This window comes from Muntiacus reevesi, chromosome X (genome assembly GCF_963930625.1).
Source record: "Muntiacus reevesi chromosome X, mMunRee1.1, whole genome shotgun sequence".
Classification (NCBI taxonomy): Eukaryota; Metazoa; Chordata; class Mammalia; order Artiodactyla; family Cervidae; genus Muntiacus; species Muntiacus reevesi.
In genome coordinates, this window is record NC_089271.1 from 116,133,590 (window position 1) to 116,268,427 (window position 134,838).

Sequence of the window (134,838 nt, forward strand, 5' to 3'; positions counted from 1 at the left end):
AATTCAACTGCTTTGAATCATATTTCTTAAATGGTCCAACTGTGCCCATGAGAAAACACATCCAGCCTTACACATAAGCACCAAAAATTTGCCACCCCATAAGTTATGTTCTGTTAGGTTTCTGTTTGCTGCTTTAAAAAAAAAATCAGTCTTCCCCCTTTCCCAGTAGGTATATAGGTAGAAAAATAAATGAAGTCAGCCCTCTTTACCTCTTACTAGAATAAACTGTGACTCAAACACCATGAATGGTTATTTGCAAGGCTATAATTTTTTTAATGACAGATTTTCCTAAAAGAAACCACTATAACATCTGTCCAAGTCTTCCAAGGGAAAACAAAAAAATACATAAAGATTAAGTCTATTACTTTAACAGCACATTGCCAAACACGGACAACTAGGATACAATGCCAAGGAACCTTAAAAAATAACTTGAAAAGACACAACGTTCAAGTCATTCGCACGTGTAGGGTCCACAAAGAACAGGAAAACAAGTCCGAGAACAGTTCTACTTGTGCATGATGAGAATTCTGACTACCTCATCCAAGTTCATTCAGGTGTCTTAAACCAACAAATGGATGAGCAGAGTTTGTTTTTTTCTTCTTTGCTTGGAGATGCACACATAGATTAGAGGAGAGGAGAATCTTCCAGATGCTGATTTAAGCACAGCAGGCTTAGTTCCCCTTTGATAAAGTACGAAGGCAGATTCAGTTGACTCAAGCTTTATCAGTTTCCCTAAGAAAAAGTCTTATGCATGCTGAAACAGACAAGTTACTGAATTTGTCATGCTAAGTATTTACAGTTATTTTCATAAAGTGAGCTCAGTAACTTGACAGGATAAAAAAGGTAGTTGTGAATTTCTTGTATAACCTTTTACAGCGTGAATGACTTTGTGGGTAAATGACGCTGAAGTTCAAAGCCCCTCAACATGTTAACAAGAAATTATTGACTGCATGAAGAGGCACACATTATAGAAAATGCACACTTCATGGGTTCCTGCATAGCAGGAAAGTCACTACCACTACATAACAAATGGCTATGCCAACAGTTAGAGCTGCCACTCAAGGGTCCAACAGTAGAATTCCCTTAAAACCGCAAGGAGTGTTTGCATCACAGCAAGAAAAACTTTGGGAAAATAAGTATATTTTGTTTGGAAAGATATTTTGCATTGGACAATTTGAACATCACATAAACAAAACCGTTTTTAAATTGGGTAAGATTTAAGGCAATGCTACTCAGACCTGAGGGGGGAAAAACCTACAGAAGTTTGTTTTTCTTCCAAAACTTTGACAGGTCAGAATCAACATTGGAAAGAATCCCCCCCTTGCTAGGCATTCAATGCACTGTTAGGTATCTGCAGCATTACAAAATAGAATCCACTTTCATATTCTGAATATGAAATGGGCAATTGTTATACACTCTTCCTTGAAAACTGTTAAGAAACAAAACAAACATGGCAGCTTATGTATTTCATATTAAAAAGTCACATGAACATGAAGACAACTATACCTGGTACACACAAAGGCGGAACCGTCCTCACAACAGGCTCTGGAGCGCTGTATTCTCTCATGACTGGCTGTGGTATACTGTGGAACGGTCACGGATTCATAAATTAACATCAACTACAGACTAACGAATGACAAGTAGACACAGTAAATTCAAAAATTTTACATTTTGCTCCTGTTTGGCTGCTAAAGAGCAGCGATTTAAATTGATATAAAAACTTCTGACCACAAAGCTTGCTATACAGATAAAGTACATAATTAAAAAGTAAGCAGCAATTTAATTTCTCATTTAAACTTATCTGGTATAGAGTATTTACAGATTTGGGGGGAGAGCTCTCTGAAACCACTACGCTCCTTACTCCTCCTGGCCTCTGCCCACCCCAGCCCCTCCAAATCGAAATCAAGTGTTCTGAACTATATACAACTATACTTTGGCTAAGTGGGCTGGATGGTGCAACTCTTTCCAAGGTCTTGGTCTGGAAAAAAGAAACAGTCTTGGAAGTCATGCACAGCCGTCTTTTCTGAGTAGCAGTGAACTGGAGCCAAAAAATTTATTTTTTCATGGCAAAGGGCAAAAGGGGCCCCAGCACTTCACTCCCCAACCTGAATGGGCAAGATCTGAAGCCACTGGCCTCATGCATCACAACAGGCCACCAGACAAAAAGCAAAGAAAAAGGTCACGACAAAGGCAGCAGCAATCAACACAACTTTCCAACAAAGGAACTTCTCCTGCCTGGGCTCCCCCAGAAACAGTGCTCCCTCCTTCCTCTCCCTCCCCTCCCACAAGACAAAATTAATTCACATCACAAGAACTTGGTACTCTGGTTAAGTGGCAGGTAAATATAACAAAGAGTAAATCTGTCACCTTGTATACCTGAACTGAGACATAAAGCTAACAGAACACAAGACATCACTGTGAAATTAACTTTCTAAAACAGATCCAGTCTACATAGTGCAGCTGATAAAAAGTAAAAAGAAGAATTTGTTCACAATCTGCCTTGTACAGGGTATTTATAGTCTTTCAATGCCATATAAATAGCATTTATATAGCTTAAACATTCAGAGACATGCACTGGGACTTTTTAGGTAGTACGAATTTCTTCTCAATCACATGTGCAAATTTTACAGATCACTAAGTGAGTAACTAGTAAGCTTAGGCTGGACCGTGTCTCGTATTATCTAACAAATTTAAGGGGGGTTCAGAATCATCCATAGGTAGAACCAGGCGTGTTCCCCGAATGACCAGTTCATGGTCCCCGAAGGCAAGTTCCCGATCAAAGGCATCTTCAGAACTGTTTCCCATAAGTCTCCTAGGGGCACCGGATGATGCTGACTCAGTGTTCACAGTAGAATCACCATACGTCAAACTAATATCACCATCATTGAGGATGAGATCGGAGTCATCATCTTTCAACTGTTCCTGGTTCTAAATGCAAATAAAACAAGTTTTGAGAATTATTATGAAAATTAAAGAAACACTTCCAATAGCTGAATTTTCAAGGATGCTGTATTTTCTCTGACCCCACTCACCCCACTGTGTGCCTGCAGACTGAAGTGCTTGACAGCTGCCAAAATCTCTAGTGCTTTCTCTTACCTCCTGTCTCCTCTCCTCTCCTTCAGGCAACTAGCTCCTACTTATCACTGAGGTTTTCGCTTAAAAGTCACTTTCTCCCAGAAGTCTTCTTTGATTGTCCAAGGCTAGCTTAGGTGCCCTCTTGTGTTCTTCCCTAGCAGCCTGCACTTAGCCTTCTCCCTAGAGTGGCACTTACCCCTTTTCATAGCTGCACATGCAGGGGTCTGCATCACATCTCCCCCTACTAGATGCTAAACCCCTTGTATGCTGTAGTTCAATCACCTAACAATTTGGGGCACACAGAAAGTATTCACTAAATATAAATGCAATTCATTGCTGAACAGGTTTAAATAAATGAAGTGCTTACTTTTGCGTCAATGATGCCTAGAAATATTGAACCCTCACTACCCTCACTACATACTTGTCAAGAAGCTCAATAAGCTTTTGTTCTAATGGAAATTTGGGGGCCAAAAAGAATTACATAAAGTTCCAGAAGAGGGAAAAGTATCCAGCATTTATAGTGCCATTTTGGTTAATTAAAAAATGTATATGTGCATAGTGAGAAAGGGTCTGGAAGATCCCCTGGAGAAGGAAACGGCAACCCACTCCAGTATTCTTTTTTTTTTTTTTTTGGAATTATCTAAAAAAGACTTTAAGATGGTTTTTATTAAAAGTTTGAATGAAAAATCATGAACTCTTTCAAAATAAATGTTGAAATAGAAAGTCTCAGCAAATAAATAAAAGATGCCAAAAGTAAAGGCTACCTAGGACTCCATTCATCTTAAAATTGATGAGCCAGAGGTATATCATCATTTCATCTCTCAGTAACCTTTATTTTAATCCATACAGCTTAAATCAGGTTGAACAATTGAGCTTTCATTTTAAAATATTCATTTTATAACACTCATCAGTAAAAACAATCATAATTTTTCAAATATAGTTTTATCAATGGAAGTCATATGCTGTTAGGGAGTTACAAAGGAAAATCATGGTTTGCAAATGGAATTTATTCAGTTATTGGATAAAAGTCGTCATTACTTCTTCCCTTCTCTGTGATTCCTGGTCTGTAAGTAAAATGCTACTGAAAAAGATGTAAGGAATTTTGACAGACTCTTTAAAAAGAAAATGAGTTGGTACAAAAAGCATGGAGCTATTGAAATAACCTTCTAGGACTGAAACGAACTGGTCACATAAGTTATGAGTAGAGACAAGGTTCGAAGACCAGGTCTATCTATCGCAACCAAAAGCACAAAACAGGGAAGACAGAAATTCCTAATAAGAAGATTTAAAGGAACAATTTAATGCCAACATAATTACCCTGAAACGGAGTTTAAGCAAATAAAAGAAAAAATAATAGACTACTGGGAACAAAGCTAGAGAGGGGGTCACTCCAACCTGACCTGCAATACCAGATCCTCAGGATTTAGATGAGTTCACCCAGAAGAGGAAGTTTCTGAGAAGTTAGAAAGGAGTTCTCCATAATCTCAAAGGAAATGTGGCATGTATATACAAGAGAATGTTACTCAGCCACAAGAAAAGAATGAAATAATGTCATGTGCAGCAACATGGATGGACCTACAGACGGTCATTCTGCCACTCCAGTATTCTTGCCTGAAGAATCCCATGGACAGAGGAGCCTGGTGGGCTACGGCCCACGGGGTCACAAAGAGTCAGATATAACTGAGCAACTAAACCACCACCACATATCAGTAAACAATGATGTCACAGTCAGCAAGAGATTGCAGCTGGTGAGCCTGAGGAAACTCAGGAAGGAAAGAATATCTGCCATCCAGCAGCCATCAAACTGCAGCCACAGCCCACAGTGAGCCCCAAGGGAGCTCAGGGTGTGAAAAACACAGGATACTGGCCCCACACAGCCGAGGTGCATATCAAAGGAATGCTTTCAGTGAGCCCAGACTCTGCCATCTTCCAATATACAGGAAAGTGCTAGATTCTTTAACTTGGGATATCCGTTTTCTTTAATTTACAAAAACTTTTGACATTCAGACTTCCCACCCTTTGTTGCAAAATTTCTATATAACCTGGTTCCACCCACCCTACACCTCAGCTCCAATCCACCCCACTCCACCCACCCCTACCTCCAGGGAGCAGTTTTCTCAGGGTTACTTGAGATGCTGCCTGCCAGACTTGAAGTCCCTAAAATTCCAACTTTAGGTTTTGACTATCTTTTCAGTCAACAACAGAAAAGTCTAGAAGGGTATTCAATGAAATGATGATAGCAAGCTCTGCATGATAGATTGCTAATGGTTTTTATTGTTTTCTTTATGTTTCTGTATTATCTGAAATTTTATTATAATGAGTACTTATTACTTTTAAAAATTGGAAAGTCATTTTATTTAAATGTAGAGTAAGAATCATTGTAAATACTCATGTTGATACAGCAATAAAAAGTCTGTGACTAATACTCCTTGAGGGAAGTAGATAGAAACCTCCTACACCCAACTCTCCTATCTGTGCATTTAAAAATATTAAGTTTGTCTAAGATAGTCAAATAGACTGAGGACACTATTAGACTAAAATTTCACATTTGCTGTTGCTGGAAATTTTTAAATTCTTTGCTGTTGCTAGAGATTTACCTCAACACTCAAAGACAAAGACCTGTAAATTAAAAACCAAAGAAACCTGCTCCACCAGCCAGCCATAATCCCTTCCAAACCAATCCAGCTGTAAATTTAAGCTGTAAATCTAAGGAGCCTGTCTATCACTTAATTCAGCAATGCCCACAACAAAGCTCTGTGGGGCCTTCACACATCAGCAGGGGCTCTTCAGTACCTTCGACTGCCTTTATTAAGGGTGAAGTTTGGGGCAATAGCTACCAAATTTTAAAATGCATATGCCTTTTGACCCAGCAATTTAACCTTTAAAATCTATTCTTTATAACTTTATATTATTGGGTAAACATATATACAAGGATATTCACTGTAAATGTTGTTTGTAATAACAAAAACACAAAAGGAATGAGACTGACTAGATCAACCTTAGTAAAGCTACACTATGCAGCCACCAATAGAGAGAAGGTTCTCGTGGACTCTTACAAAGGTATCCAAGCTGTGGATCATTAGGTGAAAGAAAGCAAGTAGCAGGACAATACTATTATGATCCCATTGTGAAAAACAATAACAGTTATATACACACATAGAAGTTTGTATAGATAAAATATATCTGGGACTATCCACAATAAACTCTTAAAAAGGCTGTCTCTAGGGGATGTGGTGGGAGAAAGAGAGTGACTTTCATTTTTCACTTTGTACATATTATACTGTTTGAATATCTGGCTGTAAGTATGCTACTTTTGTAATTTAATAAGGAGTCAGCATAACAAAAAATTAAATTAAAAATGAAGTTTTATGGTTGTTCTAGGTTACACTGCATCCCCCTCACCCCCTAGAAATATGAAATCCTAACTCCCAGTATCTGTGAATGTGACCTTATCTGGAAGTACAGACTTTGCAAGTGATCATGTTAAGAAGAGGTCTTTAGTGGGGGCCCTGATCAAGTATGGCTGGAGGGTGTCCTTATAAAAAGGGGAAATTTGGAGACACAGACTGTGTGTGTGCATGTGCGCACACACACACATACACACACAGGGAAAATGCCAGGTGAAGATGAAGACATAGATCGCGGTGATGCATCTTCAAGCCAAGGAATGCCAAAGATGGCCTGCAAACCACTAGAAGCTAGAGAGAGCTCTGAAATAGACTCTCTCTCAGAGCCCTTAGGACCCAACCCTGCTGGCACCTGGACCTCAGACTCCCAGCCTCCGGACTGTGAGACAGTAAATTTCTGCTGTTAAGTTTGGGGTACTCTGTTATGACAGCCCAAGGAAGCAAATAGAACAATGTTGTATTCTGCTATATTCCACAGAACATACAGGCATCGTGGAACTCCTCTGGCTTTTCATGATGGTGAGTGGGTCTCTGGAATCCAAGAACCAGGCCTCACTGACTTAGCTGACAAAGTTGGCTGACCCCTCAGCAGACAGCCATGTGGGCTAACAGGGTAAACAGGGAATGGGCACTGTGCTTGATACTGGAGCCTGGGTAAAGTGGGAGAGAGGGACAAGACAACATGGGGTGTTCCCCCCACCCCACAAGCAGTCAGTGTATGGATTCAACACAACATAGTGCTGCAGGGTACCCCTCCCTGACCCAGGTGCCACCCCAGCTAAGCCTCCCCTTCCCTGTCCATTCTCCATGAGATCTGCTCTAAAACACCACGGAGGAGGTCATAATGAAGTGTGTATGTGTGTGTGGAGGTGTGCGTGCACACACACACCTACACTGTTTTACTACACCCTTACCTCTCAAGGTGTTACATCAGAGTAGTCAAAACTGGTGGGTTTTGTTAACATGGGCACTTTATTTGATGTCACAGATTATTTTTGAAGGATTGGGTTAAGTAAAGTTTTTAAAGAAAGAACTTGAAAAACTAACTGCTCATATTTTAAAATAAAAACTGCTTAGCATTTGTCATTTCTTTCTTTGTTGCAGTACCTGCTAAATCACCAATCTTATGTTAGCAGTTAAGGAAAAAATATGGAATCTAGATTATATCTAGTTATGTTCATGCTTCCCATAGATATAGAATACAGGTAGATAAACTTGCCCTTATATCTGAAATAAAAGACCATCTGTTGCATGTGAGGAGCATCAAAAAATGTTTTAGCAATCCTCTCAACATAACTATGATGATCCAAATTTATAGATTAAAATATATAAAGTTACTATTGAGCTCAGACCACATGCTGCAAATAAATGAAAACCAGCACAGTAATAGAATTTTTTTTTTACTAAAATTAGTGAGTAAGATGGTATTCCATATGTTTTCAAATGACGTTTCAAACACTGTGAATTATAATAAATTTAGAGATAAATTATATCTATTCCATATATAATTTACATATTACATATTATATAATAATGTTTATATAAATTATTATATATATAATACATTTAGAGATTTCAGTGCACTTTCTAGCTGAGCAACATATGTTTATATTCTTGCTTGTAAACTTTATATCATAAAAGCAAGCAAAGCAAAAGAAAGCAAAACAAAAAAAGCAGTCACCCATCCACAGAGCAGATACATTTAAATTTAACTTAATGAAGAACTGAGGTTTTGGATGAAACCAACTTACCTCATAGGCCTGGGGACTGGTCAGGCATCTCGCAATGGGGCCACAGCAGGCAGGCAGAGTGGTGGTAAGAGGCGGCCCGCTGTGTGTCAACAGAGGCTTCAGATAGCTGTGCTGGTTAAGGAAGAGCTATGTTCCTTTCTTTATCAATTTAAAAAGAACACCCTGCTTGATTACAATCACTGTCACAGTGTACCTACCACTTGAGATAGCAAATATCCCATTTCATAACCCTGTTATGTCAGTGAGATAGCAACATTTAAAAAATTTTGTAATATTAACTCTGTTTTACAAATATGGAAACTCAGGCTCACAGAAGTCAATGATCTGCCTAAAGTCACACAAGTAAATGGAGGACCAATTCTCAAATCCAGATCAGTCTGATTCCAGATTCTATGACCTTTTGACCACTACATCATATTGCCTTTGTGATTTTACTAAAGCCAAAATCACCCTTGATTTAGCACCGAAGGAGATACAGAAGAAAGAATACTAAAGAGCCTGAAAAGTGATTAAACATTCCAGTAGTAGAATATAGTAATAAAAAATAGTTTTATTTACTGTAGATTTAGCTGGCCTCTTCAATGAATTGAAACTTTAGTATCAAAGGAAATGCAATTCTAAAAACATTTTTAAAAATTATGTATCATGAGTTCCTCTGTCCCAGACTCTCATATTAGCACTCATCTATTCTCCAAAAATAAAAATAAAAACAGATGCAATAATATATTTGATACTTGAAAGGAAAAAAGAGAGAATCACAAGAAAAAGCAGAGAAAGGGAGAAAGACACACATATATATTCCCTACTTTCTAAAATTACAACCTAAGGTTGTTCTCAATTAAAAACGAGGAGACCAAAGAAATTTACATAAATTCCCATAAACTCTAAGATTAAAGTACTTTGTATAAACACACTCACATAGTTCATAAAACATCTTGCCACACAAAATCACTGAAAATCTGGAATGATGAATTGTTCTAGTGCATCAAGCACAGAAACTACCAGATTTTAGTTTAGCGGTACTTAACAGGGTACTTAGTACCAAGGCTAATTAAGTCTTGGTGTTTAACTCTACAAGAACAAATTCCCTAAAAACTAAAACTTATCAAATATTGACCAAAAAATCTGAATGGTCCAGTATCTATTAAACAAACTAAAACATTGCTCATAGAAAAAGCTCCAGGTCCAGAAAGCTTCACTGGTTAAAATCTTCCTGGCACTTAAGAAACAACACCAAGCTTACGTAAAGTCCTCCACAAAGCAGAAAAAGAGAAAAATTCTTCCCTATTTGTTTTATAAAATTCGCAAAGTCTTATGATAGAAACTTGATAAGGATATTACAAGAAAAAAATCACAAGCCAATATTTCTCATGAAAATAGACACAAAATATTAGCAACTAAATCCAGTGTCACTCAATGAATAACATATCATGATCAAATGGGATTTGTTCCACCAATCTAAGATTGGCTTAACATTCAAACAGCTGATTAAAATCAGCAAGATGAAACACTAAAGGAGAAAAAAATAAATATGATCATTTCAATTGATGCAGGAAAAGGGTCTGATAATATTTAATACCTATTTATGATAAGAACTCTCAGCAAACTAGAAAAAAAGGGAATTTTCTTAAATTGATCAAAGATATCTCAAAAACTTACAGCTAATACCATACTTAATGGTGAAATATTGAAAAATATCCCCTGAGGTCAGGAATAAGACAAGAATGCCCACTATTATCGTTTATATTTAACACTGTATTGGGAAGGTCCAGCCACTTTCAGTTCAGCTCACTCGCTCAGTTGGGTTCAACTCTTTGCGACCCCAAGGACTGCAGCATTCCAGGCTTCCCTGTCCATCACCAACTCCCAGAGGTTGCTCAAACTCATGTCCATCGAGTTGGAGATGCCATTCAACCATCTCTTCCTGTCACCCCTTTCTTCTCCTGTCTTTAATCTTTCCCAGCATCAGGGTCTTTTTCAATGAGTCAGTACTTCACATCAGGTGGTAAAAGTGTTGGAGCTTCAGCTTTAGCATCAGTCCTTCCAATGAATATTCAGGACTAACTCCCTTTACCACTGACTAGTTTGATTTCCTTGCAGTCCAAGGGACTCTCAAGAGTCTTCTCCAATACCACAGTTCAAAACATCAATTCTTTGGCACTCAGCTATCTTTATGGTCCAACTCTCACATCCATACATGACTACTAGAAAAACCATAGCCTTGACTAGACAGACCTTTGTCAGCAAAGTAATGTCTCTGTTTTTTAATATGCTGTCTAGGTTGGTCATAGCTTTTCTTCCAAGGAGCACACATCTTTTAATTTCATGGCTGCAGTCACCATCTGCAGTGATTTTGGAGCTCAAGAAAATAAAGTCCCTGCTTTCATTGTTTCCCCATCTATTTGTCATGAAGTGATGGGACCAGATGCCATGATCTTCACTTTCGGAATGTTAAGTTTTAAGCCAGCTTTTTCACTCTCCTCTTTCCTTTCACTTTCATCAAAAGACTCTTTAGTTCTTTGCTTTCTGCCATAAGAGTGGTGTCATCTACGTATCTGAAGTTATTGATATTTCTCCTGGCAATCTTGATTCCAGCTTGTGCTTCATCAAGTCTGGAATTCTGCATGATGTACTCTGCATATAAGTTAAATAAGCAGGGTGACAATATACAGCCTTGACATACTCCTTTCCCAATTTGGAACCAGTCCATTGTTCCATGTCCAGTTCTAACTGTTGCTTCTTGACCTACAAACAGATTTCTCAGGAGGCAGGTAAGGTGCTCTGGTATTCCCATCTCTTGAAGAATAATCCACAATTTGTTGTGATCCACACAGTCAAAGGCTTTGGTGTAGTAGATGCTTTTCTGGAACTCTCTTACTTTATGATCCAACAATGTTGGCAATTTGATCTCTGGTTCCTCTGCCTTTTCAAAATCCAGCTTGAACATCTGGAAGTTCTCAGTTCACATACTATTGAAGTCTGGCTTGGAGAATTTTGAGCATTACTTTGCTAGTGTGTAAGATAAGTGCGATTGTGTGGTAATTTGAACATTCTTTGGCATTGCCTTTCTTTGGGATTGGAATGAAAACTGACCTTTCCAGTCCTGTGGCCACTGCTGAGTTCTCCAAATTTGCTGACATATTGAGGGCAGCACTTTGACAGCATCATCTTTTAGGATTTGAAATAGCTCAACTGGAATTCCATCACCTCTACTAACTTTGTTCATAGTGATGCTTCCTAAGGCCCACACAACTTGGCATTCCAGGATGTCTGGTTCTAGGGTGGTGATCACCATCATGATTATCGGCGTCATTAAGATCTTTTTTTGTATAGTTCTTCTGTGTATTCTTGCCACCTCTTCTTAATCTCTTCTGTTTCTGTTAGGCCCATACCATTTCTGTCCTCTACTGTGTCCATCTCTGCATGAAATGTTCCCTCAGTATTTCTAATTTTCTTGAAGAGATCTCTAGTCTTCCCCATTCTATTGTTTGCTTCTATTTCTTTGCATTGATCACTGAGGAAGGATTTCTTATCTCTCCTTGCTATTCTTTGGAACTCTGCATTCAGATGGGTATATCTTTCCTTTTCTCCTTTGCCTTGAGCTTCTCTTCTTTTCTCAGCTATTTGTAAGGTCTCCTCAGACAACCATTTTACCTTTTTGCATTTCTTTTTCTTGGGAATGGTCTTGATCACTACCTCCCGTACAAAGTCACGAACCTCCATCCATAATTCTCTAGGTACTGTCTATCAGATCTAAGCCCGTGAATCTATTTGTCATTTCCACTATATAATCGTAAGGGATCTGCTTTAAGTCATACCTGAATGGTCTAGTGGTTTTCCCTACCTTCTTCAATTTAAGTCTGAATTGTGCAATAAGGAGTTCATGATCTGAACTCCAGTCCCATCACTTCATGGCAAATAGAGGGGAAAAAGTACAAGCAGTGATATATTTTTTTGGAGGCTCCAAAATCACTGTGGATGGTGACTGCAGCCATTAAATTAAAAGATGCTTGCCCCTTGGAAGGAAAGCTATGACAAACCTAGACAGCATAATAAAAAAGCAAAGACATCACTCTGCTGACAATGGTCCAAATAGTCAAACTATTGTTTTTCCAGTAGTCATGTACAGATGTGAAAGTTGGATCATAAAGAAGGCTGAGCACCAAAGAACTGATGCTTTCAAATTGTGGTGCTGGAGAAGAATCTTGAGTGTCCCTTGGACAGCAAGGAGATCAAACCAGTCAATCCTAAAGGAAATCAGTCCTGAATATTCACTGGAAGGACTGATGCTGAAGTTCTAATACTTTGGCCACCTGATACGCAGAGCTGACTCACTGGAAAAGACCCTGATGGTAGGAAAAGTTGAAGGCAAAAGGAGAAGAGGGCAGCAGTGGATGAGATGGTTAGATAGCAACACCGACGCAATCGACATAAGTTTGAGAAAACTCCAGGAGATAGTGAAGGACAGGGAAGCCTCGTGTTCTGTAGTCCATGGGGTCACAAAGAGTTGAACACAAGTTAGCAACTGAACAACAATATCATAGATATGCATTCATTTGTGTTTCCATATATTAGAGTCCTTCCAGAAAGTGAATGTAAAAATCCAGCAAACAGAACATAGTAAGTAGTAGTTTCTAATGGTAAGTGTCAAGTGCATTTTTCTTAAACATAGGTTTTGATCAGAAAGTCAAAAGCAAGGAAAAAGGATTTTACATAGTTGTCACAAATTCACTTCAATGGAACATCAACTAGGTTTTGATTCACTTAAAGTCTCAGCCATAAAGAACTTCATAGTCCCTTTATCTAGTTCAATTTTCAAATAAGAAATTAATTTTAATAAATAGCGAGTGACAAAATTTTTGAAAGTCATGGTTTAGGGACTTCCCTGGTGGGCCAGTGATTAAGACTTCACCTTCCAATGCAGGGGGATTGGGTTTGATCTCTGGCCCAGGAGCTAAGATCCCACATGCCTCCTGGCCAAAAAACCAGAAACAGAAGCAGTACTATAACAAATTTAATAAAGACTTCAAAAATGGTTCACATAAAAAGTATCTTTTTAAAAATTTTTTAAAAAGCATGATTTAAGCAGGTTATTAAATATAACCTGCCTTAAAGTATATCTGTGAAGAAGACTGTTACAATAGGACAAGAAAGAAATCTGGTAAATAATGAAGCACTGGCATTCTGAATGGAGGGGAGAATCTTCCAGTCTTTGGAGAGGTCAGAGAAAAGACATCAGTGACTACTGTGGTATCCAGCATTGCTGAGTTTTCCTTTCCCATGTTTCTTCCTAAGCTTGCCTTTTCTCTTTTACCCTAGCAAGCACACTGACAAACACCAACAAATCCCTTTTGCGGCATTCACTCAATTAGCTAAAAGACAATGAATATTAAAGTTTACAACATAAATAAACCTATATATCAAAGCAAGTCTATCATAAAGGCTCTTGAGTCCCTGCACACAGCCGGCTTTTGCAATAACCAGTCCCTACTGGCAGCATGGGTTTTCAGAGGAATTCATCTGTGTGTGTGGGTAACTTTCTCCACTACACTGAAGGGGAAAAGGAAGACCAAAGGTATGTTTTATATTCCAGTTCTGAAAGAGAGTAGTCAAAACAGTTGTTCCATTAAATTGTAATCATTCATATCCACACTGTTATTTTCTCAATTAAGGATACTTGTGATCAAAGTTATACCACATCCGGAAGAGCCATGCGCTCTCTGCTTTGGTAGTTCTTCTTTCACTTTCAGGAATACCCTGCAAACAGACAATAAAGAAGTCAATACATAGATAAAGACAAAAAATACATTCATTTAAGAGTCATTCCTCTGTAGAATTACAAATATAGCCTAATTTAAGAGTTTGCATATTGCAGCTTAGGAATAAGAAACTGAAGTGTTTTTCTGAACACTTCTATTACTCAGGATGCTTCTTCATTTATGAGTCGACTGGCATTTAGAAAAATTAATGTGGGATAATCCACCCCCTAAATCTGAAAGCCTTACACCCACAAAGTGAACTGCACCTTAAGTGGAAAACATCCCATTGACATTCTGATCTTTGGGAGTTGTCATGGGTCCCAAAACTAACTAGCATTTTCAAAGATGCTACTATGTTGTTAGAACACTAGCAAAATTTAAGTAAGTAGGGAAATTTCATGGTAAGCCAGGCTGGGTAGGAGGGAAAACTAACACAGCAAGAAGATCTCTTCAAAAACAGCTCCCTCCAAAATATAAACTGCATCTTCATGTGTAACATGGAGCAGTCAGCAGTGGCGCTGTGAGGCCAACTGGTTCACCTCGGCTCTGATGTGAACTAGTCGGGCAAGTCCCTTCCCCTCCCAGACTGAGTTTTTTCCTGAATACAATGTGAACCTTACTCAAAGGCTCTTTCCAGCATGAATGTTCTGTTTCCATGATTTTCGAAGAGTACAGTTTAGATTCTGGGTTTTGGTTCCTGTTTTCCCTGATCCTCAAAATAAGTGAATTTTCCTCTCAATAGGTATCAAAACACACAATACAAAAAGTCTGAGAACACTGCACAGGCTTACAGTGTTTCCTTTCATATCAGGAGGCATTAGTTTGTATAGCTCCACTTTTTGAAGTCGTCAGCAACAAATCTACAGATCTCACGATCCCCTCACCACATGAACACCTGTAAACCTAACCCCTACATGCTCCATAGTTACTAAAATCTTCCTCTGTGCTTCCTGGTAGACACTTGAAATATTGAGTAAACAATATACTGAGCCAAGGCATCCACAGTTTTGAGGGCAAAGTAAAAATGACATTTTTTTTTCTGGATGTCACAGTTGGTACTCACCTACCTGGCTCTCTCCCTGTCACTCCGTTTCCATTTGTCCTCTGTGGTGACAGAGGGGACATAACAGGTAGAGGCCAACACAGATGGTGATCAAGCACTTGTCTGGGGAGCTGTCTGATCACTACTCTTGTTTTGACATGGGGGTGGAGGCACTGAGGGGCTATTATCCTTTGGAAACTACCCCAGGAACTCAGCATCATGGGAATTCATCCAGCCTGGTTTGTACAATTATTTCAAGCCCATGAAATTATACTTTAAGGTTCTGACCACAAAAGAGGCAGGTGCATCCTAGGTCACATACAAACTCATCACTCAAGAGCTAGCAAAATTAGCATTCAGGAAATGAATCTGACAAAAAATTTTTTTTAATTACACTCTGAAGACAAGTAGACCAGGGCCTGTTTCAGACAAGAAAAAGAACTGTTATTTTTAAAGAGATGCTTTCCATGTTCAAAAACCTCATTTCTGTGATTTCCCATCTCATGTATAGGGCAGAGGCACCTATTCAGCTGTGCTCAGAAAGCATTAAAAGGTGGAAGGAAAATACCAGAAAAAGGTGGTCAGTCTAGAGGAAGTACTGAGTTACAATGCACTAGTCTACCAAGTTCTGGTTCAAGGAAACAATAGAGAAAGTGACACATGAGTGTAAGCAAGGAAACATGGGCAGGGCTGAGGCAGAGGGTAAGAAAGCACATTCTCCTGAACAGGCAGGGAAGTCTGGCTGAAGAGTCCAAGGCTTCCGGGCAGTTCTCAAGGGCAGCTGCTGGTCATCCAATTTGAAAGTTGCACAGGAAAAGCAGCTGGAGTGGGGCTTACATGAGAGACAAGACTTCATGCGCAAACCAAAATGGAAAAAGGCTCCCTGTGCCAGAGCAGTCACTTGAAAACCCAGGAGTGCTTAAGGGACTGTTCTTGTCTGTGACCAAAGCCCAGCCTTGCCCACAGATAGGGGAGCTGTCACCCTTGATAACCACACACGGCCTAAAATTCAGTTTTGTCTCTATCGAGCAGTGAGAAAAGCCAGGAATGATATGATGTCAGTTAAAAGCTGATGCAAATAGGACAGGATCTAAATAACAGTGGCATGAAGTCTACAGAGATTTGTTTTCTTTCCAAGCAACCGCACATTTGACAGAAATGCCAAGACAACACAAATGCATATTTACCAAATGTTCTTGGTCAGAATCAACACCAACCCTAAAAGAAAAACACAAAAGGCAAATGAGATCTTGAAGCCAAAAAACAATGCCTATTCACAAGTGAGCACTCCTAGGCAACAACTTTTCTCAACACAGAAGCTATGAAATGACTAATATTTTTGTGCTTCTCAATGGCTGCTGCTGTAGACTTTTGGCTCCTGCCATTTTCCTTAGCAACAGCTTGACTCCTAAGGCAGGCAGGGTCTACTAACCTTCTCTTCCTGCAAGCCAATCCCATTTACCAGTTTCAGAAAAAATAACTTTTTCTTTTGTGACCAAGTCCACAATAAGCAGGAGTCAGGGCAAGCAGTGCTGCCCCAGTGGCTGAATAAGAACTCTAGGGCAGTTCCACAAACAAGGCTGGCCCAGTGCAGTTCCAGGAGGAAGCTGCATATTTTCAGACCTCTCAGCTCTCCAGGCAACATTCTGTTATGATGACTGAAGAGAAGGTCCAATTCCAGGGTGTTTTTCCATAGGCGAATGGATAGCCATTAGCCTTGGTTCTTCATGATTCTTTTTTTATCTGCTTTCTGTATCTCAGGGAACAGCTTCATTATGAGAAGCTCTCTTTGACCCCTCTATCTCCTCAATCTGAGCACTCACCACCTCTGTTCTGCTGCTGCTGCTCCTAAGTCGCTTCAGTCGTGTCCGACTCTGTGCGACCCTATAGATGGCAGCCCACCAGGCTCCTCCGTCCCTGGGATTCTCCAGGTAAGAACACTGGAGTGGGTTGCCATTTCCTTCTCCAATGCATGAAGGTGAAAAGTGAAAGTGAGGTTGATCAGTCGTGTCCGACTCTTTGCGACCCCATGGACTGCAGCCTGCCAGGCTCCTCCGTCCATGGGAGTTTCCAGGCAAGAGTACTGGAGTGGGTTGCTATTGCCTTCTTCAGGGCCACCTCTGTTCATTCTCCCTCTAAACTGTCTCTCAGATCCTCTCTCCTTTACATTTCAACTGCTCAATCTGGGACCTCATTCTGACTCACAGCATCTGGAGCAACTGGCTGTAAGGGTCCCCCACTGTCAGGCTCTCCCTGAGATTTAGCCATCTCAAGCAGAGAGCTCACTGGCTTACTACCTTTACAAAAGTCTCTGAGGGCAGCTTGTAACCCAGAGGGTCAAGTCTAAGGTCCTTTGTGTGACATTCAAGACTCTCTTCAAATTAGCCACCCCTGCCACTCTGGCCCAGTTTTCCCCTCCCCCTCGCACAAACACCCACTGGTAGCGAGAACTGACTGCTCCTCGCCCCAGACCCTGTCCTCTCCTGAGCTTCCATGCCTCTGCTTGTGCTGGTCCCTCTATCTGAACTGTATTGTCCCTTATTTTGTTCTCCTTTTTTGAGTTCCAAAGGAACCATTCTGTGACTCCTTCAGTCAGGATCATTTTTCCTCTGGGCTTTTCTAATTAGTATTTTCTAATTCCTTTATTATAATACTTAATACAGTATAGTTATTTACCTGTCAGTATCCCCAGATAAGACTGTGAGTTCCTTGAGGGTAAAGGTCATGTCCCAATTCATCTCTGTATCCCCAGAGTCTAGTACAGTACCTGACACACAATAGGTGTTCAAATGTTTATCGATTAAGGCCACTACTACCGACAACACAGAAAAAAGGGCAGTGTGAGAAGCTGCAGCAGGAGCAGCCTAGTAACACCAAAGGAAGGAAAATGATGCACGACCTTATCTGGAAGGCAAGGGAATCAGGGCCAAATACTTAGAAAACAGATGGTCACAATCAGATTCAGAATTCCAAGAAATGCTCATTTCTTCTTTGTTAAGATGGCCAGAAGCTTTTTAATACCTCCTTTGCCATATTAAACGCTAACCACATTTGTGTATCTCAAGTGACATCTAGTGGTCTTGACAACTCATGTTTAATTCTAAGATGGAAGAGTATTGGAGGCCAAGTTAACATAATAAATATTTATCAGAGCAGTTATTACCTGCCAGGCACTGTGCTAAGCACAGGGCATAGACATGATTTACACACAGCCCTGCCCTCCAGGAGTTCACAGATTGGTGGGAGAGACAGACATAACTACAGCACAATCCCCAAGCGCTCTGCAGTCCAGGAGAGCTGGGTTCCAATCTGACCTCAGCTCCTTTAGAGCTGTTTGAAATTAGTCAAGTCATGCCGCCCTATGAACCACAGTTCTATCACCTGAGAAATGGGGGTGATGGCCCCCATGCAGAGTTGCTGCAAGGACTAAACAAGAAAATGTGTCTAAAGATTTTAAAACAGTGATACATCATTGTTGTTCAGTCGCTCAGTTGTGTCCAACTCTCTCTGACCCCGAGGACTGCAGTACGCCAGACTTCCCTGTCCTTCATCATTAACACTTGCTAAATGGTAGCTTTGGGCGGCGGCCGAGAGGAGCTACCCCACGTCCGAGGTCAGGGGTGGTGGCCGAGAGGAGCTACCCCACATCCACGGTCAGGGGTGGCGGCAGAGAGGAGCAACCCCACATCCAAGGAGCGGCGGCTGCGTGGACGCAGGAGGGCCGAGAGGAGCTACTCTACGTTCAAGGTCAGGAGAGGCAACCTCATCCAGGGTAAGGAGCGGTGGCTGCGCTTTGCTGGAGCAGCCGTGAAGAGATACCCCACGCCCAAGGTAAGAGAAATCCAAGTAAGATGGTAGGTGTTGTGAGAGGATATCAGAGGGCAGACACACTGAAACCATATTCACAGAAAACTAGCCAATCTGATCACAGGACCACAGCCTTGTCTAACTCAACGAAACTAAGCCATGCCGTGTGGGGCCACCCAAGACGGGACAGGTCATGGTGGAGAGGTCTGACAGAATGGGGTCCACTGGAGAAGGGAATGGCAAAGCACTTCAGAATTCTTGCCTTGAGAACCCCATGAACAGTGCAAAAAGGCAAAATGATAGGACACTGAAAGAGGAACTCCCCAGGTCGGTAGGTGCCCAATATGCTACTGGAGATCAGTGGAGAAATAACTCCAGAAAGAATGAAGGGATGGAGCCAAAGCAAAAACAATACCCAGATATGGATGTGACTGGTGACAGAAGCAAGGTCTGATGCTGTAAAGAGCAATATTGCATAGGACCCTGGAATGTTAGGTCCATGAATCAAGGCAAATTGGAAGTGGTCAAACAGGAGATAGCAAGAGTGAATGTCGACAATCTAGGAATCAGCGAACTAAAATGGACTGGAATGGGTGAATTTAACTCAGATGACCATTATATCTCCAACTGTGGGCAGGAATCCCTTAGAAGAAATGGAGTAGCCATCATGGTCAACAAAAAAGTCCAAAATGCAGTACTTGGATGCAATCTCAAAAACGACAGAATGATCTCTGTTCGTTTCCAAGGCAAACCATTCAATATCATGGTAATCCAAGCCTATGCCCCAACCAGTAATGCTGAAGAAGCTGAACAGTTCTATGAAGACCGACAAGACCTTTTAGAATTAACACCCAAAAAAGATGTCCTTTTCATTATAGGGGACTGGAATGCAGAAGTAGGAAGTCAAGAAACGTCTGGAGTAACATGCAAATTTGGCCTTGGAGTAAAGAATGAAGCAGGGCAAAAGCTAATAGAGTTCTGCCAAGAGAATGCACTGGTCACAGCAAACACCCTCTTCCAACAACACAAGAGAAGACTCTACACATGGACATCACCAGATGGTCAACACCGAAGTCAGACTGATTATGTTCTTTGAAGCCAAAGATGGAGAAGCTTTATACAGTCAGCAAAATCAACAGCAGGAGCTGACTGTGGCTCAGATCAAAAACTCCTTACTGCCAAATTCAGATTTAAATTGAAGAGAGTAGGGAAAACCATTAGACCATTCAGGTATGACCTAAATCAAATCCCTTATGATTTCACAGTGTAAGTGAGAAATAGATTTAAGGGACTAGATCTGATAGACAAAGTGCCTGATGAACTATGGACGAAGGTTCATGACACTGTACAGGAGACAGGGATCAAGACCCTCCCCATGGAAAAGAAATGCAAAAAAGGAAAACGGCTGTCTGAGGAGGACTTACAAATAGTTGTGAAAAGAAGAGAAGAGAAAAGCAAAGGAGAAAAGGAAAGATATTCCCATTTGAATGCAGAGTTCCAAAGAATAGCAAGGACAGATAAGAAAGCCTTCCTCAGTGATCAATGTAAAGAAATAGAGGAAAACAATAGAATGGGAAAGACTAGAGATCTCTTCAAGAAAATTAGAGATACCAAGGGAACATTTCATGCAAAGATGGGTTCAATAAAGGACAGAAATGGTAGGGACCTAACAGAAGCAGAAGATATTAAGAAGAGGTGGCAAGAATACACAGAAGAACTGTACAAAAAAGATCTTCACGACCCAGATAATCACAATGGTGTGATCATTCACCTAGAGCCAGACATCCTGGAATTCGAAGTCAAGTGAACCTTAGAAAGCATCACTACGAACAAAGCTAGTGGATGTGATGGAATTCCAGTTGAGCTACTTCAAATCCTGAAAGATGATGCTGTGAAATTGCTGCATTCAATATGTCAGGAAATTTGGAAAACTCAGCAGTGGACACAGGACTGGAAAAGGTCAGTTTTCATTCCAATACCAAAGAAAGGCAATCCCAAAGAATGCTCAAACTACTGTACAATTGCACTCATCTTACACACTAGTAAAGTAATGCTCAAAATTCTCCAAGCCAGGCTTCAGCAATACATGAACCATGAACTTCCAGATGTTCAAGCTGGTTTTAGAAAAGGCAGAGGAACCAGAGATCAAATTGCCAATATCTCCTGGATCATCAAAAAAGCAAGAGAGTTCCAGAAAAACATCTATTTCTGGCTTATTGACTACGCCAAAGTCTTTGACTATGTGGATCACAATAAACTGGAAAGTTCTGAAAGAGATGGAAATACCAGACCACCTGACCTGCCTCTTGGAAAACCTATATGCAGGTCAGGAAGGAACAGTTAGAACTGGACATGGAACAACAGACTTGTTCCAAGTAAGAAAAGGAGTACGTCAAGGCTGTATATTGTCACCCTGCTTATTTAACTTATATGCAGAGTACATCATGAGAAATGCTGGGCTCTAGGAAGCACAAGCTAGAATCCAGATTGCCAGGAGAAATATCAATAACCTCAGATATGCAGATAACACCACCCTTATGGCAGAAAGTGAAGAGGAACTAAAAAGCCTCTTGATGAAAGTGAAAGAGGAGAGTGAAAAAGTTGGCTTAAAGCTCAACATTCAGAAAACTAAGATCATGGCATTTGGTCCCATCACTTCATGACAAATAGATGGGGAAACAGTGGAAACAGTGGCTTACTTTATTTTTTGGGGCTCCAAAATCACTGCAGATGGTGACTGCAGCCATGAAATTAAAAGACACTCACTCCTTCGAAGGAAAGTTATGACTAACCTAGATAGCATATTAAAAAGCAGAGACATTACTTTGCCAACAAAGGTCCATCTAGTCAAGGCTATGGTTTTTCAAGTGGTCATGTATGGATGTGAGAGTTGGACTGTGAAGAAAGCTGAGCACCAAAGAATTGATGCTTTTGAACTGTGGTGTTGGAGAAGACTCTTGAGAGTCCCTTGGACTGCAAGGAGATCCAACCAGTCCACCCTAAAGGAGATCAGTCCTGGATGTTCATTGGAAGGACTGATGCTGAAGCTGAAACTCCAATACTTTTGCCACCTCATGTGAAGAGTTGACTCATTGGAAAAGACCCTGATGCTGGGAGGGATTGGGGGCAGGAGGAGAAGGGGACGAAGTGGATGAGATGGCTGGATGGCATCACCGACTCGATGGACAGGAGTTTGGGTAAACTCCGGGAGTTGGTGATGGTCAGGGAGGCCTGGTGGGCTGCAGTTCATGGGGTCGCAATGAGTCGGACACGACTGAGCAACTGAACTGAACTGAAATGGTAGCTCTTATAATAACATCATCATTACAAGGCTGACTGAAAACAGTGCTATAACAGAGGTACTCTACAGTAAGCAGACGGAAGAGTGGTTCTCAGAGAAAAGAAGAGGGTGAAAGGAGGAGGTGTTTGACCTATGTCGTTTCCTGGGAGTGGAAGAGCATTCCAGGCAGAGGCAACAGTATGAGCAAAGGCTCAGAGATGGAGAAGTGCAAACTTTGTGTGGTACACAACAAGGAGCCAAGGTTGACTGTCACAAACTGTGCAAAAGGACAGAGAAAGAGCTGGCTGGCTCTCACTCACTGAGGAGCCACTGTCCACACAACAGGAGAGATCACATCACGTTCTTGCTTTGAAATCCTACAAGACTGCCAACTGGATTTTATTTATTTTTAAACAGAAAAATTTATTTTTAAGATATTCTTCTTTTATTTACACTACATTTTCTTTTTAATGGCTACACTGGCTCTTTGTTGCTACGTGAGGGTTTTCTCTAGTTGTGGCGAGTAGGGGCTATTCTCAAGTCGTGGTACATGGGCTCCTCTTCTCGTGTTGCGGAGCAAAGGCTCTAGGGCACCCAGGCTCAGTAGTTGTGGTGCACAGGCTTAGCTGCTCCATGCATGTGGAATCTTGCCGGACCAGGGATCGAACCCATGTCTCCTGCATTGGCAGGTGGATTCTTTATCACTGGACCATCAGGGAAGTTCCAAGTGAATTTTAAAATCCAAACTCCTTACTGTGTCCTACTAGAACCAATAGCAGGGGTCCACCGACCATGCCAAGTTGGTGCACCTCCTGCGTTTGTGAATAAAGTCTTGTGGGAGCATGGCCATGGCGACTGATTCATGTATTGTCTATAGGGCTTTCATCCTGGGGTTGAGTAGTTGAGACAGAGACCATATGGCCTTCAAAGCCTAAAATATTATTCTCTGGCCCCTGACAGGACACATTTATCAAGCCCTGCCCCTAAAGGATCTTGCTCACCTTGTTTCCTACCTCCCATTTGATTACTATATTCCAGCTAGGTGAGCTTTTTTTCCTTTTCATTCAACAGGCTGTTTGTTCCTGCCTCAGGATCTTTGTACTTGCTCTCCCCTCTGCCTGGACCACTCCACTATTCTTCCTACTCACTGCTTAACTGGCATTATCTTGTCATTCAGGTATCCTAAGCTCAAATGTAACCTCATAGACACCTTTCTTGAGCTCTATCTATAAAATACACTCTATGCCCACCTACTATCATAGCACCTTGTTTGCCATCAGAGCATTTAACATCACCTAAAATAGTCATCTTCATTTACTTACTTGCTAGTTTACTATCTGTCTTCTCCCACTACAGTACAGACTTTATGGGACCAGAGACCTTTTCTATCTTGTTACTACCACTGTACCTCTCCAGATCAGGGTCTCTTAACCTTTGCAGTACCAACATTTTGGCTCAGATTATTCTTTGTTGTGGGGACTGCTCTGTGTACTTGTGGATGTTTAGCAGTATCCTTGGCTTCTACCAACAAGATGCCAGTAGCAGCCCCCTCTCTTTGATTGTGACAATCAGAAATGTCTTCAGGCATTGCCAAATGCCCCTGTGGGGAATCTCAGCTAGTTGACAGCCATTAAATTTTACCTTAAAACAGCACTGGGAACATGGTTGGTGCTAAATTAGTATTCATCGAATAAATGAATAAAAGGTACATTTGAAGTATTGTACTAAGAGTTTTACAGACATGAGCTCAGGAATCCTTACAACAACCCTGGAGGAAAGTACTGTTACACATGTTACTGATGGGGAAACTGAGGCTTAGAAAGGTTAAAGAACTTGCTCAAGATCACAGAATTACTAAAAAAAGGGGCAAGAACTCAGTCAAACCTAATCCTGCATATATGTTAAAACTGAAGGACTTTTTAGTAGTCTCACAATTATACTCAACAAATTTGGGGGGAGGTAAGAGAAACTTAAATTCCGGTCTCTGCAAAGAGGCCAAAAAAACCCCAAACAACAACATTAATAATAGTTAACCTAAGACTGTAAGATAATGTATACAACTGAATGCCAAACCATGCTACAGGACAGGCAAGATGGGGCCAAAGAGCTTGCAAAGATGGTGAGGAGGATTCAACTTTATGTGAGTAGGTAGGTTTTTGGGTAGCTTTTTTCTGGGGGGTGGGGTAAACATGGGTATTTGGTTTAGTATGTGTGAAAGGCAGTTAGGGAAGAGAACTGATTCTACTTAAACACTGAGACTCCACTTAAGAGTGTTATTTTTCCTAAATTATCTTACATTTAGTTTTGACTTTGTTTTCCTTAGTAGAATAAGGAAGAACCTTCATTTTAAAACTCTTGAGGAAAAAAAAGGAGCTTAATCCTTCCAAAATGGACCATCCTCATTTCTTGATGCAGAGGTCTAGGACAAATCAAGTGAGACTGGAGGCTCCTCTGTCCACTATTAATGGTATTTATGAGCTTGAACAACTAGAAACTTTTAAAGCCTCTATTTCCCCACTTGTAAAATGGAGTGATTGTGAGTAGATAAATATATAAAATGCACTTAGCATAATGCCCCGCACATAGAAGGTGTTCAACAAATGCCAGGTCCTCCCTGAAGTAATAATCAGAGTTACAAGAACATTATTTTGATGTATTTTCAATTATCCACAGTAACAGCACAGGAATTGTAATAAAAGGATTTGAACAGTAAAGAGAGAGAAAGACAATCATAACAACATTCAAAGTCTGACTTAGGGCTGGTTGCTATTTAGAGTATTAAAAGAAATGCATACAATGGAGAATGGACTCTATAAGACGTGAAAGAAATACTGTTTTCTCTAATGAACCTTACACATTCTAGAAGCTCAGTAGCTCTCAAGATCTTTGAAGTTACAGCAAACACAGAAGTAAAACCTATAACGGCTTTAACTATAGACTGCTGTACCCATGGAAACAAATGCAGAACTCCTGAGATACAAGGGAGCTTTTTCCAATTGAATACATTAACTAGTGTGCATTCAAGACTAAGATCTTACAACCTTGGCCTTGGATTGTCAGGTCAGAAACTGTGCTGATCATGAAGATAAGAATGAATGATAATATCTAGTTGTTGATTTGGGCTGGGATAAATCAGACTGTCTCATATGCTGCAGATACAAGAAAATGTTTGATCCAGTTTGGAGATATGAATAATAAGTCTTAAATATATGCATATCCCTTGACCAAGCAATTTGACTTCTAGGAATGCATCCTAAGGAAATAGCCAAGTGCACAATGGTATATGCATTTCCAAACATCCGCACTGTTAATCATAATAGTAAGAGCAAAATTCTCAGTTAGCCATAATAACAAAAACCTAAAAACAACACAAAAGTCCAATGGTAGAGATTTGGTTAATAAGTTACAATGTAAGCAGCCATTAAAATAATGATGTTTACTAACATAAATGTCTATGCTATATTATATTTAAAAATCAGTTTATAAGAGCACCTGTAGTGTTGCCTCTTTTTGTTAAAAAAATACATAGAGCAGACCAAGAGGTCTGGAAAGACATCCCTCCAAGTGTTAACAATAGTTTTTATCCTTCCTTTGCATATTTTCCATTTTTTCTGTGCTACATGTTATACACTTATTATAAGGAAGAAATGAAATATTAGGGACTTATCTAAGCTTAAAATTCTCTCATGGTTAAAAGAAAAATAACCCAAATTACATTTTAATACTACAATGAGGTCCCCAGTCAACACATACCTTATATGCAAACATGACAGCATGGCAGTGGTGCCACCACCAAATACCCACACAGTAAAAAACACAATCAGAAGTGTGGTGCTGAACATCATCTGCCGGGCATAAGTGGCCGTATCTCGAATGGCCAAGGCAAACGCCATCGCGCCACGAAGGCCTACAAGGGAATAGGAGGAGGACAACATGAACTTCATCAATTCAAAGACATAAGGTACATTCTGAGACCTTAGAATAGCATGAACAAATACATATTTCAACATATGTAGGTATATACAACCAAAAAGAAAAAGAATTAGTAGATGATACTCACAAGCATTGATCATTTAATAATTTTTTAAACTCTATTTTAAAATGTACTTACATTAAAGTTCACTCTTTCGGGTGTACACTTCCATAAGTTTTGACAAATGTATAGAGGTGTGTGACCACTACCACAACCGAGACACAGCGGTTTCATCACCCCTCTCCCAAATTCCTTTGTGCTACCTTCTTTTTGGTATAACCTCTCATAATACTACCAAACTCTTGGTAACTACTAATTTTCTCTGCATTGCTGGGTTTTTGTCTTTTTGAGGATATCGTGTAAATGGAACATACATAATGAAACCATTTGAGCCTGGCTTCTTTCACTCAGCACAATGCCTCTGAGGGCCATATATGTTCTATGTATCACTGGTTTATTCTTTCTAGCACTGAGGAATATTCCATGGCATGGAGGTGCCATTATTTTGCATACTCCCTCACTCACTGGAAGACAGACAATTGGGCTGTTTCCAGGTTTTGGCAATTACGAAGAGAACTGCCATAAACATGCACATATAGATTTTTGTGTGAAAATGTGTTCATCTTTACCTCTTCCACTACACTTAACATAGTTCTGAACTGGGAATTTGGAACCAGAACATGAGAAAACTCCCATAGAAAGGAATGGGACACTTTTAAAAAGGATGTTTTACTGGAGGCTGCGATTTCAATGTTTAAGGGAAAATCACTGCAGATGGTGACTGAAGCCATGAAATTAAAAGATGCTTACCCCTTGGAAGGAAAGTTATGACCAACCTGGATAGCATATTTAAAAGCAGAGACATTATTTTGCCAACAAAGGTCCGTCTAGTCAAGGCTATGGTTTTTCCAGTAGTCATGTATGGATGTGAGAGTTGGACGGTGAAGAAAGCTGAGCGCCGAAGAATTGATGCTTTTGCACTGTGGTGTTGGCGAAGACTCTTGAGAGTCCCTTGGACTGCAAGAAGATCCAACCAGTCCATCCTAAAGGAGATCAGTCCTGGGTGTTCATTGGAAGGACTGATGCTGAAGCTGAAACTCCAATACTTTTGCCACCTCATGCGAAGAGTTGACTCATTGGAAAAGTCCCTGATGCTGGGAAGGATTGGGGGCAGAAGGAGAAGGGGACGACAGAGGATGAGATGGCTGGATGGCATCACCGACTTGATGGACATGGGTTTGGGTAGACTCCGGGAGTTGATGAACAGGGAGGCCTGGCGTGCTGCGATTCATGGGGTTGCAAAGAGTCGGACACAACTGAGCAACTGAACTGAACTGAATATACTATCAGCATATTATTTCCATCTAAAATCAGACTGGTATATGCACTGTGAGTTGTTTCCTGGAGGAGGCAAGAAAGAGAGAGTTAAAACTTACCAGCAAACATCATCATGTGTTGAAAATTTGATCCAATCTTACTTCTTCTACCCAAATTAAGTAAGAGGGACAAGGGGTAAATATTGGCAGCTCTTCCCAAGAAAATAGCAATCTAAAATTATTAATAGGTTAAGGATAATTCTTTTTATTGTTAACATTATTTAGACCATACATTCCTATCACTGGACTTTTGTACTGTTTCTAGGATTTTGCTATTATGGCTAACGATTGAGGGGGGAGCCACCTGGGTCCCTAAGAACAAGGACAACTCCCTAAGGATGGTTACAAGGCTGTGCGGGTCCCTGGTGACTTTGTGGAGCAGAGCCTGCTGCACCAGTCCAGACTTTTACATGAGAGGGAAATACATTTCTATCTTTTAAAAACCTCAGTTAACTTTGATAATTACCTCATGAAACCAAACCTATATCCTAACAAATACAGCCAGAAAGAGAACAAGTGTCTCCTGGTAAGAGTCAATTTCCATGGTAGGATTCTGTTTTGAGGAATTTCAACTCCTAATAGACTTGAAAACCTACAGAAAATATTTAGCCTTGGTTCTGGGTAAGTACTGTGGATTCAAGCCACTTGACTGCTTAAAAATTTCTCAAAGACTAGCAGGATATGAAGTTACTGCTTTCATGGGAGTCTTCCAGTTAAGGTTTTTCTCTTATGAATAAGGATTTATCTTTTTCTGCCTGAAGTTCATTCTCAGAAGACTAAGACTCAGTAGAATGGTATTTCAGTAATACTTCAGTTTCTAACACAGATCCTACTTAGAGTTTTAATTAAGAAAATATTTCTGGCAATCTCTTTTGGCTGAATCTTCATTGTGAGGTGGTTTCTTAAAACACTACTTCTTTTGAAAATCACTAATTCAAACATCCCGCTCTCTGACCACAATTTCTCTTTCCATGTTTCACATCCACCTATTGCAGATAATTCTTCCATCTTACTGGGACCTCCAGTCCAAATACCCCTCTGATTTTCCATCAGTCAGTCCTCTCCCCTCTTCATTTCCTTTTCTAGCCGCATCTTAATAAAACTCTCCAATACTTAGCAATCCCTTTCCCCTCTGTTTTCACTGCACCAACCTGACAAAACTACAAACTCAGATGGACTCAGCTATCTGTTTTCTCCATGCTTATAGCTAAATAGTCCTGGATAAAGTCATACAACAGGGCAGACTGACTCTACTATTAAGATTTATTCCTCAAACTCAAATGGGTCTCTAACACCGCTCAGCGATTCTATTGCATTTCTTTGGTCAATGCAGTTTTCCACTCTCTGCAACAACTATTTCCTCAAAACTTCTATCATCTATGGGAGCCAGCCTCCTAGAGGGTTCCCTAGTATTCACACCCTTGTGTAGTCTCAGCTCACACTTTACCAGGGTTTGTGTGTGACCAATAGAAAACAGCAGAAGGGAGATGGTACACTGTCTCCAAGATTAGGTCATAAAAGCCCTTTACATTCCATCTTGGTGCTCTCTCATCTCACTCTGTCCCCCTGGGGAAGCTATGTTGTGAGTTGCCCCATGGAGAGGTCCACGTGGAGAAGAACTGAAGCCTCCAGTTAGTAGCCATGTCAGTGAGCTTGGGGTGGCTCCTCTGTCCCAGTCAAGTCTTGAGAGAGTACAGTCCCAACCCAGAACATGATTATAATCTCATGAGGGATACTGGAGCCTGCCAACTTAACCTGCCAGTTAAGTTGCTTCTGGATTCCAGACTCTCAGAAACAGCAAAATAACACGTTTGTTGTTTTAAGTTGCTAAATTTTAGGGTAATTTGTTACATAGTAGATAACTGATAGGCCACCTGCTCCTATCTCACTTTCAGCAGATGATCTCACCTCCTACTTTACCGATAAAAATAGAAGTAATCAGAGAAATGCCATCTTGCAAATGTACCTTCATCTCTACATAATCTACCCTCTCCTGGAACAATGGCAGAGCTGTGCTTCCTCCCACTGGAGGCCCATCCCTCCCCATGTGCTTTGGATTCCATCTCTTCCTACCTTCTTGTGAGGTTGGCACTATTGCTTGCTCTCTTTCATGTAATCAGCTTCTCCTTTTCAACTAGGTTTTAAAAACTCAATGAGAGAGAGAAAGAGAAGGGTGGCGGAGAGGGAAAGAGTGGGCAAGCCTCCTTCCATCTTTCATCATCTTTCAACTACTGCCCTATGGCACAAACTGCAAACTGCTCTTCATCATCCAATCTCTCTTTCTTCCGTTCAGTAACAGAGGACAAACAGTTTTATCTTTTGGAGTTGGCAGAAAGGTAGGAAACTTTTTCTTGTCATTTCAATCTGTCAGTATTATTTGTGCAATAAACAAAAACGTAAATAGAATAGACTGGATAAAAGAGTTGAAAACCTTATTTACTTTACTCAGAGGAAAATATTATATATTATTATTATACATATTATTTATATTAAAAATATATGTACCTTATAAATTCTTATCAATCTTATCAACCATCCCACCCCCAAGAAAACATATGCAAATCTCAATTTAAAAAGAAGTTCCCAAAACAGAATATATAATAAAGGATACAAATGCTCCTACTACAAATGTTGGGTTAAAAACATGGTTCTGGAAGGTGAACAGTGTCAGTCCCATGTAGGAGAAGATGAAATTCTCTGCCAAGAAATTGAGAAGCTCAAACAACTGAAACAAAATTTCAAAAGGTTAGTCCAGCAAAAATCTATGTAATTTGAAAACATGAGTATTACTAAGATATTGAAACAGATACTTCCAATATGTAATGTTCATGTATATCCTCCAAAACATGTGATTCAGAAGGAAGCAAATGTAGAGATGACATTTCTGGTCCCACAGAAAAAGCCATAAATGTTTCCCCCTTACTTGCCCAATCAACTTCCCTTCTTCAATTCCCATATTCAGTCATCCTCACCCTCATCCTCCAAACCCTGCCAATTTTTCTTTTGGAATGTTCTTGGCTGTCTCGGCCACTGAGTTAGTCTTTCATCGCTTCCCATCCATAATGCTGGGGAAGGACCCTAAGTGGTATCCCTGCCACCCTCGTCTTCTACACCCCCACTCAATTAATCCCTAAATATAGCAGGTCCCAGACACTTCCCTCTTTACAGTCTGTAAGACCCAGTTCAAATCATTTTATCCTGGCACAGAGTGCTTCATGACAACTCTCATACCACCTTGCCATGTGATTTCACTTTTTCACTTTTAAGAGAGTGAGGGCTTACACGTTATAGTCCAGTGCTCTGTTCCCTGCCCTGCTACCTGCCCACCTCCACCTGTTTACATTACTGTGCATGTACACACACACACACACACACACACACACACACACACACACTGGAATATTACTCATCCATGAAAAGGAATTAAAATTTGCCATTTGCAACAATATGGATGGACCTAGTGGGCACTATGCTAAGTGAAATAAGTCAGAGAAAGACAAATACTATGTGACCTCACTTATATGTGAATTCTAAAAACAAAGAAAAAAAACAGAAACAGAGTTATAGAGAACAGATGGTGGCCAGAGGGGATAGAGTTGGGGGAAGGAAAGAAATAGGTGATGGAGATTAAGAGGTACAAATTTTAAGTTGCCAAATAAATGAGTCATGGGATGAAAGGCACAGTGTGGGGAATATAGTCAATAATAAGGTATTATCTTTTATCATGGTGATTATTTTGAAATGTATATAAAAACCAAATTGCTATGCTGTGTAACAGGAACTAACATAGTGTTACAGGCCTCCCCAGTGGCTCAGCAGTAAAGAATCACCAGCAATGCAGGAGCCACAGGAGATGTGGGTTCAATTTGTGGGTTAGGAAGATCCCCTAGAGGAGGGCATGGCAATACACTCCAGTATTCTTGCCCAGAGAATCCCATGGACAAAGGAGCCTGATGGGCTACAGTCTACAGGGTCACAAAGAGAGACATGATTGAAGTGACTGAGCATACGCAAACAACAGTGTCATAGGTCAATTATACTTCAAAATAAACTAACTCATAGAAAAAGACATCAGATGTGTGGTTACCAAATGCAAGTTGTAGGGAGAGGGGAATTGGATAGAGGAAGTAAAAAGGTACAAACTTTCAGTTATGAGATAAACAAGTACTAGGGATGTAATGCACAATATGGTAAATATAATTAACACTGTGGTATGTTATATATGAAAGTTGTTAAGAGTAAATCCTAAGAGTTCTCATCACAAGAAAAAAGTTTTCCTATTTCTTTAATTTTGTATCTATATGACATGATGTGGTCACTATTTCATGAGGTATATAAATCAAACCATTACTCTGTACACTTTAAACTTAAAACAGTGCTGTATGCCAATAAAACTAGAAGAAAAAAAGCCATTAGAGGAAAACAAAGAAAAGAAGCTAACCAACCACTGGAATCACAATACTTGCCCCTGGCTACTCTGCTTATCTATCTCTACCCTAAAAGCTGTCACCCTTCAATCTGTCAGTCTCATCTATTTCTGGAGCCAACAGAAGAGGAACTGAAATGAGCAGACATCACTTTGAACAGAACAAAGACTATTTTTCAGTAAAAAAAATTGTTTTGCTGCAAAAAAAAGTTTATTGACAAACTATAAAGTTTCTCTTACCTGTTTAGTTCTATGCTGAGACTCTGTGGACAAGTTATTGTATGTATAATGGGCCTGTGTGATGCCACAAAACAACACTGCAACCACACCTATAGAGACAATGAGTTCCAAGTTCACATCAAAGGCATGTTTTCAAATTTTATACTAAGGATCTTATTCAAAGAAGTGAATTAGATGTTTAGTGTTAAATTCTTCAGTTGTGACTTACTTTGTTGAGAGGAACCGCTTCCATTGAAAACCTTTTACATTCTTTTTTCCCCCCAATTATTTTTATTAGTTGGAGGCTAATTACTTTACAATATTGTAGTGGTTTTTGCCATACATTGATATGAATCAGCCATGGACTTACATGTGTTCCCCATCCTGAACCCCCCTCCCACTTCCCTCCCCATCCCATCCCTCTGGGTCATCCCAGTGCAGCAGCCCCAAGCACTTGTCTCATGCATTAAACCTGGACTGGTGATCTGTTTCACACTTGATAATATACATGTTTTGATGCTGTTCTCTCAGATCATCCCACCCTCGCCTTCTCCCATAGAGTCCAAAAGTCTGTTCTATACATCTGTATCTCTTTTTCTGTCTTGCATATAGGGTTATCGTTACCATCTTTCTAAATTCCATATATATGTGTTAGTATACTATATTGGTGTTTTTCTTTCTGGCTTACTTTACTCTGTATAATGGGCTCCAGTTTCATCCACCTCATTAGAACTGATTCAAATGAATTCTTTTTAATGGCTGAGTAATATTTCATTGTGCATATGTACCATAGCTTTCTTATCCATTCGTCTGCTGATGGGCATCTAGGTTGCTTCCATGTCCTGGCTATTATAAACAGTGCTGCGATGAACATTGGGGTACACGTGTCTCTTTCAGATCTGGTTTCCTCGGTGTGTATGCCCAGAAGTGGGATTGCTGGGTCATATGGCAGTTCTATTTTCAGTTTTTTAAAGAATCTCCACACTGTTCTCCAGAATGGCTGTACTAGTTTGCATTCCCACCAACAGTGTAAGAGGGTTCCCTTTTCTCCACACCCTCTCCAGCATTTATTGCTTGTAGACTTTTGGATAGCAGCCATTCTGACTGGCGTGTAATGGTACCTCATTGAGGTTTTGATTTGCATTTCTCTGATAATGAGTGGTGTTGAGCATCTTTTCATGTGAAAACCTTTTATATTCTAAAATGATAGCATAAATGCCAACCCTAACAAGAGTGCTCAAACACTAGAGGAGTCGGTCCACACATAGAAAAAAAAATCACTGGCTAAGTCACTCCCTATAAGTGACAATTGAAAGGAGAAAGTAACCTACCTGTGAAACCCCATGCTTCAGCTAAGAGGAAGGTACTCCAGGACATCAAGAAGAACAAGCCTGTCTCCAACAGCTGGAACTCTCGTAATTTGGTGAACTTTGTCACGTAAGACTGTCAAGGTTGATAACAAGATCTCATAATACAAAAGTGTTACTAGAAAAAATTATAGTCGAAGCAAGGCAAGCCTGAAAGCAGAAGGATTCTCCAGTCTCTAACACAAAAGTCACAGAATAAGGAGGCACCAAAGTGAAGAAATTGTGAACATAAGCATTGTACTAAGAAGTCAGCAGTCCTCCCTTCCATGAGGAAGCTCTACAGCTTAGTCCATCCAGTTGTTTTATGGGTATCACATGCTTTGTTAGAAACCATGCAGTAAAGAACAGCATGTGTGTACTCTCAGTAACTCAGTCGTGTCTGACTCTTCTGAGACTCATGGACTATAGCCCACCAGGCTCCTCTGTCAATGGAATTTTCCAGGCAAGAATATTGGAGTGGGTTGCCTTCCTAACCCAAGTAAAGAACAGACATGACAGTAAAGGACAGGAGTGACAGATCAGATACGCAACATGCCAACTCTATTAATTTGAGACCCAAGGCAAGACAGCTTCCATAATAATAGGAATTTATACCTAGTAAAAATTCTCAATTCTCAATTCATGAGATTTGATTTCAATCCTCTCTGTGATGTAGAGTAACTCTGTGATGAGGAAACTGAGGCATGTCACTCACTCATACTGGTCTAAGTATTTGATAGTTGCCAGTGGAAGGGCCTGTATCAAACTGTGGCAAATCTCAGCCTGGAGTCTACATTCCCTTCAACAAATGTGTACTACAACACAATGATAAAGTTTCTCAAGGAACTTAGGCTTGGAAAGAGATACTAGCTGGCCTGGTCCTTCTTCAGAACTGTTTTCACTGTCCCTTTAGGGCTCAGTTTGCCTGAGAAAAAGTCCTAAGACAAGCTTCTTCCAGCACAAAACTGAAGTACAGAAAATGAATATATTTTTGGAAAAGTATTTGTTTTCTATGAAAGTACCTTGAAAGTTCTGGAGCTGGAAGTTCTTTAGAGATCAAATCCTACTCATCTTCCCCGCTCTCCTCACCCTCCACCTTCCTATACTGAGGTCCCATGAAGTGCAGTGCCAGCAATTCTTCTATATTAGGAGTTCCAAAAGGCAGAGGCCACAAGAGGTCTTGTTTATCTGTAATACACAGGGCATAGCATGTGGTATATAACAGGTAATCAAGAAATTTTTTTTGAAGAATGAAAAGCTTGATATAAAACAGAAAATTGAATTTCCAGAAGTTTAGGTATACTTGCACTTAAAGAATCCAATAACAGAAAATTTAGATCCATTTATTAAACTGTCATTTTCTATTATATTTTAACTTATGAACATGAAACTGCAATGACTAAGAAAAAAGAAATTTTTTTAATGAATACAGAGTGACTGGCTCAATGTTTCTAAAAGCAAACTAGCGGTAATGTGTAGGACTTGAGAGCATGAGGTTAAAATCAGTGGGAGCTAAGATGAACTCCCATCTATCCTAACCCAGGAACTTTATTTTATTCAGTTGGTATCAGTATCATACATTCTTATTCGTCCTATTAAATGAAGAGCAAAAGGATGCCAGGCTGAACAGTCACATAGAACACCCAAGAGGCTCTTTGGAAAATACCCACCTTTATATCAATTCAGTCTACAACCTTCAAATTCACCCCCAAAGGGTCACTCTGTCTAAATAGAATTCTGTAGTGAGTGTTTAAGGGCATGAAGGCCTACACAAAGCAATAAAATTCTTTTATTTATTTACTGGTAAAGATGATTGCCTAATTCAAACCAAGTACTTGGTTATAAGGTTAACAATTATAACATGATGTCAATTGCGGAAGTAGGGGAGACCACAGAACACAGTATTACATTACTCTGTAAAGTTAACAAGAAAAGATAAATATAAAAAAAGGATATTAAAGCTGTCACCACTCCAGTAGCAGCACCCATTGCAAAAGAGCCACTGAAGATTCCAAGGAAAATCCCAATAGACTTGAACATGGCTGTGACATCAAAGGTGTGGCTGTTGTCTCCAGCTGGCTGGTATGCTACTATTGAGCTACAAAAGAGAAAGAAATGGCTCTTTCTTTGAGAAGCAATTTTTACTTTTAAAACATTATCTAAAAAATAATAAAATAAAAATTTAAAAATTACCTAGTGTCGAGCTTGATGATTAAATAAGAGGGGGTAAAAAACCAAAACTTTGGATTTGAATTGCCAAAATAAGGACCAAAGGTTACCAAAACACGCTGCAGTGGATCAGCCAACAAGAAAACTCAGCTTTTGTTAAGTGACAATTTCAGAAGTTAGAACATTTATTCAGTAAGATCCTCTAAAGAAATGAAGGTCGAACCAAGTCTTTTCCTCTAGTCTCAAGATACCATGCAGCACTATTCTTTTGTGACTATTTACTTAATGGTACTGAGTGCCTGAAAGCCCTCATGTACTAATAATGTGAACAAACTAATGAAAAATTCCCCATGTCTCCAACAGAGTATGCATAAAAATATAAAGAACACTGTTCAATACTCAACCTGATCACATTTTGTTTTTCCTCTGGGAAAAATGAAAAAGATGACTAAAGAATCCTTTCAACTTTTATAATACCAGATGGGCCCAGAACCTCCTATCTATTCACTCACTGAAATGGGCTTTTATAGATAGAAGGGCTTGAAAGGCCTTCCAAGGAGTTACAGTCCACTCAACAGTAGTTTTGGCATACCCAGCTGAATCCTTCACCTAAACTTCTGAAAGAAAGTCACTCTGTAAGAGGCCAAGACAGGTAATCAGAAAGAACACTCTCCATCTTGAACTCACAGTCCAAACCTGATCTAAAAATACTTCTTTTGAAACAGTTGCCCCAGGAAATAAACACAGCTGAGAAAATCACTCTTGCTAGTGAGTCTCTGGCAAAAGCACCTACCATTACTAAGTCAGTTTTCATCACAGTTAATTGAGTACCAGTGTTTGTATAATAAATCCAGACTCAAAGACATCACACAAGTCATGTCAAAGAAAAGAAGCAGAGAAAACACATTCCTAAGAATATAATGAATTCCCCCTGTGGTTATGGCAATGCTTTTTCTGATTCGAAGCTAAAAAATGACATTGCTATGTACACATGACATTGCCATGTACACCAAGTTCTCTTCACACCTCCCTAGTTAAGTTAAAAAACAAAACAAAATCTAAGACCAAGGTAACATTTCCTAATTTTACCTATCTTATTGAAGTATAACTCCAATATGAATTTCTGGTAATGGCATATAGAAATTTCTGAGACTCAATTTGAATTGGAAACTTTAAACATCTGCATTTAAATCTTCAAAGTGACCAGATCATTTTGTGACTGGTAGATCTGATACTGTTTTAGTGAATATGAAATGGCTTTTCACATCATACTATCTTACCTACACATAAAGGACCCTACCACTGTAAATGAGAGTTGACTATATTATAGCATGAAAATATAGCAGCTGGCTGGAGAAAAGAAATACTGCTACAACAACCTTCTTTCTCTCTGGCCATAGTTTCCAAAATTCTGACAGGAACAAAATATCAATGCAATGCCTTCTGAGATCACTTTCCCTGGAGTAGTTCATGGGAATTCAAGATTCACATTAATCATTATTTTATTCTTTAATCACTGAAATGTACAGGAAAAGCATGGTGGGCTGAGAACAGATGAGAGGTTTGTCTTCTTCCTTTTCAAATGCTGGCCTCTGGATTGAAATCTGAATTCATCTTTTCTACATCAGTCGACATTTTAACTTGAGGCAGCAGCATTTTTATGAATACTTAAAAAAAAATCCTGAGAGTTATACAATGTACAATTTAGAAGGGAAAATCTCCCCGTCATTCCACTACCCTGACTTATTTTCTTATTTTCCTTCTGTATTTCTTCCCCATCTTTTTGTTTTTGTTCAGTCACTCAGTTGTGTTGAGCTCTTTGCGACCCCATGGACTGTAGCACACTAGGCTTCCCTGTCCTTCACGATCTCCCAGAGTTTGCTCAAACTCATGTCCATTGAGTCAATGATGCCATCCAACCATCTAATCCTCTGTCATCCCCTTCTCCTTATGTCCTCAATCTTTTTGTTACATGCATGCTAGTTCATGTTTAGTTGTAATCATAGTGAACATGCAGTTCTGAATTCTGCTTCTTCAACTGACAATGACATAAGAATGACTACAGTCTCTCTAGTTGTGGTTTTTTAAGACATCAAAATGGTCCAAATGGATAAAGCATAATTTATTTAACCATTTCCTCACTATTGGACATTTTAAAGTAGCTTCTAATATTTTTGCTACTATAAAGAACAGTGTGAAAGAACATTATTTGTGCTTTTAACAAATTTTGGACTGTTTTCCCATTCTACATTCCTAGAAACAAGGTATTAACTAAACCTATAGCTGCTTTTACATGTTGAGCAATAACTTTCAACTAAATCTGTATTACATTTTAAGAGGGAAATATGACTATATCTCTCAATTTTTTAGTAATGATATCCAATGGCCTAGAAATTCTACTTTCAAAAAATACCCTACAGAAATACTTTCAAGGATTCACAAAGACTTATATATAAATATATTCACTGAAGTGCTACTCACAATAATACAATATTAGAAAACACTAAATATTAATCAACAGGGGAACTGCGGAGGTACATTAGTAGTGTATCCATACAATGGGATAAAGGAGGTATTAATGTAGTACAATGTCCAAGTGAAAGAAGGAAGTTATAGAAAAGTATGTATAGTGCTATGCCTTTTTGTTTAAAAATAAATATTATTTATATGTACGCTAATATCCTAATGGAAAAAATCTGGATGAAAACCTTAATAAGTGGTTATTTCTGAGAACTGAAATTTCAGGAATTTTCTACTAAGTCAAATACTTTAAATTTTTGTTAAAAACATGTATCAATTTATTATCATAAATGACAAAAGATAAAATACAAAAGAGCAGGTAATACCAATTTCAATGTCAACAACAATGTACAAGTGATATAGTTTTAAAATGATATCAGGGTTTCTCAATCCTGGCATTACTGACATTTGGGGCCAGGTAATTATTTGTTAGGTAGTGGGTGCTCTCTTGTGTATTGAAGGATTATTTAACAGCACCCTTGGCTTCTACTCACTAGATGCCAACAGCAACGTCCTCCTATTCTTGATAACCAGTATGTCCCTAGACATTGCCAAATATTCCCTGGTTGGGGGGTGGTGATGGTGCAAAACTGCCTCCAGTTAAGAATGACTATAGTATACCATTACCAGCAGTAACTATTTTTCATTAACAATTTTGTTCTTGTTAACTGAATAGGTAAAAATGGCCACTGATTTAACATGTATATCTCTGGTAACTAGTAAAGCTAAACAGTTTGTCTGTCATGTTTGTTTACTCATACTTACATTTTACAAAATGCAAATGACCCCCAAAACATATTTCAAATTAGTATGAACCTAGGTCTCTAGGGTAATCATGGTATACCCATTCAGAGGAATACTATTCAACGTAGAGCATCTCTAGGTATACACAACACTATATCAGTACATATAGCTCTACCTCATACAGCAATGAGGGAGTCAGTTTCACTCCACCCTCACCAGATTAAAGTATTGACATTAACAAAAAAAAGTTACTGTCAATCTAACAGGTCAAAAAACAAACAAAAACAACTTCCAACATAAATTTCAAGAATGGGTATCTTAACCTGTTAACTGCCAAAGAGAAGTCCTTCAGGAAGGGGTCCCCCTCTTTCCACAAGGCTGTTTGTACAGAATATACACATTAGAAAATCACCAAAGGTCAACACAAAGTAGACTATTTCCATCTAGTGAAAGTCGCTCAGTCGTGTCCGACTCTTTGCGACCCCATACAATTTTCATACAATCCATGAAATTCTCCAGGCCAGAATACTTCAGTGGGTAGCTGTTCCCTTCTCCAGGGGATCTTCCCAACCCAGGAATCGAACCAGGGTCTCCTGCATTGCAGGCGGATTCTTTACCAGCTGAGCTATCTAATGTACTTTTAAAGGCAAACGAAAGATGATGAAAAACGTAATGCCAAGCACTTCAGTTAGTAACCTCCTACGAAAGTGAAAGTGTTAGTCGTTCACTTATGCTCGACTTTTTGCGACCCCATGGACTGCAGCCCACCAGGCCCCTCTGTCCATGGGACTTTCCAGGCAAGGATACCAGAGTGGTTTGCCATTTCCTTCTCCAGGGGATCTTCCCAACCCAGGGATTGAACCCAGGTCTCCTGCATCACAGGCAGATGCTTTACCATCTGAGCCACCACAATCACAAAAAATTCTGGCAATAAATATGGTAGAGGGGGTAGAATTTATATGCACTACATTCACAAAAGAAGATCTGATCTTTTGCACATCTTCATACACAACATTTAAGGAATTAGTGTTACATCTCAGAAAGGATAATTTTCCACTTTGCTGTTAAGACAATGGGGAAATCAAGCTGTGTAAACTAGAGTCAGTGACTAACTGCTCTTTTATGGTTAGTGAAGTGGAAATTAAGGAGAGAAATAAAAGTAAGGAGGAAAGGTGAAGGAGTTTTACTCTCTCTTGTAGAAAGTTCTGGTGTAGAGTAAAGGCAATTGTCTATAGGGTTAGATATTTGCTTAATAGGAGTGAGTGGACAGGCTACAGTTCCTCAGAGGCTCACATTCATTCTTTCACCTGCAAATATCTTCTAGTAGCATATATAGTGATTTCTATACTTATATTAAAATATTGCTCATTTTCATTGTCTTTAAAAAGTGTCCGACTATTTGCGATGATTCTCTAGGCCAAAATACTAGAGTGGGTAGCCATTCCCTTCTCCAGGGAATCTTCCCAACCCATGGATCGAACCCAGCTCTCCCGCATTGCAGGCGGATTCTTTACCAAAATTCTGTAAAACAATTATCCTTCAATTAAAAAATAAATTTAAAAGGTATATTACTTAGCACTTTTAAAAATTAAGTTTCTGAAATGATTATGTTAAATAAGAGAAATATGAATTAAAGTATGAAGTATTTCTTAATCATCAAATTGGCAAAAACAGCAAAGTCTGACAAATACTCTGTTGGTGAAGTTATGAGGAAACAGGCACTCTCATAATTTGGTGGCTAAAATGCAAAACAGTTAATTGGCAGGCAATTTAGCAATGTAACAAAATTACAAATGTATTTACCCTTTAATCCACTAATCTCACTTCTGAGAATTTATTCTACCAATAACCAATACACTAATGTACATATAAAACAGGCAAGTTCAAAGTTAATCACAGCAGCATTATTTGAGATAGCAAAGAATTGTAAACCCTTTATGTTTCCAGCAATAGAAGACTGATTAAGTAAACTATAGTACAGTTCATAGTATTGTACACAGAATACTATGTGCCTGTAAATGAAGAATGAGAAACTCATTGCTTTGATACAGAAAGATCTCCGGAATGTAGTTATGTGAGAGGAAGTCAGGTATAGAACATATACAGCATGTTACTTTTAAAATAAGAAATGAGGCAAATTAAGAATATTTATTCATATACGTGCTTGCATTTGAAGAAATACTAGGATACACAAGAAACTAATCAAAATGATTACCTATAAGGGACTGAGGGGATAGGTGGATGAGGACAGGAGTGAGAAAGTGACTTTTCAATGTATACCTTTCTATATAGTTTTGATTTTTGAACCATGTGAATATATAGCTCTGCCAAAAAATTCAATTTGAAGAACAAATGTCCATGTTATAATGTTAAAACAGAATGCAAAATGATACATACACTACAATCACAGCTATGTAAAAATATTATGCATAGAAGAAAAGAATTTTTTAAAATATCCTAGAATGCTTGCAGTAATTGTCTTTAGGTGTCAGGGATACGTGTCACTTTTCCTTCCTTTATTGGCATACAGCTGCTTCACAATGTTGTCTTATTTTCTGCCGTACAGCAAACTGAATCAGCCATGCATATATATACATTCCCCTCTTTTTTTGGTTTCTATGAATTTTCCATGTAATCTATAAGTATATATTTATTCACAGGGGAAAAATGTTTCAGTTTTTCAAATGTTTCTATTCATAATGTACTCTATTCAACAAGTGACTTCTGGTTCTTAGAATCCTAATATTCAACATACAGAATAAAATAAGAAAAAAAAAACAACCACTTACGAAGATAGCACTATGGCAACAGCATCATTGAGGACACTTTCACCAAAAAGAAGTGCATAGAGTTCAACATCAACTTGAAGCTCGTGGAATATGGCAAGAACAGTCACTAGCAAGTAGAAAGAGTCACAGGAATATTAAGACATTACAAATATAACATATTTCCCTTCATAGATGATTATATTAGTTATTTGGAAATTCCTTTCTTCATCTCAGAATTCAATCCTAATAAACATTCATACCATATTAAAGATTCAGTAATTTTATGTCAATATTTTTCTTTTCCCTAACTGTGTACCTGTAATATCCCCTTCCTCTCTCTAACAGTCAAAAATAACCTTGGAGGGCTGAGTTGGCTTATATTCTTTATGCAAATGCTAATAATCTTGCCTTGTACATTTCTTTCCCATAAAAAATACATTCAGAATTTCTTACAGACCAGGTGATCATTAATCTTTGATAAAGAAGACTATTACAAAAAGCATCTCCTGCTGCAAACTTCATTTTTTCCTTGGAGCTTTATAATTCACTTCTATTTGACTTTCAAATTTTAAGCATACCAGTTTAGCAAAGACAGTGGGAAATGAAAACACGAGTTTGGTTTCCGGTTGGCATAAAATTTATGACCAGAATTACAGCTGCTATATTTAACTTAATAAGAAGACAACTATCAGGCTATTTCAGCTTGAGAGGAAAAAAAATCCTTCTCTTAGAAAACCATTACATGAGAATTCTTAGAAAATCAGAGGAGATTGAAGTTGCATTGTAAGTTTAATTGCTGAGTCATGTACAGCTCACTTGCTAAATAAACTCAAGCAGACATGAAAGATTATTACAACCAGAGTTGGGAGAACCTCTTCAAATGCCAACTAAAGAACAGGAAGCTTGTACTTTAAAAGATAAAATGTCCACTGCAAAGCACTTCATCTGGAATATCCTGATACCAAAGCTAACCAAGAGAAGGCAAAAAGGAGGGCAGGAACAATGCTGTAAAATTTTAAAAAGAACCTATGGCTCCCCCTTCTATCAAGTGAACAACTGCAAAATAACAGAATTATTATAGGGGTAAATACCTATATAACTCAGAAGAAATATAACCATTCAGCTTTATATAAGCAAAACAGTTCTGCTTGAGCCATCCAGGCCATACTCCCACTAAAACAAAACCAGAAGTTTTAAGTAATGTAGCCAGTCCAACTGACTGAGATTTTTCCCAGACTTTGAAAAGTTGAGAACTTTGCTTCCAGTAAGAGAACATGGAGTAAGAGAACATGGAGAAGAGACCACTAGTTTCTTGCAAAAACCATCCCATCTTCATACTGATAATGGGAACAGCTACAAACAATAAGGGGTAGCCTCAACTGTCTTTAAGGAGGTGATTTGCTTCTCAGTTTTAAAAATGCCAGACTACACAAATGCCTCTCTAAAATGTCCTCTGAGCTTTTAAAACCATTTCTTACAGAGTATAGAGCATATTTTCCTACTTTCTATAATGCCCTGTGTTATCAGAGTTAACACAGGAATTCAGAGATAAACTTTGATTATGTTGGATGATAATTAAAGAAGATTATTAACTTACAAGGTCAAAGGGTAAAACAAAACAAACCTCTACCAAGAATCCAAAATCTAGTAAAAGAATAGTTGTGTCCTTAGTTCAAAAAATGCAGTCTCTGCTCTTATCCCTATACCTTCAGCCTAAACATGCTCTAAATTCTTAATTTGAAAGTAGCTGTGAAGATCACCAATATTACATTAGGAAAACTATAGCCTAACTCATCTAACTCAATACAACAAAATTCACTGTCAAGTCATGATAATATCAAAACTACTTCATAATCAGAAAGCCAATTTTATAAAATAGCTCTTTAATATATATTACAACCCACCAATGGCCCCAAATCACACTTGTTCTAGTATAATGGCCTTCTAACAGTCATTTTAAAACAATTTTTCTTACTCTTAAATGCAGATTAGCTAAATGTCAACAGATTTTTAGGGATCTGTTTTCTAGAAGCTTGAAAGGAAATGTATCATCACTGCCCATTCTTAACTAATACAGTTAGTCTTCTATGCCCTGTCACCTGGGATAGAGACCAACCTAAAATTCTTGGAGGAAATGCTTTATGGTCACCTAAAAAGCATCAAATTGTGGACCAGTAATAGAACATATAATAAAGAGGAAAAAAATTGTGTGTGTTTAAGCCAAAAGGAGCCATGAATTTTGTTTTTTCCCTCCACAACTGGAAAGTATAGCAAGGTGGGAATACCTAATCATGAATTCTACACCTCAAAGCAAGAAATACATGCATGTGTGTTGTTGGAAAAACACTGTACACCTTAAGTACTCAAGCTCCACATTCATGTAAAACATACCTGGATCAGTTGCCGATACGATGGCACCAAACAGCAGGCAATCTGTAAAGTAGAAATCTCCGGCAAGTTGTCCAGTTACTTTCATCAGTGTAACACAGCCATACATTATTGATCTGTTAAATAAACGTACGTCTCCTTTAGAAAAAACATCTACTGTGAAAGAAGTTAGACTACAGTAAGAATAAGATGGGTCTACTATTAGTACTTTGTGACTAATCCCAAATATACTGCATGTCATTTAAATATGGTAATGCCTTAGTCTTAAGGAAAATTCAAAGAACTTATTACCTATATGAATATATTTTACTGCAAAAGTCCTTAGACACATTCAAGAATACAATACTGCAGAAGTCAAATATGCATTATTTTAAAATTACAATTTGAAGGCTAAAAGTGTTTTAAACTTCAAGTACTCACCCAATTACAAAACAAGAAATTGCGGTTCCAAGAAAAGCGTATGCTAGGATTGATCCAAGGTTTCGAAAGAAATGTCTCTGATAGAAAAAAAGTTTCACTGTGTTAGAATATTCACCAACTATTTTTAAAAGAAAAGGTTTTCTATTCTGGTGTACTATGATAATATTAAATGCATTATTCATTAAACGAAATAACTAAGAGAGAATTTTTGTATAGGCATTAAATTCAGCATCTCAAAAGGATAAGGAGAGGGAGAAGTGAGGGATGAACTGCCTATTTCTGAGTGCCAGCGATGATAAAGCCCATGGAGTATAAGGCTGTTTAAAGCATATGAAATACAAAAGCACTTACTCTTTTCAGACTATATCCTGCATAAAATATGATAGGAGGAAGTAATATGTTGAAAAATACTTCTGGATCAAAAGTAACCTGTTAAAATAAAGAGCTCTTTTAGATGAATTCCCTCAGAAGATTTCTGATTACATTATGAAATGAGCAAAAAGAAGAAAAGATTCAATGTTAAACTGGTGAAAGGCAAGACTACTACCACTGTGGTAACTGAAAAATATTTCATATAGGATTGCTGGTGTTCCACTTCTCAACCAAATGACAAGGAGATAGCATTGGAACAATCAGTTAATCCTACCTATGCAAAGTAGGTTAAAATGATAGTAAAAATCTTCAAAATAAGAAAAAGTATAAACATGTCTTTGCTTTAAATAAAAGAGGCCCCAAACTGGTAACATAAAATTTGGGAGTACAGAATTATTGTTGGCAAGAGGAAACAGACTTCTTGCATAGGTAACATCTCTAAAGGTATATAACATAATATAAAAAGTTTCTGTACAAATCAGATTTCTAGTCCTGCAGTCCATTCCTTTTAATATCTACTCCCTATAATAAAACAGATGTCCCCTTCTGTTCATAAGGCTGCAGTAGGACTGGGCATGAACACAGAGCAGCTACACACATAGCCATGCTAAAATTTCATTTCCTAGAGTTTTGAAGGAACTAGAATTTTCCACAGCTAGAAAAAAACTCTAGCTGCAAAGTAAAATTTAGGTTTGTGTTTAATTTTGAAAAGCATTAAAGATGGTCAAAAACACAACCAAGTAGCTGTATAAGCCAAGTCCTCCCAATGTAGAGAGCAGACGTGGAGGCAGATGGTCAAGGGTGGATGAAAACAGAGACATGAGGCCCTGAGACCCGTCAGGATGGGAACTATGGATGGGTCAGGAGAAAGCAGCTCCAGGAATGTCTGGGAGCCAGTAAGACTGAAACGCAACCTACATCAAGTTTCATGCACACCATGGTATAGTACCTGACACTCAGGTTGAGGCCCTTACGAATCAAAGAAAGATTAAATTGTGCTCAGTATACAACACAAGGGCTTCCCTCACGGCTCAGTGGGTAAAGAATCCGCCTGCAATGCAGGAGACACAGGAGACACAGGTTCAATCCCTGAATCGGGAAGATCCCTGGAGGAGGAAATGGCAACCCACTCCAGTATTCTTGCCTGAAAAATCCCATGGACAGAGGAGCCTGGCAGGTTACAGCCCTACTGGTTGCAAAGAGTCAGATGGGACTGAGTGACTAAGCACTCTACAACATAATCAAGGCAAGAAAGAATTCAAAAAAATATTCATGGAATATTTTAGGTATTATCAAATAAATGCTTTGTGCTAAAGTACTATAAAACTGCAAGGGCCATAAGCAAATTGAAAGAAACATTTATATAAATTCTGCTTAACTCAAATACCAGTTACCACTTATTACAACTGTAAACATTACAGAGGTAAACAAAAACAGTTACAGTACTTAGCTTCAATCAGAAAGTCAAACTGTAGACATGACAATTTCCTTAGCACTGCATTACATTCATTAATTGAGGTTTTACTGCATTTGAAAATACTGATTATTTTAAATATCATTAAAAATTCATTATTTGTCTCCTGAATCACTTTGCTGCTATTATATACTTTTTAAAAAATCCAAAGGTTCTCTTTAATGAAGAACTTACCTTTCTAAGCATTTCATTATCTTGAACATTATTGAGTTCATGTGAACTAATCTCTCCTTTCAGCGTATACTCATAAAATTTTCCACTAACATTTACCAATAAGGTAGTTGGGCTTGACTGCACTTCACAGCTCAGGGTCACGTTATTCACATCGCTTGGAACATGAATGCCATATCGAAGCACAAGGCCCACCAAAAGACCTGGAAATAATAAAAGAATAATATAAGCTCTTCTTTCACACAGAGACTACTTCTTGTGTACCCCACACATACCTCTGGATTAATAACAGAAAATCTCTTATGATAGTTTCCTGTAGCTCAAAATTCATTTTTAGACCAAATGCAGTTACATTTTAAAGTGCTACTAAATTCACAAATCTAAGTGCCCAATATAACTCCAGTGACAGGAGGGGAAAATATCCCCAGGGGTAACAATGCATATTGCATTCCTAGATCAAGATATAAATAAGTGATTAGGAAAGTAACAAAATGAGGAAATACCTTCAGATCATCTGTACACAGTACATGCTCCAAGGCGTCCCAACCTGACAGTGTAATCATGTTAGAAATGTGTTTACCACCTTCATCTATTAATGCCAATTCACAAGTCCTAACTTCTTGTTATTTTCTTAAGTTATTCCTAAAGCACACGGCTGGCCAAATAATACATTTTTTACAAACTGGAAAGTCAATGTTTGTAGATTGAGTTTTTCTAATACTAAAAGTTCAGACTTTAATTTTAAAATATGTTTCAAAATGAAAACATGGAACAGAAGCCTTGACTTTGACACTATGATATCAACATATTATTAGAATTTTACCTGGATCATCATATTGATATTCAATTATGCACAATGTTCTAGGTACTATAAACCTAGATTGATCAAAAATGTTTTAAAATGACTTTATTGTGATATAACTCAAGTACCACAAAGTTTATCCTTTTAAACTGTGTAATTCAGTGGCTTCTAGTTTATTCACAAAGTTGTATACTGATAACTACTTTCCAATTCCAAAACATTTGCATTGCTCCAAAAAGAAACCCTAGACCTATTAGCAGTCACTCTCCATTTCCCCCACCCCAACTGCCATCCCCTGACAGCCACTAATCTACTTTTTCTCTAGATAAATCTGCCTATTCTGGATATTTCATATAAATGGACTCCTACAATATGTGACCTTTTATGTCTGGCTTCTTTTCCTTAGCATAATGTTTTCAGGGTTTATCCATGTTGTAACATGTATCAGTGCTTCATTTCTTTTTATGGTCAAATAACGCTTCAGTGTATAGATATACCTCAACTGCAAATTGAACTCAAACATCTGGAACTTTCCTTAACTCTGCTTTAATGGCATTTTACCTTCCTGTCTCCTTCCACTCTAACTGGTCAGTCTTTCTTTTAATATATGTGAATGGACTATTATGCTAAGTAGGCCCACAGGGTTCACAAATGAAAATGAGGTCCCTCCTTCAAGTAGCTCTCAGTCCACTTGGCAAAAACAGACTAAATAAACAATTATAACATGATATATATGTATATGAAGTATTATAAAAACAGAAAAGATGTACCTAAGCAACCCTGAGGGAGTGGGACATTAGGCAAGTCTTTCCAGAGGTGTCATCTAAGCAAGTAACAAAGTAAGAGAAAATGGTTTCCCAGGTAGGAGGACTAGCAGTACATATCCAATCAAGAAGAGTGAGAAAACATAGCCCATTCAGGGAATCATAAATAGTTCAGGATGGCTGGGATATCAAGTGCCAAGAGTTGAGGTGTGAAAGACTGGCAGGAGCTGAATCACGAAAGACCTTGCATGTAGGGGAAGGGAGTTTAGACTTTATCCTGAAAGCAAAATGAAGCCATAGAAAGCCTATAAGCAGGGGCTTGACATCAGATTTCTATTTTAGCATGACTGGCCTAGCCTACAGAAGCTCGGGAAGGTCAGATAAGAAGGCCACTGAGGTTATTCAGGCACTAAGAATGCAGGGCCTAATCTAAGACAGCAGAGATAGGGAGAGAGGGGGATTTTTTAGAAAGTATTATCTTATAGAAGAATTTGGTGACTGAGAAGACTGGGAGCAAGGGAGATGAAAAACTAAGAGGAACCTAAAGTGACTTGGCAACTAGGCGGATAAGCTGGGCCAGTGAGTGAGGCAGGGGACAGATTTCTAGGGGAAATGTGCAGCTTCGTTTTGGACATGTTGAGTTTGATGTACCTGTGATACATGCACAGTTGAGTATGTGGGATCTGAACCTCAAGGAAGGGGGAGGGTCTGGACTGGTGATATACACTTGGCAATCATAAGATGGTTGAAGTCAAGTGCAAAAGGGATTACCTAGGGAGCAAACAAAGAGAGAAGAGGACTATGGATATATGCCCAGAGTTTTATGCCAAAATTAAGGGGCTGGTAGAGGAGGAGAAGATGATGAAGGAGTCTAAGAAAGAAAAGCCACAGACATAGGAAGAACAGAGGAGGAAGTGATGAAAACTAGTAAATGCTGCATCAAAGTCAAGGAAGACAAGCATTAAGAAGTGTCAATTGGGTTTGGCAACAAGGAGGTCACAGGTGACCTTGGTAAGAGCAATTTCACTGAAGTAGTGGAGGCAGAAGCTAGGCCAGAGTGGGAAGTGATAAAGCAGAAATGGGGAGTGTCAGAGCCGTAGCTGGCTAGGAATGGAGGAAGCAGCAGAGATGAAGGATACTTCTCCTCAACTTACAGCCACATGTAACTTTTTTCAAATGAGCAGCAATGAGTAAGTGGTAACTAGTACAATGCAATTGACTCTAAAAAACATTTTAACAAAAGTTTCAGATATTTGAAACAATGTGATGGACACTGAGGGTATTATGCTAAGTGAAATAAGTTGGACAGAGAAAGACAAACATTGTATTCTCTTTTATGTGGAATCTTAAAAAGAATAAAACAAAAAACAAGCTCAATAGATACAAGCTCTGGTGGTTGCCAGAGGCAGGTGGAAAGGGATGGGAGAAATGGGTAAAGAGGTATAAATTTATTTAAAATTTAATAAATAATAAATGAAAGATTTGATCTTGTTTAGTCACTAAGTCGTGTCCAACTGTTTTGTGATCCCATAGACTGTAGCCCACCAGGCTCCTCTGTCCATGGGATTTCCCAGGCAAGAATACTGGAGTGGTTTGCAATTTCCTTCTCCAGGGGATCTTCCAACCCAGGGATCAAACCCATGTCTCCTGCACCGGAAGGCAGATTCTTTACCACTAAGCTACCAGGAAAAGATACACTTTGAAAATATCTCACCTCCAAAACACAAAATTAAAAAGTGATGGCTGGATATCAACTGTGTTTGATAAACATAACCTGGGAGAGAAAAGGTTATCATTCCACAGTCATCCTGTCTATATGATATAGAAATAGCTCTTTTTTCTACTATCTCACAAGACCTCCTAATTAAGAGGCTCAGTAGTACTAAGTTGTCCCCTTACATTGATGTGCAAAAATCACAGTTAAGCCATTACAAGCAGCAATAATATCAGCATAAATTCTTTCCTTATCCTCAAGTCTAACTGTGTAAGGAAGAGTACCGACAGGTTCTACTGCATCCCAACCCAATGCTGAAATGTCACTGTGTGTCCTGAGGAGGGCTCAGCATTTGGACAAATCTTATACCCTGGCAGTTGAAACACCAGCAAGGAGAATAATTACTTAGGCTGCAAAAAAAAAAAAAAAAAAAAAATCAGATCTTCTTTTTACAGCATCAGACAGCTGAAAAATTAGAATTTCTTTGAATAAAGTTGACAGATCAAGTTAACTTGGGCTCTGTGAAAGGTCAAATCCTAATCATGGAGTTAAGGCAATTCTCAGTAAAGAGAAAGTACACAAAAGGAGTGCTTTGTTAAGGGGATAAAGCAGAAAATTCTCGCTTCCTACACAGAGGCACAAAAAATATTGATATCATGACATTTAAAATTACCATTGTCAGGCAACAAAGTATACAACCACAAAGAGGTATCTTTCACAAGAGACAAGTCCCTCCCCTCCTACACATCCCTGACCCTCTTGTGCTGGAGACCCTCCCAAGGACTGAGGACTCAGGCCCTCTGGACCCAAGGCCCAACCACTGTATGAGTCCCATAGTGGAAACTGATTTTTTAATGGATTTCAGCACATCCTTCCAGCTTATCATACTAGAAGCCTCTGATAGTCAAAAATATGGAAGGAACATCACTGGGGTATTAAGTATGGTCAAAATTGATAAAGATTTCTACAGATTAAAAATATATGCATATTTGTATATGTGTATGTGCTTCTTGAAGAATGATGTTAGATTTTGTCTTAAAAGCTAATCCAACTACTACGAATTTCAGTCATTATTTTCTCATCTATAAAATGCGGATAAATGACTTTCCCAACATTATTTGGCATTGACAAAACCAGAATTAAAATCTGCATTTTCTATTTCCAAAGCTCTCTATAATTTTCTTATCACCTCCTGGCTCTCATGTTACTAACTTGTTCTCTGGTGGTTATGTCTCCATTCTCTCACAGGTTTCCCTCACAACTCACTTTAAAACCCCTGTAACTTTAAGTATTATCTCCCTTCATATCTGATCTTATGAAATTTAATATAACATAGTGAAGGAGAAAAAGCACCAGTTTGGAGGGCAGATAGAAGTATCAATTCTGGCTCCATCAAGTTCTAATCTGTGATTCTAGGGTAGATAATCTCTCATTGAACCTCAGTTTCCTCATAGGTAGTGATGATAATACTAACACAGTTCATTTTCATAGATAAGTTTTATCTCTTCGACGTGAGGTAATATGGTTTAAGGGGCTAAGAGAATGGGGCTCTGAGGCTGACTGACTGAACTTAATACTTACAAGTTATGTGACTTCAGGCAGGTCACTGAACCTCCCTGTGCCCCAATTTCCTCATCTGTAAAATGGGAAAGATAATAGTACCCATCTTACAGGGTCGTTATGAGGTTTAAATGAGATATCTGGAGACCATCTAGCAGTGTCTAACATTATAATGCTCAGTAAACACTTCCTTTTCAGTCACTAGATTGTAAGTGCTTTGTGGGCAGGGATGATGACTCATCTGTATTTCCCATCATGTCTCACATCACATCAAAGATAATAAATATTTATTGATGAATCATATTAGTTAAACTTAGGACTCTGGATGCTGTAGTTTAAGGCATAATAAGTACTGCTTCCTTGCTTTTTGCTTTTTATACCATCTAAAAGCACACTGCAGTTTTCAAACTCACTAACGGTGACTCACTTTGAAGCTTCTTAAGCAAACTAGCCCAATGAACAGAACACTTGGGTGCTTCAACATTGTGTTTGTAACTAGGCTATATTATATTACAATCTAGAAAGTGACCACGTTGGCAGTTTAATCTCGCTTTCTTTTTTTACCTTTGCCTCTCAAAAAGATAAAGGAGAGGCTTATTTTAATGTAGCATTTTTCCAGGATTTAGGTAGCTAAATCATCAGTGGACTGAATCTTGGTGATCTGGACATTCCCAGAGTAAGAAGTCTTCTCATCTGGAAGTAAAGCTAAAAAATAAAGGTCTTAAAGTACTATATTAACATAATAGCTATAATGGTACAAGAGTTGTAAGAAAAGATAAATGGCAGATGGTAATTATGACTAGAAAATGTCCTAATTTTCATGGCACTGAAAGTACTTTGACTGAGCCCCACCTATTCTCAAACTGGATTTGGGTTTTGGTCAGGAGGCTGTTCATCTACAGCCCCTGATCGCCCATATTGAGAAAATGGGACAGGCTAAAGAATGCCAAGTCATGGCAAATCAACCTGCTTTGACACCCAGGTAAATCTCTTTTGCTTTATATTCCACAAGAGACACCCTTGTTTTTCCTTCACAAAACACCAACACTAAGGCACTGCATCACTTTTCATTAACTTAGAAACATCAGGGAAGGAAATCAGTAATCCCACTATTCTCCTTTAGCCCAAGAATTAGAGGAGGTTAATGATATCAGCTACCAAAGAACAAATGTTGTCAGGGCAATTCTAAGTCCCTATTTGACATTTGTAAATTAATACTATGTCTGCCTCTTAACTTACAAAACTGAGTCAATTAAAAGAATCATTCTGAACTTAACCTGTGAAAATGCAGTTATAACAGCAATAATAATGCAACTGAAACTCTCATTTAATGAGCATTTACTTAGGGGTCAGATACTGAGCTAAAAACATTTCTTCCTCACAATAATGCTACTATCATTGTCCCTAATTTATAGATGACAGTGTAAGAAGGTGAACTTGCCCAAGATCACAGAGCTATTGGCACAGTGAGATAGGAACCCAGTTCTGACTCTAAAACATGGGCTGGAAATCACGGTGATGGTCTGTTTTTGCATGGTACAAGAGCTAAGAATGGCTTTTAAATTTTTAAAGGTTTACAAAAAGAAAAAGAACAAAACAAACATTTTCACAACACAGAAATTGGTGTGATCCACAAAACTGACAATATTTACTCTGTGGCCCCTTACAGAAACAACTTGTAGACCTGTGATCTTACCATCTTGAACCACTTTATCATACTCTCTCTATAGGAAAGAGGTTACAGTGATCGGCTCCTTATTTTAACACCATAATACTCATTTGGCATTTAATGGAATTTAATATCCTTTATTTTCTTTATATGACTTGTCTACCCAAGAAGGGTAAGTTCTTTTAAGGTAGGGATCATATATTTCTTTGTATTTCCTGTGCATAACGTAGTAAGCTGAGTAGCAAATGTTTGTTGAGGATAGTAAGTAATCACACACTGTTATACAGAGAAATAAAACAGAGATATACAATTTATCTGACTAACTCAGCTTAAGGAGTGCTGCAAATAGAATACAAAAACATGAAATATGAAAACCACCCAATATGTCTAAAATCTAAGAATCTTAGGAAGCAGAGATATTTTGCACACAGGCTTAGAATTTTATTACCTTACAAATGAAAAATAAGTCTGAGTTCTTGCATTTTCCTGATACACACAGCTACCTTTCCTTGCTCTGCTACCCTTGAGCTGCACATTCCAGAAAGTCTGTATTTACTGGAAAGGGATGGGGGTGGGGGTGCGTGGAGAAATGTCTTTTTATGCCAAGGCTTCTCCCACCTCTCTGCAAGTCTGAGACACAAAGCTGAAAGCTCATCAGTTTAAGCCTGTTTCAAAAGAAGATAATCTTCACTCATGAACTGCACAGAAAGGACTGTTTATCTGCCCTCATCTCTCCAGCCATATACGCCCTCCTGGTCATCCTAGATTAAGACAGCAATATGCATCTTTTCCTCTCACGAGGCCCCAGCAGAGGCCAAAATGCCTCTGAGTCTGTGGTTTGATTTGCCCTTCTCCCCTTATGATCAAAAAATAAAGATAAATAAGAAATCTCAAAACGAAAGCACACTAAGACACAAGAACTGAAGCCATTTACTCAACAATCTGTCAATAACCTTATGCCACCAGCAAGTCACCCATCGCACTGCATATGCGTGGTGTTCCTAATTACTGTTTGGCGGAACTGTTCTGACCAACCTATAGTACAACACGCTGCTGGAAGATCTTTATATCTTGTCCTTACCTCGGCACGGCCTGAATTAGAAGAGTCAACCATACGTATTCATATCAGATATCACAAGCCTAGTACAATACATCAAGATGTCATCAAAATTGCCCTAAGCCGCCTTCGGCTTCTTTCTTGTTCAGGTTTTTACTTGGGCTACACGGGTGTCAGCTTTTCATTCTCAGCCTCCAAAAGACAGGGCGTAGCAAGAGCTGGGTGATGGGGAAAGGTGGACTCTGGCTCCAAGAGAACGTCAGATGCTGAGCAGCAGAGATTCTGCTGCAGCTTCAATGGACCTTAAACGAACTGACATCCCAGAGAAACGGATAGCTGGGCTGGCCTCCCCTCCCCCAGTCCTCAACCCAATCCGAGCACCGCACCCACTCCCTTTCCATCCTCAGTCCTGGGTCCCGAGCTCTGTAGGCTGGGGCGGAGAGGAGGGGTGCGGAAGAAAAAGGAGGTGGGGTCGGAGGCAAAATGGTGTGGACTGGCAGAGGAAAGGAGGGGCGCGAGGCCGAGAAAACGGGGGACGAGGCTTAGGAGAAAATGGGGTGAGGCAGAGAAACGAGGGGTGAAGCAGGAAAAAAAGGGGAGGGGGCGACGGAGAGAACCGGAGATCCGGGAGAAAGGCGAGGCGGAAAATGGAAGCAATGGGAAGGGGAGCCGTACGTAGGCCGAGCAGAGCCAGGAGAGGAGGTGAGGCAGCAGGCGGACAGAGAAAGGGGGAGCGCCCGGGGCAGACACGGGGTTGAGACACTTGCCATAAATCATAGCCAGGCCGGTTTCGTGCAGGAAGCGGGCCCGGCGGTGCTTGAAGAGCCAGATCGTGAGAATGGTAAGCGTGAGCAGCAGGATGAAGATGAGCAGGTTGGCGCTGTCCTGCCGGTGGCTCTCCTCAGCTTGCTTCTCTGATACGATTTCCTCGTCCATGGCTCTCGCTTCTCCGCCAGCGCCGTCCGAAGCCCCGGCCCAGCCAAAGACGCCCACTGCGAGAAGTAACCAGAGCGGCCGCGTGAGCCGGCGGGCCTGGGGGCTGCCGCCGTCGACGCCGCGGCGGAGGGGCGCCCGCACCCAGCCGCGTCGAGCCATGACTCCCCCCACCGCCCGCCCCGATCCTCACCCGCAGCCGCCCGCGGTCGGACCACTCCCCGAGGGCTCACGGGAAAGGGGCGGGGCCCCAGGGAAGCCGTCGGAGCGCGCGCCGCCGCCGCCGCCGCCGCCGCCGTTCTTAAAGCGGACGCGCCACTCCCAGCTCGCTGGGCCCTATGACTTTGGCCTTCTGTCCCCCGCCACATCAGCTTCCCCCCAGGCTCCGCTGCCAGGGAATGAAAGGCCGTCGAATCTAGTCCACCGCCTTCTGGAAAAGAAACCTGGGTTCAGCGTAATCAAAGCAGTGGCAGATTGCGCTCAGTCTAGTTTGATCCTATTCTTAAAGGTCTCAAGAGGAATGGATCTTTCATAACCCATCTCCACATTGTCCCCCAGTGTCTCTTAACAGATAAGAAGTTGTCCTCTTGGGAAGGGCCTAAATCTCCATCTTTAATTTAAATTGGATTCTCCTTGTTGTGTCCTCAAAGGGGAAAAAATAGCACTGTAATAGTTCATAAATAATTGACTCAAAGGCAAGGATTCTGCGTGCGTCTTTATGCTCGGTTTTCTTTATACGTAAACACCCGATGTAAGTCATCTCTTACAGATAAACTCCTCAATCTCGCAAAGATTCAGTCGGTTTGTGCTCAAATTTCTCTGTGCTCTAGTCTCCTCCCTCCCCAGGAAGAAATCTTTTGTGCTGTGATGGGTTTCTCTTTTTCCTCTTGCTCCTTTCCTCTGCCATCTTAAAGGAGATTTCCCCAGCTCAGAAGCCACCTTTAACACCATATCTCATCTCTCTTCTTCAAAGAGTATTTTCCCTGTTCTCAGCCTCTCAACCTTGCGCACCAGAATTTTCACAGTTCTCACCACTCTGAGAACAGTGGATTTCTATTTTCTCCCTTCCTCTCAGATCACTCATTAGTCTTTGTGGGCTTTTTGTTCTCTCTAGACTTTCTCTAGATGTTTCATTTCTACTTCTGCATGAATGAACTCCAGTTCCAAGACCTGACCTGCCACTCTCCCTTCAGGCCTCTACCTGTTGGATCGTGAGCATATGCTGGTGAGACTCCTACCAATTGCCAAAATTAAGAATGCTTTTAAAAATTGTTTATTTATTTAGCTGTGCTGGGTCTTACTTGTGGCATGTGGGATCTAGTTCCCTGACCAGGGATTGAACCCAGGCTCCCTGCATTGGGAGTGTGGAGCCTTAGCCACTGGACGACCAGGGAAATCCCCTAGAAATGTTTTTGAATGAGCTCATTTCACCCCTACCAACACATGTTCTTTCTCATTTTTTTCATACTGTTGATGATACTAGCTATCCATCCAATTCCTATCATGCTGCCTAGAAGTCACGACTCTCCAGCGTTTTCATCTCATGGCCATATAACCTCTTTGCTAACACAAACAACATCCAGGCAACTCCCAGCTGCTCCGATGTAGATTCACTCCCATTAACCAGTTCATTAAGATGGTAAGCTTAAAAATAAGAAAGTGCTGGAATGGTGCTTATCTTGGAGTTCTGGCCCCATTGGGTCAGAATCTGTGCCAGTGACTGTGAACCCATTCTCTCCTCTTTGTACCTGGGTCTGCCCCTGTCTTCCCAATTTCATGGCTGCCTGTCCCTATCCCCTGTCTCCAGCCTAACCATACTACCCTGTACACACAAGGCTGGGCTGTGTAGAGACAAAAAACCCAAGTGAGAATCATTCCCAGTGTCCCCACTGCCTCCCTCCTCAGACCTATATCTCTGTCACCCCAGGAGACCTAGTAAATGAGCATCCCAGCTTCTTCAGGCCTAACCACCCAATCCATGGCTCTTTTTGCCCCAGCACAAAACCATTTTTCATTCTCTTAGTGTTTGGAACTTAAGGAAAAGAAAAAGTCACAGACTGCTCGCTTGACTACAGTCAGCAAAATTCTCCAAGCTCCGGACTCTACCTCTGATTACACGGTCCCTGCAACTTGTGTCCTTCCCCTGCCCCCTCCCTAGCAACGTCTTTATAGCAGAGTTCCAGAAGGAGTCTTGAGAGGCCAATAACTCTGTCAGGTAGGCCAACCCCTGCCAGGGGAGCCCTGGAGTCCCCTCAGAGTATACTTCTCTCTCAACACTGTCTGGTGTGACTCTCGCCCTCCATTTTTCCTCTCACTGCTGCTCCCCCTGCCAGTCCTTGTCATGTGCCTTCTGGAATGCCCTCCATTAGGAATAAAGTACCCAATGCTCTCAGTTGCTGCATGATGCCCTCTACAGCTGCCCCTTCCCCCAGTCCCTGAATCTCGCCCAGCACATCATATGCTCTGCAGCTGTTTCAGGTGGAGGCGCACGCGCGCACGCACACACACACACACACACACACACACACACACGCACCCTCACGCCCGGTATCAGGTGGCCTGAAGGAGGAGCTGGTACTCCACTCACTACCCATTGATTGCATTCCAAGCTCCTTACTGCCCCACCCTGCCCTGAACGCTAACACCCTCTCCTTCCCTGGTCCTCCAATGATTTCCTGATCATCCTCACACATTCAGCAAGGACTTGGGTATCTGCTTCACAGCTTCCTCTCCCCTCCCTCCCCTCACCACCCCCAAGCCTATGCTCCCTTAGCCCTGCCTTCGAAGCTCAAACAGGTAAGTCACCTGGAATTCGAGCCCTGCCTCCATTTTTACTAGGAAAATCAAGATCCTCAAAAATACAGTCTTCACTGCCCTCACCCTGCAGTCAGTCTCTTCCAGTATGCCATCAGTGCCCATGCCTTCCTCCTCTTCTCCAGCCCCAGTGCAAGTGGTGTTCCCTCCTCCCTTATGAAGCATGCCTCAGTCTACACCCAGCATTCCACCACCCGCTTCCTGCCTCTTTCAGGGTCTACTACTCCAAGAGTCATCTTCCTCCACCATCTTCAGCGGCTCCTTCTTCACCATGCTTTCGGTTCTCCAAAACCACTTTCAGGGACTTTCCCAGCCGTCCAGTGGTTGAGACTCTGCCTTCCAACGCAGGGGGTGCAGGGTTCGATCCCTGGTGGGGAACTAAGGTCCCACATGCCAAGGGATGCAGCCAAAAATTAAACACACACACACAAACTTTCAGGTTTCTCTTCTAGGAAACAGCTTCCCCCACCTCCCATCCACACCCGCCTCTACTACTAGCACAATGTTTCTCTCCTCCCATTCAGACCGAGTTTCTCAAGAGTCCTCTACAATCCCATCCACTAGTCAGCCAGCCAAACTGGCCTGCCCCCTGTTTTGCTATGACCTGCTGTGAAGCATGCTTTTGACATTTTTTAGTGGCTGAAAAAATCAAAAGAAGGCTGTTTTCTGACACGTGAAATCCAGTGCAATTCATACTTCAGTCCACCAGTAAAAGTTTATTGGATATGGCCAAGCACACTTGTCTACTGATTGTCTGCGGCAGCTTTGCAGACATAATACCAGCTTTCGTATTATTTCTCTTCTAGGGGCCAGGTACCATTGTGGGTGTGTGCTAAGTCGATTCAGTCATGTCTGGCTCTTTGTGACCCTATGGATAGTAGCCTGCCAGTCTCCTCTGTCCATGGGATTCTCCAGGCAAACATATTGGAGTGGGCTGCTATGCCCTCCTCCTGGGGATCTTCCCGACCCAGGGATCAAACCGGTGTCTTTTAAGTCTCCTGCATTGGCAGGCAGGTTCTTTACCCCTAGAGCCACCTGGGAAGCCCCTATCTGTGGCAGCTGTGGGACTAGAAGGCAGAATTGGGTGGTTGAAAAACAGACGGTATATAGCCTGCAAAGCCTTCAGTATTTACCGCTTGGTCCTTTACAGGAAATTTTGCTGACTTTTGCCTTGGCCGCTGCCAATCATTATACTTTTATCAGATCTTTCTGAAGCACAAGTCTGATTATATATACCACGTGTCTGCGTGCTGTGTTGTTTCAGTCATGTCCACTCTTTGGGACACTGTGGACCATAGCCTGCCAGGCTCCTCTGTCCATGGGATTCTCCAGGCAAGCATACTGCAGTGGGTTGCTATGCCTTCCTCCAGGGGATCTTCCCAACCCAGGGACCGAACCTGTGTCTCTTACATCTCCTGCATTGGCAGGTGGGTTCTTTACCACTAGTGCCTCCTAGGAAGCCCTGAATATACGACAGCCCTACTCCAAACCCTCCACTGACCCCATGGCTTTCAGTTCTGGCTCCTTAGCTTGGCACACAAAGGTCCACACATCCTGACTCCAGACAGCTTCTTCACCATATATCCTGCCTTTCTCTTCAGACTTTCTGAACTCCTTGTTAGTTTCCTGAAAGCTTCATGTGCTCTCATGTGCTTTGCCATGTTCTCCCTCTGACTGAAGAGTCTTTCAACCCATTCCTCTCACCTAACTAACTTCTCATCTGACAAAACTCAGTTTAAAGGTCACCAAACATGGTACTGTTGACTAAAAAAAAAAATGTACAATGTGAGGGTTGTGAGGTAAGGTTTGTTTGGGGCAATATGAGGACTGTAGTCCAGGAGACAACACCTCAGATAGCTCTGAGAAACTGCTCCAAAGAGGTAGTGGGGACAGACAGTATATATGTGATTTTGGTAAAGGGAGAGTACATGCAATCAAGCACATATTTTTTGTAAAAAATTTCTGCTGGTCTTGTGAAGTTTCCACTAGTCATGAGAAACAATCGTCACCATGAAGAATTTTAGTGCTTTTCTAGATATGAGGAGATACATGAATTGGGCTCATAAAATTACCTCCTGAGAATATCTATCTGAGGACCTGCCAGTTTTCCCAGAGCACAGAGTACCTCATGTCTGCTCTCCACCCTGAATTCCTTTGGGGGTGTTGAAGGTCAGCAGCTGCAGCAGCACATGATTTAATCCTTGATAGAGGTAGATGGCAAGCACCCATGGCAAGTGCCAATTTGTAGTTGACAGTACATATATACTATGGAATATTACTCAGCCAAAGGGAACAAATTTGAGTCAGTTCTAGTGAGGTAGATGAACCTAGAGCCTATCATACAGAGTGAAGCAAGCCAGAAAGGGGAAAACAAATATTGTATTTTAACACATATATACGGAATCTAGAAAAATAGTACTGATCCCTATTTGCAGGGCAGGAATAAAGATGCAGAAAACAGATTTGTGGATACAGTAGTGAAAGGAGTTAGTGTTGGTTGCTCAGTCATGTCTGACTCTTTGTGACCCCTTGGATTGAAGCCCACCAGGCTCCTCTCTTCATGGTATTCTCCAGGCAAGAACACTGGGGTGGGTTGCCATTTCTTCCTCCAGGGGATCTTCCTGACCCAGGGATCAAAACCAGAGCTTCTGCATTGCAGGCAGATTCTTTACAGTCTGAACCACCAGGGATGGCCAAGGAGAGAGTGGGACGGAATTGAGAGAGTAGCATTGAAACATATACACTACTGTGTGTAAAATAGATAGCCAGTGGGAAGTGGCTGTATAGCATGGGGAGCTCAACCCAGTGTTCTGTGACAACCTAGAGGGGTGGGATGGAGTGGGGGACGTGAGGGTGGTTCATGAAGGAAGGAACCTATGCAAACTCATGGCTGACTGTAAGGCAGAAATCAAAACAACATTGTAATTATCCTCCAATTAAAAAAAAAAGGTCAGCAAGCTTTCCACGATGCCCTCAGGCTGAGTTAGGGGCTCCTTGTATGGTCTTTCAGAGCACCACTCCTTGCCTCCTGCAAATCTCTCTCTTAGCCCTCCTGAAATATTATGTTTGATTTACATGTTTGTTATACCATGTCATGAGTATCTTGAGGGCAGGAAGCAAGTATTACTTACTTCTTTACTGACAGCCACTAGCCCAACACCTAACCAAAATAGGTACTCAATTACAACATATCTGAGCATCAGTGTATGTCTCTTCTATTTCCTTGAGTACCAAGGAAATCTCCATGTTTGCAGATGACATTCAGTTCCTGTAAGTACCTAGATTCAGTTAAAGAGGACAAACTTAAAGAGGACCTTACAGTATTGGGCACATAGTAAATGCTCAGGAAGGACTTACTGATTGAAAAGTATACATAAGTTTAGTCCAGTGTTTGTGGCAGTCCTTGGTTCTTTGAAGATGCATGATAAACACTGACTTAATTAATTCACATGTTGAGGGAAAGGCTGAAAAGCTAAGTTGAGGCCTTATTGTGGAAGGTCTTAATGCCACAGAAAACTTTAACTCATTCACTCCCCTGCTCAAAACCTCTCCAATATTAATTTGGCAGCAGATAGGAGAATGAGCAAATTGCAGAGAGATGGGCAACAGGGGAGACCAGTGAAAAGGTTGGAAAGGTAGTCTTGCTGAAAAGTAGTGAGGCCTTCATTTATAGGATGCAGTAGGAATGGAAATGGAAAGCTGAATGAGAAATCCAGTGCCGAGGTCAGATTACCCTGCTTTAGCAATCGATGGGGTGGTTGGATGCGGAGTGCTTAAAGAAGAAGGATGGAAAGATGACACCAGGGTTTTGAACCTGGATAACTGGAAAGCATAGGACAGCTAATAGCATTAAAATGGGAGTCAGAAGGTAGAGCTCAGTTCTGGACAGGTTGGATTTAAGGCAGCAGTCTCCGACCTTTTTGGCACCAGGAACTGGTTTCATAGAAGACAATTTTCCCACGAACTTGGGGAGGGGCATGGGTAATGGTTGTTTCAGGATGATTCAAGAGCATTACATTTATTGTGCACTTTGTTTCTATTACTATTACATCAGCTCCACCTCAGATCATCAGGCATTAGATCTCGGAGGTTGAGGACTCCTGATTTAAGAAACTGGTGGGATTTCCAAGTGGAATTATCAAAATGGGCAGTTAGAAGCTTGGGTCTAGAATTTAGGAGTGAAGTCAGGACCAGTGATAGATCTGGGAGCTATGTGCACAATGTTGAAGCTGTGGGAGTCATGTGTTCTTCAAAGAAGGTAAGGAAGAGAGCCAGTCCTGGGCCAGTAGTATAGGGAATGCTATATTCAAAGAGCAGAAGAAAGAATAGGTCACACATACTGGTTAGGACTCAATATAATCATGCTGGAGTTTTCAGTTTATTTCCTGAACAAACCAGCCCAATGTGCTAAAAAAGCAAATAAGATTTTTGGTGTCATTTTCAGTGTCAAGGCTATGTGAAATGAATACTCATATTACCCTCAGCCAAGTAACCTAGGATACTTGGTACAGATGTAGTAATGAAACCCCACGAGAAATATTAGTGGATCTGGAAAAAGCCCAGAGAAGAGCAATTAAAATAATCAAAGGGGTGGAGCAACTGATGTTTTACAAAAGACTAAAAGGATAAAGAACCTCTTCAGTCTGGAAAAATAGCTAGAAGAGTCAATAGCAGCATCAACAACAATAACAATGGCTAAAATTTACTGAGTGCTTCCTGTGTGTGAGATTATTTTATAAACAATTTGTAAGCATCATCTTGCTCAATCCTGACAACAATCTTATCAGGTAAGTACTATTATTATTCCCACTTTACAGATGAGGAAACAGAGGCACAGTGAAGTTAAGTAACTTGTCCAATCTGCCAGTATTTAAACCCAATCTGTTTCTGGGGGTGTGGCCCTAAACTCACTCCCATAAGCACACCGAAATTACAACTATTTATGTGGCAACTATTGATGAGAAAGACCAGAAGGCTAGTAGAAAAGATCTTCTACAACTAAAGACATAAAGAAGGAACCCCAACGAGACAGGTAGGAGGAGCAGAGATGCAGTATAGTCAAGATCCATACCGCTGGGTGGGCAACCCACAAACAGAAGGATAATTACAACTGCAAAGGTTCTCCCCAAGAAGCAATGAATCTGAGCCCTACATCAGGCTCCCCAGCCCGGGGGTCCTGCACCTGGAAAATAAGCTCTCAGAATGTTTGTCTTTGAAGGCTAGTAGGCTTACTTTTGGAAGAGCAAGAAGACTGTGGGAAATAGAGATCCACTCTGAAAGGGTTCATGCAAAATCTCACATACTGTGGCACCCAGGGCAGAAGCAGTAATGTGCAAGGAGCCTGGGTCAGAACCACCTGCTGATATTGGAGAGCTTCCCACAGAAAGAGGAGGTAACTAGAGTTCACCCGAGGGACACAGACCCTGGCAGCAGCCATTTTGGGCAGCTTATTCTACCAAGTGAACAGTGGTGCTATCAAGTGCCTTTTGGAACCCTCCATCTAGCTTATTAGCGCAGGGACCTGCCCCCAGCCCTGCTCATCAGCCTGTGGGTACCAGTACTGGGAGACCTTAGGCCAAGCAAGTAGCTGAGTGGAAATACAGTCCCACTCACCAGCAGATCTGCTACCTTAAGGCCTCCTGAGCCCACAGCTGCCCCGGGACCTGGCCTTGTTCACCACAGGGCCCAGGACCTGGCCTTGCACACCAGTGTACTAGCACCACCCTTGGGATTCCCAGGGCCCTGCAGCTAGAGATCCTGGGACCTGGCTCCATCCATCAGTGGACCAGCACTGGCCCTGGGAACACCTTCACCCACCAGTGGGTGGGCACCAACCCTGGGATCCCCTGGGCCCTGGTCCCACCCACCAGTAGGCTGACACAGCCTCAGGACCAGCTGGGTCCCATCCCTGTCCACCAGCAGGCCAACACCAGCTCTGGGACACCCTGGGTCCCTTAGCCAGTGGTCCTGGGATCCTTCCCCACCTACCAGTAGGCTGACACCAGCTTTGAGACCTCCAAGGCCCTGTAGCCAGAGACCCCAGGAATTGGCTCTACCCACCAGTAAGCTGGCACTAGTCCTGGGACCCCATGGGCCTGCTCTTCCCACCAGCAAGCCAACGCAAGCTTTGAGATGTCTTGGATGGCTCAACCAGTCACCCTGGGATTTGGCCCAACTCATCAGTGGATCAGTGCCACCTTTGGGACACCTCAGAATCCTCAGCCTTGTTAGGAACCAGCCCCACCCATCAGCAGGATAACAGTAAATCTGGGAACCTTGGCCCTCCAACCACCCACCCAGAACCTGGTTCTGCCCACCAGTGGGCTAGAACTAGCCCTGGAACCCGCTGGGGCTCTTAAGCCAGCAGCCTCATGACCTGATCCCACCCACTAGTAGCCTGCAGCCTCCGCACAAGGCAGAGCCTGGCAACCAATTGGACTGGGTGTCAGCCATGTCTACCACACCACCCACAGTAGTCAGCCCACCACAACAGTTGAACCCATGCAGCCCACATAGCAGCACCCCCACAGCACACAGCTCTGGTGACCAGAGTGGGGTGTGCTAGTGGGACTCAGGATATCTTCTACAAATGGCCACTTATGCAAGGTCGGAAAATATAACCAACCTACTAGATATATAAAAATAAAAACAGCAAATTAGGTAAAACGAGGTGACGAAGAAACAAATTCCAAACAAAGGGACAAGACAAAACCCCAGGAGAACTAAGTGAAGTGGAGATAGGCAATCTACCAATAAAGAGTTCAAAGTAATGATGGTAAAGCCATTCAAAGAATTTGGGGGAAGATTGGATGAACAGAGTGAGAAGTCAGAAGTTTTTTAACAGAGTTAGAAAACATAAAGAACTAAACAGAGGTGAATAATACAATAATTAAAATGAAAAATCACTAGAAGGAATCAACAGTACTGAACAGATCAAGGAGCTGGAAGACAGAGTAATGGAAGTCACTGAAGCTCAGCATAAAAATAAAAATGAATAAAAAGCAATGAGGACAGCTTAAGACAGCTGGAACAATATCAAACATACTAACATTCACATTAAAGGGGTCCCAGAAAGAGAAGAGAGAGACAAAGGGACTGAGAACATATTTGAAGATATAATAGCTAAAACTTCCCTGATCTGGAAGACAGGGAAACAGACATCCAGGTCCAGAAAGCACAGAGAATCCCAAACAGGAACCCAAAGAGGACCACACCAAGATATGCTATAATAAAAATGGCAGAAATGATAGCTAAAGAGAGACTATTAGCAGCAACAAGGGAAAAGCAACAAGTTTTGTACAAAGGAACTTCTGTAAAGTTATCATCTCCCTTTTCAGCAGAAACTCTACAGGCTAGATATATTTAAAGTAAAGAAAGGGGAAAACCTACAACCAAGAATACTCTACCCAGTAAGGTCTGAATTCAGGTTTGATGGAGAGATCATAAGTTTTACACACAAACAAAAGCTAAAAGAGTTCAACACCACTAAACAAGCTGTACAATCAATGCTAAAGGAACTTGTCAAGGTGGAAAAGAAAAGGCCACAATTAGAAACATGAAAATTACAAAAGGAAAAATCTCATTGGTAAAGGCAAAAATACAGTAAAAGTAGTAAATCAACTCTGTATAATGTTAATAGGAAGATTGAAAGATAAAAGCAATAAAATCATCTGTATTTGCAAAAATTAGTTAAGGGGTACACAAAACAAAAAGATGTAAAATATGATATCAAAACAGTAAATGTGGAAGGAGGGGGGCATAAATGCAGGGTTATTAAAATGTGTATATGAAATGACATGTTTACTAAACTTGTGGTCATCATTTCTAGGGAAGGTGGGTTTTTGAACTAAGTAGAAAAGGACAAAGTGTGCTAGGTAGGGGGAGCATCTGCATGGAAAATGGGCACATGGACATGGGGCATGAAATCACTCCTCCAGCTGGATGGCTGTTAATCAACTTGAAAACAATTCTGGGACTGCAGTGCTTTCTCTACTCAACCAACTCTCCTGGGGAAACAGTCAGGAGCCTTCATAAACATCTCTACCTCCATAGGGAACGCTTTAGAGATGGCTATCCCCACCTTTAATAACATCCTCATCACTTATCCACTATGCATATGAACAATGGCTATTTCTTTGGGAAAACTAAACACACTTCTTGCATCACCCAGGAATTCAAATGCTCTTTCTCATGAGGTTTGACTCTTGTTCTAAGAGCTCATGAAAACACTGCTGCCATTAGCTGTACCTTGCACCTCTGGGAATAACTCTAATGTACAGAACACTGTATGAGTGGACCCAAGGTATTTAGTAACTGTAACTTAGTAAAGTCTTTAATAACTGTGACTATGAATATCTTGACTTCCTTTCAGATTGGAATCTAAAAATAAGACAATTAAAGACAATTAAAATCCTACCCCATGAATATGCTGCTGCTGCTAAGTCGCTTCAGTCGTGTCTAACTCTGTGCAACCCCACAGATGGCAGCCCACCAGGCTCCCCCATCCCTGGGATTCTCCAGGCAAGAACACTGGAGTGGGTTGCCATTTCCTTCTCAAATGCATGAAAGTGAAAAGTGAAAGTGAAGTCGCTCAGTCGTGTCCAACTCTTCGTGATCCCATGGACTGCAGCCTACCGGGCTCCTCTGTCCATGGGATTTTCCAGGCAAGAGTACTGAAGTGGGGTGCCATTTCCTTCTCCATCCTGATTGTGAGGTTTATACATAGTTAGAACTGGACATGGAACAACAGACTGGTTCGAAATTGGGAAAGGAGTATGTCAAGGCTGTACATTGTCACCCTGCTTATTTAACTTATATACAGAGCACATCATGCAAAACACCAGGCTGGATGAAGCACAAGCTGGAATCAAGATTTCCAGGAGAAATATCAATAACCTCAGATATGCAGATGATACCACCCTTATGGCAGAAAGCGGAGAAAAACTAACGAGCCTCTTGATGAAAGAGGAGAGTGAAAAAGCTAGCTTAAAACTTCAACAGACCGAAAACAAAGATCATGGCATCTGGTCCCATCACTACATGGCAAACAGATGGAGAAACAATGGAAGCAGTGACAGACTTCATTTTTTGGGGCTCCAAAATCACTGCAGATGGTGATTGCAGCCATGAAATTAAAAGACGCTTGCTCCTTGGAAGAAAAGTTATGACCAAACTAGACAGCATATTGAAAAGCAGAGACATTACTTTATCAACAAAGGTCCATCTAGTCAAGGCTATAGGTTTTCCACTAATCATGTATGGATGTGAGAGTTGGACTGTGAAGAAAGCTGAGTGCCGAAGAACTGATGCTTTTGAACTGTGGTGTTGGAGAAGACTCTTGAGAATCCCTTGGACTGCAAGGAGATCAAACCAGTCCATGCTATAGGAAATCAGTCCTGAATATTCATTGGAAGGACTGATGCTGAAGCTGAAACTCCAATACTTTGGCCACCTGATGCGAAGAACCGACTCACTGGAAAAGACCCTGATGCTGGGAAAGATTGAGGGCAGGAGGACAAGGGGATGACAGAGGAGATGGTTGGATGGCATCACCAAAGCGATGGACATGAGTTTGAGTAGGCTCCTGGAGTTGGTGATGGACAGGGAGGCCTGGCATGCTGCAGTCCATGGGGTCACAAAAAGTTGGACATGACTGAGCAACTGAACTGAACATTGGTAAAAAATATAATATACCATACTTGACATTGATCAAGTACTCTGTCAACTCTTGGCTTAGAGGTGAAGAAACTGGTAAGGGCCAGAGAAAAATAATGACTATAATTAAATGTTTGGAAAATGGGATCCAGGACAAAAGCTATACAGGTAAATTTGAGGAAATCTGATGACTCCTGGATGCCTTCCTTTATTTTCTAATTTTTTTTTTTAGCTTTGAGGAAACCCAAGTATATTAGAAAATGCTTATCATCAAACTATTATCAAAATGTAAGTGTGTGTACAAGTCCAGAGGGATTTTTGAACCCAATTCAAAATAACAGGATGCTCTATAGAGATCCTTTCTAAGGAGGATACACTCCCCTCCACTTTCCCACAATTCATTCATTCTTTCAGTAAACACTGAATGCCTACCATGTGACAGGCAATGTTCTAGGTATAGATACAAACCTCTGCCCTCTTGGAACTTACATTTCTGGGCAAAGAGAGATAGTAAACAAAAGAAACATAATAAATAGGTAAATTATAGTGTATCTTAAAAGGTGACATGAAAATAAAGCAGTCAAAGGGCCTCAGGAATGGGAAGAATGCAAATTTAAAAGCGTGGCCAGCATAGGCCTCTAATAGCAAGTGGGGTGAGTAAATTGAGTAGCTAAAATGTAGAAGTCTGACAACGTTAAGGGGAAAGCACGGTGATCATCATACTTTGCATTTACCCTGTGATATGCAGTTTACAACGTTGCACCAGCCAGTCAGGTGGCACGGGAGGAGTTGATGGGAGTTTAGGAAAAGGAATGAATTCTATTTTGGCCATATTAAGTTTTAAGTGCCACATGATAGAAATAAATGATCAGCAAGGAGTTGGAAATGCAAAGTCTGGAACTCAGGAGAGACATTTGAGATACAGCTGTCGATTTGGAATCACTAATACCAACAATGGCTGAAAGCACTGGGGAGTAATAGGTTTGCCACAGAATAGAATGTAAAGAGATTAATGTAAAATGTCTACATTTTAGGGGATGAAGACAAAGATAAAAATCGAGAGAGTATATTTTATTCTGATCAGAGAGATAGAGAGAAGAGCCAGTATTGTTATCATCGTTTTATTCCTCCCTTTTTATTTCAACCTAATGTGAAATGTGGGCTTCCCTGGTGGCTCAGACGGTAGAGAATCTGCCTGCAGTGCGGGAGACTTGGGTTCGATCCCTGGGTTGGGAAGATCCCCTGGAGGAGGGCATGACAACCCACTCCAGTATCCTTGCCTGGAGAATCCCCATGGACAGAGGACAGAGGACTGAGCTTTCTTGGTGGCTCAGACCACAAAGAACCTGCCTGCAATGGGGGAGACCTAGGTTCAATCCCTGGGTCGGGAAGATACCCTGGAAAAGGGCATGGCAACCCACTCCAGTATTCTTACCTGGAGAATCCCCACGGACAGAGGAGCCTGGCGGGCTACAGTCCATGGGGTTGCAGAGTCGGACACGACTGAGCGACACACAACGTGAAATGGTCCCCTTAGTGACAAAACACTCTCGCGGCGCTACACCCCTTTGGGCGCGAATCTTTCACATAGACCACTTACAAGTAAAGAGAAGGGGACTAACTTTTACTGAATGTACCCCGCTTGCCACGTGCTCGGGGCCTCCAAATCCCGGGTGGTTTTCCTCTACACCCCCACTAGCCCCCTCGCTTTCACACTAGTGCCTCCTTCCGTAGTATCAGTTCCCAGTACGCTGAAGTACAGGAAAGGTCAACAGAAAACAAAGAGCACAGCTTGAAGGAAAAGCAGAACAAACAAAAATCCCCGGCTAAGACATAGGGATCCGGCACCGACCGCCTCTAACTACCTCCTGCAGAGTCCACGGTCCCTCTGCCCTACCCGGAACTCTCTATAGGCCCCGCCCCGCCTCTCCACAGGCCACGCCCCCTGCCCCGCGGCCCGCACTCATTTGCTGGCACCTTCGTTTCCACTTCCCCATTGATCCACCTGCGCTTCTTCTTCTACGCTCTCCACGCAGCCCCGCCTCTCTTAGAGCGGCAGTGCGGCGCAGGCCCGGCTCTTCGGCATTCCCAGACTTTTATCCTTGTCTTTTTCCCCTTCTTCCCAGCATTCCCGTTTCCGCTTTCTCACGGCTCTTCTATTTTTCCACCTCTGAGGCGCTTCGCGCCCCGGGGTTCAGTGACGTCATCTTTCTGCGCTGCGCGGACACCCGCCGGTGAAGGAAGGAACGGCTCTGCCGCCCTTCGCTTCTTTTGTTGGGCTGCTCTTTCGGAGTCATGGCGCCGTCGCTATGGAAGGGGCTGGTGGGCATCGGCCTCTTTGCCCTAGCCCACGCGGCCTTTTCCGCTGCGCAGCGTAAGTGCATGGGGGACGGGGACAGCTCCCATGCGGGACTCTGCGGGCGGCGTGTGGGCGCACCCAAGAAGGAGTGTCGGACCGAGTGGCCCAGGAACGGTCATTTGAGACCTTAGAGTTTGAGGTGACTGTGAGAAGCGGTGCGGGGCTCCTCGGTGGAAGGCTTGGAGTCTGAGTTTGAGGAGAGTGGGGCAACTGGGATTACAGCAGGGAAGGGGATGTTGGGGAGAGGGGTCGGTGGGCTGCGGGGTGGACAGAAAGGGAGCCTTTCTGGGAATCTGGGACGTGTTGTCAGATCCATCGTGGGGCTGGCAGAGTGTCAGATTGAGGACCTCGGATGCTCATGGTTCCATGACAACTACGTGGATAGTGTCTTGGGCACTCCAGTAGGACTGAGAAGCTAGGTGACCACTTGCCTCTGGGAGGCACTGTGATATGGGGCAAAGAGCACCGGGCTGGGAGACTGGAGGGCTGGTTCTTAAAAACTTGCTTTACCGCTAAATCTGTGACCTTGGGCATATCATATCCCTTCTCTGATGCTTCATTGAGGTGGATTTTAATTCTTTCCCTTTCTATGTCAAAGAGTGATTTGGAAGTTTAAGAAAAAAGCAAAGTAAAAGTACTTTATCGTACACATACAATTGTATTGTCAAGAAGAAACTTAGAGTCCAGCAGAGGATGCAGTGCAGTGGGACGGCTGATCTGTTTTGAGGTCTTCCTTCTCTCCTAGACCAAGGGTTAGCAAGCTCTAGCATGTGGGCCAAATGCAGCCTCCCTCTTGTTTTTGCAGTGAGCTAAGAATGTTTTTAGAGTTTTAATTTGTTGGGGGGGGAGGGGAAGCAAAAGTATCATTTTTTGATCCATGACAGTGATTTAAAATCCAAGGTTCAGTGTCCATCTGAAGTTTTATTGGCACACAGTCATGCCGGTTTAGGTATTTTCTGGCTACTTTCTAAGGGCAAAGTTGAATAGTTGCAATGGAGATAGTAAAGCCTGCAAAGGCTAAAATATTTATTATCTGGCCCTTTACAGGAAAAGTTTGCTGATCTCTTTTCTAACCTATAGAGCCCACAAGGGCAGGGACGATGTATATTTTGTTCACTGCTGTAATCTCAGTGCCCAGCATAATGTTCCCTACAGTAGTTACTCAATAAATTTGTTGAACGAAGGGAGGAAATTCAAAGTTGAACTTTTTTCCTTTATTTGCTAGATTACTTTCCATCTTCAGGAATAAAGTGGAAAATGAAATGTGAATTCCTTCAAAGCTCCAGTTTTCAAGATAAAACCTTTCATTCTATGTATTGTGTATACAGTAATTAAAATGATCCAATTATTAAAATTACTTTTTTAGGTACATGTATTATGACAACATTTGTCTTGACAGAAATTCAGCTTTAATTTTTTAAAAATTTATTTTGAGATTTTAGATTTACAGAAAAAATTTACAAAGATAGTGCAAATAGTTACTGTATTCTCCTCACCCAGTTTCCCTCACTGGTAACATCTTACATTACTATGGTATGATATCACAACTAGGAAACTGACATTGGTATATTACTATTAAGTACAGTCTAGCTTTTATTTGAATTTCACCAGTTTTCCCATTAATGTCTTCTTTCTATTCCAAGAATCAATCCAGGATATCACATTACATTTAGTCCTCATGTTTTCCCAGGCTGCTTTCTCTGTGACAGTTTCTGCAAAACTCCAGTCTTTAATGATAACAATAATAATAGCTTACTGTGTGCCAGGCACTGAACTAAGCACTTTGTGTATTATGTAATTCAATCCTTCCAAAATCCCTGTGAGGTAGATGTTACTGTTATTATCACCTTTGAAAGATGAAGAAATTGAGCCACACTGCTAGGAAACTTGCACAAAATTACAAAGATGATAAATGGGGGTGCTGGGTTTCAAATACAAGCAGTTTGATTCTGGAGCCTTTGTGCTACATTGCTTGGTAAAATTCAGTCTTGAGAAATTGGTTGAAATTGCGATGTGCTTAGGTGCTAGAGGGTGCAGTGATGTCCCGAGGGAGTTCAGAGTCAAATGGAGAAACAAGTGATTCAAGCAGCAGTCACCATAAAGTGATATAGATGCTAAAAGTAAAGATACACGGAGATGGGAGCAGTTGTTTTTTGGAGGTGGGCGGAGGGGTTAAGAGGTACCTAGAGCCTTGCTGATCAAGTGTGGTCAATAGACCAACATCTAGGAAATCATCTGGGACCTTGTCAGAAATGCAGAAACTCAGGCCCCACCTCAGATCTGTGGAATCTGAATCTGCATTTTAATAAGGTCCCCAGGTGATTGTATGCACATTCATTTGAGAAGTGCTGCCCTAGAGGAGATCAGGATACAGTGGTACTGTGTCATTTTCTACTATAGACTTCAGCTGTAAAATATTACAGTCCTAGAGCAAGGAGACAGATGACAGAAGTCCAACCCTTTCGTTTTACAGACGAGGAAATGTCCTACTAAGGTAGGGTTAGAGTCAGATTAAGCTTCAGGCAAAGAAAGGTAGCTGGGAATTGGACAGTAGAAAGTTAGCTAAAACCTACTTTGGCATTGGTTTAATTTTTCTTTTACACCTGTCCTTGTGATGAAACTTGTGAGATAAAACTTCAGAAATGTCTAAACACATTCTCTCTTAAGAGTCAGTGAGTGCATGCTCACTCACAATTTGAGTTTTTAAGCATGTTCTATTAAGTAGAGGGCTTCCTTGGTGGCTCAGTTGGTAAAGAATCCACCTGCAATGCGGGAGACCTGGCTTCGATTCCTGGGTTGGGAAGGTCCCCAGGAGGAGGGCATGGCAACCCACTCCAGTATTCTGGCCTGGAGAATCCCTAAGGACACAGGAGCCTGGCAGGCTGTAGTCCATGGGGTCGCAAAGAGTCTAAGACAACTGAGCGACTAAGCACAGCACATATTAAGTAGAGACTGCAAGGTTCCTCTAGAATTAGGATTTTGTGTTTTTATGTGAGATGAGAATGCCTTGTGGCATTTATCACTGCAGTAGGACCTCTTTTCAATGCTCACGTTGGAAAGAGGCCAGTATTACCATTGAGGCTAATTGTGTCTTGTCAGGTTGTGGCAGCAGGTAGCACCCTATGGTGCTCTGGCATGCTCATCTTTACTGTGATGAACTTTGTTTTGGCAGAGCGCCTATCCTGTATCTCCTTTGATTCTCATTTTATTCCCATTTTACTGATGCAGAAACCTAGGCAGTGAAAAGATACTGTATTCTCAGGCACATTCCCCCTCCCCCTCCTACATTTTAACGCTCTGAGATTGAGATCCATGTTACAGTCCACCAGAGTGTCTTTCACATTGAATGAGATTATGATAAACTGAAGAGCTGGTATTATGATCCAGGCTTTTCAACTTCCAAACCTTGATCCTTTTCCTTCATACCCTGCTGCCTCCTGAGGCTAAGGCAGTAGCAGAATTATAATTAAATCATAGAAGCAGAAATTGATGTACAGGAATTACTCCTATTCCAACACTGGCCCAGCATATTCTCTTGAGAAAAACATTTCCATAGCAATATTACTTCGTCTATATTATGTAATGGTAGTGCTATTTTAGAGTTGAGATTTTTCTGTAGATTTAATTTTTAAATAATTGTGATTTCTTTGATCAGTTAGTGAAAGAATTTAAGAGAATTCTAGTTTTCCTGTAATAATGAAAGAAAAGTTGTTTAGGTATTTCTTCCTTATGTTTGCTCACTTTTCACTCTTCCGTTTTATAAGATGAGAAAGCAGGTCATGATGGGAACAAAATAGTTCAAGATCAGACTGACTGCCTTAGAAGATAGAGGTTTTTGAGGAATCCAGGATTAGCATTGTTTCTTGTAGCATATGTCAGTTGCTTTGGTATATTGATTTGCTTGCATTTTAAGAAAAGTGGGCTACAGTTTCCTTAATGGTGTGCTTCTGGTTTATAGATCGTTCTTATATGCGATTAACAGAAAAGGAAGATGAATCACTGCCAATAGATGTAAGTTGGTCATTTATATTCCATTAAAATATATATAACCAAATCACTTTGTTGTACACCTGAAACTAGCACAACATTGTAAATCAACTATACTTCAATAAAAATATATATTTATATACAGTTTTAAAATTAGCCACATAGCTTAAAATGTATTTTTAAAAATTTATTTTTTATTCTCTTAATTTTCCAGACACGAAATAACATGTGTTATATACTTTTTGTCACTCATTATAAAGCCCAAAGATGTGGAGACAAAATATTTCTGTTTGGTTTCTAGAACTTAGTTTATTTATTTTTGGCTGTGCTGCGCAGCCTGTGGGATCTTAGTTTCCCAACCATGGATGAAACCAGACCCCTGGAATGGAATTGTGGAGTGCTAAACACTGGACCACGGGGGAAGTCCCTAGAACTTAGTTTAAATAGTCTTTCTAGAAGTTGCTGTGTCCATAGTCTGAAATGAACTTAACAAGTTGGTTATTTGACTGTCTTTTTTGGCTGCACCTCGAGGCATGCAGAATCTTAGTTCCCCGACCAGGGATTGAACCTGTGTCCCCTGCAGTGGAAGCATGGAGTCTTAACCACTGGACCGCCAGGGAAGTCCCCCCCTTTTTAAAAATCTTATTTTTTTTAGAAAAGTTTCTTTTATACATAAAGTTTAAAAACAAGTAAAACTAACAAAACATTGTTTAGGGGCATACACAGAGGTGGTAAAGATTAAAAAAAAATAGGAAGTGCTTCTTTTTTTAAAGCTGCAGTGATATGTGAACTTCACTCAGTTTTTTATCTTTACTGGACTTTTTTTTTGGGGTCATGCCTGTGGCTTGCGAGGATCTTAGTTCCCTGACCAGGGATCAAACCCATGCCTTTTTCAGTGGAAGTGCAAAGTCCTAACCACTGTACTGCCAAGGAATCCCTCCCCCCACTTTTTTTTAATCTTTCTTGGATTTTTAAAGTACAAAAGTAGTAAGTTCTTCATAGAATCAAACAGTAAGTGTCAAAAGTAAAATTGACCCCATATATTTAAAAAAATGCTGACCCCATTGCTCACAATTCTACTTGTGTTCCCAACAGTTTGGAGTGTATCAGTAGTTTAGTTTTCTTCTATGCATAAACAACATTATCTTTGTTTGTGTGTATATAGTTTTATGTAACCAAAACGCACATAATTTTTCTTTTAAAAAAGTTATTGTGTTTATATGTGTGTACTTTTATAACTAACTTTTTTATTGATTTATCTTGACATATTTTCATGACAGCTCAGAGTTACCACATCCTTGTTAATGATGTCTATGATTGCATTGTATGAAATGGGCCTTGGTACACTGATGATGGGGATGTAAACCAGCATAACATATGACATTAGATTTTGATTTAGAAAATTAGAGTAATAGCTTGTGGCTAATTTTGACTTTTAATTGTCTGTAATTCAAGATATGGAAAATGTGGCTATTAACTCATTCTTCTGTTACCTTTGTTTTTGTGGTAGATGCATACACACATGCATACACTTGCGCATGTGTATATGCACTCATTTATATCTGTTTAAAATAACTTTCTTCTGTTTACAAATGGGAAAATTTGAAAAATACAGATAATTACTATCAGGAAAATAAAATATGTCTGTAATCCCACGTTGGTTAATATCAAACACTGCAAATTTTTGCTTACATACTTGCACAACCTCTTTGGAAAGCAGTTTGATATTACCTAATAAAGTTGAATTTGTGTATACTCTCACACCAGTGATTGCATTCCCTTGTGTTAGGAGACATACACAAAGATATCTATCCTGACTTTGTAAAAGTTACAGACAGGAAATAGTCCGCATAGCTATCAACAGTGGATGGATAAATTGTGGGAATTTCATGTGATGAAATTCAGTGAAAATGAATGGACTATAATAACTACATATCACAATAGGGAGGAATCTCACCAAAAGAAAAAAAAGCTCAAATGGGAAGAAGTAAGCAAGGTATGTTTTAGACGTACACATAGAGCTGGTAAAATAAGTAAAAGCAAGGAACTGATTAATATGCGATTGGGGCCAGTAGTTAACTGGCAGGGAGGGTGAGGGATATAATTGGAGAGGGATACCTGGGCCTTGAAAGGAACTGGTAATGTTCTCTTTTTTAAGTTGGTTAGTAGGTAAAGGGTGTTTTTTTTTTTTTTAATACTCTGTGTTATCTAACATTAATACATTAAAACATTTATAGTTGCTCTTAGAAGTTGGTCATAGTTGATAACTGAGTTCTGAATGAATCAGTACCTGTTTTGCTATTTGAGCAAAACCCAGACGTATTATTGCAGCTGATCCACAGAACTTATAGAAGATACTATTGTGTTTGAGTCCAAATCATTTAAAGTGAGAATTGACTCCTTGATAGCATCTGGGAGAAATACCTGATAGAGGCTAGAAACGGAGAGAAAATTGTAAATTTTCATAATATTTGTTCGTTGTTGAGTAATCTTAATCTTTATACTCACAGATAGTTCTTCAGACACTTCTGGCCTTTGCAGTTACCTGTTACGGTATAGTTCATATTGCAGGGGAGTTTAAAGACATGGATGCCACTTCAGAACTAAAAAATAAGTAAGTCTTTTCCTTTTCATAGACATTTAATTTCATGGGGAATTTGCTTCATGTACATAGTTTAAAATTATGGTTTCTGGTACATAAAAGTTGGTTTTGTTTTTACATTTTGATCATGCAGTTTGTATGAGTAATGAGCTAAAAAAATTGAGTCGATGTTTGATTTGATGGGAAAAATGGAAGTTGAATGACAGACTGTTGACATTAGAATAACATGTTATATTATGGTTGCTTAAAATTACTTGTTTGTTGGTTGGATAGATGGATGAAAATAGATATATAAGGAAGATATTCCCTCAGGAATGTTTTCTTTCTTTCCTCCCCTTCTTCCCTCTCCTCTACCTCCCCGCCACCCCTCCCCACTTTGCTTCCCTGTCTCCTTTCTCTTTTCCTTCCCTTGCCCTCCCTCCCTCCGTTTTCCCGCTTTTTATCCTCTTGTCCCAGCTTAGTCTTTGGAAGATTAAGGGGTTTTCTGTTTCCCTTGAAACTAGTCTGTGACATAAACTCTGCTCTCGGGCACTTTCCTATCCTTGGACTAAAGTATATTTATTATTCTGCTTTGCTTTTTCCTCCTACACTACTTCTAAGCTATTTTCATGAGCTTTGCTTGCTTTACTTTTCTGTATTGCTTGCTTTCATAGAATCATCCTTTAGCTTTGTTTGATTCAATCTCTGGACTTTACCCACCTTCTTGATCCTAGAAATTTTAACACAGTATTTCCTTAGAAGAATTCATAGTACACATTTATGTGTTACAGGAAATCCACTCCCTTTTTACTTTTACTTTTAAATTTACATTTCACATAGTCCCATGTCAGGCTTCCCTTTTATGCGGGGGTATGCTTGGATTTTTAGGTGGGCTGACTTTGAGATTTGAGTTTTTATCAAAAGAAGAGTTCTTTTTCCTTCCAGGAAATTAATATTTAAAAACAAATCAACACCAAAAGCTGTACACTTCGGTGTTTGTGAACTTTTTTTAGACTACATATATCTCACTGGAAAGAAGAAAAGGATACTCCACTATCACCACCCACTACTGTTCTTACAAAGAGTCTACCAGGAATCACAGGCGAGGGGCCAAGAAAGAAAGAAGTAAAACAGAATGGCATTAAGTAGGTGGTAGCAAAATACATGAATTTAGTACATGGAAGCAAAATATACAGATTTGGACAACAACAGGTACAGAAGGGCCAAAAGGAATATTTCGTTGTACTTGATTCTCGGAAGACAGATCAAGTGAGAATAAGCAAAGGTACAATCTATGTACTTTTTTTTAAGGACTATTTGGCATGGGCTAGTGGTAGATTCACAGAGGTGATTAAAGTTGAGTGATTATTTGTTTTCATAGATATCCTGGAAGGAATGCCTGAATTAAAAATTTTCGAGGGTTTTATGTTGCTTTTCCGGGTTTCTTATTTTCCTTGTACAGGAAAAAAGTGAGATACAGTATGATTACCAATTATAGTCTAATTTTATGGATTTAAACTTAGTTAAAAATACAACCCATAGCAAATTCATAATTTATTAGAAGCCTACTTATTTTCAAATAGGCTTTTATCAAGGTTTATCTAAAATTGATGCTTTTCTTTTTTTAAGGACATTTGACACACTAAGGAATCACCCATCATTTTATGTATTTAATCATCGTGGTCGAGTACTGTTCCGGCCTTCGGATACAACAAATTCTTCAAACCAAGATGCATTGTCCTCTAACACATCATTGAAGTTACGAAAACTTGAATCACTGCGTCGTTAAGATTTTTACAAATTATAATAACAGGACAGGACACAGAGCTGGAATATTGGAGTTTGGGGTACAAAACACTCCCCCATCAGTATTTATATTGATCGCTCAGACCTAATTAAAAAAGTCTACAGCCCTTATTTGTACACTGTTAATCAAGGCATTATTGCAGTATAAGTTATCTGTGAAATGAGTCTTTGATCTTTCATAGAATTCTTTTTTCATTTAAAACAAATCCACATTTTTTGTAAAAGTCACTGTTTTGAGCACATTTCTTTGAAAAATGTTGATGGTTTTGTAATTATTTATTTTCTTAGATTTCTTTTGCACTACAGTTTTTAGGATCCTTTTGGAAATAGTGTGACTACTGCATTTTGCAGCATGAATGGTAGTAAATGGTCTTAAGTTCTTAACAACAAATGGACTTCTCTAAAGAGACCAAAATGGTGACTTATGAGTTTTTCTTATGGCCCCTAAAAAGTGGCTCTGCTTCAGCAGATACTTGCCAGTTTTTAATTTATCCGTGACTTCTCACCCTACCCCGCTCCCATATACCTCCTAACATCAGCTGTCTTGTTTCATCACTTCTCTGGGGTTCAGTGTGCAGTGAGCAATTTTTGTGTCAGAAATCCCCTGTCATAACAAATAGATTTAACAAACTCAACTTACGTAAAGCTACCTGTGTTCTCTTCATTTATCTGTAAAAAGATGTCCCTAATTGATTATGTAGTGTAAGAATAGTTGAATCTAGACCAAAAAGACCATCCATGAATTAAACATCCTGCCTATGTAGAGGAACAGTAATCACTGAAGAAAACTGATTAGTTGTTACTAGCCAGTTTAACTTATTCAAAGCCTCTGTTATTTTATTGCATACTAAACTAGTGAATTAGTAAGGATAAAGGATAAAGGTAGATTTCAATGGAATTGGGCCAAATAGGTTCTAAATATTTGGAACTAATATCTTTTAATTTAAAAATTAAGGTCATAGCTTTCATTTTGTAGCAGACTTAGAGTTTTCTATCTTCATTGTATGTTGCTGAAGGTAAGGATGAGGGTACAGACTAGAATTTTTTTAGAAATAGCAATCTTAGGGAAATTTGGCTAGCTCTTTGATCTGCTGGAAGCTTAACATTTCTTGGTAGAGAAGGTTGCTTTTGTTGAATTGTATAGGTGTAAAGGGAATTTAAATTTAAAAAGGAAATGTGCTTTAGGCAAGAATCATAAGATGCCCTTATCCTTGATGGCTTTTTTTCTGCTAGTAGTGAACCTCAGCTCTTCTGCCTGGTAACACACAGCCCAAAGTACAAGATTATTTTGTCATTGGGTTTTTAATATTGTTTAGTTTTGTTTTGCTAACCCAATCTATCTGTGGAACACTGACTCTGCTCTCTAAGGAGAACAAAGTTAGAAATCTAAAATAATTTAGGAGTGAGTTTAAAATGTGAAGTCGGGAGTTAAAGTGGTCGTATAAATCAAAGTCGTGTACGAGAAACAAGCTCTTTCCATCATACCTGTCTACCGTTTCCTCAGGTATGGATTGATTTGCAAGAGCCTCTTGTTTTCTTCTCTTTTGAGGCCTGTCTTCCTTTCCTAGTATGTTTTTATAATAAATTTATTAAGATATAAATCACATACCTTACTATTCACCTATCTAAAGGGTACAATTCAGTGGTTTTATAATATATTCACAAAGTCGTGCAACCATGATCACAGTCAATTTGAGAATGTTGCTGTCACCCCAGAAAGAAACCCTGTATCCTTTAGTAGTTACCTGTCCTTTCCTCCCAATATCTCCCAACCCTGAGCAACTAATCTCTCTGTCTGTATAGGTTTGTCTCTTCTGGTCATTTAATATGATTGGATTCCCATAGTATCTGATCTTTCGTGGCTGATTTCCCAAACATTGTTCAGTTCTATGTAGAGTGAGAACTTCTCATGTTAAAAACTATGAATTCTCTGAAAGGAGATGGTTGGTACGAATCAGTAGATGTAAGGAGGGAAGTCAGATTCCTAACATGTTTCTCAGTCAATCGGATGCTGAATAGGTTTTTTTCTCAGAACCAAGCATTCATGGTATGTTAATATAATTGTTTGTCTAGTCTCTAGAATGTATATTGAAATCTTTGCCTGCTCAGGAAAGTCTTGCTAAAAATGAGGCCAAATAATATGGCAAGTAATTGACATAGCGGACTTCAGTCATGTCTAATTTTGCTAGGAGCTTGTATACCTCTGGTCAGGTGAGCTTCCCAAATTTTAATTTCCTCCAGTGAATTTATGCTATCTTTTAAAAGTATGTACTGTAGGATTGGGGTGATTTGGATGCATCATAACAGTGCTAAATGGATTAAGTTCAGAAGTTTTTTGTAATGATTTGAGGCAGTACTAAGGTAGCCAAAAATATAGTGATGTGAGCAAATTAAGCTTGCAGCTGACTATGATTTCAGTGACTTTCAGAAGTGTGTACTGTTGAAGGCTCTCTAGAATATAGGAAGGCTCACTTAATCAGGGAAGCAGATGAATGCTATGGCCTAGTGGCCCAGCTGCAGAAAATGCAGGCCGGTGAATTGGAGGCTGTGAAGCTCTGTAACTCCCTAATGATTGTTTCCTAAGCATTGTGGCTTATTTTTGAGTGGCATGACAGCATCCCCCGGTTGTATGTGGCCTGTTTCCATGATGTATTGAGTAATGTTGTTTGTTGTGAGCATCAATGCCTGTAACACCAAGCTAAACACATTCTTTTGGATATGTTTCCTCTCTTTAAATGATCTTGCCCTGTCCAATAAATAAATGATTGTCTCACCCTGTTTTTGGTAGTGGTTTTTTTTTTGTTTGTTTTGTTTGTTTGTTTGTATGTTTTACTTTTAATCTCATTTTCTTCTGCTTCTCTGTCCCCAGAAAAATGTAAGATTTAATTTTAACAACTGTATTTTTTCCAGTGTGATGCTTTTACTAAATTTAAAGGATACTTTACTTTTCATTATACATGTAAAGTCTTACTGCAATTTTATGCTGTTTTAGAGTTGAAATAGAATATGTAATCTCATTTATATTTGTATTGATAAATTATCAAATACCCTTTGGAGTACAAGAATATTGGTCTGCAAGTAGCAGTGTCTAATCATTCCAGCACAAATTTGTTATATAGCCAAACTGCTATTACAGAAATGGCAGTTTCTTATATTTAACAGGAAATCATCATGATTAAAGCATCAAGGGGCAAATCTAAAGTTTAATCCAAGAGGAAATTCTGATTCTAAAAGCATGGCACTTATCTGCAATAGTTTGAAAGATAGCACTACTAGTATTCAAATCTACATAGGAATATCTAAAAATAACCTACTAATCAAGTGTTCTTTTAAAAGGAAAAAAGAAAGAATATATGCACATGGCAAAAAAATCAGATGGTACAGAAAGATATGAGATTAAAACTTGCTCCCTTTCCTCCTGCTCCTAATAACCTCTCTCCAAAGGTAACCAGCTTTAAGTGTCTTGCATATTCTTTCAGGAAAAAAATAATTTGCCAGCAAGTATATACATAAAAAGTTTTTACATTAATGGAATCAGACTGTATATATTCTCTGTACCTTGCTTTTTTTGCTGTGTCTTATAAGATCTTTCTGTATCAGTATATATAGAAATACCTCATTCTTTTTAATGACTGTGTGGTATTCTACTATATATTGTGTTATAAATGTTAAAACATAGACTTCCAGGTTGTTGGCAGTATTTTACTGTTGATAAACCATATTGTGATGAATTTACTCATACATATAATGAGCTTAACCTAACAAGGTTAATTCCTAGCAATAGAATTGCTGGGTCAAAGGATAGTTTTCATTTTCAGGTCAGTAGGTATTGCCAAACTGATCTCCAGAAATCTGCCCAATTCTATTTCCACATATAATGTATAAGAATAATTATTTATGAGGCCCTTACCAATAGTGGGCACTCAGCTTTTTAAAATTTGATCATCTGAAAGTGAATAAATGGTACTTTGCCTCTTAATGAAGTTCTAATGCATTTTAATGAAGGAGATGGAACACATTTTCATGTTTATTGGTTACTTATATTTCATTTTCTGTGAACTGTGTGGTCATGTTCTGTTTTCGATTCGATTTGTTTTTATTAGTTTGTATGAGCTCTTTGTATGCTAAGAAAATTGGTCTATTGTCTTATGTTTAATAATATTTTCCTGACTTTTATTTATTTATGTAGTTAAACTTACCAGTCTTTATGGCTTCTGGGATTTGTGCCTTGCTTTAGAAAGGCCTTCTTTACATTTAAGAATAAATTTAATGTATTTTTTCAGTACTTTTAAGTTTTTTTTTTAACTTTTAAATCTTTGATTCATTTGGAATTTAGGTGGAAAGAGTGAACTAAGGATTCAACATTTTTCTCTTCCAAATAGCTATCTGGTTATCCCAACCCTATTTATTGACTTTTTCCACATTGATTTGAAAAACCATCCCTTGTATATTGTTTCCATGTATATTTAGGTTTATTTCTGAACTCTGCAGTCTTTTCCAAAACTTAGCAGTCTTTTAATTACTTTGAGTTGTTATACATTTTCATATTAAGCTTTGCTAATATATACAACATTATTATTAATTTCAGGATATTTCCCTAGTTATTCTTGCACGTTTATATTTCTAGACAATTTTATTCAGTTCTAAAATCCTATTGCAAAAAAAAAATAAAATCCTATTGCTATTTTTCCTAAAATTGTAGGAATTTAACATAAAATATGAAAGAATAGTTTGATGAGTGCCGAGATAACTTTTCATTTAGATTCACCATTTCTAATGTTTTGTTACTTTTGCTTTTGCTCTTTCCAAGTGTGCTTTTTTCAAAGCCCTCCTGACTTGTTTGTGGTGAGTTACAGACTTCATCATCACACTTCATGATATCATGACATTCCTAAATATGTCATCAGGCCTCTCCTATAAGAGTGAAGACATTGTCTTATTTAACCACAATATCATTCTCACACTTAAGAAAATGATGAACCATCTAATACTATATTCAGATTTACCCATGTATCCCCAGAATGACTTTTATAGCTGCCCCCACCAAGGTTCACAAATTACATTTTTAAATTTGTCTCTCTAGTCTCATTTATTTTTTCTCAGCTGTGCTGCCCAGCTTGTGGGCTCTTAGTTCTCCAACCAGGGATCGAACCTGTGCCCCCTGCATTGGAAGCACAGAGTCTTAACCAATTGGCCACTAGGGAAGTCCCTCTGGTGTCTCTTAAATAGTCCTACCTCCTTTTAAAAATGGTATTTTCTAAATAAACCTTAGTTTTTAGAACTGTTTTAGATTTATAGAAAACTTGGGAAGATGGTGCAGAAAATTCCCACATAGCTTGCCTCAATTTCACCACTCGTTAAAATGTTAGCATGATACATTTGGTAACAATCCTTGAACCAATATGGATACATTATTATTAACCACAGTTAATATTCAGATATCTTTAATTTTTACCTAATGTCCTTTTTATGTTCCAGGATTCTGTCCAGGATATTAGCTGTGATGTCTTAGACTTCTCTTGGCTGTCGCAGTTTTTAGACTTTCCTTATTTCTGGTGACCTTGACAGTTTTAGGAAACTCAGGTATTTTGTATGATATTCCTCTATCTGGATTTGTCCAAATTTTTTTTTTTTTTACCATTGTTAGACTTAGATTATGTATGGCGTTGTCATACTGTGGGTACACATTTATTAACCTGAATTATCGTTCTTGATTTTTTTTTTTTTTTTGCCTGTGCCTGCAGCCTGTGGGATCTTAGTTCCCCAACCAGGGATTGAACCTAGGCCATGGCATGAAAGGGCAGAGTCCTAACCCCTGGACTGCCAAGGAATTCCTTGTTGATGTTATTCTTGATCACCTAAAGCAGTGTTTGTCAAGTTTCTCCATTGTGGAGTTAGCGTTTCCATACTGTCTTCTTTGGAAGGAAGTTGTTATACATAGCCCAGACTTAGACAGTGAGGAGTTATGCTGCACCTCCTTGAGGATGGAGTATCTACATCAATTATTTGGAATTCTTCTGCACAGGAGATATCTCTTCTCCCCCACTTATCAATTTATTCTATATTTTATTTATATGAGTTTGGGCTCATGGATATTTATTTTGTACTCTGGGTTATCATGCAATACTACTTAATTTGTAGTTGAAATTGTTCCAGTTATGGACATTGGTTGCTCTTTCATTTGATTCCCGTGTCCCTTTGACATCACTCCCATTATTGTGGATTTTTTGCCCCAGTTGTTCTTACCTCTGGCACTACAAGATGTTCTGGGTTCATCTTGTACATTTCCTTCCCCAGTCCTAGAGTCAGCCTTTTACTCCGAGGAACCTGGTTCTTTTTGTTGGAGAATAGTTTTTTTTTTTTTCTCCTGCCTTCTGCACTTTATTTATTTATTTTTTTCATTTATTTTTATTAGTTGGAGACTAATTACTTTACAGTATTGTAGTGGGTTTTGTCATACATTGACATGAATCAGCCATGGAGTTACATGTATTCCCCATCCCAATCCCCCCTCCCACCTCCCTCTCCACCCAATTCCTCTGGGTCTTCCCAGTGCACCAGGCCCGAGCACTTGTCTCATGCATCCAACCTGGGCTGGTGATCTGTTTCACCCTAGATAATATACATGTTTCGATGCTGTTCTCTCGAAACATCCCTCCCTCGCCTTCTCCCATGGAGTCCAAAAGTCTGTTCTGTACATCTGTGTCTCTTTTTCTGTTTTGCATATAGGGTTATCATTACCATCTTTCTAAATTCCTTATATATGTGTTAGTATGCTGTAATGTTCTTTATCTTTCTGGCTTACTTCACTCTGTATAATGGGCTCCAGTTTCATCCATCTCATTAGAACTGATTCAAATGAATTCTTTTTAATGGCTGAGTAATATTCCATTGTGTATATGTACCACAGCTTCCTTATCCATTCATCTGCTGATGGGCATCTAGGTTGCTTCCATGTCCTGGCTATTATAAACAGTGCTGTGATGAACATTGGGGTCCACGTGTCTCTTTCAGATCTGGTTTCCTCGGTGTGTATGCCCAGAAGTGGGATTGCTGGGTCATATGGCAGTTCTATTTCCAGTTTTTTAAGGAGAATAGTTTTAAAAGCCAAGATCTGGACCTTGGTTGTGCTCAGTTACTGCTGGGAATTTGTCACTTCAAGGCCCTTTTACCTGAAAGAGCAAGGAAATATGTGTTACTAACCTGTGCCTATACACATATGTATAAATATTTCTATCGGTAACATCTGTATTTCTATTAAGTGAAGCACAAGTTCATTTTGATGTTTGATCCATCACCACATACATCATTGTAACTTCCTGCTCTTGCTTATCTGTAAACCATTCCAACACTGAGAAACTTGGTTCCCACCGTCTGCTACCCACTTACTTGAATTGTTTAATTCCAGTGTATACATGTGCAGTGTTTTCAGAATTGTTAACATGTTTTCCCATGGGAAACAAGTTTTTCAGCTAGAGCACAGTGATTGTGTAGGGATTTTTTGCCATTTTACAGAGTCCACTCATTTCCAAATTTACTTAGATCAGCACATTTCCCATGTACTCTCTTTAGTACATTTGTTTCAAGAACTTGTAGTATAGTTAGATTATTTTGTCACCTTCTGCATTCTATCCTTGGACTCCCCTGACCCAAATGATTTTTAAAAATATACACCAAGGTTCACTTTTTGTGATCTAGAGTTCAGTCAGTTTTGACATTCATAATTTATGTATCTACAGTTACATTATTATATAGAATAAGTTCACAACTCTAAAAATGCCTTGTGCTTCACGCGTTCAATCCTCTCCTTTCCCCTGAGCTCCTGTTCACTAGTCTTTTTACTGTCTCCATGATTTTGCCTTTTCCAGAGTGCCATATAATTGGAATTATATAGTATGTAGCCTTTTCAGACTGGCTTCTTTTACTTAGTGATATGTATTCAAGTTTCCTTCATGTCTCTGTGGATTGATAATTCATTTTTTAAATCTGTGAATAATAGTTCATTATATGAATGTTCCACAGTTTATCCATCACCTATTACAAGATATTTCCATTTTCTGATGATTATGAATAAGCACTCACATGTTTTTGTGTGGACCTGCTTTTTCAAATTAATTGGGCAAATACCAAGGTGTATGATTGCTGGATCATATGGTAACATTTTGTTCAGCTTTATAAGAAATAGCCAAGCTGTCTTCCAAAGTGGCCTTACCATCTTGTGTTCCCATTAGCAGTGAATTACTTCCTGTTACTCTGCATCCTCGCCAGTGATTGGTATCATCAGGTTTTGCATTTTAACTGTTGTAATAGATGTGCCGTGATGCTCATTTTAATTTACAGTTTTCCCTAATGACAAAGGATGTTGAGCATCTTTCATGTTTATTTGCTATCTGTATTTCTCTTTTGGTGAAGTATCTGTTTAGATCTTTTGCTTAATTTAAAAAATCAGGTTGTTTTCTTACTTTTGCATTTTAAAAGTTCTTTGCATATCTTAAATACAAGTCCTTTCCAGAGCTGTGTTTTGCAAATATTTTTTCCCACTTTGTGGTTTGTCTTTTCAGTCTCATAACAGTGTCTATCACAGAGAAGATTTTATTTTAGTAAAGTCCAACTTATCAATTTTCTCTTTCTTATCTCATGCTTTTTGTATTATGTTTAAAAGCTCATTTCCAAACTCAAAGCCATCTAGATTTTTCTCTTATGCTTTCTTGTAGAGGTTTTATTGTTTTTCATTTTACATTTAGATCTATGATTACTTCCTAGCTAATTTTTGTGAAAGATATAATACCTGTATCTAGGTTCATCTTTTTTCATAAGGACACCCAATTGCCATAACACCATTTGTGGAAAAGACTATGCTTTCTCCATTGAATTGCCTTTGCTCCTTTGTCAAAAATGGTCAACTATATATGTGTGGGTCTATTTCTGGGCTGTCTGTTCTGTTAGTCTACACGTCTACTCTTTTACCACACTGTCTTGATTACTGACGCTTTACACTAAGTCTTGATATCAGGTAGTGTGAGTCCTCCATCTTTGTTCTTATTTTTCTGTATTACATTGGTTATTCAGGATCTTTCATCTTTCCCTTTAATCTTTAGAATCAGTTTGTTGATATCTACAAAATAATTTTCTGGGATTTTGACTGGGATTGCTTTGAATCTATAGGTCACATTGGAAATCTTAATAATTTGATATAATAATCTGATATCTTAATAATATTGAATCTTCTATTTTGTGAACATGGAATATCTCTGCATTTATATAGATCTTATAATTTCCCATATAGAGATCCTGTACATATTTTGTTTGATTTATATGTATTTCATTATTTTGGTGCTATTATAAACGATATTTTTAAAATTTCAAATTCTAATAGTTATTGTTGGTATTTAGGAAAGCAAATAACTTTTGTACATTACACTTGTGTCTTATTCCTTGTTATCATTATTTTTTAAATTCAGGAATGGATCTTGAATTTTGTTAAATGCAATTTTGGCATTTATTGAGATACTCATGTTTTTTCTTCTTTTACCTATTAAAATGGTGAATTATAAGAATAGAGTTTCAAATACTGACCCATTTTTGCATTCATGTGGTGAAGTAAATATCCATTAAAGATAACAACTTGCTAGGATTTTTGGTCTTTATGATTTTCTTTAATGTTAACCCGGCTTTTATAATACTTTCTTTAAGCCATAGGTTCACTAGTAAGACTAGATTTCTGCCAAAAGTTGGGTTATTTCTTCCTTTGTTATTAAGGGTACTCACTTCTTTCTCTGCATTAGTTTGTATGCTGTTCTATTTGCATTCTATAATGTAGTATTTGATCCATACAAAAAGGTATGCAACATATATGTAAGCTGAAACTTAAAGAGACTTGTGTAAACTCACATCAAACTTAAGAAGAAGAGTATTACCAGTACTATTGAAAGAATCTTTTGTGTTATGTTTAGTGTGTGTCCTCTTTAAGAAGTATTTTCCTCTTTTGGAAGTCTTAGAGATATTCTTCTCTAAATTCCTCTAAAGTCTTATTTTTTTCTTTTTATTTAAATACTTAATCAATCTGAAATTTTTGGAGTGTGGTATGAGGAAGAGATCCAATTGCATTATACTTCACATACATTGCCAATTGTCTCAGAGCCATATGCTGCAAAAAGAAAGTCTATTCTTTTCCCAGCAATCTGTAATAATACCTCTGAAATGCATCACATTCCCATATATGTGTGACACTATTTCTAGGCCCTGCTATTCTATATCATTGTTCAATTGTGTACCTCTGCATCTGTATCACACTGTTTTTATTACTAAAGGTTAATGGTAAGTCTTGAGATAGTAAGGCAGATCCCCTAATTTGTTCTTCTATGTGTTTGTCTTGGGTATTTATTTTTCCATATAGATTTTAGAATCAGCTTGTAAAGTTCCATGAAAAGTTGTTGGAACTTTGATTGTTATTGTGTTAGATTTATACATTAAATTGAGGGATGGAGGAAGTGGACTCTGAGTCTTCCTATCTATGGTATAGACCTCACTTTAAGTCTTCTCTGATATCTTTCAATAAAAGTTTATAATTGTCTGCATACCAGTATTAGACATGTTTAGTTATATTTATTCCATACACATATACACATATTCAGTCTCATATATCTTATGAAAGTGAAAGTGGCCCAGTTGTGTCAGACTCATTGCGATCCCATGGACTATATAGTCCATGGAATTCTCCAGGCCAGAATACTAGAGCCGGTAGCCATTCCCTTCTCTAGGGGATCTTCCCAACCCAGGGATGGAACCTGGGTCTCCTGCATTGCAGGCAGATTCTTTACCAGCTAAGCCACTAGGGAAGCCTGAGAATACTGGAGTGGGTAGCCTATCCCTTCGCCAGTGGATCTTCCCAACAAGGAATTAAATTGGGGTCTCCTGCATTACAGGTGGATTCTTTACCAGCTGAGCTACCAGGGAATCTCCCTACTATATATTCCTATATATATCTTTAATAGTCTTTATATAATTTTGTTGATTTTAAGATTGTCTTAAAAACTTACATTTCCTGATTTTCTTGTTATTATTATATAGAAGAATTATAGAATTCTTATATATTAAGAATTAATTCTTATATATGAAGAATCATAGAATTAATACACAATTAATTTTTGTGTTGATTTGATATCTATTCTCTGTCAAATTCTTTGTCTATAGACTACTTTGAGTTTAGCCAAATAACTATCTCTTATTATCTTAAGGTATAAGCTAAGGATTCTTGGAGTACAGTGTTAAATAGAAGTGGTGGACATCCCTGTCTTGATCTTACAAGGAATACTGATTTTTCACAACTAGGAATAATATACACTATAGATTTCTGGTAGATTCACTTCTTAACAAATGTTTTCAATTTTGTCTTTACGAATAGCTGTGTTTTATGACTTGTGTTTTCTGCATTGATTAGAATGATTGCATGACTTTCCTCCTTTATTTGTTAATATAGCACACTGGTTATCCATTTCTTGCCTCTCAGCTCCAAATTAATGTTTGACCTAATCTGTGAAAATGGTCCATTTCTCTTTTTTTTCCATATAGCAGTTGTCACAGAAGTTTGTCTGTAAAGGGCGCCAGAGACATTGTAAGGGGAAAGTTTTGCTTCTGGGTCCTGGGTTGCTGACACAGCTGGCTTCTACTGGGCAGCAGGCTTCTCCAGTGCTAGGCTCTGCCCCTTACATGACTTCTCCAGGGCCTGGCTGGTAAAAGGCATAGTGGCCAGCAGCTTCCCTTGAAACCCTCTCAGCCAATAGTATACGTCAAACTGCTTCTGATGAGACATCTCTGTACAACATTCTTAGATACCACAGAGGCAGATTTCTAGACATTTCCATTGGTGTGGTACCACAACAACTTTACCACCATTCTCTGAGTCGCTTCTAGTCTCTTCCAATAAGGTCAGGATTTCGACCCTTGAGCAGCAGGAATACTTTTCTTTGGGTACTTTGCCTACAAGGGAACTATTTCTTGGGCGTTCTCAGTCTAGGGGGTGGTACTCTTTCTTGGGGGATCTATCTCACCCTGGGAGGTGGAAGCCTTCCTTGGGTACACAGATAAGCTGTGGGCTGGGGAGACTTCACTGGGTGACCATCAGCACTGTAGGAGAACTTTCCCTGGGGTACTCTCTCAGCTCTGTTGATGAAGGGGCTTTCCTTTAGTGCTCTATTTTAGTCCATTTAGGAGGATGTCTTCCTTGGATGATTATCTCAGTGCTAGGGGAAGACTTTCCTGTGGGTGGATGCTCTCCATCTCAGCTATTTTGGGGAAAGGGATTTTCCTTGCTTGCTTATCAACCATATAGTGGGGAGTCTCTTCCTTGATTGCTCCATCTCAGCCCTGGGTTTGGGGATGTTTCTTAGATTCTGTTTCTCAGTCCTGTGAGGAGGGACTCTACTTTGGGTGCTTTACATTAGCCCTGGGGCCAGGGTTTTTCCTTGGATGCTCTGTCTTTGCCATGGGTGGGAGGTGCTTTTACTTGAGTGCTCTGTCTCAACCCCATGGAGGCGGGGAGGAAGTCTTCTAGGGCCTTCTACCCAAGTAATGTTAAAGGAGGGGCTTGTCCTTACATATTTGATTTCAGCCCTAGCCAAAGGGATTCTTCCTTGTGTGCTACACCTCTAATCCCAGAGGATGGGTTTGCAGCACCACGAAAATTCTCTGCCATACATTGCTGGGTCTCTCCAACAAGTTCTGGACATCGACCCTTTTTTTTTGGTGGGAGGGTATCTTCCTGTTAAGTTCCCTCTAAGCCCTGGAGAGGACTTTTCATTGGGTACTCTGTTTTCAGCCAAGGTATGGCACTTTTTCTTGAGTATTTATGTCAGTACTGGGGAAGGAAGTATCCTTGGGGACCCTATCTCAGCTATACAGTAGGAAGGCTTTCCGTGGGAGCTATATCTTAGCCTTTGTGGGGATATTTCTTTGGATGCTCTAACTGTCCTGGGAGTGGTACTTTGCCTTGAGTGTTTTCCCAGCCCTGAAGGGTGGTTCTTTTTTGGAACTGCATCTCAGTCCTAGCAGGGATGGAAGAGGCACATTACATCTGTAGTCATGGAAGAGACCATTGGTATTAAGGCACAGAACATGCAGTAATCGTCTAAACTGTATTCCACCTTACCCCAATCCTCAATTAATTAGTTTTCCTTAGTCTTTCTGTGCCTTGGTTTCTTCATTTATAACAATGAGAATGGTAATCATACCTAATTCATAGGATTCTACAGAGGATTACGTGAGTTCATATATGTTAACCATTTAGAATAGTACCTGGCAGGCAGTAAATGCTCAGTGAAATGTCTTCACCCTCTTTGTATTCTTCTATTACAAGAAATGTAAATGTTATGGAAAAATTCTTTATCATGATTCTATTCAAATTATGGGAGGCATAGTCTTTGTTATCCAATGATAACAGCTTAAAGATAAGCTTCTATGCTTCTGACCCTTATCCCCCTCAATCCAGCACCTAGGTGGACATATTTGAATCTCCCTATGTTTGGGGGTGAGGGGACTTATATTTTCAAACTACCCTACCCTTCACCATCTGTGTGTAGCATTAGGTAAAGTGGTAATCAATGTTTGTTAATGATGAATTTAAAGCATAAAAGGACACACACAAGAGAATGATTTTCCCTAAGAAGGGTTGATAAAGGATGAATTGTACCTCTTCAGTGGGTAATTATGCATTTGTCCCCTTTTGGTTGATGAGAGCCACTCATCCCCTCCATGGTTTTTTGGCTTTGGATAACACCACATATTTTAACTGCCTTATTTCATTTAGACTGGATTAAAATTAAATTGCATTTCTCAGAACAGAGTGTTTCTTGGGGGATGAATGGCAAATTTTCCCCTGTGATTAAAACCATATTAATGGTGCAAATGCATGATTATACATACATTTGAAGACTTTACAAAGTTGTGATGGTTGTATTTTTGTCATTAATTGAATAGGTTGTTTTTTTTAGTGAATGATGACTAATGAAGCTATTGAGTTTGCTTCTCAGCTTGAAAGCAAAGTGAAAAGTCCTAGAGAATCCAACAGTCCTTCCTCATCTAAGAGATGGTAGACTATGGCCTTTCTGTTGATAAATTAGGAAGGAAGATGGTAATTATATCTTTAAGGAATGGAGATAGATAAACATTTTTGCAAGTGGGAGAGAAAGAATCTAGTAAGGTGCAACAAATTGGAGTTGTTGCAAGAATTGGAAGGATGAAGCAGGTTCCTGAGGCAGTAAAATATGATGGGCTCAACAAGAGGGTAGGTCTGAATTTTGCCACCTCCTGTTCATACTGTATTCCAGAGGAATCTGAATTCTGCATCCTATACTCCACTGAAACTGTCATATCTAGTTCCTTGTCTGCTACACATTGCCTTTAACTTCTCAGCAGTATGTGACACAGTCAGTCACTCACTCCTCCATGGAAACCTTGGGTTTCCAGAAACCACATTTCCCTGATTTCTTCCCTGTTTCATTCTCCTTTTTTAGTTGCTTCTTTTCATTACCACCACTAAATATTTCAGGGCCCCAAATCTGGATCCTGGGCCTTCTTCCCTTTAATATATTGTCTCCCTAGATGATCTCACATAGCCTTAGAGCTTTAAATATGATGTGTATTTCAACAATTCCTAAATTTATACCTCAAAACAACAACTTACTCCTGAACTCCAGACTCAGATTCAAATGCATGCATGTTATCTCCACTTGCATGTCTAAGAGACATTTAAAACTTAAATCCTTACATGTGTTTAAACTGAACTCCCTCTCCTGCACTAGCCTTCTCAGCATTACAGCATTTGTCTATTTTTCCTTTTGTTGTCTGTGCTTTTAGCGTGATATCCAAGAAATTATTACCATGTCCAATGTCATGAAGCTTCTCCCTTGTTTTCTTCCAGGAGTTTTATAGTTTTAGATCTTACATTTAGGTCTTTAATCTGCTTTGAGTTAATTTTTGTTTATGGTATAAGGTAAGGGTCCAGCTTCATTCTTTTTTTTGTGGATATCAAGTTTTCCCAACACCATTTCTTTTTAAAGCACTCATTTCTCCATTGAATAGTTTTGACACCCATGTAGAAGAGCATTTGACCATATACATGAGGGTTTATTTCCAGAATCTCTATTCTGTTCCATTAATCTATTTATATGTCTTTATACCAGCAACATACTGTTTTAATTACTATAGCTTTGAAATATGTTTTGAAATCAGGAATGTAAGCCTTCCGATTTTATTCTTTAAAAAATTTTTTGTCTGTTTGGTGTCCCTTGAGATTCCATAGGAATATTAAAACCTAATTTTCTATTTCTGTAAAAGATGACTTTAGAATTTTGACAGTAATTATATTGTAGATTGCTTTGGTTAGTATGGGCATCTTAATAATATTAAATCTTCCAATCCATGAACATGGGATGCCTTTCCATTTATTTGTGTCTTCTCTAATTTCTTTCAGTGATGTTTTGGTAATTTTCAGTGTACAAATCTTTCACGTTGTTTATTAGCTTTATTTTTAAGTATTATTTTTGCTACTCTTGTAGATGGAATTGTTTTCTTAAGTTCCATTTGAGATTGTTCTGTTAATGTATAGAAATGCAACTTATTTATGTGTGTTGATTTTGTATCCTGTAACTTTCCATGAGGTTTCATTTTATAATCCCACATGCACTGTAAGCTCCTTTTTGTATCCCTCACAATGTGTTGTACCACATAGGTGTTTTGGCATCTTTGGTTAATGAAATGCCTACTTATTTTCAGATTTAGAAGAGGATTCAGGACCTTGAGAATATACTAAAAAAATAAAGTCCCACCATCTTCACAACAAAGTTAATTACATAAAAATGTAATCCTATTAAAACTATCAGTGAGAAACATTGACATGTTTGCTGTGCTGTAGGGTGGTGCTGGGTATTGCTGAAGTTCCCTAGAATATGACATTCAAGGGAATTGCCTTTCGAGGTTAAGAAAAACCAGTGGAGCTTTAATGCTATGATTCTATGTCAGTAAAGTCTGGCTTTGGTCCTAAGAATTTTCTTTGAAAACATAGTTTGCTTTCTTATTTATTTGTTTTCCCCTTGAGGAAGGATATGTTATTAACTCATCAGTCTAAATACTATTACAGTCCTGATTTGTGCAGCAAGTCACATTGCTGGTATTTATAACTACCTTCTTTTAATACCCTTGTCCTCAACCAGCACTCAGCTCTTCATGGTTCCTTTCCTGGGGAGGTGACTCAACATTCATTCTTGAATGCTTTGGCCACTAGACATTCTGCTTCAATTAGATTTACAATTATCCACTGTTAGTTGCTCAGTCACATCCGCCTCATTGGGGACCCTTGGACTGTAGCCAGCCAGGCTTCCCTATCCATGGAATTCTCCAGGCAAGAATACTGGAGTGGGTAGCCATTCCCTTCTCCAGAGGATCTTCCCAACCCAGGGATCAAACCTGTGTCTCCTGCATTGCAAGCCAAATCTTTACTGCCTGAGCCACCAGGGAAACCAAGGGAGTTCCAGAAAAACATCTATTTCTGTTTTATTGACTATGCTAAAGCCTTTGACTGTGTGAATCACAACAAACTGTGGGAAATCCTTAAAGACATGGAAATACCAGACCACTTTACCTGTCCTCTGAGAAACCTGTTTGCAGGTCTAGAAGCAACAGTTAGAATCGGACATGGAACAACAGACTGGTTACAAATTGGGAAAGGAGTACGTCAAGGCTGTTTATTGTTGCCCTGCTTATTTAACTTAAATGCAGAGTACATCATCTGAAATGCTGGGCTGGGTGAATCATAAGCTGAAATCAAGACTTCTGGGAGAAATATTAACAGTCTCACATATGCAGATGATACCACTCTAATGGCAGAAAGTGAAGAGGAACTAAAGAGCCTCTTAACAAGGGTGAAGAAGAGAGTGAAAAAACTGGCTTAAAACTCAACATTCAGAAAACTAAGATCATGGTATCTGGTCCTATCACTTCATGGCAAATAGATGGGGAAAAAGTGGAAACAATGGCACATTTGGGCTCCAAAATCACTGTGGATGGTGACTGTAGCCATGAAATTAAAAGACACTTTGTTCCTTAGAAGAAAAGCCATGACCAACCTAGGCAGCATATTAAAAAGCAGAGACATCACTTTGCTAACAAAGGTCCATATAGTCAAAGCTATGGTTTTTCCAGTAGTTGTGTATGGATGTGAGAGTTGGACCATAAAGAAGACTGAGCATTGAAGAATTGATGCTTTTGTACTCCCATAAGTGAGTCTCCCAAAAGTCATTTTACTTCAGGATGGTGGGAAACACAAGACGAATGAATTCCATGAACACTGCTCCATTTCTACACTCATTTCCTGTGAAATGGGCTCCTTATTTAGAAGTGATGCTGATTGGAATACCCTGGTGGTGAATAAGGCATTTTTCAAGTCTATAAATGTTGGTTTCTCAAAAGCACTTCAGGAGGGAAGGAAAATTCATTTCTAGAGTGTTTGAGCATGGACAAAGCGCTGCCCTTTCCTTAATGGAAGTGAGCCAATGTAATCACCTGCCACCTGGTAGTAGCAGACAGACTCTAGAGACTGGTGTCATATTGAGGGCTCAGTGTTGGCCTCTGCTTTTTGCAGATTGGGCCTTCAGCAGTGATTATAGTGAGATCAGTCTTACTGAGTAGAAGCCCATGTTGCTGAGCAAAACCTCCATCCTTGCAATTTGGCCACTTGGTTCTTGAGTTCATTGGATTATGACCTGAATGCTAGAGAAAGAGGCTGATTGATGTCTAGATGACGAATACCTATCCATCAGATTATTAAAATTCTGCTCTGGTAAGCTTATTTACAGAGAATTCTCACAAGACACAAGTATCTTCATATCATGTATCCATTTGGACATGTGTATCCACATACTTTTCCCTTGGACCTCCTTGTCCCAAGTGTTCAATTATGCATCCTCAAAGTCCTTGACCCTTCAGCCAATGAAATGGACATGACCTAGGCATGGATATGCACTCATACTTGTGGCTGACTCTCCTGGCAGAATGAACGACAGGTGCACTGCTCAAAGTTCTTCCCTGGGAGGACTATCCTTCACCATGTCCTTCCAGGCTGTCCCAAAGTGGACTGGACTGATGCAGCTGTCCACTTTTGGCTTGAGTAATAGGCAGGATTCTCAATGTGTCCTTCAAGATTCCAGTCTTCTGGTTATTTAATCAATCTCTAACATGGGTACTGCTGTGGTGGGATTTTTTTAAATGAAAAATGAGTTTATTTTGGTGGCACTGAAAGAAAGACAAGCAAAACAACAGTATTTCTACACTGAGGTGAAAGCAATGTTTAAACTTTCTTAGCAATAAAATGTATTCCAAAAGAAAGTATGTTTCATGAAGATTCCAAAGTACAGGTGACTCTTAACACAACAGTACAGGAATCTGATACTGAAGATGACTCTCTTCTGACAAGATGTTTAACATTATTTAAAATGATAGAGGCAGTGAAGCAATTTCTTTTAAATAACTGTGTCAAGAGTGATATGGCTTTTTCCATTAATACTCTTAACAATTTCTTTCTAATACTTTTTACCGCTATGACAATTTTACAGAAATTCTGCTGTACTTAAAATAAGCTTTGTTATTAATCTTAAAAGCTTTTGCACAGCAAAGGAAACCATAAACAAAATGAAAAGACAAGCTACAGAATGAGAGAGAATATTTGCAAATGATGCAACTGACAGGGATTAATTTCCAAAATATATAAACAGTTCATTCAGCTCAATAGCAATACCCCTCCCAAAAAAATCCAACCCAATTAAAAATGGACTGAATTCCTAAGTAGACATTTCTCCAAAGAAGACACACAGATGACCAACAGGCACATGGGAAGATGCTCAGTGTCTTCAATTCTTAGAGAAATGAAAATCAAAGCTACAATGAGGTATCACCCCACACCAGTCGGAATGGCCATCATCAAAATATCTATAAATATCAAATCTAGAAAGAGTGTGGATAAAAGGGAACTCTCATACACTGTTTGAATGTAAATTGGTGCAACATCTATGTAGAACAGTGTGGAGGTTCCTTAAACTAAAAATTTAGTTACCATATGTCCAGCAATCCCAATCCTGTGCATATATCCTGAAAAGATGAAAACTAACTCAAAAACGTATGTGCACCCCATCTGTCAGCACTATTTACAACAGCCAACTCATGGAAGCAACCTAAATGATCATCGACAGGTGAATGGATAAAGATGTGGTACTATATATACAATGGAGTACTACTCAGCCATAAAAAGAATGAAATAATGCCATTTGCAGCAACATGGATGGACATAAAGATTATCATACTAAGTGAAGTAAATCAGAACAAGAAAGATAAATATCACATGATATCATTTATATGTGAAATCTTAAATATACAAATGAACTTATTTACAAAACAGAAACAGACTTGTAGATATAGCAGTAAAATCAAACTTATGGTTACCAAAGGGGAAAGGGGGTAGGGGAGGGATAAATTAGGAGCTTCAGATCAGTATATGCATACTACTTTATATAAAATAGAAGAAGAACAAGGTCCTATTGTATAGAACAGGGAACTATAATCAATATACTGGAGTGGGTTGCCATGCCCTCCTCTAGGGGATCTTTCCAACCCAGGGATCAAACCCAGGTCTCCTGCATTGCCGGCAGATTCTTTACCATCTGAGCCACCAGGAAACCCAAATGAACTATAATGGAAAATATGAAAAAGAACACATGTGTATATGTATAACGGAACCACCTTATAGTACATCAGAAACTGACATAACATTATAAGTCAACAGTACTTCAATAAAGATAGTAGTAAACCTTTATTTTCACTTAGCTCTGTTATAAAATTTAGTAGTTATTGCAAGTATGAATGTGCTTTAGGAGACAGATCCAAAAAAAATATTGCTACAATTGGTATCAAAGAGTGTTCTGCTTATGCTTCCCTCTAGGAGCTTTATGGCTTCTGGTCTTATATTTAAGTCTTTAATCCATTTTGAGTTTATTTTTGACATGGTTTTAGAGAATGTTCTAATTTCATTCTTTTACACATAGCTGTCCAGTTTACCCAGAACGTCTAATTGTAGAGACTGTCTTTTCTCCATTGCACATTCTTTCCTCCTTTGTCATAGATTGACCATAAGTGCATAGGTTTATTTCTGGGCTCTTTATCTTCTTCCATTGATCTGTTTGTGTGTTTTTGTGCCAGTACTATACTGTTTGGATGATTCTAGCTTTGTAATATAGTCTAAAGTCAGGATGTGTGACTGCTTCAGCTCTGTTCTTTCTTAAGATTTCTTTTTGCTATTCTGGGTCTTTTGCGTTCCATACAAACTTTAAAATTATTTATTCTAGTTTATTGAAAAATGCCATTGGTGGGTTTCTTAATTAATTTTTTATTGAGGGATACTTGCTTTACAGAATTTTGCTGTTTCCTATCAAACCTCAACATGAATCAGCCATAGGTATACATATATACCCTCCCTTTTGAACCTCCCTCCCATCTCCCTCCCCATCCCACCACTCTAGGTTTGATAGAGAGCTCCTGTTTGAGTTTCCTGAGCCATACAGCAAATTCCCTTGGCTATCTATTTTGCATACTGTAGTGTAAGTTTCCATGTTACTCTTTTCATGCATCTCACCCTCTCCTCCCCTCTCCCCATATCCATAAGTCGATTCTCTGTGTCTGTTTCTCCACTGTTGCCCTGTAAATAAATTCTTCACTATCATTTTTCTAGTTTCCATATATATGTGTTCAGTTCAGTTCAGTCACTCAGTCGTGTCACTTTGTGACCCCACAGACTGCATCATGGCAAGCTTCCCTGTCCATCACCGACACACGGAGCTTGCTCAAACTCATATCCACCGAGTTGGTGATGCCATCCAACCATCTCATCCTCTGTCATCCCCTTCTACTCCCGCCTTCAATCTTTCCCAGCATCATGGTCTTTTCCAATGAGTCAGTTCTTCGCATCAGGTGGCCAAAGTATTGAAATTTCAGCTTCAGCATCAGTCCCTCCAATGAACATTCAGGACTGATTTCCTTTAGCATGGACTGGTTGAATCTTGCTGTCCAAAGGACTCCCAAGAGTCTTCTCCAACACTACAGTTAAAAAACTTCAATTCTTTGGCACTAAGATTTCTTTATAGTCCAGCTCTCTCATCCACACATGACTACTGGAAAAACCGTAGCTTTGACAAGACAGATATGTGAAGCGTGAACTTCCAGATGTTCAAGCTGGTTTTAGAAAAGGCAGAGGAACCAGAGATCAAATTGCCAACATATGCTGGATCATTGAAAAAACAAGAGAGTTCCAGAAAAACATCTGTTTCTGCTTTATTGACTATGCTAAAGCCTTTGACTGTGTGGATCACAAAAAAGTGTGGAAAATTCTGAAAGACATGGGAATACCAGACCACCTGACCTGCCTCTTGAGAAACCTGTATGCAAGTCAGGAAGCAACAGTTAGGACTGGACATGGAACAACAGACTGGTTTCAAATAGGAAAAGGAGTGCATCAAGGTTGTATATTATCACCCTGCTTATTTAACTTATATGCAGAGTACATCATGAGAAACGCTGGGCTGGAAGAAGCACAAGCTAGAAGCAAAATTGCTGGTAGCAATATCAATCACCTCAGATATGCAGATGACACCACCCTTATGGCAGAAAGTGAAGAACTGAAGAGCCTCTTGATGAAAGTGAAAGAGGAGAGTGAAAAAGTTGGCTTAAGGCTCACCATTCAGAAAACTAAGATCATGGCATCCGTTCCCATCACTTCTTGGCAAATAGATAGGGAAACAGTGGAAACAGTGGCTGACTTTATTTTTCTGGGCTCCAAAATCACTTCAGATGGTGATTGCAGCCATGAAATTAAAAGACGCCTACTCCTTGGAAGGAAAGTTATGACCAATCTAGATAGCATATTAAAAAGCAGGGACATTACTTTGCCAACAAAGGTCCGTCTGGTCAAGGCTATGGTTTTTCCAGTGGTCATGTATGGATGTGAGAGTTGGACTGTGATGAAAGCTGAGCACCGAAGAATTGATGCTTTTGAACTGTGGTGTTGGAGAAGACTCTTGAGAGTCCCTTGGACTGCAAGGAGATCCAACCAGTCCATCCTAAAGGAGATCAGTCCTGGGTGTTCATTGGAGGGACTGATGCTGAAGCTGAAACTCCAATACTTTGGCCACCTGATGTGAAGAGCTGACGCATTTGAAAGGACCCTGATGCTGGGAATGATTGAGGGCAGGAGGAGAAGGGGATGACAGAGAATGAGATGGTTGGATGGCATCACCGACTCGATGGACATGGGTTTGGGTGAACTCTGGGAGTTGGTGATGGACAGGGAGGCCTGGCGTGCTGCAGTTCATGGGGTCTCAAAGAGTCGGACACGACTGAGTGACTGAACTGAACTGAACTGACTAGACGGACCTTGTTGGCAAAGTAATGTCTCTGCTTTTTAATATGCTGTCTAGGTTGGTCATAGCTTTTCTTCTAAGGAGCAAACATCTTTTAATTTTATGGCTGCAGTCACGATCTGCAGTGATTTTGGAGCCCCCCAAAATAGTCTCTCACTGTTTCCATTGTTTCCCCATCTATCTCTCATGAAGTGATGGGACCAGATGCCATGATCTTTGTTTTCAGAATGTTGAGTTTTAAGCCAATGTTTTCACTCTCCTTTTAACTTTCATCAAGAGGCTCTTTAGTTTTTTTTTTTTTCACTTTCTGCCAAAGGGTGGTGTCATCTGTGTATCTGAGGTTATTGATATTTCTCCTGGCAATCTTGCTTCCAGCTTGTGCTTCTTCCAGCCCAGCGTTTCTCATGATGTACTCTGCATATAAGTTAAATAAGCAGAGTGACAATATACAGCCTTGACATACTCGTTTCCTGATTTGAACAAGTCTGTTGTTCCATGTCCAGTTCTAACTGTTGCTTCTTGACCTGCATACAGATTTCTCAGGAGTCAGGTTAGGTGGTTTGGTATTCCCATGTCTTTCAGAATTTTCCACACTTTTTTGTGATCCACACAGTCAAAGGCTTTGGCATAGTCAATAAAGCAGAAACAGATGTTTTTCATGGAACTGTTTTGCTTTTTTGATGATCCAGCAGATGTTGACAATTTGATCTCTGGTTCCTCTGAGTATTCTAAATCCATCTTGAACATCTGGAAGTTCACTGTTCATGTGCTGCTGAAGCCTGGCTTGGAGAATTTTGAGCATTACTTTGCTAGCGTGTGAGATGAATGCAATTGTGTGGTAGTTCGAGCATTCTTTGGCATTGCCTTTCTTTGGGATTGGAATGAATACTGAGCTTTTCCAGTCCCGTAGACACTGCTGAGTTTTCCAGATTTGTGTGCACATTGAGTGCAGCACTTTCACAGCATCATCTTTTAAGATTTGAAACAGATCAACTGGAATTCCATCAACTCCTCTAACTTTGTTTGTGGCGATGCTTCCTAGGCCCACTTGACTTTGCATTCTGGGATGCCTGGATCCAGGTGAATAACCACACCATCATGATATCTGCATCGTGAAGATCTTTTTTGTATAGTTTTCTGTGTATTATTTCCCACCTCTTTTTAACTTCTGCTTCTGTTAGGTCGATATCATTTCTGTCCTTTATTGTGCTCATCTTTGCACAAAATGTTCCCTTGATATCTCTAATTTTCTTGACGAGATCTCTAGTCTTTCCCATTCTATTGTTTTCCTCTATTTCTTTGCACTGATAGCTGAGGAAGGCGATTTTAAAATCCCTCCTTGCTTTTCTTTGGAACTCTGCATTCCAATGGATATATGTATTAGAATATGATATTTATCTTTCTCTTTCGGACTTCACTCTGTGTAACAGGTTCTAGGTTCATCCACCTCATTAGAATGGACTCAAATGCATTCCTTTTTATGGCTGAGTAATAGTCCATCGTGTATATCTACCACGACTTCCTTATCCATTCATTCATTGATCTAGGTTGCTTCCATGTTCTAGCTATTGTAAATAGTGCAGCAGTGAACAGTGGGATACATGTGTCTCTTTCAATTTTGGTTTCCTCAGGGTATATGCCTAGGAGTGGGATTGTTGGGTCATATGGTGGTTTTATTCCTAGTTTTTTAAGGAGTCTCAATACCATCTTCCATAGTGGCTGTATCAATTTACATTGCCACCAACAGTGCAAGAGCATTCCCTTTTCTCCACACCCTCTCCAGCATTTAATGTTTGTAGACTTTTTGATGATAACCATTCTGACTGGTGTGAGGTGATATCTCACTGTAGTTTTGATTTGCATTTCTCTAATAATGAGCAATGTTGAGCATCTTTTCATGTGTTTATTAGCTGTCTGTATGCCTTCTTTGGAAAAATGTCTGTTTAGGTCTTTTTCCCACCTTTTGATTGGGTTGTTTGTTTTTCTGGCATTGAGTTGCATGAGCTGTTTGTATATTTTGGAAATTAATCCTTTGTGTTGTAGCAGCAGCAGTAGTTGTTTCATTTGCTATTATTTTCTCCCATTCTGAGGGTTTTCTTTTCACCTTGCTTATAGTTTCCTTTGCTGTGCAACAGCTTTTAAGTTTAATCAGGTCCCACTTGTTTACTTTTGTTTTTATTTCTGTTACTCTAGGAGGTGAGTCATAGAGGATCTTGCTTTGATTTATGCCATCGAGTGTTCTGCCTATGTTTTCCTCTAAGAGTTTTATAGTTTTGGTCATACATTTAGGTCTTTAATCCATTTTGAGTTTATATTTGTGTATGGTATTAGGAAGTGTTCTAATTTCATTCTTTTACATGTAGCTGTCCAGTTTTCCCAGCACCATTTATTGAAGAGGCTGTCTTTGCCCCATTGTATATTCCTGCCTCCTTTGTCAAAAATAAGGTACCCATAGGTGCATGGGTTTATTCATGGGCTTTCTATCTTGTTCCATTGGTCTATATTTCTGTTTTTGTGCCAGTACCATACTGTCTTTGTAGTATAACCTGAAGTCAGGAAGCTTGATTCCTCCAGCTCCATTCTTCTTTCTCAAGACTGCTTTGGCTATTCAGGGTCTTTTGTGTTTCCATATGAATTGTGACATTTTTTCTTCTAGTTCTGTGAAAAATGCCATTGGTAATTTGATAGGGATCACATTGAATCTGTAGATTGCATTTGGTAGTATAGTCATTTTCACAATATTGATTCTTTCTACCCAGGAACATGGAATATCTCTCCATCTGTTTATGTCATCTTTGATTTCTTTCATTAGGATCTTCTAATTTTCTGTGTACAATTCTTTCATCTCCTTAGATAAGTTTATTCCTAGATATTTAATTCTTTTAGTTGCAATGGGGTGCTTAGATTCTAATCTGGTCCTACTCCTGTGTATTCTTGCCTCCAATGTCCACAGCTATCAGAGTTAGTGCATTTTCTTCTGTGTTAGCTCTCAATGTCCTTTTATATGTTCCATAGACTCAGAGTCAGCTTAGTTGATTCTGTGGATTTAATTGGCAGCTTGTACAGCTGGTGGGAAGATTTTGGTTCTTCTTCCTTAGCCACACTGCCCCTGGGTTTCGATTGTGGTTTTATTTCCACCTCTACATGTGGGTCGTTCACTGGGGTTTAGCTCCTGATGCTGCCCTGGAGGGCTTGAGTTTGCCCCTGTTAAGATCAGGTGTGGAAGTGGTGCAGCTGCTTGGGTCCAGGGGTTCTGGCAGCAACAGGTGCTCAGGGGGTTTGGCAGCTAGGGAAGCAGGAAATATAGTCCTCTAGAAGGGTATGGCAACCAGTATTGGCCAATACACTCCAGTATTCTTGCCTGGAGAACCTCTCTCCCTGACAGAGATGGCTGACAGGCCACAGTTTACAGGGTTGCAAAGAGTCGGACATGACCAAAGCGACCCTGTGCACAAAGACACAAGACTTTTTTGCCTGTGGCAGCTCTGCCCCAGTGAGAGTTGAGCATGAAGGTGGCACAGCTGCTCAGCTTGCAGGGATCCTGGTGGTGCCAAGTGTGCAGGGACACGGACTGCCTCCACTGCAGGTGTTATGGCCCTATCAGAGTCTTTTTGAGCTGGCGATCAGAAGGCCTCTTAGGCCAGTCTTTTTGACGACTGGTGTTTCGATAGGGATTGCATTGAACCAGTAGATTGCCTTGAGTAATATGGTCATTTTAACAATATTGATTCTTCCAATCAAAGAACATGGTATATATTTTCATCTAGTTGCGTAAGAATGTAGCTTGGCTAAAATCTTGATTTCAGTCTTTTAAGACCTGGTGCTAGGACCAAGTCAAAACCATCCAGAATTCTGAACAGAACTGTGAAATAACAGATAACAAATGAGTATTGTTTTAAGCCACTAAATTTGAGATAATTTTAAGCCACTAAATTTGGGGTAATGTGTTACACCTAATATACCCTAAAACACCCTCTGATTATGCATCCATGTCTTCACTGGATTTCACTATAACAAGTTGTCTAGAGCAGCAATATGTGAGGTCTGAATTATTAGTAGTTCCTTATAGTATGCAGGAAATGCCCACATTAGTTTTTTTCCAGAAGAAAAAGGGAAACAGTATACATAATTTATACTCTGAATCATTGGATTTATACTTAGTTTAAGATGTACCATTGTTGTTCAGTCAATAAATCATGTCCTACTCTTTGGAACCCCATGGACTGCAGCATGCTAGGTTTTCCTGTCCTTCACTGTCTCCCAGAGTCTGCTCAAACTCACGTTCACTGAGTCAGTGATGCCATCCAGCCATCTCATCCTCTGTCACCCCCTTCTCCTCCTGCCTTCAATCTTTCCCAGCACCAGGGTCTTTTCCAATGAGTTATCTCTTTGCATCAGTTGGCCAAAAAGTTGGCGGACACGACTGAGTGACTGAACAACAACAATATGAGTCACTTTTGGATTGGTAGAGTAAGAGTCTGTGAACGGCCACTTCTGCATCAAAGCAATGAAATTATGGGCAAATGTTGAAAATTAACCAAAGGCTTGCAACAATTTGAAGAGCATTTATTCAAGAACAACGTTTACTCTATTAGGCTAGATCACAATAGGACCAGTGAGATTTGGAATATTGCATTATTCCGACTCCTCATCCTCAGGTGCATAGTAGCCTTGAAACCAATGACCTCACATCTACAGTAGGTCAGAAGCCAGCAGCCCATCAGCCAGGGAAAAGGGCAAAGCTGATTGGAGCTCCCCAGCAATCTCTATTCCCAGACAACTATCACTATGGGACATGCCTGGAGCCTCCCTTCAGCACTGATCTCAGGGCTTGTCCATAATTCAACAGTCTGAGAGCTTGCTCTGTGTGAAAAGCCCTAGTCGCTACCTGAACTTACAAGACAGGAATCCTGTAGTGCAGTGTTGAACAGAAGGGATGACAGTGGGCAATCTTGTCTTGCTTTGATTTGACATGGAGTCCTTCAAATGTTTTCCCCTACGAATAACATGCATTATAGATTTCTGATAGATCCCTTTCTTAACAAATGCTTTTAATTGTTCCTCATGGATATTTTCTGCATTTTATCACATATGTTTTCCGCATCAATTAGGATGATCATACAACCTTCCTCTTTTTCTGTTACTATAGTGTGTCAGTACTGACTTATTCCCTCAGTTTCAAAGTTACCCTTTTGGTCTGATTTGTAAAAGTGGTTCTGATTCCTTTTTTTTTTTTTTTCCTTGTAGAAGTGGACACAGAAGTCGGCCTGTAGAGGGCGCCAGAGAAAGAGCACGAGGTTTGTGGTAGACGCAGGGAACTGACTCCTGGGTTCTAAACTTCTGCCAGAGGTTCCTCGGGTGGAAGCCTCTCTAGGCAACAGTATTTCCAGTGGTGCAGAGCTCTTGACAGTGGCATCTGTAGCCAGGGGCTTCCCTTGAGTCCTCCCAGGCAGTAACACATCCGGTTCTGGTAGGACACTTCCTCATGCACTTCCCTCCCAGACACCCGAGGAAGGCATATTTCTGGCAACTGCCCAGGGTACATTCTAGAAAGTTCCACCTGTGAGGCCTCGATGCATTTACTGTCATTTTGTGAGTTGCTTCTAGGCTCCTTTGTTAAGGTCAGGATTGATGGTGGGAATGTGGATTCTTTTCCCAGGGGCGTTCTTTCTGCCCCTGAGAGTGTCTGTCCCTGGGTGTTCTCCATCTAGGGTGGAGCGCTTCCTAGGGAACCCCCTCAGCTCTGGCGAGATGCTGCCTTGGGGGCTGGCTTCAGCCCAGGGGGGAATGCCGTTTCTCAGATGCTTTAGTTCAGCCTTGTCGGGGACAGGGCTAGCCCTGGATCTCCTGCTCAGTTCTGGGGTGGTTCCCCGTGTGATTCTCCTCATGTGGGTGAAGGGACACTTCCGCAGAAGCTGGGAGAGGGGGGGTGAGTGCTTCTTTGCAGCTGTCCCAGCCCTGAGTGAAGACGTTTCCTGGGTGTATAACCTCAGGACTGTGTGTCCCTCTCCCTTGGGGGGCTTTCCTTCAGTGGCGAGAGCCTCTTCTCAGGTGCTCAGATCAGCATGGGGAGCAGTTGTGCTTGGACTGTGTGTCTCTGCTTTGAGGAGGCAGCTTTTCCTTGTGATCTGCTCATTGTCCATGGGGACTGTTAGTGGGAGTGCTTGTCTCCATCTTGAGAGGACTTAGCCTTGGTGCTGTTACAACCAAGGGGGTACTCTCAAGGGTGCTCTGGCTCAGCTGTCCAGGGTAGAAAGCTTTACTCTGGGTGTTTTCTCAGTATTGGGTTTTTGGTCTCTTTCTTGATACTCTGCAATCTGGGACAGCTGAGACTGTTTCTTGGCAATTTGGCCGCTGCCCAGGATGGGAACTCTGTCTTGAGTGCCTTTTCTTCGCCCAAAGTAAAGGTAGTTTTCGTGAGCATTTAATCTTACTTAGGGCTTCCCTCATAGTTCAGTTGGTATAGAATCTGCCTGCAGTGCAGGAGACCGGGGTTCAATACATGGGTTGGGAAGATCCCCTGGAGAAGTAAATGGCAACCACTCCAATATCCTTGTCTGGAAAATCCCGTGGACAGAGGAGTCTGGTGGGCTGCAGTCCATGGAGTAACAAAGAGTCGGGAGTGACTGAGCGACTAACACTTTGTCTCATTTATGTAGGGGTGCCTCCTGGTTCTTAGCTTCTCTATCTCAGCTATGGCTGAGAGCTCTTCTTTGGGCTTTGTGTCCTGCTGATGGAGTGAATTGAGCCGGAGTTTGGAATGGTATGGTCTGTCTCACCCTTTGGGGAACATCTTAGTTGGGTGTTCTAATGCATATTGGTGGGGTGGGAATGTTATTACTTGAATAGTCTGTTTCAGTCCTAGGGTGGTGAGGTGTTTTTCCTAGCTTTCTAGGTTTTTTTCCCTTTTTTATTTCACTTACATATTTTATTCTGATTTTTAAAATAAAACTTTTTCCTCTTGGGAGAAAATAAACTTTTATAATTACAAACAGGAAACAATAAAACATTAGTTATCTTTCCTTTTAGCAGTTTTTTTTAACCCCTGCTTCTTCTTTTTTCATCTTTAAAATTGAAGTATAGTTGATGTATGATATTATATGTTACTGGTGTATGGTATAGTGATTCACAATTTTTAAAGGTTATATGCCATTTATAGTTATTATAAAATATTGGCTATATTCCCTGTGTTGTATAATATATCGGTGTAGTTTATTTTATATGTAGTAGTTTGTGTCTCTTAGTTTCCTACCCCTAGATTGCCCCTCCCCCTTCCCTCCCCCAACTTGTAACCACTCATTTGTTCTCTGTATCAGTTAATCTGTTTCTCTTTTGTTATATTCACTAGTTTTTTGTATTATTTTAGATTCCACATATAAATCATTATTTGCCTTTCTCTGACTCATTTCACTTAACATAATTCCCTCCAAGTCCATCCATATTGCTGCAAATGGCAAAATTTCTTTTTTTTATGGTTGAATAGCATTCCATTGTATACATATACCACATCTCCTTTATCCATTCATCTGTTGATGAACACTTGGGTTCCTTCCATATCTTGGCAATTATAAATAATTCTACTATGGAAATTGGGGTGCATGTATCTTTTCAAATTAGTGTTTTTGCTTTTCTAAGGATATATAATCAGGAATGGAATTATTGGGCTTTTAGCAGTTTTTAATGTGCAAATATATGCATTTTACCTCAAACTGAGATCATGCTACATATGTTAAAATTTGTTACATTTTTTTCCTAAGTTCTGTCAAAAGCCTTTTCTCTAGCTGATAAATGTTGTTCTAAAAATCATATTTTAATAGCTGTAGAATATTTAATCATATAGCTATAAATGATTTTTATTCACTTTTGTATTAAGCATTCAATTTATTTGTGATTTTTCAATTTTATAAATCTTTATGTATAATAGAATATTTATATGTAAGCATTTATAAAAGTCACCCCTGTAAATTACTAGAAATAATATTGCATGGGAAGAAATCATGAACGAGTCACTCTAGGAAAATTCAGCAATTTTAGAATTCAGGTGAAGGTACTTTTTCTTGCCATCTTGGTCATAATAACTCCTGGTTATTATTTAATTTCAACATTTACAGGGCAAGTTGTGTTGTCTTGAAAGGTTGTTGCTGACCCATGAAAAGATGTGGGGATTCTTGGCCTCGGAGGAGAAGAATTCAATCCGGGGCCAGAGACGAGGCTTGATCGCTCAAAGCTTTTGTGTAATAAAGTTTTATTAAAGTATAAAGGAGATAGAGAAAGCTTCTGACATAGGTATCAGAAGGGGGCAGAAAGAGTACCCCCCCTCCTAGTCTTCAGCTGGATGTTATATAGTCACTAGAAGTCTGTTAATGAAAGAAAAGCATGTCTTAAAACTCAGAATGGCACCAGGCCCCTCATCCATAAGGTGTATTTTGGGATAATCTTGGCACCAGACGATTCATCCCAGGCCATAAAACAGTTGACTTGAATCTTGTAGAAGGGCAGATTACCATACAAATAGTTTCGTTTACATAGATTAGGGGGAAAATGTCTGAGTATAACATAATTGTTTGTCAAGTAGGTTCTGAGCCATTAGGCGGAACCGACTTGAAGACAGAGTTTGAGATAAATGCATAGTACATTAACATAGCTTAAGACAAACATTTCCATAGGAAAATGCATTGGTTAACTCAAGGTTTGAGAATAGTTAACTTCAGGTGAAATCAGGTGTCATTATGGCAACACAGTATTTTAAGAGAAACCTCCTTTTAAATTTGTATAGAGAAGGAAAAAAATATCGCTAGTTTGTTTCCTCCTGCCTCTTAAGAGAGATAAAAATGTCTGACACTTGCAGCCTATTTCCTTCATTTGGAGACCACTGGCCTTCCTGCCTGTTGCCCTCTCATTCCCCCCTTTTCTTTTTGGAGAATTATGTTGCCTAGGGAAAAGGAGTGTCGTTTTCATTCTGTAATTGCTTCTGAGCTGACAAGGGGCATTGTCCCTAAATTGGTGAGGTAACATATTATCCTAACACTCATGCTGAGGATTTCTGATCCAGGGGGCCCAAGTAGTAGTTGGAAGAAGCTGCAACAGTAGCAGGAGTTTGAGCAACCATCTGTAACTTAAAAGCTTTCATGCGACTAGACACAAATCCAGTTACACAGTTACAGATGCAGGGAGCAAACAGCAAAAACAAAACAGTCAGACTTATTGTAATTAAGATAGTTTTCCACCATGGGGAACTAGTTAACGTCTCCCAAAGTGAGGCAATTGAGGAGGCTTCAGGAGTATCCATAGCCCCAATCATCTTGTTCGTGTGTTTAATAAAATGAATAACATTAGTGCTCATATCAAGTATATATGTACAGCATTGGGTATGAATAATGGCACAAGTTCCTCCTTGCGCAGCTGTCAGAATCTAAAGCTAATCTCTTTTGTAAAACCTCCTTTCTAATTTGTGCTTGTTCAGCATTAAGAGCTGAAATAACTTTTTGAGAATCTTGTAATGCCTGTTGAGTAAAATTAGTCAAAGCATCCACTTGTAGCATAACATCTGTAGTTCCCAAAGAGGGAACAAACACTGCAGCCAAATAATCATACCAGTGAAATACAGACCTTGCCCACCAAGTTTTAAGGTGGGATAAATTAGCAGGCTTTTCTGGAAGCTCAGAAAATATAAAGCCGTGAGTAAAGGCTAGACCCAGGGTGCATCTCCCTATCCAACCAGGGGGAAGTCATACCCATAGGTAAGAGTCACATATCCAGTAAGTCCCATTTGGAGCAAGCCAGCGTGACTGAGATCTCCAGTCCCAATTAGTGCCTGGCCAAAGGGAGGACCTCAACTGGGGTTGGAAAACACGGGAATGATTATATTGCATATTTCCTGAGGCAAAAATCCCAATTGTTTCCAATCATTGTAATTAAGTTGTTGGCTAACTTTTGGGGATAGCTCTATTTGTTCCCAGCATATAGGGACAGTAGATATTAGGTGTCCTTTTTCAGGAGTTAGCCATGTAACCCCATCCCATATTTGATAAACATCGGGTAGAAAACCATTAGATCTAGACCTGTTTGCTTATGTGTAGCAAAATAGTCATTAAACCGAGATAATGTATAATCAAAATTAAAAGTCACGTTATGCCCATAGTTAAAGTACAAAGTGTTGCACCAGTCCATTTTAGGGTTGTTAGGTGAAGAAGAGGCATCACATATGATTGTTGTCAAAGGTATTCGCAGACTTGGAGGAAGTATTTTCCTTGAAGTGGAGATGTCCACCACAGGAAGCCTTCCACTGATGAAGAGCAGAGTGCTCCGCAGACCCAGCAGTTAGACCGATTATGAAATGCAGCATAGGAGTGAGCCCAGGACAGGAAAGCATTGTCTTGAGGATCAAACAGCAGACTCAGGATTTTTGGAGTCAGCAGAAGTAGGCTCACATAGATTATCAGGCCCATCTGAAAAGTACAAAGTCAGAGCATAGAAAGTAAAGACATAAAATGAGTTCTGGTCAGGGTGCCACCTCTTAACTCGAGTGTGAGGTACTCATGAATCAATCCCTGGCACTTTGACAGCTGTGGGAGGAGAAAGAATAACCTGGTAAGGGTCTTCCCAGAGGGGCTTGAGGGATGGGCCCCCAGACCCCAATGTTTTTATGAGGACCTCAGTTCCTGGCTCAAATAGAGGCTTGCTTGACTCAGAGGCTGGTCAGGAGTTGTCTCCTGGAGTTCTGTTAATGCCTATTGAAAAGCTGAGAGCTGAGTTACATAAATAGTTAATTCCAAGGCTTCAGGGTCTGTAACAATGTCTGTGTGTAAGACATTCATAATGTCTTTCATAAATACATTCAAAGGGGAGCAGTCCCTCCTTTTTGGGGGCAGTTTGAGCCCTCATTAAAGCTATGGGTAAGACTTTAATCCAATTGTCCTGCGGGTCTCTTGAGTTAATTTGCACAGATGTCTTTTGATAATGTCATTAGCTTTTTCAACCTTTCCTGAGGATTGGAGTCTCCAGGAACAGTGTAAGTGATATTCTATTACTAGAGCTTTAGATACCCCCTGAGTTACAGCAGCTTTAAAGGCAGAGCCATTGTCACTCTGAAGGGTCCATGGCAGCCCAAACCTGGGGATAATTTCATGGATTAAAATCTTAACCTCCTTAGCCTGTTCACTACGACAGGGAAAAGCCTCAATCCATCCAGTAAAAGTATCCACTCAAACTTGTAAGCAAGAATTAGCTTTTGGCATATGAGTAAAATCAGTTTCCCAGTCCTCTCCAGGATACTTTCCACTTCGTTGTAATCCAGATTTTGCTAGCTTTTCAGTCTTTGGGTTATTTTTCTGACAAACCTCATACCTTTTGATAATGTTCTTTAAAGTTTTCGTTACATTTTTACCTTCAAACAAACGAGAAGCCATCTGGTAAGTACTCTCTGTACCCAAATGAAAATGCTGGTGTAAACCTTTAAGAATTTTCCACTGAGCACTTTCAGGAATTATTAATTGTCCATCTTTGGACTGTAACCATCCTTTACCAGTAATCTTTGCTCCTCTTTTCTCATATCTCTCTAATTATTCCTCAGTATATTGTGGCTTTTCCTGTTCCACAGGACCTGTCCATATCAAAAGTCTCTGTAGTGAAGGGGTTTTGTAAAGTGCTGCTTTTCTGGCTTGACAGTCAGTCAACTGACTACCTTTGGCTACTTTACTCCCATCCCTGCAGTGCCCTTTGCTATGCATAACAGCTACTTCTGTAGGACAATATATAGCAGTTAAAAGTCTCTTGATCTCTCTGAAATGCTTAATAGGTTTTCCTGTTGCTGTTTTAAACTGTCTTTCTTTCCATATTGCAGCATGAGCAGGTAAGATCAAATAAGCATACTTAGAATCAGTGTAGATATTTACTTGCTGCCCTTTGCTTAACTCTAGAGCTCAAGTCAGAGCCACAAGCTCCGCTAACTGAGCACTGGTTCCCTGGGGGAGAGATTTTGCTTCTAAAACCTGTCCAGCAGTCACCACGGTGTAACCTGCTTTACACTTTCCGTCCCGAACAAAAGAACTGCTATCTGTAAATATTTCCATGCCAGGATTGTCTAATGGGGTATCCATTAGATCCTCCCGAGCTGCATAGTTTAAAGTTAGAAATTGGGAACAATCGTGATCAGGTGTTTCATTTTCCTTCTCAGGAAGGAAAGTGGCAGGATTTAAATTTCCACAAACTTTAAGCTTAGTTACTGGTCCTTCTAATAACAATGACTGATATTTAAGAAGCCTACGGTCTGTCATCCAAATATTAACCTTAGAATTTAAGATTCCACTCACATCATGAGAAGTCAGTACAGTAAGGTTTCATCCCTTAATTATTTTTAAAGTTTCAGGTGCTAATAAAGCTGCTGCCCCAATTCCTCTTAGGCAGTGGGGCCACCCACGTGAAACTACATCTAATTCTCTGCTTAGATAAGCAATAGGTTGCTGTTGAGGCCCTCGGGGTTGTGTCAAAACTCCCAAGGCCATATCTTTTCTTTCAGTGACAATCAAATTAAATTCTGACCCTGTGGGCAAGCTCAAAGTGGGAGCTTGCAGGAGAGAGGTCTGAAGAACCTTAAAAGCCTTTTGAGTATCTGGAGACCAAACCAGTTTGTCGGTTTGGGCCTGCTGAGTTTCAGCTATAAGTTTATATAAAGGCCGGGCAAGTTCCCCATAACCCGGAATCCAAATACGAGAGTAGCCAGTGATTCCCAAAAATCCTCTCAATTGTCTTAAAGTCATAGATAGGGGGTGATTTAGTATAGGTTTAATTCTCTCAGGGCCTATGGCCCTAGTCCCTTCTGATATGATTAGGCCCAGATATCTAACCAATTGTTGACAAAGCTGAGCCTTTTCTCTTGATGCCTTGTAACCACAGTCTGCCAGAAAGTTTAAGCAATCTTCTGAGGCTCATGAACAAGTTTCCTCTGTCTCAGCACAGAGCAAAATATCATCTACATATTGTAACACCACCACTTCAGAGCTGTTAAAGTTTTGTAGATCCTGTGACAAACTTTGTCCAAATAAGTGAGGATTGTCACGAAATCCCTGGGGCAAAACTGTCCAGGTTAACTGAGAATTTGACTGCGAAGGGTCTTCAAAGGCAAATAGAAATTGACTTTCCTCCGCCAAAGGCACTGAATAGAAAGCATCTTTCAAATCAATTACTGAAAAATATTTGGCTTGTTCAGGAATTTCAGACAATAGAGTATAAAGATTAGGCACGACGGGGTGTAAAGGAACTATAACCTCATTTATTATTCATAAACCTTGAACTAGTCTCCATTTACCATTTGATTTCTTTATACCCAAAATAGGAGTGTTGCATGGACTGTTATAGGGAACTAGTAGTCCCTGCTCCTTTAAACTTTCAATGATGGGTTTTAACCCTTCCTTAACCTCAGGATTCAGTGGATACTGCTTCTTATGTGGAAATAAGTGCGGGTCTTTGAGCTTGACAACTACAGGAATAGCATTTTGTGCTCGACCCACAGATTTTCCATCAGCCCATACTCTAGGATTTACGTTTTGTTCAATTAAAGGGAGAGATAGAGAGGGCTCCATATTCATGAAGACAGAGGCATGGGCCTTGCTCAGTATATCCCTCCCCAGAAGGGTTGAGGGAGATACTGGCACGATCAGAAACTTTGTGTGAAAAATAGCACAGAATCCCAGTTACAACTTAAAGAATAACTGAAATAATACCTTTTGGCTTGTCCAGACAGTCCCATTATGGAAGCGGATTGGGAAGAAAGTGGGCCAGGGGCTTCAGTAAGCACGGAGTAAGTTTCTCCAGTATCTAAGAGGAAATCGATGGTTTGGCCCCCCACAGTTATTAATACCCGGAGTTCCTCAGGTGTAATTAGGACGGGAGTTTGTGTGGGGACCCCTGGGCACATTCAGTCCTGATTGTCTTGAGAGTCTGACCCCTGAGACCTACGCCTCTGGGGGTAGTCTCTCTTCCAGTGTGGTCCCTTGCAGAGCGGACATGGAGCCGGGGGCGGCTTAGATGCCTGAGGGCAATACCGCTTGAGGTGCCCCTCCTTTCCACAGTAATAGCAAGCCCATCCCTTTTCACCTGGGTCCCTCTGGGCATTTTTCTCAGGCTGTTTAAGAACAGTTTTCATAGGCATTGCGAAGGCTTCCGCCTGTTCCTTTGTCTTTCTCTGCCTTTCCTTCTTTTCCTCACATTCCCTACCATAATAGACTGTCTGAGCCAGTTGTAACAGATTATCTAAAGACTGATTTGGTCCATATGCCCTTTTTAATAGCTTACGGCAGATATCTGAGCCGACTGAGTGAGAAATCTGTCTTTTAAGATCACTCTTCCCTCTTCACTTTCGGGATCAATCTCAGTGAATCTGTGAAGGGCTTCTCTCAGTCTGTCTAGGAATTTACCAGGAGTTTCTTTCTCCTCCTGTTCTATGTTTGCCAATTTGCCATAGTTTAAAGGCTTAGAACACACCTTCCTGAGTCCTTCAAGAATACATCTGACAAAATGACTCTGATCCCATCTTCTTTTGGCTGTGTTATAGTCCCAGTCTGGTTCTATAGTTGGGACTGCTTGATTCACAGTGGGGAGGGCGGTGATCTCGTCCTCCCTCTTCCCTATTGATTCATTACCAAGCCATTCATCTCCGTAAGCAACCGCTTTTCCCAAAACGACTTTTTGAGTGGGGAGTCAACGTTTGTCCCAAGATATACATCATATCCTTCTAAGTAAGGCCATACAGCAGAGTAACACCTTTTAAAGCTCTAATGTATTTTTCTGGGTCCTCTAAATAGTCTCCCAGATCCTCCTTGATCCTTTGTTATTTCTTGATAAGAAAAGCACTTATTAACTCTCATAGACTGATTATTTCTCCTGGTGGGTGCTTCATGAAGAAGCAACAGCTTGTGTGGCTGTTCCTCAGCCTCTCTGGCTGTTCTGTGCATATGATCCCAGGGGTAGATTGGAGAAACCTGCTTTTCTTTATCTCTTTGTCTCCTGTCCTCCATCTCATCTCTTACTTTGATGGTCTGAGTTGCTATTGAATCCAGAGTAGTCTAAGGTCGTACTGAGACAGGAGTTGTTTGGACCCCTACATGGGCAGTTTGAATCTCAGTTTGGGTTTCCACTGAGACCAAGGCAACCCTTCTTGGTGGGGGGGGGGGGTTCTCTGACTTTCGGTTTGCTCAGTTGGGAGCCCCGGGTACAGGGGCAAAGTAGGAGAACAGGACGGAGCTGAAGGTGTCACACCCAAATCTATACCCTTAGGACATAAGTCTGGCATATTTTGCAGAGAAAAAAAAAGCAACACATATGCTACTTCTACCCATTTCCCTTGTTTTCTACAGAACCGGTCTAATTGTAAAACAGTATTATACTTAAGAGACCCTCCAGCTGGCCACTTTCACCATCCTCCAGTGGGTACCGCGGCCATGCAGTATCACATAGGAAGACCAGGTGTGTCTTCTTTAAGCCCTGGGGATCAAATCTGTCCCAGTTTTTCAGGATACAGTTCAAAGGAATGAGGCTGGAATTGTTAGCTCCCATCTGTAAGAGAGAAAAAAAGCGACCAGTGCCATCTTTCTACCGGAGGCATCCCTCCCTGCTCTAGATGGGGGTGTAGACAGACTTTACGCCAAAATCTTTTCTTTCCTGGTTGGACTTAGTCTGTCCCTTACTGACGCAGGCATCATACTCGTCCCTCCTGGTTTTACCACCGAGATGGGGTGGGGATGCACCAGGGGTAGACCTGATGGCATCCCTGACTGACGTCCAGCTCCTCACCATTAAAACCTTGCTTGCCTCTGATGCCACCCGGGGTGCAATCAGAGTAACCTTCCGGAATGCCTCCCAGGCTAAGACCGCTGGGTGAAACATTCATCACCTAAATGCCTGTGCATGACCCTGAGTATATTCCTGACTACAATAAGACCAATAGGAACATAAAACTAAGATGTTCCTTCCAAGCGTCACCACACCAGTATAAGAGCCTCCTCTGGTCCACTAAGAGCCAGCGTTACCAAATGAAAAAAAAAAAAAAAAAAAAAACCCATTGCAGTTCCAATCTTAGTAACTTTTAACCTAAGAGATGCTCTTGGAGCTAGAGCTCCATCTAGCTTCTGAACTTTTGATTACTAGCGAGGCCAGGCGCTTCCTGACTACCAATCTAAGTTTGGGACCTAAGTCACAGTACACAGTAACAGCATAGATCACAAGTCCCTTGAAAATCTATGATCTGATAGATTAGGTTAGTACTTCTAATTTCCAATTAGTTATGAAATGGTCAAAGAGACTGAAAAGTTTGACTGAGAAAGGAGAATTCAGTTCACAGGCTTTGCCCATTTCTGGTTGGTCCCCAAAGCAGACGTTGGGTGCCTCCTGGTGTCATTATGTCAACACAGTATTTTAAGAGAAACCTCCTTTTAAATTTGTTTAGAGAAGGAAAAAAAATATTGCTAGTTTGTTTCCTTCTGCCCCTTAAGAGAGATAAAAATGTCTGACACTTGCAGCCTATTTCCTCCATTTGGAGACCCTTGACCTTCCTGCCTGTTACCCTCTGTCTTACCTAACTTTTAACCTCTTTCCTTATTTTTTTGTATTAGGCTTGTGTCATTCCAACTATCTTAAGCAGACCCTAGTTAACTCAAACAAAAAATAATTTTTAGAACTTCCCTGGTGGTCCAGTGGTTAGGAGTCTGACTGCCAGTGAGGGAGACAAGGGTTTGATTCCTGATCCAGGAAGATTCCACATGCCACGGGACAGCTGGGCCCAGACACCACAACTTCTGAGCCTGTGCTCTGGAGCCATGCTCTGCAACAATAGAAGCCCGCACACCACAACTAGAGAGTGGCCCCTGCTCACTCCAATTAGTGAAAGCCCGTGTGCAGCAGCAAAGACCCAGCACAGCCATAATAAATGAATAATTTTAAAAAGAATTTTTAAAAGAATAATGTATATCTTGCAACAAGCCAGCTACACTTTTTTTTGCAATGAATATGTACAAAAATATTTGCAATGAATATTTGCAAAAATAAATTTTTGCAATGAATATTAAAGATATGGGGTATATGTTTTCAATATATAAAAAGATACAACTCAATATGAAAAAAGACAAACCTAGGAGTTGGAAAAGTCAAGAACATTTAAAGAAGAAATTCACTAAACAAGAAGTAACAACCAGTGTATGGGGATATACTTTTTCTTCACTAGCAAAATTTGTGTTTTGTTTTTATCTATTTTTTCCTTTGAGGGGAATATGCCTCCTCCCCTCTCACAGGGTCTTATTAAAATTGTGTCATCTCCTGACACAAACTGGAGTACTTCACAGGTTTTACACAGAGAAGTCAAGGCTGAGTTGTACAAGCAGCAATACCTAAAGAAACTCTCTGTTGGGTCATGCTTTCTATCGCTCCAAGAATTACCTTGTTCCGACTCAAAGCAGATTGCTCATTTATATTTCCCTGATTTCTTCATCTCAGCCTGAAGAGAGTTCCAGCTAACCTTTCAACTATGTCATTGAGCTTCTAGATGGAAATCTGGATTCAGCAAGCAATGTATGAGAGTTCCAGTTGGACCACATACTCACAAACACTTGCTGTACAGGCAGTCTTTCATTTCAGCCACTCTGGTGGGTGTGCAATGACCTCTCATTATGTCTAAACTTGCATTTCTCTGCTGATTAATGAAACTGAACACTTTTAGATATTAATTGGCCATTTGAGCATGCCTTTAAAAAAAAATAATTTGGCTGCGTTGTGTCTTAGCTGCAACATGTGGCATCTTCAGTCTTTGTTTTGCTCTTATTTTATTAGGAGGTTTGTAATTTTTAAATTAATTTATAGTTATGCATATATTCTGAATTCCACTGATATTTTTTAGAGAGATATATGTCCAATTATATATAGATATATATAGATATGCAGGCTTCCCAGGTGGCTCAGTGGTAAAGAACCTGCCTGCAGTGTAGGAGACGTGGGTTCAATCCCTGGGTCGAGAAGGTCCCCTGGGAAAGGAAATGGCAATCAGCTCCAGTATTCTTGCCTGGGAAATCCCATGAACAAAAGAGCCTGGAAGGCTACAGTTCATGGGGTAGCAAAAGAGTTGGACACGACTCAGTGACTAAACAAAAACAACATATAAAAATGTATAAATACTTATATAGATCATTTATATTGATTATATATTCAATATTAGAGTCAATATTAGATTATATATTCAATATTAGATACATATGAGTATATGCATAATTAAATATATAAATGTTTGTCCAATTTATATGTCTATAAAATTTTGAGTATCATCTGCATATATGTTTTGCTTTTTCATTCTGTTCATAGTGTCTTGATAGACACTAAGTTTTGAATTTAATTTTATCTAATTAGACAGTATATCATTTTTGGTTAGTGCTTTTTTAATCTTAAAAAGTAAATCTTTGTCTACCTTAAAACCTTGAGGATAATATCCTAAGTTTTCTATCAGATCTCCCATTCATCTCTAATAAATTTTTGTGGAATGGGCTAAGAAGCAAAGTTTGGTTTTTCTGGCATACATATCAAGTGGACATATTAAAATGCTATCTTTTCCACAGTGGTTTACAGGGGACCTTGTGTCATAAATCCAGCTGTTTTCCATACTTCCAGATCTGTTTCTAGATTCTTTGCCTTCTTCCATTGGTGTATTTGTCCATCCTTGCTCCATTACCACACTGTTTTAATTACAGTACTTTTGTAGTAAATCTTCAAATCTGGTAGTATGTTTTCCAACTTTGTTTTTCTTCTTAAAGACTATCTTGGTTATTGTTTTTTATATAATTTTATATGTTTATTTTTGGCTGTGTTGGGTCTTTGTTGCTACATGGGCTTTTCTCTAGTTGCAATGTGCGGGCTCCTCATTGCAGTGGCTTCTCTTGTTGAGGAGCATGGACTCTAGGGTGCATGCACTTCAGTAGTTATGACACGTGGGCTCAGTAGTTTTGGCTCCCAGGCTCTAGAGCACAGGCTCAATAGCTGTGTCCCATGGTCTTATTTGCTCTGAGGCATGTGGGATCTTCCCAGATCAGGGATTGAAACTATGTCTCCTGCACTGGCAGATGGATTCTTTTTTTGTTTATTTTTAGATTTCAAAATTTAAAAATTTATTTATTTTTAGTTGGAGGATAATTGCTTTACAATATTGTGTTGGTTTCTGCCATATATTGACATGACTCAACCATAGGTATGTATAAGTATGTCCCCTTCCTCTTGAATCTCCCTCCCAACTCCCACACCACCCCACCCCTCTAGGTTGTCATAGAGCACCAGATTTGAACTCCCCACGTCATACAGTAAATTTCCACTGGTTATCTAATTTTACATATGGTAATGTATATGTTTCAATGCTATTCTTTACCACTGAGCCATCAGGAAATTCCCTGTCTTGGCTATTCTAAGCCCTATAATTTCCACACATTTTGTAAAAAAAAAAAAAAACAAAAAACAAACTTAATTTATGTTTTTATTGAAGATAATTGCTTTACAGAATTTTGCTGTTTTCTGTCAAACCTCAACATGAATCAGCCATAGGTATACATATATACCCTCCCTTTTGAAACTCCCTCTCATCTCCCTCCCCATCCCACCCCTCTAGGTTGATACAGAGCCCCTGTTTGAGTTTTCTGAGCCGTAGAGCAAATTCCTGTTGGCTATTTTACATATGGTAATGTAAGTTTCTATGTTACTCGTTCCATACATCTCACCCTCTCCTCCTCTCTCCCCATGTCCATAAGTCTATTCTCTATTTATGTTTCTCCATTATTGCCCTGTAAATAAATTCTTCAGTACCATTTTTTCTAGATTCCATATATATGTTTTAAAGTACAGTATTTATCTTTCTCTTTCTGACTCACTTCACTCTGTATAATAGGTTCTAGATTCATCCACCTCATTAGAACAGACTCAAATGCATTCCTTTTTATGACTGAGTGATAGTCCATTGTTTATATATATTACAACTTCCTTATCCATTCATCTGTGGATGGACATCTAGGTGGCTTCCATGTTCTAACTATTGTAAATAGTGTTGCAGTGAACAATGGGATACATGTGTCTCTTTCAATTTTGGTTTCCTCAGGGTATATGCCTAGGAGTGGGATTGCTGGGTCATATGGTGGTTTTATTCCTAGTTTTTTAAGGAATCTCAATACCGTCTTCCATAGTGGTTGTTTCAATTTACATTGCCACCAACAGTGCAAGAGCATTCCCTTTTCTCCACACCCTCTCCAGCATTTAATGTTTGTAGACTTTTTGATGATAACCATTCTGACTGGTGTGAGGTGATATCTCACTGTAGTTTTGATTTGCATTTCTCTAATAATGAGCAATGTTGAGCATCTTTTCATGTGTTTATTAGCTGTCTGTATGCCTTCTTTGGAAAAATGTCTGTTTAGGTCTTTTTCCCACCTTTTGATTGGGTTGTTTGTTTTTCTGGCATTGAGTTGCATGAGCTGTTTGTATATTTTGGAAATTAATCCTTTGTGTTGTAGCAGCAGCAGTAGTTGTTTCATTTGCTATTATTTTCTCCCATTCTGAGGGTTTTCTTTTCACCTTGCTTATAGTTTCCTTTGCTGTGCAACAGCTTTTAAGTTTAATCAGGTCCCACTTGTTTACTTTTGTTTTTATTTCTGTTACTCTAGGAGGTGAGTCATAGAGGATCTTGCTTTGATTTATGCCATCGAGTGTTCTGCCTATGTTTTCCTCTAAGAGTTTTATAGTTTTGGTCATACATTTAGGTCTTTAATCCATTTTGAGTTTATATTTGTGTATGGTATTAGGAAGTGTTCTAATTTCATTCTTTTACATGTAGCTGTCCAGTTTTCCCAGCACCATTTATTGAAGAGGCTGTCTTTGCCCCATTGTATATTCCTGCCTCCTTTGTCAAAAATAAGGTACCCATAGGTGCATGGGTTTATTCATGGGCTTTCTATCTTGTTCCATTGGTCTATATTTCTGTTTTTGTGCCAGTACCATACTGTCTTTGTAGTATAACCTGAAGTCAGGAAGCTTGATTCCTCCAGCTCCATTCTTCTTTCTCAAGACTGCTTTGGCTATTCAGGGTCTTTTGTGTTTCCATATGAATTGTGACATTTTTTCTTCTAGTTCTGTGAAAAATGCCATTGGTAATTTGATAGGGATCACATTGAATCTGTAGATTGCATTTGGTAGTATAGTCATTTTCACAATATTGATTCTTTCTACCCAGGAACATGGAATATCTCTCCATCTGTTTATGTCATCTTTGATTTCTTTCATTAGGATCTTCTAATTTTCTGTGTACAATTCTTTCATCTCCTTAGATAAGTTTATTCCTAGATATTTAATTCTTTTTGATGCAATGGTGAATGGGATTGATTTCTTAATTGCTCTTTCTGATATTTCATTGTTAGTATATAGAAATGTAGGTGATTTCTGTGTATTGATTTTGTATCCTGCAACTTTGCTAAATTTACTGATTAGCCCTAGTAATTTTCTCATACTATCTTTAGGGTTTTCTATTACAGTATAATGTCATCTGCAGGCAGTGGGAGCTTTACTTCTTCTTTTCCCATCTGGATTCCTTGTATTTATTTTTCTTCTCTGATTGCTGTAGCTAGGACTTCCAGAACTATGTTGAATATTAGTGGCAAAAGTGGACACCCTTGTCTTGTTCCTGATCTTAGGGGGTATGCTTTCCATTTTTCACGATTGAGAATAATGTTTGCTGTAGGCTTATCATATATGGCCTTTCCTAAGTTGAGGTAGGTTCCCTCTATGCCCATTTCTTGAATAGTTTTAATCATAAATAGGTGCTGAATTTTGTCAAAAGCTTTTCCTGCATATATTGAGATGATCATATGGTTTTGATCTTTCAATTTGTTAATATAGTATATCATATTGATTGATTTACATATATTGAAGAATCCTTGCATCCCTGGAATAAAGCCAACTTGATCATGGTGTATGATCTTTTTGATGTGTTGCTGAATTCTGTTTGCTAAAATTTTGTTGAGGATTTTTGCATCTTTGTTCATGAGTGATATTGGCCTGTAATTTTCTTTTCTGTGTGTTGACTTTGTCTGGTTTCAGTATCAGTGTGATGGTGGCCTCATAGAACAAATTTGGAAGTGTCCTTTCCTCTGCAATTTTTGGAAAGAGTTTTAGAAGGATAGGCATTAGCTCTTCTCTAAATGTTTGATAGAATTCTCCTGTGTAGCCATCTGGTCCTGGGCTTTTGTGTTTTGGGAGATTTTTGATCACAGCTTCAATTTCAGTGCTTGTAATTGGGTTGTTCATAATTTCTACTTCTTCCTTTTCAGTCTTGGCAGATTGAACTTTTCTAAGAATCTGTTCATTTCTTCCAGATTATCTATTTTATTGCCATATAGTTGTTCATAATAGTCTCTTATAATCCTTTGTATTTCTGCATTGTCTGCTGTAACCTCTCCTTTTACATTTCTAATTTTGTTGCTTTGATTTTTTCTCTTTTCTTGATGAGTCTGGCTAAGTGTTTGTCAATATTTTTTATCATCTCAAAAAATCAGCTTAAGGTTTTATTAATGTTTACTTTACTATTGTTTCTTTCCTTTTTTCCATTTATTTCTGCTTGGATCTTTATGATTTCTTTCCTTCTACTTATTTTGGTTTTTTTTTCCTTCTTCTTTTTCCAGTTGCTTTAGGTGTAAAGTTAATTTGTATATTTGATGTTGATGTTTTTCTTGTTTATTGACATAGGATTTTATTATAAACTTCCTTATTAGAGCTTCTTTTGCTGCATCCTATAGGTTTTGAGTTGTGTTCTCTTTGTCATTTGTTTCTAGAAGTTTTTTGATTTGCTTTTGATTTCTTCAGTAATCTGTTGGTTATTTAGAAATGTGTTGTTTATTCTCCATGTGCTTGTGTTTCTTACAGTTTTCTTTCTTGTAATTGATATCTAGTCTCATAACATTGTGGTCAGAGAAGATGCTTGATATGATTTCAATTTTCTTAAATTTACTGAGGTTTGGTTTGTGAGCCAAAATGTGGTCTATCTCTACACACTTTTTACTACCAGCTTGTCAATTTCCAGCAAAATGCAACATGGCTGAATTTTATATAGGATTAGGGCTTCCCAGGTGGTGCTAGTGGTAAAGAACTTGTCTGCCTGCCAATGCAGGAGATGTAAGAGATGTGAGTTTGATACCTGGGTTGGGAAGATCCCCTGGAGGAAGGCATGGAAACCCACTCCAGTATTCTTGCCTGGAAAATTCCATGGACAAAGGAGCCTGGTGGGCTACAGTCCATGGGGTGCAAAGAGTCGGACATGACTGAAGCAATTTAGCACACTAGCATAGGAGAGATCATTTTGGAGAATTGACAGTAATGACTCAATAACAAATCTTTCAGTCGATGCAAAAAGTATTTTTATCCATTTACTGAGATCTTTAATTTCTTTTAGTAATGTTTTGTGCTTTTTGTGTTGTTCATGCTCAGTCATTCAGTCATGTCTGACTCTTTGTGATCCCATGGACTGTAGCCCGCCAGGCTGCTCTGTCCATGAGATTTTCCCAGCAAGAATAGTAGATTGGGTTGCTATTTCCATTTGTGTTGTGCTCTAGCACTATTTACTTAGATTCAGATATTTGATGTTTTTGATCCTGTTTTCAATAGTATTTAAAACTTCATATTCTAGTTATTTGTTGCTATTATATGGGAATAGAAAAGTGGTAATAATAACTAAAATGTGGCTATTATTATAACTAATAAGTTGATTAAATTCACTTATTAACTATAATGATTTTATATTCTTTGGCATATTCTATGTAATGACATCTGTGAATAATGACAGTTTTACTTTTTTCTTTCCAAATTTCACAACTGTTATAATTTCCTGGCACTACTGAACTTTTTAGAACCATCAGTTAATTGTTGAATAGATACCAGACACCATTTATTCTGAACTTAGGGAGAAAATGTTTGATATTTTGTCATTAAGTATGACATTTGCTATAGATTTTTTTGGGAGTAGATACACTTATCAGATTAAATAAGTTGCTTTTTATTCTAAATTGTGGATAGATTTTATCTTGGATAGGTACTGAAACTTAACCCATCTCTAAAAGTAATCATAACGTTTTCCTTTGGTTTGCTGTTGTTAAGTATTATGTTGAGTTTTGAATCTTGCCTTCCTGCAATATACCTCATCAAGACAGAATGTATATCCTTTTATATATTACTGTATTTTATTAATTAGTCTTTGATTTAGGATTATTGGGTTTTAGTTCAGTAGAGATATTAGTATAAAGGCCTATAGTTTTCCTTTCTTCAAATATCCTTGTGAGATGTTATCAGTTTATATTGACCTTCTAAAATGAAGACAAAGAAAAGGAATTATTTCCCCTAACAAGAGTTGACACAGATTGGTTTCTACTCCCTCAGAGAGGTAATCCACCTTGTTTGTTGATGAGAGTTGTCCATTCCCCAAGCATTCTGATTACTCATGGTTATACCACATTTGACTTTTGACACAACCTTTTGTGTTAACTTCCTCCATTTTTAGACTGGATTAAAATTAAGTGGTGTTTTCTGGAAAGATTATTTGTTGAGGTATGGTAAATATTGGACCATGGATAAAACTCCATGATTACTTTCTTGATTATATATACATACACAAACTGTTTGCAATTTTGTGATTGTTGGATTTTTGTTGCGAATGGAACCTGTGCATTGATGTTTTTCAGGAAATGATGAGTGATGAAACAGAATTGGCTGTAGAGCCTGAAAAACAAATGGAACTTTGCGGAGAACCCAAGAGTCCTTATGCCTCTAAGGGAAAGCTGAGTGTGGTCCTGCTGTCAGTGAAGCAGGAAGAGGAAGGAGAGTCCTATTCTGGAACCTCATTTGAGTCCATGGAAGATGGTAAGGATGACTGTTCTCACCTCCTCTTCATGATCTTACCCAGTGAAGTGTGGATTCTGCCACCTCCACTTTACTGGAACTGTTATCAATCTCTCCAGTTTTGGCTGAGATTGCCATTAATTCCCCAGCCATACTTGACACAGTTGTTAACTCCCTCCTTCACGGAAACTTTCTTGGACTCCTATATTGCAAGGTCTACTGCTTTTTTCTTCTCATATTTGTAACCCCCTTTTGTTCTTTTTTCCCCCTACTTTCCCTTGTCATTTTCCCTGTAGATATTCTTGTAAAGAGTCCTGAATCCCACCATTTTTCTCTATCATCTCTAGTCTACTCTGATGTGAACATTCAACAAGCTATTACAATAGTTTCTTATCTGATCTGATCCCCATTCTTGCTAGACTGACCCTCACTGTCTAACCTTGAAGCCAGAGTGGTCATGTCAACACAGAAATCAGATCACACCACATCCATGCTGAAAATGCCTCATTACCTTCCGTTGGTACTCAGAGCACAATATGAACTCCTGACTCTGGTCCACCAGCTCTGCACGACCTGGGCCCACCATCCTCTCCTAACACGTGTCCTCGGCATGGGCACAGGCCAGCTCTCTTTCCCCCTCCAGCCTCTGCCCAAAGGACACCTGCTTAGAAGGATCTTTCTGACCTCATGATCCATTGGGGCTCGCCCTCCTGCTCTCTGTCCCCTCCCTGCGTACTTCTCCCCGAACACAAATTTGAGCTGTAATCATTTTGTTGGATCGTAGTACACTTCGTACCTGGCCTTCCCATGAGCATGGACATTCCATAAGTGTGGGGATTGTTTCTATGTGTGCTGTTGGAGGCCTCTCCCAGCTCCTGGCATGGTGCCCAGCACAGAGGACGAGGAGTCAATGGAAGAAAGGTGTAAAAAGGAGTAAAAAGAAATTCACTTTTCTGAGACAGAAAAGATGGATGAGGAGGATCATGTACTGACAGGGATTTGGAGTGATAAAATGTGGATATCAGACATCTTGACATCGAGTGAGACTTGCAGCTTTTTAACTCATAAAGAGCATTGAGGAGACATTAAATCATGAGTGCCAGGGCTCTATGAATGTTTACATAGTAGTTGAACTGTTCAGATACATTTCTGTATGTATTGAAAGTGTTACATGGAGAAGAGAAGAGGGAGGAGGGAGATAGAGGTGACCAGGAGGAGAAAAGGAGGGATCAAGAGTAGAGAGACAGATCTAGCCAGTAATCAGTTCCTTAAGTGTTCTCCACAGCCTGGAACATACAAAAAGCTTCACAGAGTTGTGTAGAGAAGAGAAGGGGGAGGGAGGAGATAGACGTGACCTGGGGGAAAAAAAGGAGAGTCAAAAGGGGGAGAGAGTAATCAAGCCAGTAATCACACTCCTAAGTAAAAATGGATACTGAAGATTGGATTCTTAAAGGTACAAAGTTGATAACAAATACCAAAAATCAAAGATTAAAAATTTAGAGTAGAGGTTAGACTCTCAAAAATACAATATGAAAAAAGCAAAACAAAATCACAAAAATTATAAAAAATATGTATGAAATTTGCTTTAAAAGTAGGGTCTTTTTTTTGCAAGTTAATAGTAGGTTATAAAAATCAAAATTAAGGGAGTAATAGAGGACTTAAAAATTAAAAAAAAATTTTTTTAATTAAAAAATGATAATAGTAAAAATATATCTAGGAATTTCTCTGGAGCTGTTATGGGCAGTGTGGGGTCAATTCAGTTTCAGATAGTTCCTTATTCCAGCTTATACTTCTCAAGATCTATAGGCCCCTTCCTATGTAGTCGGTGCTAACTGCAGTGTTTTAATCTGTTGTACCTGTCACTTCCAAAGCACTTCCCTCTGTTTATTTTGGCTTCTTCTATTTGTAGGTCTCTTCAGTGTTTAATTTCTGCCCTGACACAAGGGGGCGAAGGTGGTCACTTATTTAAGTTCACTTGTTCAGTCGTGCTGTGGGGAGGGAGGAACACTGCAAACAAATATCACTGGCATGTGCGGGGAGTGCTCGCAGTGTCTCAGACACACTGGGTTTGCCCCCGATCACTGCGTGTGTGCTTTCATGGTCTACACTGCTCAGGCTCCAGGTTGCTGTGCAGGGGAACTATCTAAAGTGGGCCCTGGGTTGCATGCACTTCCCAGGTCTAAGCCACTCAGGTTCAGGTTCTCGGGTACTCCACAAAGGCGCAGACTCAGTTGGGCCTGTGTTTTGTGCCCTTCCCAAGTCCAAGCAGCTCAGGAGACCAGGTGCTTGGCAAGCGCACTCTCCCCTTGTGGGGGGTACATCTTATTGCCTCCCCTGTCCCAGCCGCTCCTGGGTATGCAGTAGGCGTGCCATCTCAGGTGTGCTGTGTGTCTCTTCTGGGGAGCTGATCTCTGGCTGCGACCCTCCCAGTGAATGTCAACCATCCAGAATCCCAGGAAGTCTTTGTTAGCAACTGGGAGCCTGCTCGCAGTTTGGTAGAGGATACCATCTCCGGGGCAGAGATTGCCCCTTTCTGGCTCTGGCTGCTGCCCGCCTGCCTCCCTGCCTCTGGCGGGAGATGGGCAGGTCTGCAGCTGGCTAGCTCTCCTTTGATATTTGCTCAGTCCTTTGTTCTGTGAGCGGGCCCAGCAGTGCCTTAGGTTAGGACTTTTCGCAGGATAGTTCTCTCTCTCTTTTTTTCTCTCTCTCTGGCTATCCCACAGTTTGGGTTGCTATCTCACAGTGAGCTCCCTCAGATTGCCCTCAGGGCATTCAGGCCCGGTCCTTACCTTAAGCAATGCAGCCCGCCCCTCCCTGTTCAGTCCCTGCTTTCTGGTGGTGGATGCGAGTGTCTGGGCTACTTCTCTCTTGGGAGTTGTCATTAGGCACATAATCTATGGGTTTTATTTATTTATTTATTTTTCCTCCCAGTTATGTTGCCCTCTGAGATTCCAAAACTCCCCACAGACCCGCTGGTGAGAGGGTTTCCTGGTGTTTGGAAACTTCTCCTCTTTTAAGACTCCCTTCCCGGGATGGGTCTCCATCCCTAACTCTTTTGTCTCTCTTTTTATCTTTAATATTTTGTCCTTACCTCCTTTTGAAGACAATGGACTGCCTTTCTGGGTGCCTGATGTCCTCTGCCAGCATTCAGAAGTTGTTTTGTGGAATTTTCTCAGCGTTCAAGTGTTCTTTCAATAAATTGTGGGGGAGAAAGTGGTCTCCCTGTCCTATTCCTCCTCCATCTTAGCGCCGCCCCCTTGAGATAATTTTTTTATGCAGCAATAAAAACATATACTCTCTGATGCCACACCATATCCTTATGCAGAGTTTTCTATAACTATTTGGTAAAAGAAGTAAGTCCTGGCCGTAGACAGTTGTGCACAATTAAATAAGCACCACATGTTGGTTTGCTTCTAGAAGAATAAGACTCTAAGTAATATACAGTTTGATTTCTTGGACTTAAATGTAGCATATATAGAAACGGGCTCTTCTTGATCTGTGGAGGGAGGACTTCTGAAAATCTACTACACTAAAAAGTAATGACGACACTGGCAGATATTGTCAGAATAAAGGGTTTTCAGAACTTTGTAATTAATAAAGCAGTTGTAAAAATCTGAATAACATTTATTCAAGAAAAATGGCTAAGACAACACTAGCAACAGGAAAACAATAATAAGGCAATCATAACAGCTAACTTTGTGGTGTTTTAAATGGTCCTCTTCCCATCATCTCTTCTGCTCCTTGGGAGCCTTGGAAATCAAAAGACTCACAATTATGGTTGCTCTAAAAAGTGGCAATATATCAGCCACTGAAGAGGGAGGAAAAGGTTTGGAGCTTCCCCAAAACTCCATTCTCAGAGGACTGTCACATTTAAGGTGCCTGGCAACTCCTTGAAAAAGCACGATTCTCAGGACTTGTCCATAATTCAGTAGTCTGAGAGCTTGCTGTGTGAAGAGCCCGAGTCACTACCTGAAAGTTCAAGGCAGAAATCCTGTATTGCAGTGTTGAATAGAAGGGATGACAATGGGCAGTCCTGTCTTGTTTTGATTTTACATGGAGTCCTTCACATGTTCCTCCCCTAGGAATAACTGCATTGTAGATTTCTGATAGACCTCCTTCTTAACAAATGCTTTTAATCGTTCCTCATGGATATTTTCTGCATTTTATCACATGTGTTTTCTGCATCAATTAGGATGATCATAGAACCTTTCTCTTTTTCTCTTACTATAGTGTGCCAGTACTGACTTACTCCCTCAGTTTCAAAGTCACCCTTTTGGCCTGACCTGTGAAAGTGGTTCTGGTTCCTTTATTATTATTATTTTTTTTCCTGTGGAAGTAGACGCAAAAGTCTGCCTGCAGAGGGCGCCAGAAGTAGGGCTGAGGGGCGGGGTTGGGCGGGCGGTGAGGGGGATGCTGGAGCGGATGCGGGCTCCAGGTTCTAGGCCACTTGTTCAGTTGCTCAGGGTGGAGGCCTCTCTAGGTGGCAGCATCTCCAGTGCCCAGTGATGTGGTGCTCTTGCCAGTGGCATCTGTGGCCAAGGGCTTCCCTTGAGTCCTCCCAGGCAGTGACACATTTGCTTCTGGTGAGACACTTCATCGTGTACTTTACTCCCAGACACCTGAGGAGAACGTATTTCTGGCAGCTGCCCAGGGTACATTTTAGAAAGTTCTACCTGTGAAGCCTTGACGCATTTATTGATATTTTGTGGGTTGCTTCGGGCTCCTCCGTTAAAGTCAGGATTGATAGCAGGAATGTGGATTCTTTTCCCAGGGACTTTCTCTCTGCCTCAGAGGGTGTCTGTCCCCGGGTGTTCTCCGTCCGGGGTGGAGCCTTTCCTGGGGGACCCCCTCAGCTCTGGGGAGATGCTGCCTTGGGGGCTGGCTTCAGCCCAGGGGGGAATGCCGTTTCTCGGATGCTTTAGTTCAGTCTTGTTGGGGACAGGGCTGGCCCTGGATCTCCTGCTCAGTTCTGGGATGGTTCCCTGTGTGATTCTCCTCACCTGGGTGAAGCGATGCTTCTGCGGAAGCTGGGCGATAGTGGGTGAGTGCTTCTTGGTGACTGTCCCAGCCCTGAGCGAAGACGTTTCCTGGCAGTGTTACCTCAGGGCTGTGGGTCCCTCTCCTTTGGGGGGCTTTCCCTCAGTGATGAAAGCCTTTTCTCAGGTGCTCAGATCAGCATGGGGAGCAGTTGTGCTTGGACTGTGTGTCTCTGCTTTGATGAGGCAGCTTTTCCTTGTGATCTGCTCATTGTCTGTGAGGACTGTTAGTGGGAGCGCTTGTCTCCATCTTGGGAGGACTTAGGTGCTGTCACAACCGAGGGGGTGCTATTCTGAGGGTGCTCTGAGACTAAGGTTGTTCTGGCTGAGCCGTGGGGTGGGATACTTTTCCTATGATTTCTATCCCTCAGCCTTGAGGAAGTTCTTTGAAGTTTCAAGTATGGCCTTGTGCATTTGTGTGGGAATCTGGGTTCAGCAATGTATGAAAATTCAAGTTCCATCGTATGCTCAAAAACTTGTTATAAAGTCAGTCTATAATTTCAGCTACTCTGGTGTGTGTGCAGTGACTCTCATTATGTCTAATCTTGCATTTTCTGCCGAATAATGGTTTTTAGGGGGGCTATTCATGTATGTCTTTGTGAAGTAGATTTTTAGGTTTTGTACCCATATTTTATTGATATCTTTTTATTTTACAAATGATTTGTAGTTCTGCATATATTCTGGATTCTATCTTTTGAGATATAGACATGAGCATATATATTTAAATGTATAATTTTTAGTATCTTCTATAACTATTTTTCTTTTTCACTCTTAAATGTGTCTTTTGATTAGTGGAAAACTTAAGTCCACTTAATCAATTTATTCTTGATGGTTAGTGCTTTTATACCTTTAAAAACCTTTGCCTACCCTATGCTATGAAGATCACATTCTGAGTTTTCTTCTAGATCTTATATTCATCTCAATTAAATGTCTTATAGAATGGAATGTGGTAAGAGTCAAGGTTTATTTTTTCCCTGTATTTATCAAGTAGACTTATTAAATGGACTATCATTTACACATTGACTTGCAGCTCACAGTGTCATAAATTGAGCAATTGTATATTTCCAGATTTATTTCTATATTCTTATAGAAATATAAGAATATATATTCTATGTCCTCTTCCATTGGTGAAAAACAATTGGCCTATCCTTGCTCCAATACCATATATTTTTAAAATACTATATCTTTATAGTAAATCTCATATCTGATTCTGTGTGTCTTCCAACTTTGTTCATTTTCTTAAAGATTGTCATGACTATTCACAGCCCTTAAATATCCTTATACATTTTATTATCAACTTGAAGATTTTCCCCACAACTATCATGATGGAATTTTAAATATGATTGTAATAATCATTTTGGGAAAAAAATGACAATGACTTAAAAACAAGTCTTCCAATCCATTCAAAAATTATTTCACTTCATTTACTGAGGTCTTTCTTTTCTCTCAGTGATGTTTTATATTTTTACATATAGTGCTCTAGCACCTCTTTCATTAATTTCTTGGCATTTTATGTTCTTAATACTATTTTCAGTGGTATTTTAAATTCTCTTTCTAATTATTTTTAGTATTATAGTGAAATACTAGGGTTTTTTTTTTTTAGTATTTCCTTTATGTCAAGTCACTTGGCTTCATTTATTGTTTAACTCTATTTTGCATCCTTTTGGCTACTCTATGTGTACAAAAATGTCATCTGTGAATAATGATACTTTTACTTCTTCCTTTGCAAACCTCATAGCTATAGTGTTTTTGGTTCTACTGCACTTATAGTGGGCGTCCTGGTCTTGTTTATAAACTCAGGTAGAAAGTGTTTGGTATATCACCATTAAGTATGATGTTTGCTATAGGATATTTTTTCTTTAAACATATGGCTTTTTGCTGTAAGATTTTGATTAGGTTATGGAAATTGCCTTCTCTTCTGAGTTGCTGATAATTTTTAATCATGAGTAGATGCTGAACTTGGACTCATTGGACTCATCTTTAAAAGTGATCATGTGGGGACTTCCCTGGTGATCTAATGGTTAAAACTCCACACTTCCATTGTAGGATCACCAGTCTGATCCCTGGTCAGGGGAACTAAGATCCCACATGCTGCATAGTGCAGCCAATAAATAAATAAAAAGAAAATTAAAAAAAACTTTTCTAAAAATGATCATATGATTTTTCTTTTTTTTTTTAAATGTGGTTAACACTGATTTTTAAAAATGATTTATTTATTTATTTTTGGCTGTGCTGAGTCTTCATTGCCGTGTGAGAATTTTTTCCAGTTGTGGAGAGCAGGGGCTACGCTGTAGTTGTGGTATGTGGGCTTCACACTGTGGTGGCTTCTCTTGTTGTGAAGCACAGTTTCTAGGGTGTGCGGGCTTCAATATCTAGAACCCTGCTCCAGGGTTCTAGAGCACAGGCTCAATACTTGTGGCACATGGACTTAGTTTTCCCTCAGTATGTGAGATCTTCTTGGAGCAGGGATCAAATCTGTGTCCCCTACATTGGTAGGTGGATTCTTTTTTAAAAATTTATTTGTTTATTTTAATTGGAGGCTAATTACTTTACAATATTGTAGTGGTTTTTGCCATATAGTGACATGAATTAGCTATAGGTGTACATGTGTTCCCCATCCTGAACCCCCCTCCCACCTCCCTCCCCATCCCATCCCTCAGGATAATCTCAGTGCACCAGCCCTGAGTGCCCTGTCTCATGTATCAAACCTGGACTGGCAATCTATTTCATATATGGTAATATACATGTTTCAATGCTATTCTCTCAAATCATCCCACCCTCACCTTCTCCCACAGAGTCCAAAAGTCTGTTCTTTACATCTGTGTCTCTTTTGCTGTCTAGCATATAGGGTCATCGTTACCATCTTTCTGTATTCCATGTATATGCGTTAGTATACTGTATTGGTGCTTTTCTTTCTGACTTACTTCACTCTGTATAATAGCCTCCAGTTTCATCCACCCTATTAGAACTGATTCAAATGTATTCTTTTTAATAGCTGAGTAATATTCCATTGTGTATATGTACCACAGCTTTCTTATCCATTCATCTGCCAATGGACATCTAGGTTGCTTCCATGTCCTGACTATTGTAAACAGTGCTGCAATGAACAATGGGGTACATGTGTCTCTTTCAATTCTGGTTTCCTCGGTGTGTATGCCCAAGAGTGGGATTGCTAGGTCATATGGCAGTTCTATTTCCATTTTTTTAAGGAATCTCCACACTGTTCTCCATAGTGGCTGTACTAGTTTGCATTCCCACCAACAGGGTTTGGTAGGAGGATTCTTAACCACTGAATCACCAGGGAAGTCCAACACTGAGTGATTTTTGAATTTGACATGAACCTTGCCTTTCCTAAGGTGTATACTATACCATGTTGGTGTATATCTTTTTCATCAGTTTTTTTTTTGGTGGGGGGGTATGTGTGCTAATCTTTGGTTTACAATTTTTGTGTCTATTTTCAAGGAAGAGATTTTGACTTGTAGTTTTCCTTTCTTCTAATGTCTTGGTTAGATGTTTGTATCAGCTTTATATTGACCTCATAAAATGAGTTGAAAACTAGTCCCCTATTTTCTGTTTTACAAAAGAGTTTGTTAGAACTGGTGCTAGGTCCTCCTAAATGTTTGGAGGACTCCTCAGGGATGCCTTCTGGATAATAAGGTTTTTCATTTTTTTAATTCATAGTTTTACCAGATACAGGAGCACTCAGATTTTCTATTTCTTGTTTGGTAAATTTTGGCAGGCTCTATTTTTCCATAGATATGTCTAGTTCATCTCAGCTTTTAAATCTGAAATGAAGTCATTCATAGTATGCCCTCCATTAAGAAAACCTCTAATGGATGTCTCCTTTTCATTCTTAGTATTGTTTATTTATGGGTAAATGTAACCTAGATCAATTTTACCTGAGGTTTCTCCGTGTTATTAGTGTTTTTCAAATGTCATACTTCTGATTTTGTTTTTTTTTTTTGTTTGTTTTTTACCATTTTTGAACTGGGCTTTGGAAATCAGTGCATTCTAATGCCCTCTTTTACCACAGTAATTGATACAAGTATAAAATGTGAACTAAAAAGTTCAGTCAGAGTAAATCTTCGGATTTCTACTGGGAATGCTAGGACAAGGACATACCTGTTTTTTTCTGCTAGATATGATTGAAGTAGCATGCAATTCAGCAGCCTCTGACATCCCAAATGGGATGGAAGTGGCATCAAAGAAAGCAGATGGGAATGATGGAAAGAGACTAGGCTCTTGAGGGTTCAGCCTCACATAAAGCTAA

At 39.8% G+C, this 134,838-nt stretch overlaps 2 protein-coding genes across 2 annotated transcripts; one reads left to right on the top strand and one right to left on the bottom strand.

Annotated features, from left to right (window-relative positions):
- Positions 1-248: 248 nt before the first annotated feature.
- SLC9A6 (solute carrier family 9 member A6) lies at positions 249-55,159 on the bottom strand. Its single transcript, XM_065915365.1, has 16 exons — positions 54,821-55,159; positions 46,491-46,690; positions 44,822-44,899; positions 44,471-44,547; positions 44,054-44,166; positions 41,684-41,789; positions 35,418-35,559; positions 33,447-33,552; positions 32,137-32,225; positions 30,082-30,195; positions 27,531-27,642; positions 25,875-26,028; positions 16,222-16,252; positions 13,911-13,990; positions 8,234-8,339; positions 249-2,928 (listed from the first exon to the last, which is right to left on the bottom strand). Exons 1-16 carry the CDS (start codon positions 55,146-55,148, stop codon positions 2,656-2,658), a joined length of 2,109 nt encoding a protein of 702 aa, XP_065771437.1. The 5' UTR covers positions 55,149-55,159; the 3' UTR covers positions 249-2,655.
- Positions 55,160-69,504: 14,345 nt separating this feature from the next.
- Positions 69,505-80,960, top strand: MMGT1 (membrane magnesium transporter 1). Its single transcript, XM_065916022.1, has 4 exons — positions 69,505-69,828; positions 73,772-73,824; positions 76,311-76,414; positions 78,011-80,960. The coding sequence occupies exons 1-4, from the start codon at positions 69,750-69,752 to the stop codon at positions 78,168-78,170; spliced, it is 396 nt and encodes a 131-aa protein (XP_065772094.1). The 5' UTR covers positions 69,505-69,749; the 3' UTR covers positions 78,171-80,960.
- Positions 80,961-134,838: the final 53,878 nt, after the last annotated feature.

Excerpts from the sequence above, each read along its gene's own strand:
- SLC9A6 (XM_065915365.1), bottom strand. The coding sequence starts at position 55,148 with ATGGCTCGACGCGGCTGGGTGCGGGCGCCCCTCCGCCGCGGCGTCGAC. Across the intron at positions 16,253-25,874 it reads CTGTCATGTTTGCATATAAG|GGTTGGTGTTGATTCTGACC; the intron begins GTATGTGTTGAC and ends TTTTTCTTTTAG. Across the intron at positions 13,991-16,221 it reads ATTCTGACCAAGAACATTTG|GGTATTCCTGAAAGTGAAAG; the intron begins GTAAATATGCAT and ends GTCTGTTTGCAG.
- MMGT1 (XM_065916022.1), top strand. The coding sequence starts at position 69,750 with ATGGCGCCGTCGCTATGGAAGGGGCTGGTGGGCATCGGCCTCTTTGCC. Across the intron at positions 73,825-76,310 it reads ATGAATCACTGCCAATAGAT|ATAGTTCTTCAGACACTTCT; the intron begins GTAAGTTGGTCA and ends TTATACTCACAG. Across the intron at positions 76,415-78,010 it reads ACTTCAGAACTAAAAAATAA|GACATTTGACACACTAAGGA; the intron begins GTAAGTCTTTTC and ends TCTTTTTTTAAG.